The 144,179-nt window shown below is 42.4% G+C and overlaps 2 protein-coding genes and 1 long non-coding RNA gene across 5 annotated transcripts; 2 read left to right on the forward strand and 1 right to left on the reverse strand.

Annotated features, from left to right (window-relative positions):
- The first annotated feature begins 592 nt into the window (after positions 1 to 592).
- On the forward strand, positions 593 to 75,636 carry SNX10 (sorting nexin 10). 2 transcript variants are annotated; one of them, XM_041727870.1, is made up of 8 exons: positions 593 to 764; positions 22,305 to 22,368; positions 44,683 to 44,729; positions 61,350 to 61,436; positions 65,440 to 65,540; positions 65,945 to 66,043; positions 73,158 to 73,370; positions 73,826 to 75,636. In XM_041727870.1, exons 3-8 carry the CDS (start codon positions 44,706 to 44,708, stop codon positions 73,905 to 73,907), a joined length of 606 nt encoding a protein of 201 aa, XP_041583804.1. In that variant the 5' UTR covers positions 593 to 764; positions 22,305 to 22,368; positions 44,683 to 44,705; the 3' UTR covers positions 73,908 to 75,636. The 2 variants fall into 2 exon arrangements, with proteins under 2 accessions (XP_041583804.1, XP_041583803.1); XM_041727869.1 differs by lacking the exon at positions 22,305 to 22,368.
- LOC121474766 (translation initiation factor IF-2-like) lies at positions 73,368 to 78,930 on the reverse strand. Its single transcript, XM_041727868.1, has 3 exons — positions 77,830 to 78,930; positions 77,441 to 77,705; positions 73,368 to 73,903 (listed from the first exon to the last, which is right to left on the reverse strand). Exons 1-2 carry the CDS (start codon positions 78,283 to 78,285, stop codon positions 77,454 to 77,456), a joined length of 708 nt encoding a protein of 235 aa, XP_041583802.1. The 5' UTR covers positions 78,286 to 78,930; the 3' UTR covers positions 73,368 to 73,903; positions 77,441 to 77,453.
- Positions 78,931 to 89,289: 10,359 nt separating this feature from the next.
- LOC121475137 lies at positions 89,290 to 131,646 on the forward strand. Of its 2 annotated transcripts, none has more exons than XR_005983628.1 (3): positions 89,290 to 89,560; positions 124,304 to 124,391; positions 131,325 to 131,646. It is a non-coding gene; the product is annotated as an uncharacterized LOC121475137 (long non-coding RNA). The 2 variants fall into 2 exon arrangements; XR_005983629.1 differs by lacking the exon at positions 89,290 to 89,560 and adding an exon at positions 101,279 to 101,577.
- Positions 131,647 to 144,179: the final 12,533 nt, after the last annotated feature.

Raw genomic sequence — 144,179 nt, forward strand, 5'->3', positions numbered from 1 at the left:
CCCGTGGTCATCCAGGTGCTGTTTAAGCGATTCTGGGGGTTTCCCAAGCGAACAGGTGGGCCACACTCAGCCCAGGGTGCCATTTGGGAGATGGTTTCCTGACTCGGGCCCCTTTGGCACATCTCATTTCTTGCCCCTAGAAGTTTTATTAACGAAACATTTCAAACATACAGCAAAGCTGAAAGAATTTTACAGCGAACACCCCCATAGGGGCCACCGCCTAGGGTCCACCTTTCTAGTTGGTCCCAGATCTATCCATCCGTCTCTCTCCCCGGGCATCAGGCCTCCGGGTCACTAAGGGGGCGGGGTTAGGGCTCCCGGCGGCTGGCAGGCGGCGATGCGGAGGATGCCGCTGGCACCTTCAGCCTCGGCGCCCCGGCGAGCGCGGGCGGGTATCGCTGGGCTCCCTCGCGGGCTTTGGGGGACGCGCGGAGCGGGGCGCGGAATCCGGGCCCCGGGGCGCCCCCCGGCGGCCGCAGCGCTCGCGGCAGCCCCTGCGGGCCTTCGGCGGCGGGAGGGCGGGGCTCGCGGGCGGCGCGGGGCTGCACCTGCGCTGCGCGGGGCGGTGCGGCGGCGGCCGGGGCGGCGGAAGCGGGCGGCCGGGCGGCCCCACGAGGTCTGCGGGCGCCGAGCGCGGGCGCGGGGCCGCTACGTGCGCGGGGCGCGCGGGGCTGCGCTCGGGGGCGCTCCTGGGCGCTCGTCGCCGCCGCCGCCGCGCCTTTGAGTCAGCAAAGTCCGCCGGCTCGGCCCTGCGCGGAGGAGCCGTAAGTGGCAGGAGCCCTGCGGGGTGGGCACCGCGGCGAGCCCGCCGCCCTCGTCTTTCCAGGGGGCCGCTGCGCCCCCATCACACCCCCCGGAGCCGCTGCCTGCGGGCTGGGAAGAGCTTGGGGCGCCCGGGATCGCAGCGGGGAGCTGCCGCCTTCCCGGCAGGGATGTGGGGGGAGGAAGAAATGGTCGGCTCGTTCGCCGGGCGGCCGGGGCTCGGAGAGCGTTACCGGGGACACCGGGAGAGGGTCCAGGGACACCCGGCGAGGGACACCCGGGGAGGGACACCCGGCGAGGGCGGGGCGGAGGTGGGAGCCCGGGTGCCCGAGAAAGTGCTCGGACTCCTTACACCAGGCCGGGTGGGGCGGGTTTGTTTTTCTCTTTTTTAAAACCCACCAGCGGGGTGGCTTTGAGTTTAGAAATCGGGAAGGGTAGGCGGGGGTTTGGGATTGCGGGATTGAGGGAAGAGGCCCGGCAGAAGACCCAGGTTGACTGATGATGGTGATGGTGATGATGGTGATGATGGTGATGATGGTGATGGTGGTGATGATGGTGATGGTGATGGTGGTGATGGTGGTGATGATGAGCAGCTTTGGTGCCGCGGGAAAGCAACAGCCTGTTTTTCAGTTCTGATGCATCGTACTTGTGTGAGGCTACGCGGGTTGTTGTGGGCAGTGGGCACCGGCACGCGGGGCAACCCGTCCCGCCCGAAAGGAAGGGCGTCTGCTCCTTGCAAGACACGTTTACTTGTAAGAATGATGGAATTGGACATTTGCAGCAGGATCGAGGCTTTCACGTGACCTACCTCCTTCAAATCTTCCGTTTTAAGGACGGGGAAACTAAGGCCCGGGGAGGGGTGGGGGGAGACTTTCAGCCCAGATGGAAGCAGAGACAGGCCTAGATTGCAGGGGGGCATCTGACTGCCACCCTGGGGTGGGGGTGGGGGCGCGGGCGCGGGCAGGGGCGGGTCGGAGTGCAGAGCTCGCTGGCCTCCCCGGGGCTGCGCCCGGCAGGGGTGACGGGGAGGCCGGGGAGAGCCAGCGGGAGCCGCGGGAGGGAGGCGCTGGGCACGGGAGGTGAGGGCGCCTGCCCTTGTGCCAGTCGCTTCCAGTGCTGGCTCTTCCTCTGGCCTCTTTTGTCCCGAGCAGCGGTAGACTTAAGACGGACCACTGGGGATGCTCCGGGTAAAGGTCCAAAAATGAAATCCCCTTTAGAAGTCAGTGTATGAAGAAGGGAAGCAACGTGATGAGCACCGACTTCTATTGAGCTGATCATCCTGTTTCTTCTGCCGCCCACTTCACAAAGTCCCAGTGCCGACCATCCCGGCTCCCCGGTGAGGAAATTGGTGCGGGAAGCCTGGGGACCTACCCACCTGCTCAGGTGAGGCGGCCCCTCACCAGGGGTCCTTGCTTGACACTGCACTTCTCTCCGGGCCACTCTTGGCTGTGGGGAGAACTTCCTCTTATTCTACTTAGGGGAAGGCCTCTTGGAGCTTGATGTCCCCAAAGTAGATATAAACTGTCATTCTCTGCTAAATAAAAATGTATTAGTGCAAGACTGACGTTTGTGTTCTAGATGGCAGTTTTCACGTAGCTTCCGAGCAGTCTTGATATCTTTTTTTCAGCCTTAGGATCTCTATTTTCGTTTAAAAAGGTTCACTTTGTTAGTGAAGCTGTTGTAGGAAATGGCTTCTTTTTTCCTCTTTTGGTGTCATTGCTGTGGTTTAACAACCACTTGCGAAAAGCTTAGAACTGGCTGAGACTGGGGTCCAGCCTCTGTAGTCTTTCATTTTGGAGAGTGGCAAGAAGGGCTTTTTGTCAAAGTCAGGGTTGACCTCTGTGGAGGATACCCCTAATTTTAGACTGTTACCGCCCACCTCTGTTCTTTCTCTTGGTAAGTAGTAAGTATGAATCAGCATTTATGCTCTCTTAGCCCTGTTCAAATAAGAGATAGTACAGGTTTGTGATTACAAATTGTGGTTTCAGACTCATCAGAGTTGAAGTCTTGACACAGTCATTTGCTAGCTGAGGTACTATATCGGCAGGGCACACTGTCTAACTTAGCCTTTATTCGGAAATTTAAAAACAGGTAATGATCACCTTTCCCTCCCAGAATTGTTAATAGCAATAGCTGACATTTATTGAGCATTTACTACATGGTAGGCATGGTGAGAGTTTTTATGTGACAGCCTCATTAATCCCCACAAAAAGCTTATGAAGCAGATCCTATTTACATTTGGGGGAAACTAAGGCATCAAGATATTTAAGACTTCCCTAAACTTCACAGCTCACAGTTTTAACCACTCAGCAAATGTGTGCCACCTTTCTGTAATAGCTGATAGTTACTTAGGGCTCACTATAGGCCAGGCCCTGTTTTAATACCCTATGTATATTATTAACAGTCCTTGAGGTTGGTACAACCTCTACCCCTCACCCTCCTTTTTTTTTTTTTTATTACAGATGAAGAAACTGTGGCACAGAGTCCAGGGCAGACAACTAGTTAGTGATGGGGCCAAGATTTGAACTGGGCAGCCATTCCTGGTTCTGGAATGGGTGCTCTCACCCAGTCCCCTGTAAATGTATGTGAAAGGCTGAGTCAGGCTTCAATTAAAGCAAGTCTTTTTTTTTTTTTTTTAAGATTTTATTTATTCATGAGAGACATAGAGAGAGAGGCAAAGACATAGGCAGAGGGAGAGGCAGGTTCCCTGCAGGGAGCCCGATGCGGGACTGGATCCAAGGACCCCCGGGATCATGTCCTGAGCCAAAGGCATACGCTCAACCACTGAGCCACCCAGGCTCCCCAAGGGCAAGTCTTAATGGCACTTTGATTTATTTTTCCTTAACTGACTCCTCCCTCCTCCCAGTATCTGCAGAGGAGATGCTCCCAGTTTTGCAAATGATTCAACTTCACTTCAAGTTTTGTGATTCTGTATATATTTGTTGTATTCTCTGTTATTTTTAACAGCTTGTGGTAGGTCTCTGTGATCTTGAGCCTAGGAATACAGATACAGGCTTTAGGGGATCTATGAGTCCCCTGAAAATGTCTGATTTATACTCAAGTGCAAAGGGGCATTATTCTGGGTGCACAGCTTGCTTCTGATTCTTAAAGGGTCACCTGTGGTGGAAAGCAAGATTAGAAATGATCATTCTATTCCAATAATTTCTTTTTATGAATGAGGCAGCAAAGGCCCCATGTAGAGGCAGAGTAACTTAATCTGAACTACACAGCTAATTAGAAATGGAAAGGGGGCTAAAACCCAGGTCTGCTGGGCTCTTCTTCCCCTCACACTCACTTGTTTCCCTTTGGAATAAATAAATGGTGCCAGGTGAAGAAATTATGAGATGCCAAAAGACTCCCTCCTCTCCTGCTAGGTCGCCGCAGTATGTGAGGCCAGCACATCTTTCTGGAAGTGCCTCTCAAAATACAACATCCTTTGGCATGTCACGTTATTAGCTGAACCACTTTACTGTGACTCAGGAAGGGCATCAGCAGCTCTGAAAGGTATGAGCCGGGAGCATAAAAACTGGGGAGAAAATGGGGCAAGGTTCAGAACACACATTAGTTGAGTCACAAAGAGGCTGTGTGAGCCTCTGGGCCAAATTGTAGTGTCAGAGCATTTTTCTTGCGAGGTTTGTAAATTCAAAATTCCATGAAGTCTGAGATTTCTGTGTAGCGTGTGAGTCACTAGGAAGTAAGGCCATCCTCTGGCCCAAGGCTGATGCTCCAATGACTAAGCAAGACTGAAAGGTCTTGAGATCTTTATTAGTTTAAGCCAACCCTTTAACTTTAATTTTTACAGACTGATGAAGTTTACCTGGAAAAGTAGCTTTATCCTGGGAGGCAGTACATTCTGAAATGAATTGTTCAGCCAGATTTCAAAATGTAGCCTACGGGACCAGGGATGGGGAGTCCAGAAATGGTTGTGTTGTGAAGACAGAAATTGAAGGTATGTCAGAAATGACTATGGTTAAGTCTCTTAAGACGGTTGCCTTACCCCATTCATAAAAATACATTCCATTTAAAGGTTAAATGTCAAAACCGAATTACAGACATTAAAATACATATGTAGATGAGATGGGTCTTTAAAAATATTTATTTATCCATGAGAGAGAGAGAGAGAGAGAGAGAGAGAGGCAGAGCCACAGGCAGAGGGAGAAGCAGGCTCCCTGCAGGGAGCCCGACATGGGACTCGATCCCGAGTCTCCAGGATCATGCCCTGGGCTGAAGGTGGTGTTAAACCGCTGAGCCACCCGGGCTGCCCCTGAGATGGTTTTTAAAAATAACTTTGGAGTTATTTATTAGAGTTTGACGACTTTAATAAAACTCAGAAACCATAAAGGAAAATATTGATTTGATGTTGTGAAACATTATACTTCTGTAAGAAAAAAGATGCCATAAACAAAGTTGAAAGGCAGATGACAAGTTAGTAAAGCCAATACTTGCAAGACAGATAACAGGCATAGAGTCTTGGAAATCAATAGAAAAAAGAAAATCTGATAGAAATATGGGCAAAGGCTATTAATAGATAATTCACATTTGTATATGAAAATGTTTAAGTTTATTAATAACCAGATAAATGATCTGTGCCCACTGTCCCCTCCATTTGGCAGCTCCTTGGCCCATCCTGGGTCCTCTTTTGTTTCTCCACATTTTCTCCTGAGATCTGCCATTTTCAGATGTTTTTGTGCATAAGAATGATCTGGGAAACTTGTTAAAACAGATTTCTGGGCCATATCTCCAAACAGTCCAGTGGATCTGGAATGAGACCTGAGAATCTGTATCTTGATTCCCATGTGATCCAGATGCAGTGACAAATACTGGACAAGCCAGTTTTATTCATTTCCATGATTTTAAACCACTAATTCTTGGATGTCTGGCTCTCTTGTGAGCTCCAGGATAATGCAGTTGACATCAAATCTGACTCCTTGGATGTGTCATGCACATTTTAATTAACTTGCCCAGCAGTATTGATCATCCCCTCCCCAGTTTTGTAGGGCCTAACACTTAGGCAGTTTGGGGGCCCTCTTTAAGAAGGAGAACGCAGCATTTTGAATGCAAAATGCAGTACAGGACCATGGAGGTGTCTGTGCAGATTGTGACCTCAGAAACTGGAGCTTCTTTAACTTGTTGGTCATCCCTCCTCTGCTCTCCAGTCTCACCCAACCTGTCAGCCTCCTCCCTTGCCCATCTGAAGATACTATTACTGCCATCCGTCCCATTTGTCCGGGCTAGCTCGGGGAGCCATTTCCTCACCCCATCTCTGAGCCAGTTCAGTGGCTGATTTTCCCATCTACCTGTGCTCAGTTCCTTGCCCCAGGTCCCCCTTAGCTCAGGCTGCTGTCATGCACGTTCGTCTCAGCTTCTGATCCCATCTCTTGTTCTACTCTGCTCCCCACACAATCTAGTTTCCCAAATCAGCCAGAGTAGTTTTTTTTAAGGTTTTATTTCTTTATTTGAAAGAGAGAGAGCACAAGCAAGGGTAGGGGCAGATGGAGAAGCAGGGTCCCCTCAGCAGGGAGCCTGATGTGGTGCTTGATTCCAGGAACATAGGATCACGACCTGAGCCAAAGGCAGATACTTAACTGACTGAACCACCCAGGTGCCCCGACAGTAATCTTTTTTCTTTAAAGATTTATTAGGAGGGGGGGGGGTGGTATGGGAAGGGGCAGGGGGAGAGAATATCCAAGCAGACTCTTGCTGAGCATGGAGCCCGAGGAGCCATGAGATCGGGACCTGAGCCAAGAGTTGGATGCTTAAATGACAGAGCCACCAGGTGCCCCCAGAATAATCTTTTTAAGAATATACATTGGAACCTGTAATCCCCTTGATTTGCCCAGCCCCACAGGGTGGACTGGATGGTCCCTGCAAGTGGCTGAGACTGGTGGCAGGGCCATGAGTATAGGGTGGGTGGGAGAGGGTCAGGGTGGGGTCACACTACATGAGCTTGACCTTTTGAGGACTAATTTCAAAGAGGTCGGGGTGCCTCTGGAGAGGCATTGTCCACTCCTGCTTGTTGGGTCTGTCCCAGTTTACCACCTTTCACTGAGAGAAGCTGGGTGCCACATAAGACCTGTGGAGTGCAAGCAAAGTCGGGGTGGATGTCCCTTCATTCTTTGCTTTGGGATGCGTTCCTGTGGTGGTTCGATGTTAAGCAGGATAATCAGGCTGTTTAATTAGTTTTAGGGGAAGAAAGGCACATTCTCTTTTAACCCAAGTGGCATCTGGGGGGGCCTCCTGTTTCTTAGAAAACTAACAAACCTTGGTGAGAACCCACAAGCCCACGGCCCAAGGAGTTCCAAAGTCCTCTCAGGTTTTCTGCAAGTGGGTGCACCCTAGGGTGCGAGTGGGTGAGGGCTCCCCTGCTGTCTCTGCTCTACCTTGGTGTCAGCGCTGATGTACTGATGGAGTGATCTGTGCCACCGGGTACGTTGCTGGCTCAGTAGACTTAACTAGGTTAGGGAGAAGTCAGCCCATGGGGCTCCTAACCTACCTTCTCTCTGCTCTGAGCCCTGCCCCTCCCTCCTGCCTCACTTACCTCTGAGTTCCAGGCTTTTCCCTCTATGACTATGGCTGCTCCCCAGTTCCTTCCTCAGACTTATGAACCCAGACAGTTCAAAGTGCAGAGCACAATAAGCCGCTTTGTATGTTGGAGACCTGGGCTCCTTAGGAATTAGAAATACAAACACGCAAAGAAAAGTTTTCTATTGCCTGGCAATTTTCTTCCCTTTTCTTACCGCCACAGTAGTTCTCCATATAGTAGAGTAGCATTTGGAAGATCTGGGGAGGAAGGTAAAAAGGGGAGAAGGCAGTTGTCCTTGCAGCAGCCCCAGGTCTCTGGCTGGGTTGGGGGTGGTGTGATCATAGCTCCAGGTTCTGGTATCTCAGAGCAGGAGACACAGAGGCTTATTATCAGCTACCTCTGGATGACCAGACCCCCAGAATCTGGGCTACCTTCTGCTCAAACACATGTAAGTTCCTATGCCAGGAAATCAATGCAATGATTTACAAGGAAACGCAGACCGGATGCTGGTTTTTTTTTTGTTGTTGTTGTTTTTTTTTTTTTTTGTTTTTGGTTTTTTAGTTAGCTCATTTCCCTCACAGTTGAGAAACCTTGAAAAACTGTGACCTCTGTTTTGAGAACTTTGCTACACTGGTCTATAAACAAACACACATCAGATGCCCTTGGATTGCAGTCAGTGCTTTGACCAATAAGGAATAATAACTTTGGTATTCTATCCACATTAAAAAGGACTCTCTATATGGCTTATCTTCACCTTCTTTGATCAAGGTCAGGCACTGGATATCCGTGGGGAAATGACTGGCTGCAGGCCATGGTCAAGGGATGTATTGCACACATGTGGGCTGAGTTTCAGAGCGTATAGATCTAAAATTTTCTGCCTCTAAAATATTACTGTTCCATCTGACAAAATAGGTACTTGAAGAGAACAGTTTTTATTTCAATATTATTGTTTTTAAAGATTTTATTTATTTATTCATGAGAGACAGAGAGAGAGAGAGGCTGAGACACAGGCAGAGGGAGAAGCAGGCTCCCCATGTGGGACTCGATCCCAGGACCTCGGGATCACACCTTGAGCCAAAGCCATACACTCAACCACTGAGCCACCCAGGCGTCCCAAGAGAACAGTTTTTAAAGGAGCAAATGCTCTGTGACCCTGAGGAAGAGACCTCAGGATTTTCCCTCGGGGGTCTTGGAAGAGTCCAGGAAGGCCAGTAGTGAACGGTGACAGTGGCTGCCACAGTGAGCCCTAGGCACACACGCCTCCATGTTGGCTCGTTCGGTCTTTGCAGCAGATTCATGAAGTGGGCAGGTGTCCCCCTTTTTACAGATGAGGGAAGCGAAGTCACCAGAAGGTTAAATACTTTCCCTTGACAAAGGGCAGCACGGGAATTCACAGCAGCTCTGCTTTCCCATACACCAGGCCCTTCCAACTCCTCTTAGGGGGAGTCCGCAAAGTCTTGCTTAAATGTGAAGTCTCCCTTCTTGCATGGCCCTCACCTTACCTGCCACTTCTTCATACCTGGACTGATGTCACTTTGGGCAGATTTGAACTTGACCAGAAGGTCACAACTCTTCTCACAAGTGACTGAACTGGTGTTGTCAGGCTGCGCTTCTTTGCGCCAGAGGTGGCCAGCGTGAAGACACCAAAACACAGTTTCCAGTGTGTTGCAACGCTTTTCCTTTTCGAAAGGGAATTTGTCACTCGGTTTGAAAGAGGAACATTGAATGCTCACTGTTGGCTCTCATTTGCCTGCCTGCATCCTTTATTTACCTCTGTCCCTACTGTTCTCCAAAGGCCTGAGGTGGTTTTGTTGTTCTTTGTGGCCGTCCTCCAGCGTGTCAGTGTGGTCCCACCCGACCTCATCTTTCTCTCTCAGCTCTCCCCTTGCTGACTTCTTCTTTTCTGCTGGTGACCAGTCTTTTTCCAGTCACCTGGCTAGTGAGTCATCCTTGACTCTCTTTTCCCTATCATGCTCTTGTCTAAGTTTTTCTCACTAGATACATATTTTTAAATAGACTTTTTTTAAAGAGCAGTTTTAGGTTCACAGCAGAACCGGGGGAGAGCACAGAGAGATCCTATATACTGCCTGCCTCACCTCCCCCATTATCACCCAGAGTCCACACTTTTTTTTTTTTTTAAGATTTAATTTATTTATTCATGAGGGACACAGAGAGGGAGAGACAGGCAGAGGGAGAAGCAGGCTTCCTGCAGGGGACCTGATGCGGGACTTGATCCCAGGACCCTGGGATCATGACCTGAGCCACCCAGGTGCCCCCAAAGTCTATGCTTTACATCAAGGTTCGCTCACGGTGTTGTACACTCTGTGGGTTTTGACAAAGGCCTGACGTGTGTCCACCATTCCCGTATCCTACAGAATAGTTTCACTGTCCCCAACACCCTCTGTGTTCTGCTTTTTGTTACTTTCAAGTGCTTTTCCATCGCCCCTGCCCACCTTGAGTCCATGATCTCTCCTGCTGGCTGGAGCATCCTAGCACCCCCCTGATGAAGCTCCCTGCCAGTAATGTCTCTCCCTGTCAATCCATCCTCCACGCCATCCCCAGATGAATCCTAGTGATCATGTCATGGCAATTCATTCCTCTCTGCCTTCCAGCAGGGTCGAAGTTCAAATTCCTCCTCTTATCCTGCAGGGACTTTCCCATCCTAGATGCCCATTGGAGCCCTTCTAGACACTCTCTTGAACTCTTCTACCAACACAGCTTCTCCACTCCTGGGGGGCTGGGGCCTTAGATCTCCAAAAGTGATACTGCTTCTTAATCACCTGGTCCTGTTTTCTGTGCTTGTCCTAATGCAAATATTGAAGCCTCATCAAGCCCTACCTTCTCCACAAAGCCTCTCCCTCTCCATTCTTCCTATAGCCTTGTTCTCAGTACTACTTTTCTTTTTTCACATACAGTGAGCTTTGCATTACAAGTGAACTGTTTCATATCTGTGTCTGGCTATCCTTAGGTCATAGAACTCGGAGAGTGTAACTTAACCATTAAAAAAAAATACCCCTCACCAGGACCAGACCTAGAAGTATCACACAGTAGGTGCTCAGTGATTACTTATTGAATTGAATTGTCATTGTCCTCTATTCTTAGAGGGTCCTTTATAGCCATGGGCACTAAAGAGCTCTGTCACGGGAATGTACTACCCTTCTCTCAGTATAACTCCTTTCTGAGGATGAGAAAGGCATGTCTAGATGTTTGGTTGCTGGTTTCCCAGGTTCATATACAGACAGAACTCTGCCCCCAACTCACCTCCCTAAAGTATTTGAGACTGGTTGCTATCTTTTTTTTTTTTTTTAATTTTTATTCATGAGAGACACAGAGAGAGAGAGAGATAGGCAGAGACACAGACAGAGGGAGAAGCAGGCTCCATGCAGGGAGCCCGACGTGGGACTCGATCCTGGGTCCCCAGGATCACACCCTGGGCTGAAGGCGACGCTAAACCGCAGAGCCACCCAGACTGTCCTGGTTGCTATCTTTTAAGCATTTATTTCTAAGGATGTAGCAGGGATGCCATGCTGGGCGTAGGGGGTAGTGTGTGGTGAGTTGGAGGGCTGGTTACCTAGGTTTGGATCCCAGCTCCTTCACTTAGTAGCCACATGACCTTGGGCACAGTTTCCTTATTTGTAAAACTGAAGTAATGCTATTTGGCTATCTTGAGGATTAGATCATTCATGTTACAAGCTCCTCACAGTGTCTGGCACACAGTTAGCAATCTGCTGTTGTTACTTTGATTACCATTTCTGATTATTAGTGGCATAACTAATGTTATTCCCCATTTTCATCCTCTGCTGTCCAGTGGAGTTAGGTCAGGAGGAAGACAGAAAACAATAGAAGAAGACATGTGGTCTTGAAGACATTCCCTCTGGGCTGTTGCGGGCTAAAAGCTTTCTTTTCTCCCAAGGTGAATGGTGAACCACGAGTGAGAAGAGGGCTGGCAGGAGAGGCAGGCGCCTTATTCTCGGGGCCCCTCCTCCCAGCCCACGAGGTTGGCCTGCTTTGAAACCTGATGGCGATGCAGATATGGAGAAAATTAGTTGGGACTAATTCAATCAAATTAATTGACCCAGTATTTATTGGGCACTTACTATATGCCAGGCACTCTGCTAAGTACTTGGGTTATAAAGCACTGAATAATTTGGACAAGGTCCCTGCCCTCCTGGGACCTTTGAGAGGACAGATAATAAACAACAGAATAGATTAATAGATAAAATAATACAGACTGTGATAAATTCTAAGGAGAAAATAAAAGAGTAGAGCATTACTGGGGGGAGTCTGCTCTAGTGGGTGGTCAGGGGAGGCCCCTCTGAGGAGGTGGCATTTAAATCAAGACCTGCAGGAGGGGAAGGAGCCACCGTGGTGGATTGGAGGGGATGTAGTCGGGGAAGGGGGGCAGGGGGGACATTAGAGGAACAAGCGGCACAAAGGGCCTGAGGTGGGAGTTTCAGAACTGACCTGTAGGGCAGCTAGACACCATGAGTGTGCAGAGGAGCTGAGACGAGGGGTTGGTTGGAGAACCAGAGGAGTGTGCTTTATAGGGGTTGTGCAGATACAGACCCTGTCCTCTGAAACAGTGGTTTTCAAAATCTTTGTATCATCAGTGCACTTGAGGGGGCATGCAGTGACCTTCTGGGGTGGGCCTGTTGGGTTGGTGATGGGGAAGGCTGAGGGGTATGTGAAAGTTGAAAAGAGCGCCCCATGATTGGGATACTCTTCACTTTCTCCCCTTCCCCAAAATGGGAAGTGCTGCTCATTGTGATCCACTCAGAAGCTGTGGAATCTTGGGAGCTTATCTTTTTTCTTTAATTTCTTTTTCTTTCTCTTTCTTTCTTTCTTTCTTTCTTTCTTTCTTTCTTTCTTCTTTCTTTCTTTCTTTCTTCTTTCTTTCTTTCTTTCTTTCTTTCTTTCTTTCTTTCTTTCTTTCTTCTTCCCTTCCCTTCCCTCCCTTCCTTCCTTCCTTCCTTCCTTCCTTCCTTCCTTCTCTCTTTCTCTCTCTCTTTCTCTCTCTCTCTTTCTCTCTTTCTTTCTCTCTCTCTTTCTCTCTCTCTCTTTCTTTCTTTCTTTCTTCTTTCTTTCTTTCTTTCTTTCTTTCTTTCTTTCTTTCTTTCTTTCTTTCTTTCTCTCTTTTCTTCTCTCTCTCTCTCTCTCTCTCTTTCAGATTTCATTTCCTTGAGAGAGAGAGCAAACATGAGCCCGGATGTGGGAGAGGGAGAAGCAGACTCCCCTCTGAGCAGAGAACCCGACCCGGGCTCCATCCTACTGATACGGGAGAGCTTGGTTCTTGTCTCACGCAGCTGAAGAATGAATCTCAGGGACCCCAGAGTGAGCAAAGTGATTGAAGTTTATTAAGCAGAGATACAGAGAAAACTCAAAAATGAGAGGCGTCCCGACAAGGTTACCAACAGGGGCTTTTTATGGTCTATCTTTTATAGGAAACTGACCAGGGTACTTGGCAAATTTCTAAGTGATATCAGAGTGGATATTTGGAAGAAACATGGTGTACTTACAACTATCATAATAACAAACAAGATGTTTTTTTTGTAAATGTCATGAGCCCAAACCAGGTGTTCCCTTCTTTCAGGTTAGGATCTCCTTTATAACATTTCCTACATTGGGGTTTCTGTGATTGCCTAGTAGTCATTAAAAGGATACTCCCTAACATTTTGGAGCTAGGGAGCCAGATTTATTTTTTTGTTTTTACTGTCTTATCTCTGTTTTCTTGGGGTAGGAGCCTGACTCTGGGGCCTTTCCCTTCTCTTTCCCTGCCTAGCCCTGCCTGCCCCTATTTTGTTCCTACATCACTAGGATCCTGAGATCAGGACAGGAGCCGAAGGCAGACGCTTAGCCCACTGAGCCACCAGGCGCCCCTCTTGGGAACTTCTACGTTTCTTTCTTTTTTTTTTTTTTCAATTAAATTTGTGAGGTTATATAGGCACACTATAGAACATGGAATTCTGACAGTTGGTGAGAACATTGGCACGGGCATTTGAGGATGAATCACTGTTTAATTGGATCACTGTGCGACCCACTTAAATAAGCACTTTTTTTAAAATAGGAAGTTTATTATTCACTTACTTTTGCAGTTATTTAGAAATGACTTTGGAGATGTCCTTTAAGATTTTTTTTTTAAGATTTTATTTATTCATGAGAGACACACACACACACACACACAGAGACAGAGACACAGGCAGAGGAAGAAGCAGTCTCCATGCAGGGAGCCCGTCGTGGGACCCAATCCTGGGTCTCTAGGATCAGGCCCTGGGCCCAAGGTAGATGCTAAACCGCTGAGCCACCCAGGGATCCCCTATATAAAATAAGATTTTTAATGCATGTAGATGTTGTCCCTTTGTTAAGAGAGGTGGTATAGGGGAGAGGAGAGCACAACTTCTGGCCTTCAGGAGCCCTCTGTTTGAGTCTGGACCACATGGTGTGGCTTTCTGTGGTCATTTATCCTTTCTGGGTGTTGGTATCCTCTTCTGTAAAATGAGACAGATAAGCTGCCTGCCTCACTGGCTGTCAGGGGGACAGTGCTTTACAAACTGAGCACATTAGAAAATAAATGTTACTTTAAAAACCTTAAATTCTGGGGCATCTGGGTGGCTCAGAGTGGTTGAGTGTCTGCCTTTGGCTCAGGGTATGATCCCGGGGTCCTGGGATCGAGTCCCACATCAGGCTTCCTGCAGGGAGCCTGCTTCTCCCTCTGCTTGTGTCTCTGCCTCCCTCTGTGTATCTGTCATGAATAAATAAATAAAATCTTAAAAAAAAAACAACCCTTAAATTCTATTTGTGTACATTATGGCCACGATGTAATTCATGACCATAGAAGATAACTTTTCACTGCTTATGGATGATTGGTTTCTGGAAACATCCAAAGGAAAATGTTTTTATAACTTTGCAGTAGGCATGGGCTTTCTAAGTATGGTACAAAACTTAGAAGCCATAAGGAAATGATCAATAAAATTCATTACCTAATAACAGTTGGCATTGTAGAACCCCCAGAAGCAAAAGACAATACATATTAGAAAAATATACTTGCATTTCATGTTATGTATTAAGGATTATTTTCCTAATACATAAAGAAGTCCTACAAATCAGTGAGGAAAATGGTCAAAGGCTGTGAATGAACAATCCATAGAAAATAATTAGTGGCTCCTAAATGTATAAAAAATGCTTGACCTCACGTGTAATTTTTCGAATTCTAATTCGATTGCACTGAAATATTACCACATTTCATTTATTTGGGATTGACAAAGAGAAAAACATTTTGAAAACCATCCATGTTAGGAAGTCCTGTGGGAAAACAGAACTCACACATACAGGGTTGGTGAATGTGTATTAGTTTCCGTAGGGGCCACCGAGCCAGTGTCTATCAGAATTAATAATTCACATGGTCTGGCTTGACTCAGATTCCACTTAAAGAAATTTATCCTCCAGATAAATTCAGTGTTCACTCTTTATAATAGCAAGAGTTTCTATAAGTGGAAGCTGGTGGACATGAATTATAGTGCATTTGCACAAGGGAGTAGTACACAGCCACGAAGAGACAGGGATGCTCTGTGGATAGCTGTGGAGCAGTCTACATTGTTAAGTAAAGAGTGAGGCATAGAAGGGGCCATATGTGAGTCCACCGTTTACAGAAAAGGAAGGGGGGCAATCATAAGTATGTGTATGTGTTGCATATGCATAAAATAGCTCTAGAAGGATACTAAAAAATGACTAAGAGGTAGGAGGAAGAGGGAGAGTTTTTATTTTATACCATTTTGTATTTTTTACTTTTTAAAAAAGATTTATTTATTTATTCATGAGAGACAGAGAAGGAGGCAGAGACACAGGCAGAGGGAGAAGCAGATTCCCCACAGGGAGCCCGTAGGACTCGATCCTGGATCCTGGGATCACACCCTGAGCTTAAGGCAGATGCTCGACTGCTGAACTACCCAGGCATCCCTATTTTTTACATTTTGAAGTAAGCTTTATATTTTAAGAGTTAATAAATACCAACTATGAAACAAAAAATAGAAAATAAAATAGTTGAGATAGGGATTGAACCTTCTTGTAGATTCATTAACAGTGTGTTTGATCCCCAGATTATTGAACATCTTTATGTGTCTGCCACTGACAGTTTGGGGCTATGATGGGGGGGGACACTTTCAAAGAGCTACTGGTCACTTGGGGGACACAAGACTAACGTATGCTACAATCAGAGGCCAGTGGAAGGACCGTATAACCAAGCATTCGGGTTGGTGCAGCTGAAGTCTGGCGGGGATTCAGTTTCATGTTTGTCAGGGGGACACCGTGTTCAAGACACGTACACAAAGATTGTGGTAGAATAATGGCCCCAAGGATGTCCATGTTCTAATCCCCAGAACCTGTGCATGTTTCCTTACTTTGAAGGATGAATGTTTAGATTAAGTTAAGGGTCTTGAGATAAGATTATCCTAGTTTTCTAGGTGGGCCCAATCTAATCACATGGGACCTTAAAAAGCAGGGAACATTTCCTGGCTGTGATCAGAGGGAGATGTGCCCACAGAAGAAGGTGATATGTGCCTGGCTTGGCAGATGGAGAAAGGAACTGGGAGCCAAGGAGTGCCGGCAGCCTCTAGAAGCTGGAAAAGGCAAGGGGGACAGGCTCTCCTTTAGAGCCCCACAGATGTCTTGATTTTAGCCAGGAGAGATCGCTGTGGGATTTCTGACCTGCGGAGCTGTACTATAATAAATTTGTGTTGTTTTAAGCCACGGAATCGATGGCAATTTGTTACAGCAGCTATAGGAAATGAATACAAAGATGATGTGGAAATTACCCTGAAGCCTCGCTCTCATGGGGTTTCTCATTTAGGAGGGAAGCAATGACAAGAATCTAGTCAATAATCATGCCATGCAAATGTGGAAAGTGCCATGAAGATTTGCAAAGAGCTGTCCACCGAGGGGTCGGGGAAGACTTGGGGAGCATGTGCGGCCTGGATTGTGCTGTGAGAGGCAGTGCGGCTTGCTGGTTGGGAAGAAGGACTCTGGTCCTGAGTGTGGGCCCGAGTCTTGTCTCTGCTTCTTCCTAGCTATGGGGCCTGGAGACAGTCCCTTGCTCTGTGCCTCGGTTTTCTAATCTGTAAAGTGGGGATACTAATAATGCCTCTTCCGAGGGCTGCTGCACACCCGTCAGTAAGTTAATGTGTGTCAAGTGCTTGCAGTATAGTCCTGGCCATTCCAAAAGCTGTAGAAGTGTTCACTATTGATGTTTTGCCCTAATGGATGGGGAAGGCAGAGGTAGGCAGAGAGAGAGATGGTGGGCCATCTGAGGACAGCAAGCCCACTGCTTCCAGCTGAGTGGGGAGAAGGAGCAGACAATAAGGCTGTTAAGGAGCATGGAGCGAGATGATGGTGGCCTTGGCACCTGGTCTGAAGAGCAGTTGCTTAGTGCCCTGGAGGATTTGGCATGTGGGATGACAATGAGTACAGCAAGGGTGCTGATCAGATTTCTTTAAGCAGGGAGGTGGGTTTGGTTTCTGAGCCCTAACTCCAGAGCCTTCCTCCCACTTAACTTGTCTTTTCTATCCCCTCACAATGGGCCGTCTGACCTCTAACCAAGATGATCAGTCTTCATTCCCCTCTGTGCTCCCTCTGCCACTCTGCAGGATTTGGATTCAGGGGCTATCTTATCAGTACTAGATCATCAGGGCTCAGAGAACACTAGAGAACACTCCAGTATCTGTCATTGGCTCTCAGGTGTGGATACTCACAGTCAACCTACTTCTTCAAAGCCAGCTTTCAGCCTCTTCTGTGTCCCCATAGACAGAGGAGCAGACACCTGGCCCATATGGCTTCGGCAGGTCCCCACAGGCTAATGACTGGGCCCAGGGGGGAGCCTCGGCCTATCCCTTTAGTCTTTCAGAAGTCAGCTCCCTTCTGGCCATTTGGGGTCTGTGTCCTCTCAACATGTAGAGCTGGTTCTTGAGCAGGTGAGCCACCAGAACCGTCAGAGTTCTTGGGGAGAATGATCCTGAGGTAGGGCATTTCCCTTAAGCAGAAATGTGAATCTGAATTTTCCCGACCAGCTGCTTGGTCCTGTTGGTCTCAGCTTTTTGGAAATCCCTCTTTCCTCACAGCTCAGGTTCCTCTCACTGACTCTGGGATGCCCTGGGCTTCTCAGGGAGCTGTCCCTGAAACAGGGGATCCTCAGCATGTCCTTCCAAACCATCCCCCCAGACCTCCATGCTTTTGACTCCTCCTGCCCCTCCCACTTTTGCTTTAACCCCCTCAAAATTTAGATGCTAGAGTGTTGGTCTTTCAAGGCCTCTTCTCTGCTACATTATCTGGTAGGTGAACTTGTGCAAAGGGACAGGTAGGTGCTTGTGAATGGATTTATTATGATCATGTAAGGAAATGCCCACGCCTCTCTATCCTAGGATAAGTCATCACCTCCATTAGGCATCTCTTCTCATTTGAGAAACAGAGACCGTAATACCTTCCCTGCCTCACAGGATTGTTTTGACTAGGATATCACTCATTCGTTTATTTGTTCACTCATCCGTCACATAGTCCTTGAGTACCTGGATAGTGGCTGGTACTATGCCAAGTAGCCGGTATAGACTCATGATAAAACACAGTGCCTGCCCTACTCTTGTGGAGACAGATCACAAACAAGAGACAAAAACATATGTGGCTTATGGGTACGTCGTAATGTCTGTGACAGGGCCAAGTTGTCATTGGAAATGACGGCCTTCAGTTTACCCAGACAAAGGCCTTCTGGTGAAGCAGGGGTCAGGGCTCAGGGTCTCCTGCGTTTCTGGGTGGCGGGTGAGGAAACACCTGTGAGTGTTTTGCTTTTCCTTTCGCTTAATCACACAGTGGAGGTCCTCTCTGCCTCTGCCAGGGCTTTCAGCAGGCGCATGAGTGGTGTTTGGACAGGCGCCTGGCCTTTCCCATCACTGTCTTCTCAGAATGAGATCGGGGAGCATTGTCCTCCCGACAGGTGAGTGCACAGGTGTGCTCCCTGGACACAGGGCTACTTCCTTTGCGGTTCTATGTGCAGGAAAGGAGAGAGGAACTTGGCTTTTGCAGCAAACAGAAGCAAGCTTTGGTCCCTGTTGACCTTATCAAAGTTGCCAGGAGGAGTAACTGGAGATTTAGGGCCATTGTGATAAAGCAGTTTGAGTTGCTTAAAATTATATTCAGAGGAGGCTCAAGATGCTAACACTTGTGCATAGGTCTGGCTGTGGGTTACTTCATTCGAAGCAAGGCTACACGTAGTTCTTAAAGCTTTCATATGAGGGCTCGTGTGGGGCCCTTGAGATCATGATTTTAGCTTCACATCCTTTCCTCTTCTTAGGGAACAGGCTTGGGGTGAGTCCACCCCAAGTGGTAGCAGATGTGGGAAACAGAACCTCTTTCTCTTTTACGCACAGGTGCTGCCTCTCAGGGAAGAGTGAGGTATTTCTGTGAAGAAGATGCATGAAGCACACCTGGGAATCAAGATGTAGAAGTTAACTGGCAGAAGGTGGAAAAAACTAGTTGTGTGTGGGTGCACACGTGTGTGTGCAGGTTCACAAAAGAGGCATGAAGGGACATCTTTGTTTGCAACCTTCTTTTTTTTTTTTTTAAAGATTTTATTTATTTATTCATGAGAGAGAGAGAGAGAGAGAGAGAGAGAGAGAGAGAGAGAGGCAGAAACACAGGCAGAGGGAGAAGCAGGATCCATGCAGGGAGCCTGACATGGGACTCGATCCCCAGTCTCCAGGATCACACCCTGGGCTGAAGGCGGCGCTAAACTGCTGAGCTACCGGGGCTGCCCCATGTTTGCAACCTTTTGGGAATCTTGCAGTTTCTCTTTCTCAGTCCTTCCTGTATGGCTAGCTGAAAACCATTTAGCAGATATCTGATCATTAAAAAAAAGGTGGTTTTTTTTTTAATTATATAGTAAGAACACTTAGTATGAGATCTACCCTTTTAACAGTTTTTTTTTTCCATTTACTTACTTACTTACTTACTTATTTATTTATTTAAAGTGGGTTCCATGGCCAGCATGGAGCTCAGGATGGGGTTTGAACTCATAACCCTGAGATCAAGACCTGAGCTGAGACTAAGAGTCAGAAGTTTAACTGACTGAGCCATGAGCCACCCAAGTGCTCCTTAACAAATTTTTAAGTTTGTGATGTGGTATTAGGATGGTATTAACGATGAGTACTGTATCGAACAGCAGTGCTTTAGATTGGTTCTTCGAGCATATACTTGATGGTGTTAGAACCTGTAAGCTGATGTCTTTCCTCCCCAAGGCTGCTGTTTCACTCACCTGCAGTACTTTTCTTGGCTAAGAGGTTGCCTAGCTGGTCTCTCCAAGATTGTTTTGCTAGGCCGGGAAGATCTGCTGTACCTATGACCCTCTGAAAAGAATTTTCAGAGGAATTCTATACCTATAAAGATTGCATATTTAAAAAGGGTTAAATTGTGTAGGGCTTTCATGAATTTGGGGCTTTGCCAACAGAATGTGGCTAAGTTTGTTTTCTCCCCTCTTTTTCCTGAGCATTTCTGTAACAAAACTCCCCTTCTCCGGATTGTTTCCACCTCCTCTCTCCTCATAGAGCTCAGTGTTCACCTGTGGTATAAAAATAAAAAACATTGCAAAGTTTGAGCTGTCATCAGACTAATAATTAGGCCCTGAGCCCTTTATAAAACCTGATTTTTTGACAAGTAGCAATTTTTTTTTTAAAGTTACTCCTTTTTTTATCTTGTTGGACTAAAATCACTTGTGGATGTGTTTTCAAAATATAGTCCCTTCTCAAATACTATCTTTTTTTTTCTTTTTTTAAGTAGGCCCTACGCCCAACATGGGGCTTGAACTCATGACCTTGGAATCAGGAGTTGGATGATGCTCTACTGACTGAGCCAGCCAGGCACCTCAAAATATAGTCCACTCTTGTTAAGGACTTAATACTCCTACTGTTTTACGTTTTAATATTATGAGTGACTATAATATGGAATGGTGCTATATGGTTTGCTTACAAGATTTTGCTTAGGGGCGCCTGGCTGGCTCAGTCGGTAAAGCATGTCTCTTGATATCAGGGGTGTGAGTTCAAGCCCCACATTGGGTGTAGCGATTACTTCAAACATTAAAAAAAAAAAATCAGGATACTTGGCTGGCTCGGTTGGTGCAGCATGCGACTCTTGATCTCGGGGTTGTAAGTTTGGGCCCCATGTTGGGCGTGGAGCCTACTTAAATAAAGACAAAAAAATTTTGCTCTGAAACCCTTGGGATTTTCCTTGTGACAGTGACTTGCGAAGACGTGCCGAGATTTAATAACTATTTTTTGTTGTGAATATAACTTCCTTTATTACCAGTTGCTTTCACTTTCGTAGCTGAGTGTTAAGAAAATAGCCTGTGAACACCATGTGATTCTGCTTCAAGTGTTTTGAGAAAACAGATAAGGAAGGGACTGGAAAGCAGATTAAAATAGTAGGAAAAATAATCAAAAGGTGGTGGTGGGCGTGGAGGCGCCTGGCTGGCTCAGACCGTGGAGCGTGTGACTCTTGATCTTGGGCTTGTGAGTTCAAGCCCTACCCTGGGTGTAGAGATTACTTAAAAATAAAATCTTAATAAAAATTGTTTAGTTAAAAGAATCAAAACAGAAATAAGCCATATGTAGGGAAAAGAATCCACCAGAATGAATCAGAAACATGATTTATTGTTAATGATGTATTAATGATGATTAATGAGAGTTGATGAAGAGTCCAGCTCTTGTACTGCCCTCTTTCAAATGGGGAGATGGTGCTGTGTCTCACCATTGGGAGGTTTTATGCTTGAGATCCTTTTCCACTTCTGTCTGATTGTTATCTTGGTTCTCAAAATGGACAGATAGTGTTGTGGATGGATGTCCACTGGGCTACCTGTGCTTGGTACAGTACCCAAGTGGCTGGCTGATTTCTGAGTACTGGTTTTCCCCATTTATTCATGCAATCAGTGTAAATGTGTATGGAGAATCCATTATGTGCCTGGTACTATGGTAAGAGGTCAGGGATTTTAAGTAAACAAGCACAGTGAGGAGCTGTGCTATCCTCAAGCTTACAGTTTGATGTGGAGACGGACATTAAATCAATATTGACGCAGATAGGGATAAAAATGTCACTGTGACCAGAACTACAGAGGAAGACAGTGGTGCAAGGAAAGTGTACCTAGGGAGATTTGACTTTGCTGGAGGGAGTTAGGGAAGCTGCTCTGGGTTGGTGTGATTGGAACCCAGATCAGAAAAGTGAATAGAGGTTAACTAGACAGGTGGGTTTGAATTCCAGCATTGCCCTTGGACAAATTGGTGACCTTGTGATGACCTTGAGCAAACTACTTCACCTCTCTAAGCCTTAGTGTCTTCATCTATATGGGTGGTTGTGGGAATGAAATGAGGCAGCGCACATAATATACTCCACACAATACCAGCGCATAGCTGACACTCATAAACAGTAGCAATATTTATTAATGTGGTGTTTTCTATTCATTTGGAAACTTGAAAAAAATACCTGCTTAAATTTATTCTGGTTAGGGAGAGCTACTAAATACCTGAGGATGGAAAATGGAAGCCTCAAGGGAGGTTTATTGATGGTCTTCAACTAGGCCAAGTGTTCTTGGTGCCTAAAACCTGGGAAAAGCTCATACAGAGCCAAGGTGTGTGAAAACACATTCAGAATGGGGCTGCCTTGGAGGTCATTGTAATGTACTAGGATTTTAAGGCACAATATTGTTAGATCACATCACCTACGTTTCTATTTCTCTTGATAGTCAATCGTGAATAGCTAGGCTAATGTGTATTTTCTATACCAATAGCATATTCTATTTGCCCAGTGATTTATGCTGCAGTGTTTGTAGTTTTGCACAGATATTTCTTAGAGCTAAAGGTGTATTGGTCCCTGTGTGTGTGCTTTGAGAATGGCAAGTTTTGCTTTTCTCTCTCTGCTCTGGGACATACACGTGTATATGTATACAGTCCAGCTTCTTACTGAAATAATGAGTTTTTGCATCCTTTATTGTTCTTAGATTTTGAAGAAAAAGGTATCAAGGATTCAGCCAGTCGTCACACTTAATTTTTATTTTTCACTTGGTAAGTACTTTAAGTACATTATATTACCTGACTTAATCCTCACCCTATGAAACAAGCACTATGAAGAATCCTTCTTCCCCCCCTCCCCCGCCCCTGCAAGAAAATGGGGACCAGAGAAGTTAGGTACTTTCCCAGGTTCTCACAGCCATGAGTGGCATAATTGGAATTTGAACCTGGATGTGAATGGCTCCAAATCTGAGCTCTAAATGCTTCCATGCTGCCTTTTGAGCTACTTACTGAAAATCATCAACCCACTGTGCCAACATGGTAGATATATGTCAGAAGATTAATTAGACTTATATGGTCATGAAAAAGACTAATGAAACATATCAGTGGCTTCTGAAGAGCATGGGGAAGCTTGTTGAATTTAGATTTATTCACTGAGTCAGTGGAAGTGGATATTGTAGTGATGTTCTTCTGGATTATTTTCCTGATTGTTATTAACCTTGGTCTTATAGTACGGATCTTAAGGAGCACTAATGTATATCAACCAAAAATTACATATGCTTATGAGTATTAGGAGTTTATACTGAAAATAACATTTTTACTTCTTCCTCATTCTTACCATATCTGTATGACAATTCCTATGTTAACTAATAGCTTTACTGTCTTAAGGTTAACTATTGTTTGCTGCCTTAAAGCTCTTTGGGAACTGCTTCCCATCCATTTGGAAGCAAGGGAAGGATGAATTAGAGATAAATAATATATTCAGAAATGGGTATAGACAATATGGATGGAGTTGGAAAGACATATCAATGAGACCTTTGGCCAATAAAGCCGCTGGCCCTCAGTGCCTGATACCGTCCAAGACTTTGATGGAGCCTGCTTGGGCCTGGCTGACCTGGCTTCCTAACTGGCTGGATTTGCTCCAAAGTTCCTGTTTTGTTTTTCTGCTAATGCAAATCCTGCTTCAAAAAAGTGTTGTTGACGGATCAGAACCAAATACAAGTACAGCCTGGTGTGTCAGCTATGGGAGGGAGAAATACCAAACTCTGGGAGGGAGGGAGGGAGGGAGGGAGGGAGGGAGGAAGTGGAGTGGTCTCTTCTCCAGGCTTTGTTTACTTTCCTAGTAATTGATTTTTCCTGATTGAGCAAAGGAGAAATAAAGATGCCTGGGGCCCCCAGTTTGTTTTATGTATTTACATATGCTTTATGCATTTACACCTTTATTTTATCTGTATTTTCAAATCACCAAAGTACTGTATTTTAAAAAGTAAGAGTTGTTGACAATTCCAGGAGTATATAAAGTAGAAAAAAGGAAGTGGTCCCCCTGCAATACACCCCAGTTGCATTCACTTTGGCAATATATGCTCTGGAATTTTCTTCAGTGCATATAAGAGTATACACATGTATGTTGTTAAAAAAAACAAAACTCAACGGTCAGCATCCCACCCAGCAGGTAGAGAGATGGTCTGAGGAACTGTACAAAATGGAAGGTTTTTATAGGAAGGAGGATGGGGGAGAAAAGTTATTAGCAAAAAACAAAGAATTGCTTCAGGCAAGGTCATTTTTTTCCCCTTGGGAAGAGTAGGGGGTATTACTGCACAGAATACCTTACCTTTATTTTAGACAGGAAGCAGGGGAGTGGGATGAAGAGGGCCCATGTGATGGATTATTTTATTGGTGCTGACCAAAAATTTTCTGACTGACCCGTTAAGACTACATTTCTGGCATGGGGGTGGAGGTGTTTAAACTGCATTTAGGTTAGGTAGTAAGGCCTGGTTTGGTGATGTGGTCTAACGGAAGTGACTCCATTTTGGGCCTTTGGTTTTCTTTTCGACACACTTAAGCAGTGGAGTCACACTACATATTGTTCTGCAATCTGTTGTTCTCACCCTGTGCATCATGGCTGATCCCACATCTCAGCACTTATAGGTTCCGCCCCCCACCTTCTTTGAACAACTGTGAGGTATTCTATGAGTGTGTCTTACTTTATTTAATCGTTCCTTCACTAATGGGCATGCAGGGTGTCTCAGTCTCCAGTTAGAAACACGGCTGCAGGTGAGCAGCCTCACGGATGTGGCTTTGCACCTGGGTGCTCGTCTTTCTCAGGGATCCCTTCTTAGAAGTGGGGATGCTGGGTTGAAGGAAGTATGAGCCCTAGACTTTGCTTTTTTTTTTTTTTTTTAAGATTTTATTCATCTATTCATGACAGACACAGAGAGAGGGGTAGAGACACAGGCAGAGGGAAAAGCAGGCTCCCTGTGGGGAGATCGATGCGGGACTCCATCCCAGGACCCTGGGATCACAACTCGAGCTGAAGGCCGACACTCAGCCACTAAGCGATCTAGGTGCCCTATTTATCCTTTCATGGGAGACACACAGAGAGAGGCAGAGACACAGGCAGAGGGGGAAGCAGGCTCCCTGCTAGGAGCCTGATGCAGGACTCGATCCCAGGACCCAAGCCAAAAGCAGATGCTCAGCCCACTGAGCCATCCAGGGGCCCCGAGCCCTAGACTTTGGAGCCGGTAACCCTGTGTTCAGGTCAGGGTCCAGGGTGAACACTGCTCTGACTCACACAGAGTCATGTCTTCCGTGCCCACGAGGCAGGCAGAGCAGTACCCAGCCCAGAGCCACGAGACAGAGCTAGTTAATGGGCATGATGATCCTCCCAGCTAGCTCACCCTTCGCAAATTTACGAAGGTAACAATTTAGCAATGGTTAAACCTTGACTTTTGTTTCCATCCGGGTATTCTCAGAGAACTTGAATCTGCCAGGTCTGCTCCTGGAGCAGAGCCAGTCTGGGTTTTCTTTCCCACTCCCCAACCACCTACATTTGTTTGCTCTCCTGGTATTTTGTTAATCTTTGGACTTTAAATAGCTGACAAGATCACAAGATTAGTGTGGTTTCAAAAACACTCCCTCTGGCTTTAATTTGGTCAGTTCGGTGAGGCCTTGTCCCAGAGCCCTTTCCTAGGCAGAGCGCCTGGGCCCAGGCTCCTTTCTAGGTATACCGGAGACCCATGACGTCCCGGATCCCACGGTGACCACCTGTCCAGGTTATGCTGGGGCAGGAAATGATTCACGTACCAGGAGTGAGCCAGGCCAGCAGGTCCCTGGGCGCCATAGCGACCTCACTTTCTCTACTCCCGGGTTCCCCCACAGCTTATGCTATGGGCCTGAACAGGTCACTTTAATTTTTTACTTATAATTTACCAGGTTTTAACGTGGGGCTCTGATGAGGCTTAGGGCAGGGGTTATTTCTGTCAGACGCATTGCTCACGTCACTGTGCCTCCACTTTATCTCCCATCTCCTCCCTGCCTGGCCCCCACCATGGGAGAGGGCAATGGGTGATCTGATCCTGCCTCTTTCCCAGGGGGCCTGATGAACCCTGTAGAGTATTTACTTTCAGAGGTCAGAGGACATTTCTTTGGGTTCTTTCACTTCGTCCTTAGGTCTCTCCCCTTGACCATGAGGAATGACCCTGTTGGACTCTTACAAGTTGGGAGGCCTTGGAGCTGAAGTGATTATTGTTTGGCCTCTCTAGAGTCTCAGGAAGAAAGGAACGAAAGAAGCACTTAGAGATTCCAAGGTGATCTTTTCCAGTGATGAGATTAGGAATCTGAATCAGAATGACCCAAGGGGTTGCTTAGACAACTCGTGAGGCCTCTTCTCCTTTTCCTTCCGAAAGCAGTGTTAGAGCAAGTGGTTAGTTTTGGGATCTGCCTTTCAATTTGTTTCTACAAAAGTTTTCCTAAGATAGACTTGTGTATAACCTCACAGCAGTGGGGCGTCAAGATGGCAATTTATTGGCTCAGATTCGAAGTACTGTGAAACAAAATCAGAGATTTCTGGGCACCTGGGTGGCTCAGTCAGTTAAGTGTTGACTCTTAATTTTGGCTTGGGTCATGATCTCCGTCCTGAGATGAGCCCCACATTCGACTGGTGCTGGGGGTGGAGCCTGCTTCAGTTTCTCTCTCCCCTTCTGCCCCTCCATCCCTCTCCTGGCCCCTAAAAAAAGTAAAATAAGGTAAGATAAAATAAATTTTAAAAAATACATGTAATCTTTTTGTACTAATACTGTATCACAAATAAGTACCAGCGGGTTAGGGTGCTGATACATTTTTTTTTAAGATTTTATTTATTTATTCATGAGAGACGCACACAGAGAGAGAGGCAGAGACACAGGCAGAGGGAGAAGCAGGCTCCCTGCGGGGAGCCCAATGCGGGACTCGATCCTGGGACCCCGGGGTCACGCTCTGGGCTGAAGGCAGTGCAAAACCACTGAGCCACTGGGCTGCCCTAGGGTGCTGATACTTAACTCCATGGACTGTGGGGGAGGTTATACCATCTAGTTCACAGTAAGACCTTGAATGAATCAGCGATTCCTTTGCCTTTAAGCTTTTCCACCTTCAAATTCAAAAGAACTACATATGTTGGTTAAGAAAACAGAGTGAACATGCTCCTCTAACTGTTCACTATCTTGTGAAAGATGGAGGCACTTTACCTACCAAACGAGACTGGCCAGTGGCCCTGGACCAGGTAACAGGAAGCTGCATGTCTGGCCCCATCTCTTCTCTGGGACCTTACTTTCTATCACCCCCTCAATCCCAGCCACAGTGGACCACTTCCTGTTCCCACCTTCAGGCCTCACTGCCTGTAATTGTGCGTTCCCTCTACCTGGAACCACCCTCTGCCATCTTACCCCCATCATGAAGGCAGTGTGACAGAGGTTAATGGGACCAGCAACACAGACACTGGAGCCAGACTGCCTGGGTTCAGATCCCAGTTCTGTCACTTGGTAGCTTTACGACCTTTGACAAATTACTTGTTAACTTCTTGGTGTCTCTGTTTCCTTAACTGTAAAATGGGGATCACATTCATGCCTACCTCAGGATTTTTTTTTAAAGATTTTATTTATTTAAGAGAGAGGCAGTGAGTGAGAGAGAGAGAGAGCAGGAGCCAGGGGAGGGGCAGAGGGAGAGGGAGAAGCAGACTCCCTGTGACCAAGGAGCCTGGATGGACATGGAGCTCGATTCCAGGACTCCAGGATCATGAGCTGAACAGATGCTTAACCAACTGAGCCATGTCGGTGCCCCTCATAGGATTTTTTTGAGGATATAGGCAAAGTTCTTAGAATGGTGACTGTGTCAGAAGCACTCTCTGTGTGTTGGCTATTATTATTATCATCTTTTGAGGTCCAGCCTGTCCTGTAAGCCTATGACCATTAATCATGATAGGATTTGGGGCCTGCAGACCTGGGTTTGAATCTGAACCCTCCCATGTATGAGTTGGATGACCTTAGATGGTTATTTAACTCCTTTGAATGTCATTTTCCCCATCAGAAGCACAGTATATCATGTAGTTGCTGGGTGAGTCATGTGTGTGTGAAAAGCCTGGTTTAGTACTTGACAACTGAACAAGTGTTAGTTTTCATCCCCACCTCCCCCTGCCACAACCACCCCCAACACTCTATCACCTGATACCCTGTGCTTGCTTGGTTCCATGTCCTCCATTAAACTGTGTATTCCTTAGTCCTCTTTGCACATAGAATGCATTTATTCTTTTATCTATTCATTGATTTTTCTCACTCATTTGTTCATGCAGTCATTTCATTCATTCATTCATGCTCCCTCTTTTGTTTATTCGAAAATCATTTACTGAGTATCTGCAAAGTGTGTTGGGTGCTGAGAATCTACATTATTCCAGCTAGAATTCAGGAAAGAAATGACAAGATCCTGAATTAGTCCAGTGATACTGGAGGCCAAGAGAGGGGACTAGACTAAGGCAGCATTTCAGAGAGACACTTGTCAGGGCTTACTGACCAATTGGATTTGGAAAGTAAGGGAAGGGAAGGAATCAAAGACAGTTTCTGGGATTCCCATTTGAGGCACTTTGTGGATGGTGACACAATTATCATTAAAATCATTAAATGGGCTAGGCCACAGAAGTGCACAGGGAAAGGTATCCTGTGACAGCCAGCCTGGATTGGACAGAGTAAGTTAGAGGTGCCTACCAGATGTCTGGATGGAAATGTCTACTAGGAGATGGCCAGGCTGTCCCCTCAAAGGCGGTTCTGATTCTGGACTCCGTTGCATGTGTGATAGGGGAGTGGTAGCCAAAACAGAATGAGGGTAGAGTGGGAGAAGAAAGGGCTGCCCATGGCCCCTTGGAGAATTGTCCTGCTTAAAGTGGAAGGTGACAGTAAGTCTGTGGCTTCCGCTGAGAAGCCACGTGTGTGCCTCACCAGGGAAACTACTCATGTCTCCCACCAGGAACATACTATTCACTATATATTCAAGGACAGCCCTGGGGGTGTCAGTGCAGAAGTAGGGAGAAGAAGGCCTATTGCCCCGTTGTGAGCCTCCGTGGAATGTACTTTCACAGGACTGCCTTGTCTCTGGCTCCCTCTTGCCTTTCAGATTTCAGTTCAAATATCACTTTCTCAGAGAAGCCTTCCCTGATCACCTGAATGTGAAGTAGTCCCCACCAAATACCCATAGTCGACCTCTATTACATCATTCTGTTGTTTTCTTCATTAAGCTCGCTCATTACCTTGTCCATTTATTTGCTCACATGTTTGCTTTCTGTCTTCCCATTATGAGGTCAGTAAGACCAGGGACCTGCTGTCTTGTTCATTGCCTTATCTCTGATGTCTGCAGCAGGGCCTGGTCCTTACTAGGTTGAATGAACTAACCAGGATTGCCCATCTACACTGAGATGAGAAAAAGTTGCACTTGTTTGTTGGGGAAGGAAGCAGTTGGAGTTAGTAAGGGTGAGGGGCAATTGAATGAATGTCTTAGAGGAGGGAGGAGAAATAAGATCATGAAGACAGGGGAGAATATGATCCTTTTCTTTGAGACTGAGGGAACTGGGTGAATATATGGGTAGATTTCAAGGGAACAGAGAATAAGATGAAGAATGTATACCTGGTGGTCTTACTGTTTTTGATGAAGTAGGACATAAGAGTTATCAGATGACAGAGGGGTGGCAGACTGGGAGGAGGTAGGAGGCTGGAGGTGAGACGTGAAGGTTCGAAGATACTGGCATGAGTGGAAGACTCCTCCCTGGAGAACTTCACCGAAGTTGGAATTTATAACCTAGTAATGGAACCAATCACAGAAATGATGGGATTTTTCTTCAGTGGTAGATGGGAGAGAAGAAAAAAATGGAGGTGACAGCTTAAGTTGGTCCATTTTTGGAGGTTGATAAATAGAAGTGTGTCTGTGCAACAGGAAATGAGGAATGCTGGAGGGAGAGTTTTGAAAGGTTCAGGGAAGTGAAGTTGGGAGGGAAGTCTAGGAAGGGAAGGATCAAAGTTCTAGAGGTTTTTCATTCAAGTGGAAGAGCAAATTGGATAAGAATGAGGAAGTGAGAAAAGGAAGGGTGGGCTGTGTGGTAATCAGAGGAGACTTTAAATTTGCATTTTAAAAAGCAGTTCCTGGTCTGGGTCTGGTTACATGGTAAGCACTTGTTGGTAAGAGGTTAGGGTACAAGAACGAATAGCCTAAGGCAAGGCCAGGAGATGTTAGGTCATGACTCATGAATGAGGTCCTCCTTGGAGAAATCAGGAAAAAGTGGGAAAGAATACAGAGGTTCCTAAAAATGTAGAAAGGAGAAACAGGACACTGGAGAGAAGGAAGTCACTCCAGGAAGTGAGGAGGAGGGAGTTGGTCACATTCTTAGGTTCCAGGTACTTGTTGGTAGGTTATTGTCTGGAGACTGTAGTGACCAGGGGAATTTGGTTTTCTCTTGGTCCTTAGAAGTGGGAGTGCTGAGGACATGAGCAGCTTTGATTGTAAGGGTCACAAGGGAAGGGGAGAGTGGAGAAGCCAGGGCCCCGCCGAGGTAGAGCTGTTGAGATAGGTGCAAATTTGGGGCACTTGTTGGCTCTAGGAGGAGTGTTCCCGAGGGATAGTGGGAGGAAGGGTTGGTTGCAAGAGGGGATGGCAGAGCAAGGCTGGGGTCAGAGCCAAGTAGGGACAGGGATGAGAGAACCCTAGAGGTGGATGATGCCTGGAGGGCCTTCAGCTTGGCAGACATTGTGGTTTGCAGGATGAGGGATGCTGGGGCCATGAATAAAATGAGTCAAGCTCAGAGTTTCAGGTAACACTTAAAAAAAAAAAAAAGACAGCTTTTTTTTTTTTTTTTAATTTTTATTTATTTATGATAGGCACACAGTGAGAGAGAGAGAGAGGCAGAGACACAGGCAGAGGGAGAAGCAGGCTCCATACACCGGGAGCCCGATGTAGGATTCGATCCCGGGTCTCCAGGATCGCGCCCCGGGCCAAAGGCAGGCGCCAAACCGCTGCGCCACCCAGGGATCCCAAAAAGACAGCTTTATTGAAATATCTACATACTGTACAACTTACCCAATTAAGTGTTCTATTCACTGGTTTTAGTATATTGGCAGATATATACAGCTGTCACCACAGCCAATTTTAGAAAGTTTTTATCATCTCATTTCATTGCCCTTTAGCTGTCACTTCCCTGAACCCCTAAACTCCACCCCTCTACTCTCCACCCACCACCCCACCCAGTTATCTTAAGCAACCTACTTAGTAATCTGTTTTCTGTTTTAATAAAAGAGTTCCCAATTTTGGACTTTCATATGAATGGAATGTGTAATATGTGAAATTTTGTGGATCTTTCTAACTTGATGTTTTCAAGGTTCATCCAAGTTGTAGTGTGTATCAATACTTCATTCCTTTTTATTGTCAAATAACATTCCATTATATGGATGTACCACAGTTTATCCATTCATCCGTTGTTGAATATTTGGGTTATTTCCACCTTTTGGCTATGAATAATGCTGATATTTATATACTAGTTTCTCTATGGACATACATTTTCATTTCTTTTGGGTATAATTTAGGAGAATTGCTGGGTCAAATGATGAGTCTGTGTAGTGTATTTGAGAAACTGCTGGATTGTTTTCTGAGATGGCCATACCACTTTATAAATCCACCCACAGTGTTTGAGGGTTCCAATTTCTCTGTTTCCTTGCCCAAATTTATTATTGGACTTTTTGATTCTAGCCAGCCTAGTGGGAGTGAAGTGGGGTCTCATTGTGGTTTTGATTTGCTTTCCTCTGATGACTAATGATATTGAACATCTTTTCATGTGTTCATTGGCCATTTTTCTATTTTCCTTGGAGGAATGTCTGTTGAGGATCCTTTGCCTGTTTTGGAAATGAATTATTGGGCAGCCTGGTTGGCTCAGCGGTTTAGCGCTGCCTTCATCCCAGGGCGTGATCCTGGAGACCCGGGATCAAGTCCCACATTAGGCTCCTGGCATGGAGCCTGCTTCTCCCTCTGCCTGTGTCTCTGCCTCTCTCTCTGTCTGTATCTCTCATGAACAAATAAAATCCTTAAAATAAAATAAAATTTAAAAAAAAGAAAAAGGAAATGAGTTATCTGTTATCTTTATTGTCAGTGGTCTTTTTATTACTATATTTATATATGTAATGTGTAATATATATTTTATTATTTTTCTAGTTTTATTGAGGTATAATTGACAGACAAAATTGTAAGAAATCTAAAATGTATGATGTGAAGATTTGATAATACACATCCATTGTGGAAGGATTCTCTTATCAAGTTACTTAACACATCCATCACCTCACTTTTTACCTTTTTTTTTTTTTGGCAAGGATATTTAAGCTTTACTCTTTTAGAAAATTTCAATTATATAATATAGTGTTATCAACTCTTGTCATCATGTTATACATTAGGTCCTTAAGGGTTTTTTTATTATTGAATTGGACAAGCTCTTTATGTATTCTAGCCATAAGTCCCTTATCAGATACATGATTTGCAGATATTTTCTCCCATCCCATGCATTGTCTTTTCACTTTCTTGATGGTATGCTTTGAAGCACAGAAAGTTTTAATTTTCACGAAGTCTAACTTACCTGTTTTATCCTTTTGTTGCTTATGCGTTTGGTATATCTGAGAATTCTTTGCTAAATCTCAGGCCATGAAGATTTACCTCTGTGTTTTCTTCTAAGAGTTTCATAGTTTTTGCTTTTACCTTTAGGTCTTTGATCCATTTCAAGTTAATTTCTATAGATGGTATAAAGTAAGTAGACTTCTAGCTTTATTCTTTTGCTTTTGGCTATTCACTTGACCCAGCACCATTTGTTGAAAAGACTGTTGTTTTTTCCCCCTCGTTGAATTATTTTGGCACCCTCTTGAAAATCAGTTGACCATAAAGGTATAGATTTATTTCTGGACTGTTAATTCTATTCTTTTAATCTATTTGTTTATCCTTGTGCCAGTTGCACACTGTCTTAAGTACTGCTGCTTTGTAGTAAGTCTTGAAATCAGGAAGTGGGAGTCTTAGCTTACTATGTTCTTCTTTTTAGGGTTGTTTTGACTAATTTAGGTCCCTTGCAATTAGGAGTTTTAGAATCAGCTTGTCAGTTTGTACAAAGAAGTCAGCTGAGATTCTGATAAAGATTGCATTGCATCTGTAGATCATTTTGAGCAGAATTGCTGCCCTAACAATGTTAATTAAGTCTTCCAGTTCATGAGTATGGTGTGTTTTTAAATTTATTTAGATATTCTTTACTTTTTATTTTATTTATTCATGAGAGACACACACACACAGAGAGAGAGAGAGAGAGAGAGAGAGAGAGAGAGAGGCAGAGACACAGGCAGAGGGATAAGCAGGCTCAATGCAGGGAGCCCGATGTGGGACTCTATCCTGGGAGCCAGGATCATACCCCAGGCTGAAGGCAGCGCCAAACCACTGGGCCACCAGGGCTGCCCCTTAGATATTCTTTAATTTCTTTTAATGATCTTTGGTAATTTTCAGAGTATACACTTTGTACTTCTTTTGTTAATTTAATCATAGGTATTTTATCCTTTCAATGCTGTTTTTCAGGCAGTATGTTGATGAGAAGTTGTGATCGTACTTGTGCAAAGCCCCCTTACCAGGTGAAGGGCTAGAGTAAGTTGAAAAAATGACCTCCCAATTGTTGGCAGGAAAGAAGAACAGGGCATTTTCTGCTGTTCTTCAGGGGGCTGTGTTCTCAGGTCTTTCATGATTCTGTGGCAGGGCACTGAGGGGATACATCAACCTCCAAAGAACTCCACACCCCTAAGTACCAATGGTTTCCCCTCTTTTCCATCCTAATCCAATCTGCGTGGTGATGGGGTAGTGGGGTAGGGGAGGGGAGTGAATAGCTGTAGATAGCTTCTGGCTAATAGGAGTGCAATCTGATTGGACGAATTCACACTAATATTTAAATTACTAATACCCCTTCCCCCAACCTCAAGACTTATCTGCGTTTTTTAGAAGAGAAGTCCTTAACTGTAACTTTAGAAGAGGAAAAGGAGTAGCCGAGGCACATTACTAGTTAGGAGAACATTAGTAGCATATAAAAGGAAGGGTACCATTTGGGAAATGTGAAAAATATTCTTGAGTTTGATCTGGGGGGGGGTTGTTTTGGGGGAGAGAAGATGTCACAAGTTAGGATGTAGTATTACCTGTGTGTCTGCTCTAGTGTCAACTTCTCTCTCCTACATCTGCTTTTTATGGCTTCTTTTCAATTCTGTTTCTTCTGGTCATGGTTTTTATTTTACTTTTTGTCCCTTCCCCACCTCCCCCCACCCCGTTATCCCCCAGGTGGCTGTCCTTGGTGTGTATATAATGGGAGGTAAAGGTCAGGCCCGCAGCATCCATGCCTATATGTCCAGAGTGGCTAAATCTAAGGTAGTACTTTTCCTAAATACACCAAAATAGTTGTGAGGTTAAAATTAGATGTATTTTGGGCAGCTCGGGTGGCTCAGCAGTTTAGCGCTGCCTTCAGCCCGGGGTGTGATCTTGGAGACCCGGGATTGAGTCCCACGTCGGGCTCCCTGCATGGAGCCTGCATCTCCCTTTGCCTGTCTCTCTCTCTCTCTCTTTTCTGTGTCTCTCATGAATAAATAAATAAAATCTTAAAAAAAAATTAGATGTATTTTTTCTTCTCCCTGGATTTCAACCCCCAAATTTGGCCTAGCATCATCCTCATGACCATTAATGGAACCCCTGTGTTGTCGAGATTAGCAAGTTAGTGGTTTCATTGTTTTTTTGGTACTATGAACCAGTATTTTTTGGCTGCTAACAAACCTTAAAAAGAAATGCCTTATCCTCTTTAACTTTTTTCTTTTGTGATAAATGGTGGAAAATTTAAAGGGTAAGTTTATTTGTGCTTCTAACTTTGACTGAACTTCAGATTTCAGCTTGTTTTCCCATATTTTTTTAAAAGTAGGCTCTATACCCAGCGTGGGGCACAATGTGGGGCTTGGACTCATGACCCTGAGATCAAGAGTTGGACGCTTAACTGACTGACGCACCCAGGCAACCCCTTAGTTTGTCTTTTTTAAGTTCTAAGATCGGAGTGAGGAAGAACTTGGTGGGCTTGGGAAGAACTATAGTGGTTCTGCACAAGCTGTACCAAACCCATAAACTGGACTAAAGTGGAGCAGCCATGCTCTTTCACGGAGAGTACGGCTGATTTGGATGAGCTCTTTTGATTGCCCAAGTTGGGATCTACCTCAAACTACCTTAAGTAAAGGGTGCATGGGGAACCCAGGAGACGCTGCAGCCTTAAGTCACTGGGCACCCTGGGTGCTGCAGCTCTGTGGATGTCAGCCGCTGAAGCCTGCACTGTAATTCAGCTCTTCTGGTGGCCAGCTTCTTTCATATCTCATGAGAACTTTGATCTTCACCATGGCTTCTGTTGTGTTCAGAACTCCAGCTGTGACGTCATTACCCTCCCTTTCTCTTTCATCCTTTCCCAGGGAACTGGCAAGGCTCCCTGTGTTTCCTGGGCCAAATATGGGAAGGAATGGGTGCCCACCCCTTCTTTTGGTGCCAGGTGGTGCCTCAGGCACCTGACTAACCTGCGGACTGGCTTCACTGGAGTCTGATGCTTATCATTGATGCTGTTGCCTGTATCTAAGTATGGGGTGTTCCTGCGCCACCTCCACCATGATACAGAGCAGGGCTGCCCCTGTAGAGCTGCTCCTGCAGCAGGAGCTTGGCTGACACTTTCCCCCCAGAGAAGATTTTGGGGAGACCATGGTCCTACCCCCAGACCTGCCCAACGCAGCACGAAGGACATAAGGTGGTGGTACTGAGAACAGGTATGAGAAACATTGGTATGGAGTTAAACTGTGAATCTAAAACAACCTCACTGATGGCATATCTTTATGAGATGAAGGTAATTTTTCATTTATATAGAAAAATTGATGAACATCATAGAAGGAAGTAAAACCCAGTGAAATTAATGTAGTTGTTTGTTTCCTTGGAAAGGGGAATATAAAAGTAACTGAGCACATAAAGTTTTACTTTTAAAAAATGTATTATTTTTTGTGTTATTTTAAAAGTATTTTAAAATATTTTTTCAGACTTAACAGTAAGGCATTGTAAACTTTTGGAAAAATAACAGAAAAAAATGGATTAGAATCCTACCGTTCAGAAATGACAACTGTTAACTTCTCATGTGTAAGCTCCGGTTCTCAAATAAATAAGTAAAGAAATAGAAACATTGGGGCAGCCCGGGTGGCTCAGGGGTTTAGTGCCGCCTTCAGCCCAGGGCTTGATCCTGGGGCCCTGGGATCGAGTCCCACGTCAGGCTGCCTGCATGGAGCCTGCTTCTCCCTCTGCCTGCATCTCCGCCTCCTCTCTCTCTCTCTCTCTCTCTCTCTCTCTCCCCGTCTCCCTCTCTCTCTCTTTGTGTGTTTCTCATGAATAAATAAGTAAAATCTTAAAAATAAAAAAGAAATAGAAACATAATTAAAAACATCATTTGACAGTACTTCTTGAACAGTCCCTATCATTTAATATTCTTCTCTAACATAATTTGTAGTGGTACAAGCTGGTCTGTTAGGCAGCTCTACCATAATTCATTTTTTCCTAATCTACTGATGGACATTTAGGTTTCCATTTTTTGATATATTTTTAAAAAACATTGCGTTGCAAACATTCTTTCATACAGATTTTTTTTTTTTGCACATATCTGATTGGTTTTTGAGGTTGAGTTCCCAGATGTGGAATAATTTAGACAAAGAACGTGAGCAATTTAAAAATTCTTTTGAAACATATGGCCACATCATCTTTAAGGAATATTGAAATAGCTCATGTTCCTACCAGCAGCGATTGGTCCATTTTGCAGGATCTTTGCCAGTGGGGATATTATCATTTAAAAATTCTAATTTAGGGGATCCCTGGGTGGCGCAGCGGTTTGGCGCCTGCCTTTGGCCCGGGGCGCGATCCTGGAGACCCGGGATTGAATCCCACATCGGGCTCCCTGTGCATGGAGCTTGCTTCTCCCTCTGCCTGTGTCTCTGCCTCTCTCTCTCTCTCTCTCTCTCTCTGTGACTAGCATAAATAAATAAAAATTAAAAAAAAGAATTTAAAAAAATAAAATAAAAATTCTAATTTAATAGACACAAATATGGTATTTTACTTTTTATTTGCATTTTGGTTTATAGCAAGGTTAAACATTTTAAATAGATCATTGACCTTTTTCCCAAAACTTTTAATGGTGGTAAGAACATACAAAATTTACCATCCTGCCCATGTTAAGTGTACAGTTCAGTTGTAGGTATATTCACATTGGTGTGTAACATTTCCAGATCCGCTTCCTTCATCCGTTTCTCTGGCCAAACTGAAACTCTGTACCCATTAAACAAGAGTTCTCCATTTCCCCTTCCCCTCAGCCACTGGCAACCACCCTTCTACTTTCTGTATCTATGAATTTGGGTGGTTTAGAAACCTCAAGTAAGTAGAATCATAAAGTACCTGGTTTTTGTGTACGTGACTGATCATTTCATTCAGATTAATGTCCTCAGGGTTCATCCATGTTGTAGAATGTGTCAGAATTTCCTTCCCTTTAAAACCTGAGTAGTATTCAGTTGTGTATACGTACCATACCACATCTTGCTGATGCATTTGTCCATGGACACTTGAGTTGGTTACCCTTCTTGGCTTTAGGAATAATGCCTCTATGAACACAGGTGCACAAATATCTCTTTGAGATCCTGCTTTCAGTTCTTTTGGAGGTATACTTGGAAGTAGAATTGCTGGGCTATATAATAGTACTAGTTTTAGTTTTTAAAAGTTTGTTGGTTGGTTTATTTATTTATTTAAGTAATCACTGCCCCCATTATAGGGTTCAAACTCATGACTCTGAGATCAAGAGTCTCGTGTTCTTCCAACTGAGCCAGTCAGATGCCCCTATTTTTTTTAAAAAGATTTTATTTATTTATTCATGAGAGATGACACACAGAGAGAGGCAGAGACATAGGCAGAAGGAGAAGCAGGCCCGATGTGGGAGGGATCCCGAGCCCGATGTGGGACTCGATCCTGAGACTCCAGGATCATACCCTGAGCCAAAGGCAGATGCTCAACCACTGAGCCACCCAGATGTCCCAGATGCTCCTATTTTTAATTTTTTAAGTAACTTCCATACTGTTTTTTTTTTTTTTAACAGAAGCAACACCATTTTACATTCCCATCGGCACAAAGGTTCCAATTTCTCTATATTCTTGCCAATACTTGTTTTCTCTCTCTCTCTTTTTTTATAGTAGTCTTCTTAATGGATGTGAGGTGATATCTCATTGTGGTTTTTTGTTTTTGTTTTTTTTTTTAATTTTTTATTTATTTATGATAGTCACAGAGAGAGAGAGAGAGAGGCAGAGACACAGGCAGAGGGAGAAGCAGACGTGGGACTCTATCCTGGGTCTCCAGGATCGCACCCTGGGTCAAAGGCAGGCGCTAAACCTCTGTGCCACCCAGGGATCCCTCTCATTGTGGTTTTGATTTGCATCTCCCTAATGATTGGTGATACTATCTTTTCATATGCTTTTTGGCTATTTTGTATATCATCTTTGGGGAAATGTCTATTCAAGTCCTTTGCCCAGTTTTTAATCATGTTGTTTGTTTTTTGTTGAGGTGACCTTTGTTGTTTTTGTTTTGTGAATTATTGATAATGTTTGCTTATTTTTCTACAGAAATATTCTTTGGTATGGATTTATAAGAGCTTTTCAGATATTAGGAAATATTAATCCTTTGGCATATGTATTATAAATATTATTATTATATAACATTTGTCTTTATATTCCTTGTGAGTATACAGCAGGTTGAAATTTTTATATGGTCATATCTATCACTGTTTTCTCAAAATTTTTTCTTTTAAAAATAAGTAAAAAAATAAAAAGAAATTTTTAAAGATTTTATTTATTCATGAGAGACACACAGAGAGAGATTGAGAGAGAGAGAGGCAGAGACACAGGCAGAGGGAGAAGCAGGCTCCATGCAGGGAGCCCGACATAGGACTCGATCCCGGGTCTCCAGGATCAACATCCTGGGCTGAAGGCAGCGCTAAACCACTGAGCCACCTGGGCTGCCGCAATTTTTTCTATTCTTATGTGTTCATGAGGGTGGAGGGGTATTTCCTAACTGTAATGCTAGGGGGTCCTAGAGAACTCCTTGGGGCCTTCAGCACCCTAGGGCATTTCCCAGGGCAGCACAGTGGTCACAGCATAAATCCCCTGGCATGGCGAACCTTTCCCCTGCAAGGCAGGGAGCTGGCCAGCCAGGTGTAGACAGAACACCACTCCCTCCTCTGCGCACACTGCAGGGGCCATAGGTACCAGACTGTGCATAGGTGGACCGAGGTTCTCCTCTGGAAGGGTGGGCAATAAGCTTTTTAGCAGCCCAAAACAGCATAGTTCCTGGGTGTCCTGAAAGCAGCCATCCTTACCCCTCTTCTGAAACTGGCTCAGGCTATTGAGCCAACTCCTCATGTGGGCCCCCCAGTGCTCAGCAGGGTTCCTACCCTTACATCCCTTCAGTACCAAGGCTTTTGTCTGACGTTTTTACAAAAAGCTCTGTCTGGAGGCAGAATTGTAACAGGAAAGGAAATGGGGACTGATGCCTTTTTCCTTATGCACTGCTGTCCCAGAGCGGATTCTCTTCAACATTAAAGTGGTAGTGTGTTGTTGTGAAGACTCTAAGACTAGGGTGAAAATGCATCAGAAGAAGCTGTGTCCAGGTGAGATGGTGAGACACGGCAATACCTAGTGGAAAGGTGGTATCGTTTTTACTTATTGCTTCCTCCACACCCAGCTTGCAGGCCTGTCTCCAGCTCCAGCTCCTGGAACCTGGCCACATCTCCAGAAGGGAGAAGAGGTTAAGTGTATTTTGTTTGAGGGTTGACTACTCCTTCTAATATAGTAAATAAATAAATAAATAAATAAATAAGAAGGCAAGAAAGCTGTAGCAGTTGTTTCCTAATAAAAATACACTCCTGCCCCCATATAAAAGCTCTGCCCACTGTGAGGTTAGTTAAAAATCTTCCTGCACGTTCCTCTAGGAGCACATGAGATTTCTCTAGGCTTTGGTGTGGGAAATCCGGAAAAATATATCCATTTGGTCTATGAAATTGTATATTGTTACAGCGAGTCAATAACTGTAGATCCTCAATAAAACCAATTTTGTTCTGTTTAGGATATCCTTACAGCTTTGAAAATTCCAGTCTAGTTCATGATTAAACAAGTTTGTTGGGTTAATCAGCCTTTGATACAGGATGGTAAAGGAAACCCAAAACTATGCTCCTGAAAGCTCACCTCACCCCCGTTTTCATTTTAGAGAATGATGTAAGCCATACTTTCATTCCTTATTTCACCTTTGTAAAAGTACGTAATCCCCCTCTCATTCACGTATATAGTCCACAGACTCTCAGTCAGGAGTTTGCTTATCAGAGAGGAGATTGCCTTATAGGCATATAGACCAAGTTTAACATTGTGACTTTTTTTTTTTCCTATTGATCTAAGAGAGAGCTTTATTAAGGTATAGAATTGAAAACACACCATGATTGCTCCATAGGAAGGCTCTGCGAACTATTGCCGACTGTTTTTGTAGATAAAGTTTTGCTGGAACATAGCCATGTGCATTCAATTACTTAGCATCTGTGTGCTTTCTCACTGCAAATTGTAGAATTGAGTTTGCAACAGAGACTATTTGACCTGCAAACCCTCAAATAATATACTATCTAGGCCCTTTACAGAAAAGAATTGCCAAGCCCTGCTCTACAGAACTCTTTGTTTCACAGACATTTTGTATTTTATAGAAGAAATATTCCAAGATGGAAAACGAAGGCAGTTTTCTCCTGAAGTTTCCAGCTTGGCAAACCATACTCTCAAGGCAGTGACAGAGTTGTGAAGATACATGATGAGTCTCTCAGATGACTCTCCATGGCCACCTATGTTTCCCAGTAGGGGGACAACCCATGTATCTGCCATCTCCCTGTACTCAATCCTAACCTGAACAACAGGTTTGAGAAGTCATCCCTGTTGTTTGGAATGGTGGTGACATTTAATAATAATTTTTTAAAAGATTTTACTTCTTTATTTATTAGAGAGAGGGGAAGGGAGGGGGAAGGGGATGGAGCATGAATTCAGGGTGGAGGAGCAGAGGGAGAAAGATAAACAGACTCTGTTCAGCGTGATGCCTGATGCAGGGCTCAATGCCACGATCCTGAGATCATGACCTGAGCTAAAGTCAAGTTGGTTGCACAACCAACTGAGCCACCCAGGCACCCCGAGGTTTAATAATAATCCTTTCTAGGAAGGTAAGTAGGAAGGATAATGGGTCTCAGTAAGTGAGTATTTAGGTGTGCTGTGGTTCCCCATTGGTGGTGGGGAGACAATGTGCTCCAAAGACAGCCTTGTTGATGGTCACCTGGAAGTAGAATTCCATAATTGTTGGAATGAAAATATTCTGGGCAGGCAAGAGTTCCCTATGAACAGCATAATGACAGACACATGGGCTAGTTTGGGGCATTTGGAAATCTAAACAAATCTAATACTACAACCCACCAGGAGGGCATTGGTTTTTCAGAGGACGGTTCTGATTAGCATCTTTGGTTTGCTTAATTATAGACAACTGACCTCTTATCTGAAACCATACTAATGTACAATCATTTAATTTCCTTCCCTCTATTAAGAAATGCCATGGCAAGGTCTAGTACCAGATAACATTTTCTGTTATAAAGGTAGCATCTCTTTGTAATTTGAATCTGCTGTTTATTTTACGTGAAATAAAAAGCTTCCATAATTTATGTTAGAGTCCCTGTTCCTGATAGAGTTCTGGTGTTTAATTTACTTTAAACAGTTGTTACTTCAAAAAGTATAAAATGAATTTGTGTTAACTAGAAAAATTCGAACATTGTGGAAGTCTGTAAACAGCCTTTCTCCCTGTGGATTAAAATGTTAAAGGTTGGGACGCCTGGGTGGCTCAAGCGGTTGAGCGTCTGTCTTCAGCTCGGATGTGATCCTGGGGTCCAGGATCGAGTCCTGCATCGGGCTCCTGGTGGGAAGTGGGCTTCTCCCTCTGCCTGTGTGTCTGCCTCTCTCTCTCTCTCTCTTTCTGTGTCTCTGTCTCTCATGAATAAATAGAATATTTGAAAAAAAAATGTTAAAGGTGGACTGTGGTGGACTGTGTTAAAGGTGGTTCTCAGTGATGTTTTGGAACTGGTTTAAATGTTCTGTTTCCTACTTCTGTGCTACTTGGTTTATAACATCTTGGGGTGGCCAGCACCCCACTGAGATTACTGAGTCTCTCCGCCTGGGTGGGAAAAGCTCCAACCCTTTAAGGAGGCTTAAGATCCAGACTTGGACCCATTGGCTCATATGACATAGTCATGGATGTAGCCTCAGGCATGGAAAGAACAGCATGGGGAAGGAGACTGAATTGCAGGGTTGAAAGTGGACTGGAGTTGTCTCACTAGCTTGGGCCTGCCTGATCCGTCTGTTTTCTTACCCATAAAGTGAGGATGCTCACATCTCCCTCCCAGGATGGTTGCGAAGTTTAATTATCCAGGAAAACACAGATAATGCTGTGTTGGAGAAATTGAAACGGTTGGGGAGACCGAATATACAAGTATTATGGTGTGAGTGAAGTTGAGGATGGCAGAAACCGGGTGAGGGGCCGAGAGCTGGGGCAGGAGAGGGGGAGTGATTTCTGAGCAGAATCATGGGGAGGAGTGGGGGTTTGCAGGGGGACGTGGAAGGGGTGAAGGCAGCGGCTCAGCTGTGTGGAGCAGGGGAGCGTGGGTAGGGAATCATGACCAGTCCTGAGACGGATGCAGCCCTCGGTCTAAGGTTTATCCAATACAGGAATCCCTTCAAGAGCCCGTCTCTCAAGCTACTCCTCCCTCCAGCCTCTGCCCCTTTGCACATGCCAGTCCCTCTGCTTAGAATATATTTTTCTCTTTACATTCCTGGCTAAGTCACCCCAACCTTTGGGCTTCAGCTCAAGTGCCACATTCTCAGTAAAGCCTTCCCAGTCCCCCCACCCCCATATTGTCTCTCCATTCTTGCAACAGCTGTCCTTTCCTTTCCTGTTGCTTCTGCATTATAGTTCCGAGGTCCTCTTTAGGAGCTCCGGGTGTAGGCCATACTCCACTGCATGCCCATTCCCAGCCCAGCACGTGGCACGTACTAGGAGCGCCGTATTCGTTGTGTGCTGCACAAATGAACGAATTCTCATCGCTTCCACAGCTGTGACCCTGGCCTTGCTCTCCTATCTGATCCCTGCAGACTCTTTCTGTATTAGTTTCCAGTGGCTGCCAAAAGAAGTTACCACCAACTTGGTGGCTTAAAACAAGACAAATTTATTCTTTAATCGTCCTGGAGGCCAGATGCCTGAAATCAAGGTGTTGGCAGGATGGTGTTCCCTCTGGAGGCTAGAGGAAAAATCTAGGGGATTTTTCCTTGCCTCTGGTGACCAGGTGTCCTTGGCTTGTGTCTGCAACTCAACAATCTCTGCTTCCATCTTCACGTGGCCTTCTCCCCTGTGTGTAGATTTTTCTCCTCTTCTGTCTCTCATAAGGACATTTGCCATTGCATTCAGGGCCCACACTGGTATTTCAGGATGATGAAATGTGAGAGTCTTACTTATGTCTGCAAAGACCCTTTTATCAAATAGGTTCTAGAGGTTAGGATGCAGATATATCTTTTTGGCAGCAACAATTCAACAAAACCCACCCTCCACTGTCCCTTTCCCTCAATTGAACTGGCCTGTCCACCATCTCTTGTCTATCCATCACGCTTTTCTCCATCCTTGTGGACACCGTTGCCACCTCTGTTTCCTTGGAAATCTCTCTTCCTTCCATGAATGCTGATATTCCTGCATTCTCTGTGGGTTCTCCTGTGCTCCAGGTGACAGGAGCTGTCTTCCCCTTAGAAATCCGCCAGCCTCTCCCTACAGTCCATTCTTCCTGCAGGAGGTCCTTCCCCCCTGCCTGCCATGAGGCATCTGATCAGCAGCATCATGCAGGTCTGGAGGCTGAGGCTAGTGTGCTTACTTCTTCATATTCCCTATAGTGCCAAGGACGTTAGTAGAGACTCGGGAAATATTTCTGGTTGGTAAAAAGTGTCCCAAAATAAAGACAAATAGTGACCATGCAGTCATAGCCACCTTTCAGTTGTAAGAATACATATGCATGGATATAGTCAGGGGATTTTAATTTTCTTTAACAGGGACCAGGCATCAATTCCAGTGAGCTTATGTAAGGGGTTTATTTTTATTTTTATTTATTTTTATTTTTTTAAATAAATTAATTTTTATTGGTGTTCAATTTACCAACATACAGAATAACACCCAGTGCTCATCCCGTCAAGTGTCCCCCTCAGTGCCCGTCACCCATTCCCCCCCACCCCCCGCCCTCCTCCCCTTCCACCACCCCTAGTTCGTTTCATGTAAGGGGTTTAACATGCAGTAGACAACCCCAGGGACATTCAGGGCCTGGAATCAACCTTCAGTTTGGTTGTACTGACTGGAATCAAGGTGCTGACCTTCATCCTTCTTGGCACTGCATCATTTCTTGTCTGAACTCTAGAGTGGTTTAACTATCACAGGAATGACTTATTTCTTGAAGGTCTAGTTGCTGGGAAAGGGATCAGAACTGTTCTCGGTGGTGGATCTCTCTGGGCATCTCCATTCTCTCCATCTCACTGCCAATCAGTGTCCCCTGCCGGCCCCTCGTGGCCACTCTGCTTCCCCACCTCCAGCCTCTGACTCACCAGGGCTCCAGATCCAACCGGACTCTGTGTGGCCTTCCAGTGTGAGTGCTTGTTATCACCTAACTGCCCTGGACTTGCCGTGTTGCAAACTCCCAATCCCTAGTGCAGACTGCTGTTCACCTTGGTCTGGGCAGCAGTGGACAGGAGGTCGGACAGAGCAGGGGTTCATCGTTCAGAGACTGTGGATATGCAGAGATGGTTCCTTAGAGCTTTTGGGTGGGAGGCCATGAGAGGCATGTCTGCTCTAGTATGGAACTTCCAAATCACTGAGTGTTGGTATCTTATTTTTCAGATTGATTGTGTCCTGTGTTGAAGATGTTTCCAGAACAACAGAAAGAGGTATGTCACCACAAATTCGAAAATAAATAATCCATGCATTTTGCTTCACTGAAGGTTAGTTCTTCATTCATCAACCATCAGTCTGTGGTGGAGAGTCAAGATACTTCCAGAGGAGGGCTAACGAAAAAATAAAACACCTGCCCTCCTGCTCCCACTCCCCCCACTCCCCAGCATTGGCACATTCTTGGCTCTCATTCCTTGGTTCCAGTGACTGAGCCGGCTCTTAGCTCACTCCCACCCATTGCTTATAAAAGTATCTTGTTCCATGACTCAGATTTCTCCCAGGCTCTGACTCCCACCCTTTGCTTTGAACAGCCTTCCTCTGGCTTTCTTGGATTTCTACTCGGTTGCCTCATACGTGAATCTCCCCACCTTGAGTAACAACCCAGGGGAGCTGTCTGCCATTAGTTTCAGTTTTGCCTTACGTATTGCCTAGTAGATCTCTTGGCTTGGTTTCACACAATTCAGAGAACACTGTCCCTTCCTGAACCAAGCCTGATTGATCTCCCAGGCCTCTAATCCCAGCTTCCAGAGCTTCGTCTGACTAGAAGGCGGGTAGGACAGCCACCACACCAACCTTTTGCTGAGTGGCCCTCTCTTGAAAGTTGTTTTTTTTTTTTGTTTGTTTGTTTTAGAGGGACAGAGAGAGGCAGAGGGAGGGGCAGAGGGAGAGAGAGACGGAGAATCTTAAGCAGGTTCCATGACTAGCACACAGTTCCATGAGGGGCTCGATCTCACAACCCTAAGATCATCCCTGAGTAGAAATCAAGAGTCAGACGCTTGACCAACTGAGCCACCCTGGCGCCCTTTGAAAGTACCCATTTGTCCTACCCTGCCTACCATTGTACCACATACATTGTCACTAATGAAACTGAATAGTGGCAGAAGGGCTTTTTAGGGAATATACAAGCACACGCACACACACACACACACACACACACACACACACACACAAACACGGCCAAGTGGCCCTTTGTCTTGTCCAAGTTTAAAGCACTATACAATCCAAAAAATGCATTTCAGAGAATCCTTCTCGAAGCTTCTTTGCTAGATCTCACATCCTTTCTTTCAGCCCTGTCTTTGGGTTCAGACTGTCCTCATTAATCTAGCCCACTTCGACCCTTTAATTCCAGGTTGGGCTCCCCCATTTTCTTTTTTAATTTTTCTTCTTCTTATCTATTTTTTGGCTCCTCCATTTTCAAAGACTGTTTTGGTTTGTTTTTTAACTTTCTGAGTATAGCATGTATACTGTAAAACGCATCAAATGCCCTAATCTTATACGTACAGCTCAGCAGATTATCTCTTATGTGTACACCTGCGTAACCACACTCAGGTCGAGATGTGGATGTTTCCAGCACCCCAGAAGGTACTGTGTGTCCCTTTCCAGTCAGTCCCTCTATTTTCTCTACAAGGTAACCCCATACAGGACCAAGACTCTTCTCCTGTCTCTCTATTAAATAATATTGAGATCAGGCTGTTTGTTTCGAGAAATACCGTCTCTGTGTAGTCGGCCAAACTGCAAGTCCCCACCTGACTTCTCTCACTTCACACACCAATTACAATTTCAGGGTTTCCCCAAACCATCCTCAGTTTTGATAATTTACAAGAAAGATTCACAGAATTCCCTGAGACAGCTGTTATACTCATAGTTGTGGTTATTACAGGGAAGACACAAATTGGAAATAATCAAAAGAAGGGATGCAGAGGCACCTGGGTGGCTCAGTGGTTGAGTGCCTGCCTTCTGCTCAAGGCGTGATCCCAGGGTCCTGGGATTGAGTCCCGCATCAGGTCCCTGTGGGGAGCCTGCTTCTCCCCCTGCCTGAGTCTCTGCCTCTCTCTCTCTATGTCTCTCATGAATAAGTAAATAAAATCTTAAAAAAAAAAAAAAAACAACAGAAAGGAAGGGATGCAGAGGACAGAGTTGGGGAGAGGTCCAAATGTGGAGCTCTCACTTGTCTTCTCCTTATGGAGTTGCTGGAATTATGCTGCCCCTATTGATGTGTGATGATATGCACAGGGGAGCTCAACAGGGCCTTTGGTGGCCAGTTTTTACTGGGGCTCGGTCATATACTGTGGCTGACTTTTTAGTCTTCATTCCTCCTTGGGTCATGCTAATACCTCCTGGGGTCATGCTAATATCATTAGTCTCTGGTTCCTCCAAAGGTTGCAGTTGGTACAATGTAGTCCTAAACCCCCACTGTATATTCACATTATTGGACTGTCTAGTGGCCAAAGCCCGGGCTAGCAGGTACTTTTGTTAGGCAGGACATTCTAGGGGCCTAGAGATCACCTCCTAGTAGCTGAGGGCAGAGGCCAGACCTCCCCCTGAATGAGATGAATTCTTCACTATATACAGGCATTGGTCTGACCACTGGGCAGGCAGTGCCAAGGGAGTGGGAATGTGTGCTCACTGGTACATCTCAAAGGCACATTTTATTTATTTTTTTAAAAGATTTTATTTATTTATTTACAAGAGGCACAGAGAGAGAGAGAGAGAGAGAGGCAGAGACATAGGCAGAGGAAAAAGCAGGCTCTGTGCAAGAAGCCTGATGCAGGGACTCGATCCTGGGACTCCAGGATCACGACCTGAGCCAAAGGCAAACGCTCAATCACTGAGCCACCCAGGCATCCCACAAAGGCATATTTTAAAAGTTGTTCTCATAGGGGGAAAAAACTGCCAATGAAAGCAACAAAGACTTTCTTTTTTTTTTAATTTTTATTTATTTATGATAGTCACACACACACACAGAGAGAGAGGCAGAGACACAGGCAGAGGGAGAAGCAGGCTCCATGTACCGGGAGCCCGACATGGGATTCGATCCCGGGTCTCCAGGATCGTGCCCTGGGCCAAAGGCAGGCGCCAAACCGCTGCGCCACCCGGGGATCCCCAAGACTTTCTTTTTAATTAGAAGAAGATTTATTTTAAATTAAAAAAATTTTTAACTTTCTAAATTTTTTGCTTAATAATTTAATCACTTGATTTTTATTATAAACTCACTTCAATTGATAAAAGCCACACAGATTTTAACCAACTACATAAAGTATTTTATTGATCTTGCATAAGTCCTTTAAAGATTTTATTTATTGATTTGAGGAGTGGGGAGGGGCAGAGGAAAAGGGAGAGAGAATGTTAAGCAGACTGTGCTTAGTGTGGAACCTGACCTGGGGCTCGAATTCATGACCCTGAGATCATGACCTGAGCCGAAATCAAGTCAGATGCTCAACTGACTGAGCCACCAAGCACCCCCCCAAAGTCTTGTAGTATAAATAATTAAATAATAATATAACATTAAGAAATTTTAAACTAGAAAGTCCTTCAACTGAAGAGGAAAAAAATACAGTAAGAAGAAAGAGGTTTAATATTTGGAAGTTTAGCCTCTGTCAGCAAGGACCTAAGCATAGTCAGGCTAGGTTCTGGATGTATTGTAATTTAGTGCTTTTCATCACATATCAGTCCATTGTCTACCCGTGGCTGGAATGATCTCCTGGTTTCTAACGCTTTGCTCTTAGAGCAAAGTCAGAACTCCTAAATGTGGTTTCTAAAGCCCTGTATGATCGGTCCCTGCTTCTTACCCTGGGCTTATTTTCTGCCTCTCTCTCTACCCGGATGCACTTCTCACTTCTTATTTTGGAGCTTATTTTGCAGACTTGAATGTTCTGTGCACTCTGGGCCCCTGAGCTTTCACAGATGTTTTCCCCACTGCTTGGAATAATCTCTCTTCCTCTAGACTTCACTCCATGTTGACTGGCTAACTCCTCCTTATCCTCAGGCTTCCACTTAGAAGTCAAGAAGAGGCTTTTCTAAAGCCTCAATTACAAAATGTATTTTCATCTCACCACCTACCCTGTAGTCAATGTAGTTAGAAGTGGAGGAGATTTTGGTTGAGCCTTTAAATCTTCTGGTGCCTGGTTGTTGTTTAGTGGAAATAATTCAGGTCCCACCTGACTGCATATGTAAAGGCTGAATGCAATATCACTGATTGTTCTAGTATCTAGACTCAGGAGGCAATGTGTGTAAAGCACTTTCTACTTGGTGCCCATAGCAGACTTTACTAATTAATCTTGACATTGGCACATGGATTGAGACCTATTTACCATCCTTGTTTAAAACTGAGACAGCCAGGAGTGATATGTTGGTTCTACCTAACTGGTAGCTCTAGCCTAGAAGTTTGGTAAATTTTTTTATAGATGGTGGGGGGTGGATAACCAAATGTAGTCTCTCTCGTTAAAATAGCTTTATTATTGTAATAAATCTATAGAGAGAGGAGAACAGGGAACGAGAGTCTCCCTTGTTAGTTAAACATGTTCCATTTGCACATTGGTTTGGATTCCCAGGAGAGCAGTATCCAAGCTGATGGATCTTTCCCATAAAAAGGCCTTGGCATTGGGCCATTGTAAAATTAAAATGAATTCAGATTCATTCATGCGTGCAACTTTAATTTACAATTAAAATATTATGGTTACATATTTTAATAAGAATAATTAGATGGGCCCAACTGAATCAACTCTTCTGTTTAATGAGATAGAACCCAGAATCCTAATGAAAAGGCAGGTGACTGTGTCAGAAAACATGTTTCCATGTTTTCTGGACTGTCTTTCCATGGAATCAGGCATTTTCATTCTTTTTATATTCCAGTGTCCAGAGCAAGCAGTTGAGTTTTTCTGCATTATTAAAGACCCTCGCTTTAATAATGTTGAGCTCCTCTTGTGTGATGTATCAATAAACAGTTCCTTCCTGCTGGATGATGTTTTATAAGGTCCCACATTCTGGTCCCTTCAAGGCACTGGGTTTGTCCCTCTGCCCCTGGTGTGAATGGGATGGTTCTGCCTATGTGATATGACCAGAAGGGTGGGCTGAAACCGCTTCTGTATATGTGGGTGTCGGGGTGGATGTATATCTCCCCTGCTGCCCTGGATCACCATGGCCAGATTCTCCCTTGAGAAATTTATATCTTTAGGGCAAGGGTTTTTCTTCAAAATGTACATACTTCATACTGGACAGCAACTATCGGTCATTGGCACCTTAGTGGCAATAAATCCTGCAGCTTTATGGCAGCAGATATCCTGAATGGAGCAGACCCAGGTGGACCCAGGAGAATTCCAGGTGCCACGAGGACCCTGCCAGCGAGGGAGGAGACAGGGCCTGCAGGGAGGGATATGAGGGATGTGCTGCTATTTTGTTTGTGTTGCCTCAAAACGTAACATTTACATATTTGGGATATGTTTGCACTGACTGATGGTACCCTTTTGGGCTTCCTCTAGGAAAGCATGCTTTTGTTATTGGGAAGCTGGAAACTGACTGGGCTGGAACCAATGACTATCATTAAAGAATATCCCATAAGCACGCCTTCCCCCTAGGTCCTGTGATCCTGGGGACCTTGAAGGGAAGTGACAAGACAGAAATCTCTCCTACTCCCCCAAATGAATTTTTTGGTCATTTCTTTCTCCTTCCTTCCTTGCTGTTGTGATGTGATATTATAATAGGAGAAACTAGATGTAGGATATATGGAGATATTTCTTTATATCTAAAACTGTTCTAAAATTAACACTTTTAAAACAAACTACACTGAGGGGCACCTGGGTGGCTCAGTGGTGGAGTGTCTGCCTTAGGCTCAGGTTGTGACCCCGGGGGTCCTGGGATCGAGTCCTGCATCAGGCTCTCTGTGGAGACCCAAGCCAAAGGCAGACGCTCTACCACTAAGCCACCCAGGTACCCCAATGAATAAAATCTTTAAAAGAAATAAAATTACACTGAATTATATATGCTCACATATAGAGATTTCTAAAAGATTGTGCAGTAAATAAAGCAAGGTATAAAACAATATTTATATTATACTCCCATTTGTGTTAAAAAGTATAAATATGATATATAACATATGTGCCAATGACATTTAATATATGTAATAATGTATATATAATATAAATATATATATTACATAATATATAACAAAAAATACATAAAAGTCCTTGTTTAGTTGGACAAAAACCTGGGAGTCTAGTAAGGAGGGGGGCTTCATTTTCATGGTGTACTCATCTGCTTTTGAAGTTTTATATATATCCTTCTTTAATTACATACATGTTTTATCCTTACAGTAATGAAAAAATCCTATTTTTAAAGATAGATAAGTTTTAGACTGTCATTATGATAATGGCATCAATAAATGTTGAACAATGGTTAACATTTCAGATCGATTTCTGACTTGCTTTCACCTTCGAGCGCCACATTTGTTCCTTTTCATCAAGCACTTTGCTTGGGATGACCCCCCCGCCCCTCTTCCCGCTCTTCTTTCCTTTTACTTTCTCTGGTTTTAACTTTTCATTATGAAATTTTAAACATACACAAAGCAGAAAGAATAATATAATGAACCCTTATGTACCTAAGCATTCAACAATTAATACATTATTAATTAATGACCAAACTATGCCCCCACCCCTATCTGTTTCCTCCTATCAGACAGTGAATTATTTTGAAACAAATTCTAGACATTGTGTATTTTCATCTGTAAATATTTCCATATACATGTCTAACAAATGACCCTTCTTAGGAACCAACCATATTATCACACCTTAAATAATTAACTTTCATACCATCAAATATTCAGTCAGTGTTCAAGTTTTTCTGATTCTGTTGGTGGGGTGGAAAATATATATTGGTTGTTCTAATCATGATCCAAATAGGGACCACACATGGCATTTGGTTCATATATTTACTAAAGTCTGTCATTCTGCATTTTTTTCCCTTTTGCAATTTATTTGTTGAAGAAACTGCATCTTTTGTTTATAGAGGTTTTCACAAACTGAGTTTTGCCTATTGTGTCCTTGTGGTGTGGTTTAACACAGGTTGGCAATTCTTATTGCAAAAGATGAGTTTTTTCCACTGCACTTTTCTTAATGTGTTATGAGATATAAAGATAACTCCTTAATTTGGGACACTGCTTGTGTAAAGAAGTTTGCAACATCAGGAATCCTTCATTACTGTAAGGATAAAACATGTATGTAATTAAAGAAGGATATATATAAAACTTCAAAAGCAGATGAGTACACCATGAAAATGAAGCCCCCCTCCTTACTAGACTCCCAGGTTTTTATCCAACTAAACAAGGGCTTTTATGTATTTTTTGTTATATATTATGTAATATATATTTTTATATTATATATACATTATTACATATATTAAATGTCATTGGCACATATGTTATATATCATATTTATACTTTTTAACACAAATGGGAGTATAATATAAATATTGTTTTATACCTTGCTTTATTTACTGCACAATCTTTTAGAAACGTTTATATGTGAGCATGTATAATTCAGTGTAATTTTATTTCTTTTAAAGATTTTATTCATTGGGGTACCTGGGTGGCTTAGTGGTAGAGCATCTGCCTTTGGCTTGGGTCTCTATTGTATGTCCTATAAAAGGCAAGTCTAAGTGAATCTCATCCAAGTTATTTCTCCTGAAGTAATAAAAGCTTTCTTAAAAAATCATCATTCAAAACTGCCAGAGCATGGCATTTACACACCCCAAGCTATAAAATGGCAAGTAGCATCCCTTGTACTGTATCTTTTAGGTGATTTGTCATAACTATTATTAGGAAATACGAAGCTTACTTGATACATCCTTCTGCCTTTCAAGCTTGTTATTTGTAAAGAATGCAGTGTATAAAATGGGCTAAATCTTAGTTTTAAGATTTGTTATGTGGGAGTCCTGAACAGAACCCTGGTCAATAAGATATTGGTTAAATTCTGCAATTTGGAACAGTGCCTAGCACAGAGTCAGTGCTCTTTAATTGAATGAATGAATGAGTCCTCAGTTTAAATGCATAACCATGTAAAACACACTTTGGAATAGGGGAAAAAGAAATGTCCTGAGAAAGTGAACGCAAAATGAAACAAGTTTTTTGTTTTTGTGAAAGAAAATTTTCATTAAACCTTTAAACAATGAATACTTAGTAATACCTAGAGGTCTTGATTTATTAGCATTTGTCCCCCCTACTCATCTTTTTGTAATCTGAGTAAATACTCTTACAGTTAGCACATAGTTATGTTTACTGTGCTGTAAATATAAAGCAGGGCTACAGTGAAAATTTAAAAAAGACACACACACCTATCAAAATGGCTAACATAAACTGTAGCAATACCACCACCAGTAACAGGTGGTGGTGCAGTGATACTGCACTGTGTGGCCACCCCCATTTCCCTGATAGCTAATGACCTGGCACCCCTTTTCCCGTGCTTGCTTGCCCTCTGTGTGTCCTCCTTGGTGAAATAGCTCTTTGGGTGCTTTGCCTATTTTCTAATGGAATCCTTTCTTCAGATGTTGAGTTTTGGGAATTCTTTACGGGAAAGATGTTGAGTCTTTCAGCCCTTTGAAGGATGTGTGATTCATAAGTATTTTCTTCCATCTGTCATTTGTCTTTCCAACTTCTTTGCAAGATCTTTTGCAGGGGAAAGATTTTAGTTTTGGTGAGGTCCCATACATCACCATTTCCTTACATGGGTTATCCTTTTGGATCAAGTCTTAGAACTCTTTGTCTAGGCCTAGGTCCCAAAGATTTTTTTCCTAATCACTTTATGTTTACATTTAAATCTGTGATCCATTTTGAGTTAACTTTTGTAAAAGGTATGAGGGTCAGGTCGAAGTTCATCTTGGGCCTGTAGATGTTAAATTGGTGCAGAACCACTTGTTGAAAGGTTATCTGTCCTTCATTGAATTGTTTTTACATGTTTGTCAGTAATCAGTTAGGCATATTTGTATGGGTTTATTTCTGGGTTTTCTGTTCTATTTCATTGATCTGTGTACCTCTTCCAGTACCATATGGTCTTGATTACTGTAGCTATCTAGTAAGCCTTGATGTCAGGAAGAGGTATTCTTTTCACTTAGTTCTTTTTCAGAATTATTTTGGCTATTCTAGGGTCTGTCCCTTTCCATGAAAATTTTAGAATAAGTTCATCTATGTCTTCAGAACATCTTACTGGGATCTATACAAGAATTGCATTAAACCTATAGATCAATTTGCAGAGAATTGATCTCCTTACTGTGTTGAGTCTTTCAGCTCTTGAACACAGTATAGACATATACTTATATGGATATATACAAAGAAGTATAAACCTCTTTGATTTGATTGCTTTCAACTGCATCGTGTAATTTTCAGCATATGGCATTTGTACATCTTTTGTTTTTGAATCATCTTTGTAATCAATTGGTTGGTTAATTCTCAAACATTTCATGAGGACTTATGTGCTAATGCTGTGCTTGGGGCTAGAAATATAAAGGTAGAATAGAAAGCCTTGGAAAAATGCATGTTTTTTGAACTGGTATTTTAGCTGATAACAAAAGATGATAATTTTTTCCCCCTCCACAATAATATGATTACAGTGAAAATGGAGGTTATCTGAGATTTATCATTGCTAAAAGAACCACTAGACAGAACATGTTTGAGAGCACAGGCTTTGGAGCAGGGTTTGAGTTTGAAACCTAGCTTAGCTTATTGGCCATTTGGTTTTGGGCCAGTTGCTTAAGCTTTAGAAGCTTTACTTTCCTTATATGTATAATGGGATGTTAATATTATTGACCTGTTAGGATTGTTGTAAAGATGAAAAAGAAACATATATAAAACACTTCTCACAGTACCCTATGCAGTATGGTTATTTTTATTGTTAATTTCATCTCCTGTCCAGGCTAAGGAAAAGAAAAAAGACCAGGTAGACAGATAAATGGACAAAGGTTGAACCTGCGATGTTGGGGGCTTTGGGGGACAGGGTGTATTGAAATCAAAGAGTGATTATTGTAAGAGAACACAGGAATTAGATTTTTCAGAGTCTAGCAGTCTTTCTTTCTTCAGAAGCCTTTTCCCACATGGAGAACAGTAGGGATCAGTTAGTTTAAATTTTTAATTCTACTCTGCCTGGCTTCTTCCTTCATACTAGATATAGTCATTAGGCCCAAGAAGTCATTAAAGTGTTTAATAAGGTTATTAAATTGACTAACTGCTGCTGCTGAAGCAATTTTCATAGGAAATCCATATGATTCTAGGTATGGAACTCGGAGCTGTCCTCTGTGGCTGACAGGCTGTCAACATTCCTTTGAAGGATGGTGGGCAGCATCGTGAGGGATGCGTCTAATTAAGAGATTATAGGTGAACCTTGGCTTCCTGGGTGTGCTATTCATAGCTGGAAGCATGGTGAAACTTCACTAATTCCTACTAATTGCAAGGTGGGGGAGGGGAGGCCCATCTGAATCATAGAATATTTTAAAATAAATGTACTTTTATTACTTTCAAGTACATATTTTAACTCCAACTAGGCAAACAAATTGTTGTCTGGTACAGGTCTTAGGGGACCCAAGTTATTGAAGCTATCAGAATGATTTTCAATTATTTCTATGTAAATAGGTGCTTCTGGAGTTCTTTAGGGTGCTCAAAAACAGTTTGTTCTCATAGATCTTAAACATTGCTCCTGTAGCCATATGCTGTTAATTGGCACACCCTTAGAGGAAGGGGTTTGTTAAATTAAGATAAACTTTAGACCAGCTGCTAAATAACTTATCATTAATTCACGGACTCCAAGAACCCAAGTGGATGAGGATTTTATTTCAATTGAAGTTTGATCTCATTTTTTCCCCTAAAGGCAGTTCATTCATTCCTGCAGGCATTCATTTATTTATTAAGTGATATTAATGGAGTACATTGGCTGTGCACTTATGTCCTACATGAGAGCCTGCACTCCCCTGAAGGAGCTCAGCATCCGGTAGAGGAGACCTTCGGGCATGGGTAGCCCAGTAAGCTGTGGTGAGCAGAGACAGGGCCCAGAGGCATTAGCGGCTTAGAGAAGGATCAGCTTAATCAGACTAGGTGAATCAAAGGATTTCCAGACACTGAATTGCATTTTGAAAAATGAATTTGCGTTAGCAGAAAATGAAGGCAAGAGACAGATGATGGCAAAAAAGAAAGAGGAAAGGGGGGGGTAGGGACAGCAGTCCAGGACGCGGGAATAGTATATTCAAAGGTATGGAGGTGCAAACTGGCATGTCCTGTAGGGGGACCTTTGTTAAGCTTTTGCAAATGAGTAGAGTGAAAATCATGAAAGACCGTTGGGCTAGCTAGGGAGCCTGAACTTGATCTTGAAGATTTTGGGGCAGGTTTTGAAGGGGCATGTTTTAAGCAGGACAATGTGACATCACTAGATGTGTGCTTTGGGGCCATTCTTCTCTTAGTGTGGGGGATGAATTGGGTACAGGCCCAGAGATCAATTAGCCACCTATGCACTGATGTTGGGCAAGTGGTTCTTGAACCAAAGCAGTAGCAGGGGGAATAGAGTTGTGGGTGGTTCAGAGGAGGGTGAATCTTGAGAACTTGGGGGATGCCCAGGTAGCTCAGCAGTTTAGTGCCTGCCTTCGGCCCAGGGCGTGACCCTGGAGTCCCAGGATCGAGTCCCACATCCGGCTCCCTGCATGGAGCCTGCTTCTCTCTCTGCCTGTGTCTCTCCCTCTCTCTCTCTCTCTCTGTGTGTCTCTCTTGAATAAACAAATAAAATCTTAAAAAAAAAAAAAGAATCTTGAGAACTTGGTCAGTGTGGATTTGGGAGGTGAGTCAAAGAGAGAAGTCTAGGGTAACTAGGTTTCTGGTGGGTTGGCTGGAAATGAGATGGAGAGCAAGAGGGTGTGGCAAGAGTGTGGCCTCTGTGCTCATGGGACCACTAGGCAAGAAGCTGGATATGTATGTGGAGAGATGCCTGGGCTGGGATGGAGATGGAATCATCAGCTCATGCTGGGTGCTTGAAGCCATATGTTTGGATGAGATCATCCTGGAAGTGCAGCAGGGTGTGAGGAACAGCAGCTGGGGATGACACTCAGGGGGCCACAGCAGTGTTTAAGAGAGTGAGAAGGGAAAAGCTCACCATCCGCAAAAGAATAGTGATATTTAGCACTCCAAGTTAAAGATTTTCAAGATTGAAAAAATATTTAGAATCTTAGCAGCATAGCTAATTTTGTGCATTTATTTTTTTAAAAAAAATTTTATTTATTCAGGAGAGACACAGAGAGGGAGGCAGAGATATAGGCAGAGGGAGATCCCAGGATCTGGGATCATGACCTAAAAGCCAAATGCAATTGCTAAACCACTGAGTCGCCCAGGCATCCTCAAACTTGTGCATTTAAAATGCATCGCTGTTCTTTTTTTTTTAAGATTTTATTATTTTTTATTTATTCATGATAGACACACACACACACAGAGAGGCAGAGACACAGGCAGAGGGAGAAGCAGGCTCCATGCAGGGAGCGGGATGTGGGACTCTATCCCGGGACTCCAGGATCGCGCCCTGGGCCAAAAGCAGGTGCTAAACCGATGCGCCACCCAGGGATCCCCTGCATTGCTGTTCTTAGAAGACTGTTCCCCATCCCCCCGCCCGGCATAGTTTTAGAATATGTATTCAGCATACCCTCCCCTATGTAAAGATTAGACTTAATGAGTGATAATAATAGTAGAGTCTGAGAATTCCAACCCATGGAGATGAAGAAAGGATTTTTTAACTGTAATTTGTCATTATGCTGTCCATTCCTTCTACAAATATTATGAGGGGCTTGCTCTGAGCAAGTACTGTGAAATATTTAGGTCAGTGTTTTACTGAAAAATTACAGTGTTAAAGTGTTTGCTGCTGGGTTCTTAAATTAATAGTTTGTACTTTAAAAAATATATACAGTTGGTTTAGCTTAATTGCTTCTTGCCTGTGTCTGTGGGAAGGTCTCAGTGCTTTGGGTTATAAGCATTTTCCTTTCTATGTAATAATACTTTACATTCACATAACACTGAAACATTTTGTTTTTTGTTTTTTGTTTTTTTTTAAATTTTTTTTATTTATTTATGATAGTCACAGAGAGAGAGAGAGAGAGAGAGAGGCAGAGCACAGGCAGAGGGAGAAGCAGGCTCCATGCACCGAGAGCCCGACGTGGGATTCGATCCCAAGTCTCCAGGATCGCGCCCTGGGCCAAAGGCAGGCGCCAAACCGCTGCGCCACCCAGGGATCCCTTGTTTTTTGTTTTTAGGAAGGGTATGAGCAGGGGTGGTGGGAGAGGCAAAGGGAGAGGAGGAGAGAGAGAGAAGCTTAAACAGGTTAAACAGGTTCCACCTCTACCACGGAGCCTGACATGGGCTCGATCTTGTGACCCTGAGACCTGAGCAGAAATCAAGAGTCTGACACTTAACCAACTGAGCCACTGGGGCACCCCTATATTCACATAGTGCTAAATGAAAAATTTCCTAGCATTTTCACCAGTGTTTTATAATTTGATACTCCTAACAAACAGCTGAGATAAGTTGGAACAAGCGTTATTCCCATTTTCCAAATGTGGAAACAGGCTCAGTGAGTAAGTTAATAATTTAGAAAGTGGATAAATCAAAATTTATTCCTAGTCTTGTGACCATAATCACTGCTCTTTCCATGAAAAGGGATATGTTACTCACAGCTTACATGTTAACAGTTGGACAGTAGCAAGCAAATAGGGGAAAAGAGCCCTGATTTTTTTTCAGAACTGTTTGTCATTGCTACCATCATTAATTAATAGTATGTCGAGTGGTTAGGGGGTTTGTGACACTGTAGTAGCTGTGGGTTTTATAGTTTTAGTTCAGAATCTTTTTTAAAAATTTTTTTTAAATCATAAGTTTGCGGCACATTGACAAATGGGTTTCCTTTCTTTTCATTTTTTTAAAAAAGCCCACTATTTCAGTAACAGGTACATGGCTTCTGCTGTTAATATAGAACATTCCACTATTGGAAATTTTTAATTTCCCTTTTGGTAAATTCAAGAACTCCTGCCTCTCCAAGTGGAAAAGTGGAGCTGCCAGCACCCTGTGAGGGCACATGGCTTACATGTGACCTGATGACTAGGTGCCTTCTGGCTTGAAGAGCCAGAAGGGGTGGCACAGAGTAACCTTGGCTGCTGTTACCCGTGTTGTGCCTTTGTTCGGTGTGGGCTCCACTGGCTTCTCCATTAGGCATAGTGGTGACCAGGGCCCAAGAAAATGTTTTTATTTATTTATTTTTTTTAAGATTTTACTTATTTGAGAGAGAGAGCAAGCAGGGGGAGGGGCAGAGGGAGAGGGGGAAGCAGACTCCCTGCTGAGCAGGGAGCCTGATGTGGGGGCTCATCCTAGGCCCCCGAGATCATGACCTGAGCCAAAGGCAGACACTTAACTGACTGAGCCACCCAGGCGCCTCTGTTTTGATTTCTTTTAAAATCAGAAAAGTAAAATGTACTTTTAGATGAAAGTAAAGGTTTTAATATATAATATTGATATATTCATCTTTATGTCAGTATAGTCATAAAGTATGATTTCTTAATATATATGTATTTTTTTGTGGCAGAAAGTACCCAGGACCAGGAAAGTGAGAAGGCAGCCCTGAGTGTATGTGTGGATGGGGGATTTGGAAAAGTAAATGTCTGCCCTGGATGTCGGTCTTCTCTTCCTAACCTATTTGCCCTCTGTTCATTGATTCATTGATGACCGGTTCATTCCTTCTAAGAATGCTGGGTATGTGAAAAATACTCCAGGGAAATGAGTTAAAAACACACACACCCACAGACAGGAGATCAAGGTGAAATGTGCACAGACTCAGGCATCGTGCCTGGGTTTCCGTTCCAGTTTCCATCTCTGGGCAGCTTCTCTTATAATTTAATGTGCTTTTGGGAAATAAAGGCCAAAAATGTGTAGAGCATCACTGTATGGTCATCTTGTTTTTATTGTCTGTCTTCTAAATGACCTTAAAAATACATAATGAAGAGATTTTAAAGTAAGGCTTGGAAAGATGAACTCCTAATCCCCTTATACTAAGGGGAGGCAGTGAGGCAGAAATCTTAAATTCAAGAACAAAGTATTATGTTGCCTTAGAAGGTGACACTTGATAGGTGGCAAGAGGGGATACGAACTATTTTTTTCACCTTAAAAAAAAATCCTCTGTACTGAGTCTCATTTTACAATCTGTGTAACAGAATGGAGGTGCTTTGTCCAGAAAACACCATAATCTCTCTTCTGCTTCTGCTCTAGAGTGTTCCTAGCCTGTCCTTCCGATGTACCAAAACAAAGCAGTAACAAATGCCTAAAATTTCAGCTTTGATACCCCATTCTTTAGACAAAAGGTTAAAATATTTAAAATTAGATTCAATTAGGGGTGCCTGGCTGGCTCAGTTGGTAAAGCATGCAGCTCTTAATCTTGGATTTGTGAGTTTAAGCCCATATAGAGTATAGTCATTATTTAAAAATAAAATCTTTAGGGCACTTGGGTGGCTCAGCGGTTGAGCATCTGCCACTGGCTCAGGTCGTGACCCCGGGATCCTGGGATCGAGTCCCACGTCAGGCTCCTTGCGTGGAGCCTGCTCCTCCCTCTGCCTGTGTCTCTGCCTCTCTCTCTGTGTGTCTCTCATGAATAAATAAATAAAATCTTTAAAAAAATAAAAATAAAATCTTAAAAAAAAATTCAGGGTGCCTAGCCAGTTCAGTCAGTGGAGCGTGGAATTTTCGATCTTGGGGTGTTGGGTTTGAGCCCCATGCTGGGTGTAGAGATTACTGAAAGGTAAAATCTTTAGGCATGCCTGGGTGGTTCATTTGGTTTAGTGTCCAACTCTTGATTTCGTAGGTCATGACCTCAGGCTCATGGGATTGAGCCCCACTAGGGCTCTGCATTCAGCTGGGAAATTTTCTGTCCCTCTCCCTGTGTTCTTTCCCCCACTCACGCTTACTTTCTCTCTCACTCTCTGTCTCAAATAAATAAATAAAATCTTTAAAATAATAAATAAAATAATAAAATAATTCATTTAGCAAATTTATGATCACCAAGTGGGTATAACTTACTTTAAAATTTATTGTGCCAAACATAATAATTGCTTGTTGTACGTGATTTCATATTTTTAAACTAAGCTTATGTAGTAAAGGGCACTTTTTGGAAAGTATGTGTTTTAAATTTTATTTCCAATTCTTACTATATTTAAAAAGGAACAAGATTACCTACCGTGTATTTTTTTTAACATTGCTAACTTTTATCTATAACATGAGGTTATGAAGACGAAATGATTCACCAAATGGAAAAATATATTTTAAAAATAAAAAAGTATTGAGTAAAAGGTGTTTATCTTTTTTATTAATAAGTTATTGCTGCTTAATCTCATGAAGCTCGGCTGCATACATGAAGTCATTTTCATCTTCCATTGCTTGCTTCACATGATCTTCACTAGTTTTTTATATTTTATTCTAGGGAGTGACTTGGTTTTAATGTAGAGGGATGAAGAAAGTAAGAAATGGCCGCTTTTATGATTTGAGAAAACCCTGAACATACTTTTCATGATTAAAAATGAAAAATCAGTTTTCGAGTATATTTTCTTGTCATTATATAACCTGTAAGACTATAAGGACACCCAGCTTGGTTTTGCATCATTTTGAAAATTCCATTTGTGGCAGAAGTACTTTTGGACTTCCTGTGGTGCTTGATTCATTAACCTTACTTCTTGTTTTTTTAAGAATTAACGACCACGGCTCATTTCAGTTTTGTTTTGGTAGCATCACTTCCCTCTGCTCTTTCCAGATCTCCTTGCGATTCTGAAACATCTCTTTTTTTATGATGCCTTTACAGGAGTTTGTAAGCGTCTGGGTTCGAGATCCTCGGATTCAGAAAGAGGACTTTTGGCATTCTTATATTGACTATGAGATATGTATTCATGTAAGTATGCAGTCAAGAGTCTACAGAGATCATAGTAATTTTTAGGTATACATCTTAAGGGGCACTGTTGTACTAAAAATTGAAATCTGTAAAAATTTTCCTAACTCAAAGAGTGGAATTTGAATGATGACAAGTAATGCCTGTATCTCCAACAGGGTAGTCAGATGGCTCCTAAAGCTGGGAAATTACTCCTTTGAGTTCCTTATTGTATCTTTACTAATATTAATATTTTGATGTTTATTGCCTACATGTATGAATATGTGAATACATCTAAAATTCACCATTAAAGAGTATTTATAGCTCATTAATGGTATTTCTTTATGATTTGTTATAGCATATTTCTGTGTAATACATTACCTGATAAATCTTAGGTTTTGAGAGATATAAAGTTCTCTGAAAAACTTATGTGCTGTGGTTTTATATGTAGAATAAGGAAGAGGAAATGAATACGTGCAATTATTTTGCCTTAATCTAGATTCTGAGTAATTAACATAAGTAAATAACTAGAAATGATGTATTTTATTTGGAAATAATACTTTATTATAATCTCTTGGATAATGTTGTGTGGTGTGTGGCCTTCTACGATCATCTTCAACAGCTAACTTTTTTTGTAGAGAGCCAGGTAGCAAATGTTTTCAGCTTTGTGGGCCAAACATTCTCTGTTGAATCTACTCAATTCCGCTCTTGAGGTGAAAGCAGCCATGCACAGTATGTAAATGAGTACATGTAATTGTGTTCCAATAAAAATTTGCAAAGACAAGTGGCAGGCTGGATATGGCCCACAGGTTATAGTTTATTGGCCCTTATCATGGAGATGTCACTTTCCCCATCAGATTTAGTCCAGAATTCTCTTGGGAACATAGAAACAGGCTCAGATTTTATCTGTGACTATATAGTTCAAATGAAGTAAAATTTAGCCACCTTTAATTTTCCCATTGTAAATAATTAACCTGGTATATTGGACACCCAAGCATCAGCCATAAAACTTTTTTTCCCCTCCTTTCTTCCCTTTTTTTTCTTCCCAAGTTCCCCAACTTAGAAAATATAGTAAAAACTCAGAACTTTTTTTTTTTTTTTTTTAAGTTTTTGGTGGTGGTGGTTGTTGTTTTGTGTTTTTTTAGAACTACTTTTTATTGATTGTGTTGAAGGTCACTGCCAGGGTATGCCTTGTATTTTGATTTTGTTTTGGTTTTACTCCTAAAGTCACACCAGATATGGATTCTGTGTATAAAACTATAACATGAGTATGTAAGACTAAGCATTTGAAAATGAAATGAAATTCTCTAGTTACCTTTTTAAATTCCTCTAAAAAATATGTGGATCCTTATCACTCTTTATGGTAGACATGAAATTTAATTATCCTCAGAGAGTAAATGAAAGCATAGATTTTTCTCTGCTACATAAATAGCTTGAGGGGAATTCAGAAATGTCTGTCTCAAGCCAGAAATGATAGGTTCCACAAGTATTATTTGATGGTTTTCTGGCATTCTGCTGAAATGCTAATAAATTGACATTGTATAAATCTTGGCTTGGTAGATAGCAGAAATAAGCAAATAGATTTAGAGGAGCTTAATAAATAAGTGATCTCAACATATTCTGGTCTGAACTGTCCATACTTGTTTATGATTAGGAATGGGTGGGAGGGCCTGGAGGGCTCTTGTCAGCCTCCCTCAGATGCTATACCCATAGAGTTTTGCAGGTAGAGAAGCTGGTGGTTAACCCTTTTAAATTAACCTCAAATGATACCAGGTGACTCTGGCATCTTAGCATTTATTTGGAATTTTAAACTAGTGGACTATATATATTCTCCTGACCTTGCCCTGCAAATGAAGGACTTATGAGTGGACCTCTGTCTGGTATAGGTACGAGATGGATCTTCAGTCAACATCCATGACATTGACATCCATAGTAATTCAGAACAGAGAAATGAAAGGAAGTTGAAATTGACTCAGTTGTAGGTGAGGCATCAGGAGTCCCTGCAGTGGCCTGGTCCTCTCTGGGGAGGGAGCACTGAGAAGATATCTGCCCAGGCCTTGTGAGGGCCTCGTTCTGGTGTAAATGGTCTGCTGTCACTTGATCACTTTATAGAGTGAGGCCCTGGTGTGCTTTGAAATCCACGCACAGATTGTGCCACAAACTCCATCTGGTATGTTTTGCTGCCATATTGTCAAAGGTGATGGGGTTTAGACCAGTAGTTACTTTGGGGACAGATGTCTTAACCCCTCTGCCTTTTGAGGCTTTCCGAACTTTATCAAGTTCAGGAGTATGAGGAACCATGCCATACATTTCATAGGAACAGTTTAAGAACTCAGGCACATAATCACTTACGTTTGCCAAGGAAAACAAGTGCAGGGTGCTTATTAAGTGGTAGAATGATAATAATCTTGAGAGAATATAAATCTTTGGGGCAAACAGTTTTTTCATTTGGCAATGTAAAGATTATGAAATAGAATTTTGAAATAAATACAGAGAATAGAGATCTCCTTACAACACCAATAGACAGATATTTGCCAGTCTCTTGTTTATAGAAAGGAGAAAGGAGAAACACTTGTATTTACCAGTCTTGGGTTTACCTGAAGGAGAAGCATTGCTGTTTTGCTTAGGATGGGGATTCCATGGGTCACTTTTTCGAAGTCTACTTTACGGTAGCTGGAAGGACACCCAACATGTATTATCTATTAATAATATTTATAGATAACATTTGCCAGGTACTTATCTCACTCCTTACAACCACCCTGTGAAATAGGTACGTACTACTTGGTCCCCATTTTACCATTTGGTAAACTGGAGTTGAAGTGATTTGTCCCATGGCAGAGTGGGACTGGTTTGCAGGCTCCCCACGTAGATGTTTGTCCCCATGCACTGAATGCCTCACTCTACCTTGCATGTCTAGTAGAGGAGACTGCTGTTTTAAAAGCAATTTCAGTACACCCCAGTGACCCTCTACACCTGGGGGTCACAGGACGAAGAGCTCCCCACTGTCTAGACAGGCAGCCCAGCTCTGACTTCCCCCGGGGCTGTGTAGACCCCACCCACAGGGGCCAGTACAGATGCTATGGTGAACACAAACTCTCCTCCACATGATCAGCCCCAGGTACCCCCCGTCCCAAGACATCCTGATCACAGCCACAAACAACCAAGATTACACAGTGGAGAATCCCATCCGGGTGGGCATGCCTACCTTGATCCTCCTGATGGTTCTCAGGGGGCTGCTGCTTCAAGCTCAGTACAGTCAGAGAAGACCCCAAGATGCAGACATGAGATAAACATAAGGGAGAGAAGATCTACCATTCAGCAAGTTAGAACATTGGAAGTAAAATTGATGATACCAATAGGTTCTGGAAGAAAATCGGCATAAGTTGGGGAAACAGTTTGTTGAGGATGTTCAGAGTATAAACATGGTTTGGGTGCAGGGAAATGTCTGGATTGGTGCTGTAGCAGCTCTTTTGTGATTAAACTATGGTAATTTCAGCCCCCCCCCCAATGATTTCAGGATGCCTGGTGATTTGTGTGATCTGTACCGATGGCCATATCAAGGATATGACGGCTTCTTGCATCATGTCAAGGGCTGTAAGAATGTGTCTCTCATTCCCAAAGGTCTTTTGCAGCTACACACACGGATGGATGGATGGTGTTAAAATGAAAGGATGACCCTGAGTTTTTATTGGTCACTTAGACTTCAGGATTTGTTTAATTTTTATGATTCATCTTTGATAGCAGTGCTAATAGGTGAGCAAGAGGCTGCCTCAGGACTCAGGGAGTTGGTGGGGTCATGCCTCGCCCCAGGATGACACTGCTCATTGATGTCATCCCAGCTGTCTTCAGCAATGTTATATTGGTGGGTTTTGTGCAAGATGGGAGTCTAGCATAAATGCCAATGTATTTTTGGTTTTAAAAAATCCTATTAAAAATGTATATGGGTGCATATAGTAAGTTAGAGATGCAAGAAAAAACTTTTTTTTTTCCTTAAGGAAAGCTTATATGTGTCTTTTTCTTGAAACAGACCAATAGCATGTGTTTTACAATGAAAACATCCTGTGTGCGAAGAAGATACAGAGAATTTGTGTGGCTGAGGCAGAGACTCCAAAGTAATGCACTGCTAGTGTAAGTGATTTAAATAAGTGATATTGAGGAGACTTTATTATTACATTCAATATTTTAAAATTTGTTGTGCAGTAGGCGACATAGTACTTAGGCTTTTTTCTTGCTTGCAGTATATTAGCTTTAGCTAGTTCTGTGGTTACTGCATCTGAATTCAAAATTTACCACTTAAATTTCCTCAACTTGATAAGTACTGGCCATGGAAGGCCTCAGAAATGTTTAAAAATGGGGTTTTCTTTAACTTAATTAATTTTCTCATACCCTTATTATAGAACTATAATAACATATGTGACATAAGATACATATACAACTATATGATAGTTACATGATAATTATCACATATAATTTGCTTTCACCAAACCACCTTGATTTGATGATTAAAAACTTTTTTTTTTCTTTCTCGTAAGACAACTGCCAGAACTTCCATCTAAAAACCTATTTTTCAACATGAATAATCGCCAGCATGTAGATCAGCGGCGTCAGGGTTTGGAGGATTTCCTCAGAAAGTAAGTGCACAGAAACTCTTGTGGCCAGATGGGAGTTGTGAGCAAAGTGCTTTGCAACAGTCAAGTGTCCTATAATTATGTGGGGGGGAAATATGACTCTTCTGAAATGCTAATGATAATAATCTAGGGCCAGGCTCAGTAGTTCATTTCCTATATTAGAGCTCCATCTTGTGGCTCCCAACATATGGTACACATCCCAGACCACATCTTCCAGAAGGAAAACAATGGCTAATTGAGTCACATAATAAATCTGTGGTCCCTGCAGCTGTAAAGCAGAGCCAAATTACTTGGGGAGTTTAGCTGGCAAAAGGAAAATTTGCCAAGAGGCAAAAGTGCTTTATTAAAAAGGTATTTCTTAAAAACTGTCTTTATTTACATTTTATTTATTTATTTATTTATTTATTTATTTATTTATTTATTTATTTATATTTATTTTTTATTTACAACATATTAGGATTGACCAAAAAGCAGCTCCGTGATGGGCTGCTAATTAATCGTTTCTGGGCTCTTCTAAAGAAAGGGTTTAACTGTATTCTTTTGGAGAGAATGTTTATAAGGGAGTATTTATTGGTGTTTGAATAATCTTGGTTACTAACCCTGGGCTCTTTGGTGATGGTAGTTACTGCAGTTAAAGTGACTTGAATTTGCATTACTGTAATTTAGTTTCTCTTTTTTTCCCCATTCTGGAATGCTAGAATGCCCATCCCGTGAAACAGCACATTGATTTGTACTCAGACACTGAGGCCAGACTCCCTGGTTTCAAATCTTGGCCCTGCTACTTATTAGCCAGGGATGTGGACAAGTCTTTTACCTCCTCTGTGCTTGTGTTTTTCCATCTATAAAACGGGGTTAATAATAGTATGTACTTTGTAAAGTTGTCGAGAGGATTAGGTGAGTTAATGAACGTAAAGCGCTCACAACAGTTCTACATGTAATGTGTGGTATTGGTCGTTATTATTTTAATCCACTTAGACATGAAATTAGCTTTGAGCTAATTTTTCTAACTTCCTATTTTATAGATAAGGAAATAGGCTGAGTCCTATGACTATTAGTGGCAGGGCCTAGTTTCCTAAGCTCCCTCTCTTTTTCCATTGACTTCAGGATCTGAACTAATCTCCTTTGGAGTTCACTACACAATACCTTAGAGCTAGCCTGAAATAACATACTGCCTTCTCCCCATATGGCTCACTCATAAAGGGTTTGGATATTAAGTATGCACATGAATATTAATATTTATTTCAATTAGGTTGATATAGTGTCTTTCTTTGGAAGGGGTCATGGAGACATATAGAAACATGCGAGATTATAAATTGAGGGAGGGCCAGAAAGGAAAAGGAAGCCAGAGGAATAAAAATGACAAGACACCAGAAGAACCCATTAAGTGAGCCAAGTCCTCAGGAGCCATTACGGGGGTATTCTTTTGGGTATCACAGGCATGGAGAACAAAGACCTGGTCAAGTCTTTTCTGCCCATTCCCTTGGGGGGAGACAGCTCTGATTTTAATTGCTGCCTCTATGAGACCCAGGACCCAGGTGGCTGATGGCGTCTCCCTTAAGATGTGGCTTCAGTGGTTCAAGTTTGCCGAGTGGGCTGTCAGTGCAGACGCTGCTCGGGGAGCTGCAGACTGGCGGTCAGCAGTGAGGCCTGGACAGGGACAGGCAAATCCTGTGGTCCCTGTCAGCGCTGGGAAGCTGCTTGTCTTCTGTAGAGGAGTCTCCTGATTGGAGGTCAAAGGACAGCATGTGTCCCGGTATTTATATTGTGAGTTCAGCACAGGGCATGTGTTTCTTTTTTTTTTTTTTTTTAGGGCATGTGTTTCTGACCAGGAATCACTTCACTATTTTGACTATGACCTTTCCTTCCCCAGTTGATCTACCAAATTGATGCCTGAGTGAGTGTGACTTGGCTGCAGAGGAGTTAATGCTCGTACCTGGTGGTTTTTGCATCCTGTGTCATTTGGCTGCTTGCTGATTGAATGTGATGCAGTCCTCCTAGCAGGGGGTGTCTTGGAGCAAGAGCATGGGAAGCTGGGTTCCATGTCTCCCATGAATCGCAGCTTCTCAATTTTTTCTGGCTCTCCAACCTTGGAAAAATCAGTTAATTCTCATGTGCCCTGGTTTGCCCTAAAGGGTGTGATAATGTAGCACAAAACACTGCTTGACCTCATTGGTTGTGTCATTAGGATGATGCATTTTGGAAAGGCCTCTGATAACCTGTTCGTCAAGTGTCTACTTTGGGCCAGCCTGGGTACTGGGCAGATGGGACAACAATCCTTCTCCTCTTGAAGCACCCATTCCAGTGGGAAAGTGCTGTGTACCTATCAGGGGATCACTAGGTTCCTTAAAATTGGATCCGGATTATCATCCAGAAGTCTAGTCATAGAATAGACACCACGTTCTCTTGTGTTATTTGTTCCACAATTAGTATGTGAATATTAGTCTCCAAGCTGATGAGTTTCACATTAAAAATGAAAGCCGGTGCTTCTACATGGTATGAACCTGAAGGAAGCAAGGAGTCGATGATAACACACGGTTGGATTCAAGCCTGACCTAGGTGTCCTTGACACTGGGGCTCCTCTTGATCCTCCTCACCCTCAGATTCTGATGCAGAGCTCTCCTGTCTCTGTCTGGTTTGTGTAGAAGTAGTAGCCTTCCAGGTCCTGGCCCCTGGAATCCCCTCAGCCCAGGCCCACTCTGGGAAACCTTTTCCGCACTGTGTCCTGACCCCAGCTGGACATCCCCTGGGGCCCCACTGGCTACCCGTTAAGTAAGGCCACTGTCAATAGCCTGCACTTTGTGTGTGTGTGTGTGTGTTTTTTTTGTAGAGTGCTTTTAGGAACTTGAGGGAAGACACCAGAGCATTAAAATGTGAAATATGCTTGTGTTGTAGATTTTTACTTTATTTTTTTTTATTATTTTTTATGTTGTAGATTTTTAGCATGTATTTTAATTTTTATTATTTTCAAAAAGATTTTATTTGTTTGACACAAAGCAGGTGCACCAGTAGGGGGAGGGGTAGAGGGAGCAGGAGAAGCAGACTACCCCCTGAGCTGGGAGCCTGATGTGGGGCTCCATCCCAGGACCCTGGGATCATGACCTGAGCCGAAGGTGAACACTTAACTGACTGAGCCACCCAGGCGCCCCTAGCATGTATTTTTAAAATCTGGTTTTTATGGAGGTTTTGAAGTTATAAACCAAGAACACTATATATGTTCACACCCTTTGAAACCAAAATGCTGCTGTCTTTGTGCATAGGTGCACATATAAGTATATATATATGTTTTTTCATCTTGAGGTGAAATCATACATCTTTAATAACAAAGTACGTATCCAGGCTAGCCTTTATGAAGGAACTGGGAAGTTGTTTCTTTGACTAGGTGCCAAATAATAATAAGTTGTACCATTTATTGAACACTTGCTCTGTGTTTAGCTTTTTACATGTTTTATCTCAGTTCTTACAATAATATTAGGAATTGGGTGTCATCTCAATTTTATAGACAAGGAAATTATAGGAACGGTGGAGACATCATATGAATTCCAGGAACTGGCAAGTTTATAATTAGTGGAACTCTTAAATGCTGGCTAAATTTGGCCAGTATAATTGTGACATATTTCAGATATATTTATTTTCTCTCAATCTTGGGTATCATCTTCTTTTTTGGACTCCTCCCCACCCCTCTGGCTAATTATAAATTGTAAGTCACTTCTATTAATAGTCATAGAAAAAGAAAGTTATAGACTAAAATTATAAACTGTTGGTAAGTAACCAACTATAAACATGGCAGTCCTAGTAATTTTTTATGTTTGCTTCATACCACGAATGGGAGCCAGCTTTCCTTCTTTATTGAATTAATCTCATTAATATACCTACATGTCCCTTACAGTGTAAACTTCTGTATTAGAATTTTATATTTCTTAAAAATTTAAGGAATATTAGAGTTTTTACAAAAGGATACCATGGAAAGACTAGTTTTACACACACACACACACACATACACACACACACTTTTTATAAATCTTTGTGTTCAATAGAGGGCACCATAGCACAGATCATGAATGTCTTCAGTGAGGATTTGTAGGTTTTATTTATTTTTTCTCCTGGTAAGAGGTAAACAGGCTGAATTAATTTTTTCCCCTTACATCCCACTGCTAACCTTCCATACTCTATACACATGTGTATATATCATTATATTGGGTTCAGTAGACAGGGCATCCTTAGTTAGGATTAAGTGGTTTTGCATAGCTATATATTGTTCCCAGCTGGACCAGTATATAATACACCTAATAAAATCATGCTGAAGAAAACCAGATTTTCAACTGTGTCCAGTTCAAGGGAAAAACAGGATTTGCTTTGTTTAGTTTAAAGTTGTTTTGGGGAAAGGAATAACTTTTGACTCATGTTGTAAATATCTTTTCAGAAATTTCTTTAAAATTTCAGAGACTTTTTTTTTTTGCTGCTTTTATAAAGGCTTGAAAATTATATACATTTATTTTTATGGAAGCTTATAAAGATGACATTTTATTGACGGTTTTACAAAGTACTCTTTGTATTAAGTTTGAAGTTGATTTTCTGCTATTAGATTTGTTTGTGGAAAATGTGGCACAAATATGACTACAGTAAAAATAGGATTTAATATTATGATGGTGGCAGTCACAACATTCTCTGAAATACCAGATACTACTTAAAATGAATGAGCTACGCTCACCGAACCAGATGGGAAAATATTTACAAAATCTGGTATTTTTAATTGCGAAATGAAATACCTGAGAGTAAAAATCATAAATATGTTCAAAATTTCTTTTGCTTATTTAAAACCCATACTCATGGAGAAGGGCCACGTAAATTTAGCCAGCCAGGCAGAGGGCATTCCAATAACCAAACTGTGCCTAGTGGGTGTCCTGTTTTGTGAGTCCAGGGCCATGTAGTGTTCAGATCCTGCCTCCCTGGGAGCGGGGGTCACATCTCCCACTTCAGAATCGTGAGCTGGGTGTGTGCAGGCTCCCTCTTGCTTTTCACCAGCATGCCCTCCAGATGGCAGTAATAAGCAGAAAAGAAAACACTGGGAAATAATGAGTCTAATGTACAGTAAAATTGGAAATTGAATTATAGCTCAAGAAAAAGGACAGTAGCCTTGAGGTCCCGATCAACCTGGACTCTGATCACTTTTGTTTGCTGCACCCATGTGTTAGGTTACTAGCAAGTTAATAACCGCGCGTGAGCAGTTCAAGGCTCAGTAGAATTGCTTTAGACATGAAATAAAGCTAAAATGAATTTGTGTCCAATATCATTGGCATTAGTGCTCATTACTTTTGTGGTGTAATGCCTCGAACCATCTAAAATCAATTTTAAAGATTACCTATTATTTTATAAAGAAAATAAAACACATTTCCAACAGAAATAAAGCAGTGAGTATAATCCTATGAGCAGTTCCTTGTACCGTGGCTGGCAGGAAGACCACTGACAGGCAGACACAGGAAACTCTGTGCAAACGGCGAGCACAAGTTAATATTAATGGGTCGTTGCCATATAAATCCTCTCTTGAAGTATTTAAAACAAGAGTGGTAAACATTTGTAAATGTAGAAAATAAATCTCAAAAAGTAGTAAAAGGGATTTACTACTTTACTACTTGTACTTGGTAAATTAATCTTCATCATGTGATATGGTCATCTTCTGGGAGAAGCCAGGGCAGAGGACACGGAGGGGAGGGGAAGTACTTAGCTGCTTTGCTTGAGATTTTGCCCTTTTAAAAGGCACAAAGGTTTTACTTTTCCTTTTAGTAGGCCTGTAAAAATATTTTCCCAAGCTACATTGGTAAGCCTGTTGAAGCTAGATTTTTGGTTTTCATACTCTACGTGTTTAGACTTTTGCCTTCTTGAAGAAAAGGACTCTGTTTTATTTTGGAGGAAAGGAAATCTTCTAATGACCTTGAGTTTTAAGCACATTGACATAAATGTCCAAAAAAGATATGCTTTCCTAATTATTTGTGTAAAAATGCAGAAGATAAGGTAAGGTTCATTTGGTCTGACATACATGATCTGGTTTTTGTAGAGCTCTCTATGCAAAATCCTGTGTTGGGCAAAATTATACTCCGGTTTTAGTGTTTTAGTTTTGTCCCCTCTATCTGGTCTGAGTGCCCGGTATTATATAATTATTGAACTATTTATAGAGACTAAATTATTGTATATCAAGTTCTTTCCTAAAATGGTAAAACCAGTTTTAGTTTAAAAATAAGGGTGTACTTTGACTTAATTTCCTGTTCGAAGACATGCAGGTCAGAAAAAAAAAATACCACATTCGGTGATAATATGATTTTGAGCCGGTACAGATTTGTTGGACTTGTTTTTAGCTTTCCCTGGAGTTCTGATGCACTCACTGGTTGAAATCTGTACTCTCTGTAAACTTTGACCTTGAATGTGGGAAGGCTAATAAGTACTTATCACAAAATTATCATATTTTAAGTATATATATGGTAAAATTGGCTGGGAGTAATTTTATTTGGTGGCTTATTTTAACGACATAGAAACACAGTGCCACCGAAGATTATGGAGAAATTTTTAGTTAGTCTTAGGTATTCAAAAAAAAGCCACTTCTCAGGTTAGCCCTTGTAAACATGTACCTAAGCATACTTGTAAAGTTTTAAAATATAAGACATGCTGAGAAATATATTGACTTTTTAATACAATTTTTAATAGTCGTTGAAAGTTTTGATGTTTCATGACAGCCTAGCCCATAAAGATCACAGAATAGACGTACTGGTTGGCAGTAAATTTTTTTTTTTAAGGAAAATAAATTTCTAGGAGTATAAGCAAAATCTTTCCATAATTAATCCACATGGTCATAACAGATGGTTAAATTGAAGAAATGTCCTTGAAGTTATTCTTTTAACAGATGTTCTTAACTATTAGCTTCATGTTTTTACCCACCTAAATTTCCAAATAATTGAATAAAAGTTAACATATGCTTTCATCCTTTTAATAGGCAGTGTCTTTAATTGATGCAAAGTTTGCCATAGTGAAGAGATTACTTCAGTGGCACATTTTTAGCGTTTCTCTCTGTCCTACCCTCTGTCCATCCCTGGTCACCGATCATTTCTCCTTTTTCCCTTTTACATAGAGTCCTACAGAACGCACTCCTGCTCTCGGATAGCTGCCTTCACCTCTTCTTGCAGAGCCACTTGAATTCAGAAGACATTGAGGCTTGCGTTTCTGGGCAGACCAAGTACTCTGTAGAAGACGCGATTCACAAGTTTGCCTTGATGAACAGACGTTTCCCTGAAGAAGATGAAGAAGGAAAAAAAGAAAACGATATAGATTATGATTCAGAAAGGTATTTCCTTGCATTTCTATGTAATGTATATGTGTTTGCATAATACAGAGTGCACATATGCATGTGTATAGATATATCTACACACTTCACTTTTTTGTTGATGTAATACTAAGATAATGAAAAAATTAATTGACTGAGATTTTATTGAGCTGTGACAGCTCATCATAGTAGTCTTCACACACACCTCCACACTGAATTAATGAATGCAGTAGAAATTCAATTATCTGCATTCTGATTATGTGACTTTCATTTAGTCAGACTTGAATTATTCGCGTTTAAATTATCTAGCTAAAAAAATATCCAACTGCACTCCAAATGGCTAATTAAAAGTCCAAATTTCCTGTCTCTCTTTGTGACTGGAGATAATTAAAGTTCTCCTCTGTTACTCAGGCTTTGAGTGTGTTGTGAAAACCAATTTCCTCTTTTTATTATTTTCCCCCTCTCTTCTTTTCCAGTTCATCCTCTGGGTTTGGACACAGTAGTGATGACAGCAGTTCACATGGATGTACGATGAGCACAGCTCCACAGGAATCCTGAAAAATAATTCTAATGTTACCATCTTAGGAATAGCAAATTATGTCCACTCCTGGAGAAGAAAGCTTGCTAATATATCCTTACCTAGAGCTCACTGTCATGATATTAGGAATTTAAATTCTTAAAGACGCTGGGTTGTTTATTAGTGGTATTTTTATGTTGTGTCTTATTTTGGCTAAGCTCCTGTAAAAAGCTAAAGGCCTGTGAATGCAGTCTCTTATAGGCAAACATTATTGGTAAAATAAGATCCTGCCCTGGAATGAAATGATATATGCATTTAGAAAAATCTCCTTGGTTTTTACTGAATTTTAAAAGATAGGTATATAGGTAGCCTGCATTTAAATTCCAGACAGCACATTCCTTCTTGCATCAGTGGGACAGTGTTAGCATCAATACAGCCTGTATGATCTTAACCACGATGGAAATTGACAGCATAGACCAGGCCGCCTCTCTCACACATGTGGCTGATATTTTGTGGGCACCCACCCCCTGCACTGGAGAAAAACACTTAGCTTTGCGCTGTTTGATTGGAATATTTTAAGAAGTTTCACCTTTCCAGTATTTTATTTCACATTTAGATGGAAAGTGTATCTTATGCATAGAGACATGTTAAAATAATGTTGATGTCTTACACAAAAACAGAAATAGTGTTAGTCATTTTGCTTATATTTGCAATATATGGATTCAGAAATACATTTTCATTATCCAGATTCACACATGGTTTCCGGAAACAAGTAGTTTGTTTTCATTATTGTTGTGCGATTAGAATTTACGGGTTAACTATTTATTTTCTGACTAAATGTGCAATTTCTTACCACTAGGTAACTTTCAGTGTCAGTGGTGGCTACTTGTCACTTATTTTTACGTTAGAAGTGGGATCTTATAAAAATTAGTAAATTTATCAGTAAATATTCCTGTGATTTAGAAAAGAATATCAACTTGCTAATTTAATTTTTTTTTTCATTTTTAAAAAGCCCCTTCTTTTAAAGCATCTACCTGAGGACTGGTATCATTTAATAAAATGTTGCCTTTTTTAGTGACTCAAAGAGAAAAGGTCTGAGATAAACTACAGTGAACTTCAAATTTCAGACGAGGCAGCATTTTCTTGAGATAAATATCCAAGTTTCTTTTTTGTTGAATGGTATGAAATATCTCTGAAACTACCGGGAAGATATTTTTACAACACTGGAATAACTTGTTGCTTTAATTAAATGTTACCTCACCTCATTTTATTTTAACTGGGAGTTTAAAAGTTACCATGTTATTAAAAAGTCTTTGAAATGCCGGTAACAAAGAACAGAAAAAAAATTAAATTTAGAATAAGAATGATCTCCTTAATTCTTCCTTCTTGTTTTTATTTGGTCTAAAACATTGAGCTTCTGTAAATATTGATTTAATGTATCTTGGATCTCATTACTTTACTTTATTCATCTAAGACTTATTATTTCAATACAGAGGAAAAAAAGATTTAGCAACTTCTTTTTATCTTGCTAACATGTAAAGTTGGCCATCAAGTCATTTAAGAGCGATCCTTAGCTTGCTGGCAATATGTATTTGAATTCACATTATTTGTTTAAACAGCAGTTTTGAAAAGCATGTCAAGTGCCACCGATTGTCGTATTATTTTTAGATGATGTAACATAGCCATCAAAATTGATATTAAGTATGCCTAATACTGTGGTATGTAAACTTCACAAGATCATCGTTTTCACATTAAACGTGAAAAAATCAAGTTCAGTTTGTTGGATCACTTATTTTATACAAGAGAATATATTTCTTCTAACACCTAAATAGGGGTGTTTCTGAATGAGCAGTAAATTTTAATGAGAAACTTTGGTAAGATTTGGTTTAATAGTCCCTATAGCTGTGCACAAGTGAAGCTTTTTGCCTCGGTTTGATGGTTGTGATATCTAAGCACTGGCTTCTTAAAACTCATTTTCTGCAGCTGAGATATTTAGGTGAACTTCAGCCCCCTGTGGCTTCCTTGCTTTGTTCTGGTCTCTTACTTTTCTCTGGCATATTTTTACAAAGCTTTCTTTAGGAAAAGAAAATAATTACTAAGTAACTAAATTAAATAGATGTTTATTTAAAACTATTTTTAGTGTAACTTAAATTTAAGGAATTCTAATCTTGGATGCTTTATGATTTACACGCAGCGACACTGTATTTCCCTGGCTAATTCTGAAAGGGTAAATGATTCACCTATAAAGCCAGTTTATGTGTATTGTTTGAGAACTGACTTTATGTATAACCCAGAGGTGTCAACAATGAAAATCAACAACCTGTTACTTAGGGCTTCTTTAAAGTCTCACTTGGAAGAAAGTGATTTAGATCGCAGTTAAAATTTCAAGTTTTAAAAATTACTAAGGAAAACCAGAAATGTTTGTCTTTAAGTAGTTATATCCCTTAAAATATTAAATATCTTGCAGGAGCTTTTCAAGCCTAATGCACATTTTATTGAATAATTAAATACAAGTGATATGCAATAACCTTACTGTAGTAAGGTAAAAGAATAAAATTTCTTTTATGGCTATTCAGAACATAAACAAATTCACTTAGTCTAGTCACAATTACTGTTATAGCCAACAGTAAATTGAATGTCATTGTGAACTCAGTTTGTTTTTTTGATGCCTTAAGGATTCATCGCTATTGAGCTGCTGTGGCACAAATAAGGTTTTCAGTATTTCAGCTAAAAAGGAGAAGACCCTTTTTCCACGAAGGGCCTCTACAGTTTTAAGACAAAAATAACAAGACAAAGGCTTATTCCGTTTCTAAAAAGTTTTCCTCCTAATATTTAAATCGCTTAGTCGATGTCCTGTGAATTCAATGTAGCATCTTTTCAATGGATAGAACCATTTATTTCAACATAATTCTGTTTTTGTTTGGAATACAGACCTTTTCCTACTTTGTTATATATACACACACTTTCAAAAAGAACTGCCGTCTGAAATTAATTACTGCAACTTGACATTCAAAGCATAGACGCAATGTCCTTTGCAAATAAAGGTCATAAGACATTAATACACTGTTAACAGGAAGTTCAAAAATTGTCGAAGAGTGTAAGCAACAATTTCTCTAAAATCTGAAACGTTTACAAAGGATCTCGCCTCTGTTCTTTGCCATATGCATCTCACAAACGAGTCCCCATTGTCCCTGTAAGTCAGACCCGATTGCTCTCCGCTCTTGTTGCAAACTTTTCCTACATCGTTACTATGAACAGCGCATTGGACACTAATTTATTTTAGCTGCGCAAACTCTTGGTAGTTAATGATCCCTTTTCTCTATCTCCAAAATCCCAAAGACTTCAAAAGGTCCAGAAGAGAAGAGGGGAGAAAAAAAAAAAATTCAGCTACAATTTTCTGCTGCACGGCAACTCTTAAAGACACTGTGCAAATGGCTTATGCTAAAGAGGAAAGTAGCCTTTCGCGCCCCCACCGAAGTGCAGCCTCATCCCAAACCCACGCGGCCGGCCTGGGGCGCCGCGGAGGCACAGCGCGGGCGGCGCTTGCGGTCGCGTGTGCCGCGCCGCTTCTTACCTCGGGGTCTTCTTTATAGCTGCGCCCCCTCCCCACCGGCGGCCGCGCTCCCGCCGCTGCAGCCTCGGCCGCCCGTTGGCTGCGGCGCCCCGGCGGCTCGCGCACACTCCCCCGCGCCGCGTCCCGCACACGCGCGCTCCCGCCTCCTCCCGCCCGGGCGCTCGGCCGGCGGCGGCTGCGGCGGCGACTGGCTGGCAGGTAGCGAGCCAGCCGGCCCCGGTCCGGTAACCCATGGCAACCGCCCTGGTAACCCATAGCAACTGCGCTGCGGAAAGAAAGAAGGGAAAAAAAATAAAAAAAAAATAAAAAAAACCCGGGTGGAGGGGGGGGGGGGGAGAGCGGTGAGTGGGAACAACCACCGCAAAATGACAGCGATTTACAGCACAAACCTGCAGCGCCCTGTCCCCTGCCCCACCTGCTGCCAACGTGGGCAGCGCGAGGCCCCCTTCCCAAGGTGACAATGACAGCTCTGGCGGCCTGAAAAGTAGTAATACAACGGGAAGGCAGAGGGACCTCGCTGGGGCGGTGGGGATGGAGGTTGGTGTGGGAGGGAGCTTTGCAGAGCGGAGCCCTCCGCCACCCCCACTCCCGGGCCTCCGGGCGCAGTCGTCTCCTGGGGCTCCGCTGGGCCTGCGAGCCGCTCCGGTGGGCTCGGGGTCGGCCGCGCGGGAGCCCCGGGGAGGCGGCGGCGGCGGCGGCGGCGATGCTCGGTCTCGACCCGAGGCTTTGTTCTGCAGATGCTCGCGGCGCTGCGGCCCCCCGGCCCCGCCGGCCGGCGCGGGAGAGGCGGCGAGGCCTGGCGGGGGCGCCCCTGGGGCGCAGCCCGTGCGCCCCACATGGGTCATCTGCGCACGCACCGCGCCCAGTACTTAACCCCTTTTCCTCTCCAGTCTCCCCAGGACCTTAAAATCTGCGGGGCGGACGCGCCGTCGCCGGAGTTCGCCTCCTCCCGCGTGGAGAGGGAGGGGACAGTCGCGCTTGGTGGCGGGACGGGGCCTCGGGGTCGAAGCGCGTGCCTCCGGGTCCAGAAACGGGCCTGGGTCAGAGTTTAATGCCTGTGTGTGCCGGGGGTGGAGACACAAATCCTCCCCGGCTTCGGGCCGCGGGCCCAGGAGCGCCGCTCGGTTCTCCGCCTGGGAAAAAAGGAGGCGCGCGGCGGGCGGCAAACCCGGTGCAAGGCCGCGGGAGGACAGCGGGGGGCGCTGCCGGGCCGGCGCTGCAAGGGCCGCTGCCGCCCGAGAACGCGCCGCCGGGGCTGGGGGGTGGCTAGCGGTCCGCGGGTGGAGTGGTGTTCGGGGCTCCCGGTGGAAGGGACCTGCGCCTCGCATAGATTAGGGGAGCATCGCCTGCTCGCTCGTGTGTTCGCGGAACCTCCCAGCCCTCCACGCGAAGGCGATGCGGGAACCAACCTGGGACTGGTTCCACTGGGTGCAGAGCACCTAAGCACACGCAAGTCCAACCCACCAGGACATGTCCTGGGGTGAAGACCGGCTGCCCCAGCTAGGAAGCTGCAAGTCCGCAGACCCAGGTCTAGTTCAAATGAACTGGGATTCCAAGCCCATTTTGATGTTTTAAGAAGGAAAACGTTTGACCTGGATGATTTTTGAACTCCTTTGAGATCTTAATCCTCAGTGAGTTTCCTTCTGTAGATGTGGACCAGTTACAAATCCAAGTAGCAGAGCCATCAGCCACATCTTTTTTGGGGAGGCAAAGACGCACATGAGTATAACACCCCCTCATTCGTACAATGTATGTTCCTGGACAGGTGATTAGATCCACAGCGTTTTATCTAACTTTTGCTGGTAGACAAAAGGGAATCTGGTTGTGTAAAGACTGCTGTTTTAAATCCTTTCATAAAGAAAAGAATCTTCCAAACATGTATTTTTGCGGCCACAGATCCTAGGGAACCTTGGTTGATTTTCACAAGTGTGCACGTTCTGGGCTCCACTGTCTCCTGGGCAGCTGGGGCCGAGAGACTGTATGAGCCTTTAAAGGTAAAGGGGAGCTACTTGCGTGCCTGGGGATCCATTCAGTACCATCCCAGCCTTCTGGTCGTGGTGTACTGGGAGACCTGTGCTTTAATTTAATTTTTTTTTAACAAAAGCAATTACAGAAAAGTGCAAATTTAACGTGTGACATTTAACATTTTGCCGTGGCAGGCAGCCTCCACTTAAATGGGGTCTTTCTGCAGAACAACAGGAGCCGAAAGGCCTTGTGTCATGGAGTAATGTAAGACACAATCTAGGCTGCAAACGCACAATGAATCGGGAAGGATTTATGTAATTAATTGACCAGTCTTAACCTGTTATCGTGATGTAAGGAATTTGGAACTCATTAATTTGGGCTCTGACAGATTTCATATTAGAGCTGGCAAATATGGATTGAACCTCTTATTCTTGTAGCAGCTGGAATTTCCATGACAGTGAGGATTAGTGAAGAAGACCTATTGCTGGAGTCAAACTGCCTCTTTGTAATCAGTAGCCCTGCTCTGCATTAAAGGGATAATGAAAAAAAAAAAAAAAAAAAAAAAAGAAAAAAGAAAAGGAAAAAAAGAAAAAAAGGAAGAGGCGTTATTACCTGGCTGAAGAAGCCGAAGGGGCTTGTGTTCACTCTGCTGGTATGTGTGTTGAGCTCCAGCATTTGCAGGCGAATGAAAACATTAATTTCAATCATAAAGTTAGGTGGTTTCCCAAGCACCTTGAGAGAATGAGAAGGTAGAGGGGGTCTCAGGGTCGGGTTTGGTATTGTTGTCAAACTTAAAAGGGATGAAAAGATGGAGCCTTTGAATTTCCTCTATGTGAACACAGAGACTGTATGGAGAAGGATATAGAAGTCCTCTGAGGGGCAAATGGTATTTCTTGTAATGTCATATCCACAAATGAGCAATTGAGAGCCTTGAAGGAGAGCCTGGCTTTCTTAGGAGCCACTCACTGTCTCCTGCTCAGAGCTCTTTCATGGACCTCACGAAACCCAGGACTCACATAATGAGCCTTTCATTGATCATCTAATCTCTTGTCCTCTTCACAGGATACGATGTCTAGTAAATCACCGCTTTGGAAATGTCTAATTTCTTTTTTGAGATTTTAAGAAAACCCAGTAAAGACCTAACTTTCATTTTTCCCCCTTGACAATCAGAAAATTGCTAGGTTGAAAAAAGGGTCTCGAGATTAAACTAAATGTCTTTTCTTTTCCTTCCTTTCATAACACTTTCCCCCTATTGCTGTGCTATGTGATAAGGTTAATATAACAACTGCCGTAGGGATCATTAATACAGGAAGATAAGCAAAGTTGCACGTTTAAAACATTTTCAGGGTATCATTTGCCTCCTTCTACTGATAAAGAAGCCTTTGGTAACAAATGCAGAACGCGGGCACTGAATATTTAACTTTTTAGACAGGAAGCCCCATTGACCTTTCCTAATACAATATTATTCATAAATACTCTTGAAAGTTGGGTACTGATTGCCCTTGAAATGTGTTTTTTTCATTTGTATATTATCTTTTAAAAACTTTCATTCGAGCATGACTTAAATTTTAATATGACAAATATTATTATAATATAAATCTTTGCAAAACAGAAAGATTTCCAGCCCTCCTCCCCACCTCCCTTTTCTGTGCTGTCAGGTTCCAACTGAATTCCAAAGTAAAGAATTTTCTTTTTAGTTACTGATAATGGGATTTGATCTAGCAACGGAGTACTTGGTACAAAGATTTGTTTTGTGATTATCTTGTTAACGACTGATTTCTTCAGCTTTGGTTCCATTTAAATGAATGCATAAAGATAAACACTAGAAATTGGCATCAGTATATTAATGTTATCCTTCACATTGAGAGAGCTAGTAGTTGTTATTGGTATTATTATTTCAGTGGGAAGGCTGTGAAGATAAACAGTTGATATCAGCCAGACTTGGATAACTAATATAAACCATGACAAGGGCGATTAATAGTGTATATAAACACACTTCAAACTTGTATACATGATCTCAGCTCTCACCTACGGATTTCTTTGTATTTTTTTTAAGGGTAATTTGTAAGTTGACGATTACAAGGTTATCAACTCATGTGCTGTGTGTACTGTTTATATATTGGAAGTATGGAATGGACATATTGAAGCATGATTTGTCAGAGAGAGTGTTGACTGAAAGGAAGTCTGATGAATTGAGTTCTGCCTCTGCCCCCAGCACATACCCAAAGGTAGCTCCCAACTCCTCTGGACTGCAGTTTCCTCATCACTGCAATAAGAAGATTGAATACAGAATGCAGAATGTCTTTAAACATGTAATTTTAAAAGGTGTTATTTAAAAAATAAGAGAAAATTAGGTTGAAGTTTCCATGGTCAGTTACATTTTCGACATATCGCATTAAACAAAATTTAACATTAATTTTTCTGCAGGACTTGTTGGAGCTTTTTATATGTTAATATACACTGTGAATCTCTATGTGTGTGTGTGGGAGGGGGCAGGGAGGTCTTCTATATGCGGTTTCCTTAAACTGATTTGAAGAAGCGAATCTAAAATTCTATGATTTTTCAATCTGTAATATTTTGGATCTCTTCCCAGAATGAATAAGGGACACTTGCTTTCACCCTAGATGTTCTTGAGGTGGCGTGTGGGCATCACTAAGTAAGAAGGATTCCCCTTTAGAGAGCAAGTTCTATACAGAGACAGGGTGTATGGTACTAAGTTTAAATCTTAGTTTCAATGCTTACAAGATAAGTGACCTGGGAATGGGTGACTCAACCTCATGGCATTTTTCTCTTTGTTTATAGCATGAGGACAATAATACAACGTGAGGCTAGGTTTGGAGTGCTGATGAAGTCACTGCATGTTCCCTATGCTTGGATGGGTCTTTTCTTTTTCCCTCCCAATGCCTTATTGTTTGGCTCATTCCTACTACTTATTTGGCACTCATGTCATGTCTCCTATGCGCTGATGACTGATGTCAATTCTGACCACACCCACTACAGGTCAGGTACCCTCCCCGTGGTGTTTCTGTAGTAAGATCCATGACCAACCTCATATCCCCATGTGCCTTTCTGCCCTCCTCTCCTCTGCATGATTGGTCACCCGTCTGTCTGTCCCTCTGTTTAGGCAGAAGCTCCTGGAGGGTGAGGACTGCATTTCATCTGCCTCCCACCCCTCACTACCCAGCACCAGCCTATAGTTTAATACAGAGCACATTCTACAGTCAATGATGAAGTAACTACTGCCATGTGGTGGGTGAAAGGCCTGCAGACCCTCCTAAAGCCCCTTTCCTGCGGCAGAACCAACAAAAGTAGTAGTAGAAGAGCTCAAAGAGCAGGAGCAGGTAATTCAGAGATGTTTACCTCCTTGAACTTGGAAACTTTGGTCACCCTGGGGTGCCTGAGAGAGAACCCTCTGTTGCAAGTGCCTTGTTTCTTATTTCTCTTCTGTAGTAGGTCTGGAGATGATAAGTAACGTAACTGTCCCTTCGTGACGTCTGCATGGCAGTCAATAAATGCTTTGCTGGAGATTACTGTTTTCGTTGATCAATGAGACCATTCAATGAAACATTTTGATAAAATATTTCTTTTGGTCAACTTGTTTCTGATAAGACACTGTGCCTTGTGCAGTGTGTATACAGTAGAGTGACATCTGAAAAACTTGGGGGGGAGGGTGGTGATTTCAAGTTGAAAGATTTGACTGTGTGGACAGGTTAGCAGTTTCTCCAAATGTCTGCTGCTCTGTCATATATAACCCTATATAAAGCTGAAGCCCAGACTGGCTTTTATTTATTTTTTCTTATTATTTTTAAAATATTTTATTTATTTATTCATGAGAGACACAGAGAGAGGCAGAGACATAGGCAGAGGGAGAAGCAGGCTCCCCGCAGGGACCTCAGTGCAGAACTCGATCTTGGACCCTGAGATCACGGCCTGAGCCAAAGGCAGAAGCTCAACCGCTGAGCCACCCAGGCATCCCCAAGACTGGCTTTTAAAGAGGAACTGAAAAGTAATTTAGGGTTTTACTAACATCTCCTAAAAAGCACCAAAGGAATCTAATTTTAACACCCAACTTTCTGTCTCTGTCTCTCTCTACACACACACACACACACACACACACACACACACCCCTCATTTTCCTTGTCAGTTTTTTTTTAAACTTTTGACAACTTCAGGGACTGTCCAAGCTTCCAAATCCCAGCCCACACTGGCTCTTGTCTTTCTCCCCCTCTTCTCTATTCTGTCCTACCCATCCCTTGCTCTTCTCTCATGGAAATTGGTGACAGCAATCTCCAATCATCTTGGTTTCTGGCCACGTTAATTCCAACCAGAGTTCCTGCAGTCTGGCAAAGACAGACTTCTGTGGGGTGGGGGGCAGGAGGGCCGGGGTGCGGGCAAGGGGGGATGGGAGCGTGGATGTGGGTATGCTGGGCGCAGAGGGTGGGAGCTGGCTGGCTCTACTCGCAAGGTATTTTTCCCCCGTCGCAAAAGTGAGCAGAGCAAACCCGCAGTCTAAACCCTGCCAATGCAGCTTCCTTCTATGACTTTTGCTAATCCCCAAAAGGATTAACAACTTTTTTTAGAAAATTATTTTAAATCCATGTGCCTTGGGGCGCCTGGGTGGCTCAGTGGTTGAGCGTCCGCCTTTGGCTCAGGTCATGATCCTGGGGTCCTGGGATTGAGTCCCATATCAGGCTCCCTGCTTCTCCCTCTGTCTCTGTCTCTCTTTCTGGGTCTCTCATGAATCAATACATAAAATCTTTTTTTTTTTAAGATTTTATTTTTTATTTATTCATGAGAGACACAGAGAGGGAGAGAGAGAGAGATGCAGAGACACAGGCAGAGGAGAAGCAGGCTCCATGCAGGGAGCCCGATGTTGGACTCAATCCTGGGTCTCCAGGATCAGGCCCTGGGCTGAAGGCAGCGCTAAACTGCTGAGCCACCGGGGGTGGGGTGTGTGTGTGCTAAATAGATAAAATTTAAAAATATATATCCACATGCCTCATGCTACCTGTGAGGCCCAGTCTATGGCTGGATCACTTGAGCTCAGGGTAAATTTGTAAGAAGCATGGGTGATGCCAAGGAAGGGCAGACATTGTGTCTGTCCCTGGAATGGGTATCCCCTCCATGCACAGAAATTCCAAAATCCTGCAAGCAGGGATGGACTGTGCAGGATCTAGGGAGGGAAAGGCTGCATGTGTCCATGGGTTGGATGCAGCCAACGGAGGTTTAGAATACAGCCATATTTTATGTGGGGAAAAAAATTAAATGTTTTTCTTAACCTTTTATTTTCTAGTTGAAATGTTCCCAACATTGCTATTTCATCCTAAATTTTGCTGGAATACTTGATGGTTCTTTTCTGAATCGAGCTTGTCTGTAACTGTAGTAAATAGGGGGCCTCCAAACTCACACATGACATTTTGGTAAGGGTTTCAACAGTGAGTGGTATCATGAGCAATTTGATTTAAGGTTAGTTTTCGTGCAGTCTAGGGACTCCTGGAGCTTGTGGAGCCGGACCTCCAGAGGAGCAAAAACCATAGCCAGGAGTAAACATGGATTGAATTGTGCTGCTCTTCCGACCCCGAAGAGGACCAGAAGAAAAGTAAGAGAATGGTGGAAGCAGGTGTATGATACTGTCTGTTAGAGGGAAGGAGGCAGTTTTGAAATAGAATGTAAGTAAATTAGGAGCTGGAATTATGTAAAGAACACACTGTCATTATAATAAAGAGAGCCCAAGGAGCAGCCTGGCTCCGGGGAGCGAGAAATCTATTTCTCTTTCAATAACTCTCCGCCACAGGTAGGCAAGGCCCGCTCCAGGAAATCATCTGGGGACACAGGCTGCCAGGTGGGCCTGCTGTCCCCGACAGGAGCTTTCCAACGTTGCCCCACTCCCTCCTATGTCTAGCTCATGAGATGGAAAGGCGAGAACAACTGGGTCAAAGCACTTTTTAATTAATTAATTTAATTAATTTCTTTGACTTTATTTCGGTTTGTCAATAGAATTCTCAAGCATACACACATGTAAAGACAATGGAGTATGATACACTCCCCCACCCCATGTGCCCATCACTGAAAGTTACCTTCATGTTGTAGAACTTGTACCATTTACGTGCCCCAAATATGCCTCCCCCCTCTGCTGGATTATTTTATTTTATTTATTTAATTTTTTTTAAAGATTTTTTTATTTATTTATTCATGATAGAGAGAGAGAGAGAGATCAGAGACACAGGCAGAGGGAGAAGCAGGCTCCATGCACCTGGAGCCTGACGTGGGATTCGATCCCGGGTCTCCAGGATCGCGCCCTGGGCCAAAGGCAGGCGCCAAACCGCTGCGCCACCCAGGGATCCCTCTGCTGGATTATTTTAAATAAAATCTCAGACCCCTTCAAGCAGCTATCTGAAAGTTGCAGACATCCGTGTCTTGCTTGGTAAGAACTCCGTCACCTGGCCACATCTAGCGGTGAGCAAGGCTGGGCAGAGTGTCCCAGGGGCAGCTGTGTGCCCAGGACAGAGGAGAAAAGGCTGCACTTGAGATCACAGGATTTGGGGGGAGGGGGTGCTTGAGAGAGGCCACAGAGATTGAAGTGAAAATGCACAGGGAACACTAAGGACATTTCTAGACGGTAGTAAAATCCGAACGATGACAACTATATCAAGGCTATAGTGAGTCTTCTGCTCTTGAATTTTTAGCGAATGCAACATTTGCTGAGCAAAAACAGAACAGCAAGATGAAGTGGCTTAGAAAGGCATCACAGAATCTTGCTTTTTTTCTCACCTGTGTAAAATTAGCTGAGAAAATGATTTTAGAGGAGAGTCAATATATACTCTTATGTATTATGAAGAGTCAATATATACTCTTATGAATTATGAAGATGGTTTGTTTGCTGCTACTGTTGTAATCCTGTCTTTGTAAGGTGTTAAAAGGTGTAGGTTTGTTTGAGACCTTGTGTATCTTCGTGTAATAGAGAGAGAATGAGACACCAGAGAACTTAAAAGGAGCAAAAGAAGAACGAGTTTAAACTAGTGTAATGAATCAATTCATGCCAAGAAATATTTATTGAGCTTGTGCTATATCCAAGGATTGTCCTGGGCCTCAGGGATACAAGGATAACAAATGGATAGTCCTTGTTCTCAGGGGCTCTCAATCTGAGGGCAGATACACATGGAAGCATGACCATAGTACGAGACAGAGTGAATTGGGTGCGACAGCTGAGAGTAGTGGGCATGCATCACTCTACCTGCCCACCGTCCATTCTTATCCTGCAAGTGTCTTGATTTTTCCTCAGGGGCAACAGCTCTTTGCTCTCAGTTCATAGTGGAGCTGATTCAACCTCCATGCTTGGCCAATCAGAACAATGCTATTTCCCTGGCCCAGGTCATTGGTTCAGGAGAGGGTACAAGACTCCAATGGTTTCTGTGCAGTTATAGAGAAAACAAGATCTCTTTTATCTTCTGGAGTGATGAGGGTGCAAGCCTGGAACCCTGGGACACCAGCTTGCCACTGTAAAGGGAGCCTGCCTGAGAATAAAGCCACAAGAAAGAGAACAGAGCTGAGAGAGAAGAGAGTGGGCCTTGATGACATCACTGTAAATCTCTTAAATACTTCCCACCTCAAGCCCTGCAGGAAGCACACCACTCACCGATTTTTTCACTCATTCATTCACTCACTTGCTCACTTTTCTGGCATTGGCTGCATTTAATCCCTGTAACGTTAATACAAATAGGTACCATGATCCCCAGTATATAAACGAACCTACTGCTAATTAATGGAAGAGTTGGAATTTAACACAGGTCTGTTTATAAATCCTAATTCATTTCCCTATATGATCTCCCTAGACACAGCTCTTAAGAAAATAGCTCTTATTGACCAGTGGATTCTCTAAGCACCTAGCATAGTGCACTTGCTTCGAAGGAGCCCCTTACACATTTATTGACTGTATATTTGTGATATAAGGGGGGGTGGTGCTGTTAATCAGAGTAGGGAGCACATAGGAGGTGAAGGAGGAAGAGGAGGAGAGGATGAATTCAAGTATGGCAGTGATGACTTTGGGGTGGGGATACAGGAAGAGATGGTGTGTTTCGAAGCTCCAGTGTGGGGTTGAGATCAGCAGAGAGGTCAAAGATGGAAATTCAAAAATCGTCTGAGAGGAGAATTGACAGAGGTCATCTCTGCACAAATGTCTAGTCAGTGAGACCTGCTGTGACCCCAAAATTGCAATGTCCTCTCAACTCCCTTACCCTGTCCCTCTCTATCCCTCTTCTCTTCTTTATAGTCTCCACAGCACTCACCACCTATATCCATGTTACTTACCAATTCATTTTTCTCTGTCTCCTCTGCACCCACCCAACAATATAAACTTTTTCTTGTGCAGAGAGATGACTGTTATTCCCTGTCTTATCCCATGTGGCCAGACGAGTGCGTGGCACATAGGAGGTGCCTAAAAAAGATACTTGTTAAATGAATAAATGAAAAAAGAGAAGTGGATGAGGTTGCTCACTGATGGCAGACCTTGAGGGAAAGGGACAGAAGGCCAAGAAGAGGAAATCTGGGAAAAGACTGAGAAAGTCTATGAGGCAATACGCAAATCAATAAAGAGCAATTTCCAAGAATAAAGAAAGCAGAGGGTTTCAAGAAGGCAGGAATGGGCTGGCAGCAGGGCCCAATGTTGCTGAGAGGTAAAAAAAAAAAAAAAATCCGCTTCCATTATATTTGGGATAAATTTTCGTTGGTAATGTTCAGCAGCAGAATGTGGTAGCACCTGGGCTCAGTATATCATGAGAATATGAGTTCTAGTCCGGTCATTTATTAGTGATGAAAATGTCTGAACCTCTGAGCCTTGCTTTCTTTACCTGTACAATGAGTATAATACCGATCCTATCTCAGAGCATGATTGTGAAGGTGAGCTGAATTACTGCATGTGAAATGCAGGTGTACTTTGAATTATCACTATTATTACTGACTTGCAGTGAGTAGAATAAATATACAAGAAAAAGAGAGTCACCAAGATTTCTATAACCATTGTTTTTTTGGGATTCACCGATTTCAAGACAGAACAAAATACAGGATGAGTCTTGCTGTCATTTTTCAATCACGACGCATACTCATTTGAAAGGGAGTACACTGTACTTATGAATTCGAATTTGGGGCTTTTTCTTCATCATGCCTAATTCAGGCTTTCCACGCCCCTTCTTGCTCAGGCTGCTTATGCAAATACACAACCCCAAGCCAAGAGGCAACATTTCAGTTCCCTGTCAATTGGGCTGAAGAGCTGCATGCAACCATTCTCTTCCCCTGCCCCCCTCCCAGGGCATATTGTTTCTCACCCTTTGTAGCCAGGAGGTTGCATTTCTCCTGCCTTTCTAGAAAATCACTGATTATATTTATGCCTTTTATATTTAGCCTTTTATATAGTAGGCTTTGAGTTAGATTTAGTCCCAGTGGTTGAAAGTTCAACGTTTTCTCAATATTTTCCTCCAAAACCACAACCGTATTTGGCAGCCAGGAAGATGAGGGATGAATAGGCTTCCATGTTGCTTGGTTATAGATATGGAGATGCTGGCAGAAATTTGCAAGCATTTGCATATATACAATTGTCTGTCTGATGTTTGCTTCCATGCTTGCTCTCCTCCTCTGCCCTCTGTTCTCTTTGTGCAGTGAATTACTAATACAAATACAGATAATGAAATTTCTGATCCCAGCCTGCAAAGCAGACGCACATTTTGGAAGGTATCTGGGGAAAATGGATGGGCTCTCTGATCTTGTTGCTTTATCCGGACAAGGAAACGAAGGGGAGAAAGTAATTACAGGGACTTGTCTTTGAAGGTAGAATGAGTGGCACTGACAGGATTTCTTTTCAGAGAATCTTGTAGAGATGCTATTTTCTTGTTAATACCAATAGGTATTTCCCGGGAAATCGAGTTTACTTATTAAAATGTGTGTTCAGCAGATGGGGCGCTGTTCACAAGAAGCAGAACAAGTTCTGTCCTTGGGGCTTCAGAACAGGGGCGTCTAGGGACAGGTGAAGTTGGTCCTCAGGATAGGGCAAATCTTGAAGGCTGGGGGCGGTAAATTTACCCCCGAAACCATCTTTTGGTAAATCACTGCTTCTGCAGATTCAGGAGCTGCCAGTCTCTTAAAGCAGATGTGTGACTTTGTTGGGTAAGTGGAGGTGGTATGGCTCAGGGGCCCTGGGTAGGTGACAGGAATAACTGGAAGGCTCAGCCTGCCTGACTTCAGAATATGTTCCCATTAGCTATTAGAAAGACTGCTGGAGGAGAGAGCTGAAAAGAAACTCTAATTGGAAATATTTTAAGGCAACAAATAACATTTTCTTATACCTTTCCCTGCAAGGGGACCCAAAGTTGATACGCTGGAAAGCGAGCCACTAAAATCAAACCTATGTTTTCTTAAACAATCAAATGAATGAATAATGAAGTTCTCGTTGTCAATGGACTATATAATTTATGGCATAACACGATCACCTTCTGTTCCAAATACGCGTGTCAACTCTTCTTTTTAAATAATCTTTGATTTTTCCTATTGTTGCCCTTTTATCATATGTCACGTATTAAACACCAGTTCTGTTTGTATGGACAGGTTTTTAAACAACCCGAGTTTGTGCTGACAGCTGTACGAAAAGAACAAATATGTGCTTTTTATTTCATGTAAATATGTATTTGCTGTCAAATAAGACAGGGTTAAGGACACTAAGATTTTGTCTTTCATAGCTCACTAAGGGACAGCTAATCTATATCAGAAATAATTTTAGATGTAGAACTGCAGTGTGGGAAATACGGACCTCCCACTGGTTGAAATGGCATTAGTAGAAAAAGAAATTCGCTGGGAAGGGTTATAAAATGTTTACTTTGTCATACAACTTAAAATATGTTAGGAATAGAATTTTAAAAAGAGAGAAATGAAAGAAAAATTAAAATAAAAGAGAAATGGCTTAGAAAACTGTACTAACAACTATTACTGTCTTGGAAATTAGTTCAGTGGTATCATAACACTTTAAATAGACGTATATGAAAAAAAAATAGACGCATATGAAATTATAACTTTCCAGTGACATGAGGTTAAGTAAAAAACATCGCTAGTATTATTTTAGATCAAGTAGATTCATTCCTTGAAATTGTTGGTGTTAAAGAACTCATGGGGCACCAGCTAGGTGCTTTGCTTTCTTTCTGTTCTTGGATAGCAAAGCCTTTAGAGCCCATAATGGGGTAAGTAGGGGTACACTCTTACCACTGCTGTTTTGTGAAGAGAGTAAATGAAAGAAAATTTAGCTTAAAAATGCAAACAGTGCTCACCCTAATGTGCTGTTGGACTATACACAGTGGAGATTTCAGCTAGTATGTGGAATTCATTTGCAGATATAATGGATATGAATTCGAGTATGAAATATTAATTATGTACCACATTGCTTCTGTTGGGATGCGTGCTGTCTGCCATTTTCGGTGGCACTGTGGGCTCATTTCCCCCTGACTCGTTTCTTGTTTCTTGATGTCCAGTATTGCTGTGATGTGTCAGCCAAGGAGCTACCTTACTGGAATGACTGTTGTCCTCACTTTCCTTTACGCAATGAAGAATTAACTGTTCAGGTACAGCCCTCTGCCTCCTACAATGTATCTTATGACACAGAAGGAGAATTTTAATAAGACTTCCAAGGGGTCTGCTGCCATTTTTTAGAGGAGGGAAGGTGTCCTGCAAAGGAAGTGCATGGAAACTCTCAAGAGGAAGCTGTTGAAAACACCCCCAGTGGGAGGAACGGGTGTCATCCCATTTTATTGTCTACCTGTCACCACAGCCCTTGCATGATTCTGACAGGCTGCTCTTTTCTCTTGTAGCCATTGCTGCTTTATGTCATTTTCTTGGTTGAACATCTTTATTTCTGACTTGTTACAAACCATTAACTAGTTTCCAGGTTTCAGTGTCCTGGATACTTTTGACTAGTAAGTCATTTGGCATAACAAGGTTTCCCTTTATCTTCTTGCGAAAGAAAATCTCTACATGAAATGATCAATGTTCCAATTTTTATGAATCCTAGCAGATAGGAAGTGCCTGTCATCGGATGCAAGGCATCTTTTCTGAAAGCATATTCTACTTCATATAATGGAACTTGACAGACACACTAGGTAACCGTTACGCTATTTGCAGGGAAGCTTTGAACAATTCAGGGGGAAAGCAGAGAACTTTACAAATATATTTAGCTTGTAGTGGTTGCAAATAAACACAATACTGTTTTTAACCAGATTTCGTGGATGAAATGTTTTTAAACGTAAACTTATTTGAATATATTTTTTTAAAAAATTCAGTCATTTAACAGTTGTCAATCTGTATAAACACACTTTAAAAGTGGTCATGAGGGACACCTGGGTGGCTCAGTGGTTGAGTATCTGCCTTCAGCTCAGGTTGTGATCCTAGGGTCCTGGGATCGAGTCCCACAGGGGGTTCCCCCTGGGGAGCCTGCTTCTCTCTCTGCCTATGTCTCTGCCTCTCTCTCTGTCTCCCTCATGACTAAATAAAATCTTTAAAAAAATAAAAATAAAAGTGGTCATTATATGTAGTAGCGATAAAATGAAGACTGGCTGCTTTGGGTGCTGATATTGAAAATAATACAGACAGATGTGTGGCTTGATGACATATTGCTAAAACATGAGGAACAACTTAGATTTTAGCTTGCTTTTTCATAAAGCTACTCACACATGAAATTGATGTAATTAAAAGTTTAGATGATCTTTTCCCAAATTACTTTGTATTATTAAAGTTTTAAAACTATACTTGTAAGACAATGCACTTCCATGTTATGTGCAAAGCTATTCATGCAATGTTGTTGTATTTAAATCCTAAATAGAAATATTAATTTATCCTGCCCAATTAATGGATGAAGGAGCTTTTATTTTTATTTTTATTTATTTAATTTTAAGGATTTTATTTATTTATTTATGACATAGGCAGAGGGAGAAGCAGGCTCCATGCAGGGAGCCCGACCTGGAATCCTGGGATCCTGGGTCTCCAGGATCAAGCCCTGGGCTGAAGGTGGCACTAAACTGCTGAGCCACCCGGGCTGCCCTATTTTTATTTTTAAGTAAGCTCTACACACAATGCAAGGCTGGAACTCATGACCCTGCTATGCAGAGTCACATGCTCTACTGACTGAGCTGGCTGGGGACTCTGGATCAAGGAGATTTTAAAAATCAGTTAGTGACCTGGCAATTCCACTTTCGGTGCTCTCTCTTAGTGAAATAGTTGAGCAAGTGCATGAGTATGTAAGTTCAGTGTATGTGGCACTGTCTTTTAATCGTGAAAAATTGGAGACAGCTTAACAATCTGTTAATGAGGGAAGGGATAAATGGACCATAGCACCTCTATAAAATGGAGCATTATACTGTTGTTTAAAATATGGACTACAAATGCATGTGCTGATTCAGGGGCTGTTGAGTAAAAAAAGCAAATTGTGGCACAGTATGCAGAGTGTGATACCACTTTTGATGGTAGGGGGACTCTTCTTCCCCACCTTCTCTATCTTTAAATGAGCATGGAACAGTCCGGAAGAATGCTCAGCAGACAACCTCTGGCTGTGAAAGCATGGGAGAAATAAGAAGAAAGCCCTGATCTTTTTGTTTTATATACCTCCATATTCCTCGAATTTAGATCCTCTAATGTTTTTAGACATTATGAACTCACTTGACAATCTAATTAAATAATTTAAAAAGGAAATCTAATGTCATAGAAAGGACAGGATGAAAAGAGATAAATGTAGCTACTTGAAATTTCTAACAAAGAAGCATGGCTTCCTTTCATTCAGTCAGCTCTGGCACTTAGAGCATTTGTGTCTCTTTGTGTATTTTAACAGAACCTCAAAATCTGGGTATAGATGCTGTCAACCCTGGGTGTGTGTCATTCTAGGCACTGGCAGTGGTCCTCACTTGGTTCCTTGGTGCTGTATTTCAAATCAGCTCATAAATTATTAATAGTACATGTGTAGGTCAGAGACACACTAACCCTGACAATCATTCCATAATATTCTCTCTTTAGCATCAGAAGAGAAGAGAAGGGAGTAATCAATATGCAACATCAGAGGTACATTTCACATAGATATGGTATATGCACTTAGAAAAAAAAGAGTCAGATCTTTACAAAAACCTGTCAGCCTGGCATTAATCTTGTATTATGAATAATGTGGCTATCTATGAATCTTTAATATTTTTTAAATGATGAAATTGTATGGTATGCTCTACCAAAGCAAATTTGATAAAATGTGAGAATAGTTTGATCAATGAAGATGCTGATATACTTGAATAAAAAAACTTTAAACCTAGCTCATTAAAGCAGAAAAAGCAACAGCTATCCTTTGACCTAAGGGTAAATTTTCAGCCCCAATAAATTAAGTTCTCCTGTTATCCAGAATGGCTGGATATTATTCTTTAAACAAGTTATAAAAATAACTGTTTAGTTAAAACCATCCTCCCACTAGACAAGAAGCTCTGGTAATATACTACCAGCAACCAATATGGTGCTGTCTCCTGGCTTATAATAAAACCCGTATTTGAAAATTCCTAACAAACACACAGATTAATGTTTCATAAAAAGATACAGCCATGCTTGAGAAATATTACAAATCGAATGGCTTGTTTGAAATACAGTTATATTCATTTTCCCCCATAAAGTAATCCTGGAATAATTTTTTCCAGGTTTAATTTTCAGTGAAAGTAAGAAAAGTAGATCAAGAACTTTGCTTACGAAATTGGCCTAATGAAGAAATTTTAATCAGTGCTTGTTGAACTGAAGATAAAAATATAGTTTGTTTCTACAGATTTGAGGAGAATTAACACGTATCTGATTGTTAATATTTGATTCTTGTTTAATTATTTATGATATCAAGGAATGAATCTGTCAAGTAAATAATGAAATGCGTACATGCAGCATATGTAATTAGGTTAGGTGCATAAATCCAAAGTGTTCACTTTATAGTTGTCAGTGTAAAATTTATTAATAATGAGAAATGTTAAGTGAAGAAAATTCTTAACACAGTCTACCTCATTAGTGTGGATTATAGCAATTGTTGGTCAAAGAAGAGGAGGCAAGGGATGAAGAGGAGAAATTAGGCTTCATTTTCTTAGTTGTGCTTGAATTGTTTAAAAATCTTCGTGTATTGGAGCACATTTTCCTTTCTGCTGTTTAGAAGTGTATGATTTGAACAAACGAGTTGTGGGTTTGAGTGAATGCCGCAAATGGAATAATTCTAGATTGAAAAAATAGAGGCCCAGGGTTTCTGAATCCAAACAATATTGAAGGGGGAAAATTCAACTAACATTGAGAAGTAAATACCCACTTTTATGATTGAACTGAAAACATCTATTCTTAAAATTTGTCTTTAATTTCATGGTGATGGTAATATGATGGCAAGGAACGGATTACAGCTGTGTTCTTCCGTTTGTCCCTTTCATCTCACACTGAAAGGGAGTAGAGGAAAGAAGCACCTTGTCAAGGACATTTCTTGGACCTTGGGTTTCCCTGGGCTGCTGGGACAGGTAATGAAACAGGGACTTGAGGAGACTTTAGATACCTGTGGGTGGGGATGTAGGTAGTACCAGGCCGGGGTTGAGAGTACACCGGAGGATGTAATCTAGATCCTGCCCCTGATGGGACCTGGCTGAATGGATGCCACCTACCCTTTCCTTCAAGATTTGTTTATTTATTAATTTGAGTAGGGGATGGAGAGAGAGTGTGTGTTTCCATGCGCAGGAGGGGAGGGGGCTGGGGCAGAGGGAGAGGGCTAGGGAGGAGAGAAGCAGACTCCCTGTTGAGCGCAGAGCCCCATGTGGGGCTAGATCCCTCAACTCTGAGATCAGATCATGACCTGAACCGAAATCAAGAATTGGAGTCTTAACCCAAGGTGCTGTTCATGCACTCCAGAGCCTACTCTTATTCAGGACTTTGACTTGATAACCTGAGTAGAGTTAGTTCTGTCCTTAAACATTAATCATTAATAGAATCATTAATAGCAAGGGGTCGTGTAGAGGACAATCAACCAGAAAAACAAGATGATGAGGTCCTACTCTGCCACTGATGGCCTGACAACTTCCAGAAAGTTCTCTGAACTCTAGGGCCTCACTTTCTTCACTTAATCATATTAGAAGGCTGTGATTCCGGCTCTCATGGTCTACGATTTACAGAGATGATACTGAAATACATCTGATTTTGTGCAAGCAGTTCCATGAGCTTTTTGAACAAAAATGGGGGAGAGAGGTAGTATTATTATACAGACATTCATCATCTGACTGGGTATTGTTATAGAGGCAGTTATACATTTATTAGAAGATGGAAGATACCATCACAAAAGAAGTCCATGTATTATTTTAGTAAATGATATGAATCTAACTATAGCTGCCACCAAAGAATTTCTTGCCTCATACATATGAAAGTTAAAAGAGAATTGGAAGCCTATTTAGGGCAAAGAAGTGACTTTACAAAATAAAGAATGTTATGTTGCGATTTCCTGCCTGCCCTGATTAAAAGGGGGGAATGCTTGTTTAATAATTTTATCCTCAAAAGCTTCTGTGATTTACAGGCTTTCAAAATGGTAATATTCTGATGGTGAATAATCCAGTTATCAAATTATTTGCTCAATCAAAGGAATTATTTGCTATCCTTCTGACCTTAATTCTCAGATGTCTACAGCCTAAAGAATTTAGGGCAGAAATGGCTTAATACAGTCAAGCATTAGTGTTATTAAAGGCAAACTCCTATGTGGAGTCTGTAACATGGAAATATTTAGGAAAAAAAAAAGGAAAAGAGCAAACATGATTTTTACCACCCACTAAGAAAATTATCAGTTGAATTAGCCAATTTGCTACTGACTAAACTAATATATACCATCTTACCACAGATTTTGTAGAAAGAACAAACTACAAGAATAATCTCAATGACTATTTCTGACTTTCAAATAAACCATCATAAGTTGCATGGAAGAGATACTTTCAGCTGCCTACCCACCAACCCTCCCTTCTCCCTTGGGAATCAGCCCTTTCCTCATCCAGTCCAGTATCTTGAGAAAAGTAGATTTTTTAAGCCAGTAAGCTTTCAGATGGTTTATATGCATAACAAATGCTTGAGGGACTAGCTAAAACTTACCTTTTGTTTTGATATTGCCTGTCCTATCCCCTGTCTTCCCCCTCCCAGTCCCCCAATATAACTCAGGGATAAATCCTGGTTAGTCATCAATGATGATAGTTTCATCTCCCTTGCCAGTAAAAGTTTAGAGATAGGCATATAATCCAACTCTGGCTAAGGGCATATGAAAAAAGATCTTCTGAGGTAATTTTCTGGTATAATTTTCCTACTCTTCAGAAGAAATTAAAGGTAAGAACAGTTCCACTTTTTTGGCTGGTTGTTAGCATGTCTTGAGGTGATGCCTGGAACTACAGTAGCCATTTTGAGACCCTGAGGAGAACTAGCTAACGACAATTGTGGCCAACAAGCTGAGGATGGCTTGGGTCCCTGAGAACACTAAACATTATGGAGCCATTAAATTAATCAGCCTCAGCACCTGCCACCTTGAGACTTCCTACATGAGATACTACATTTTCCTTGTTGCTTGAACTAGTAGGGGCAAGTTTTCTATTCCTTACATCAGAATTGTCCTAAAGAAAACAAGAGGTGCAAGAAACTTTATCACATCTAAGAGACCATCCTTAAGTTGGGAATGAGGTTTATATATTCTGCTGATAATATTTAGGCCTATGCTATTTGGGCATGTACACTATTTTAAGAGTATTGAGTGTACACTCAAAACATATGCTAAATATTACTAAGAACAAACACTAAGTAACAACATTTTGTGTTACTAAATATGAGGAATGGGAAAGGATTTTTGGAAGAGGTGGTATTTAATCTGGACCTGGAAAGAGCAGTTGTATTTGAATAGTTGGATATAGGGTTCAAGGGCATTCTAGACAGTGTGGGCAATGAACGTACTAAGGAAGATGAAATGCAAGAGCATGATTTAGGGGTTTATGATGGTAGACAGATAAGGCTGGAGCTGGTTGGGTACAGATCATGGCAGGTGTTGAATGTCTTGCTAATGGGTCAGGGCTTTTTTTCCTCAGCAGTGGGAAATGTTAGAGATATTGGAGCCAGTCACCATACTGATTCTGGATGGATTGTTAAAGCACATAGCATGTATTTTGTATATTTTTGTGCATATTTCAGTGAAGAGTGTGCATGGTTTTAATGAAACAGAAACAATAAAAATCAACTTTCCATTCTAATTTGAATTCTATGTTTTAAAGCAGCTGACAAAGGAAATGACTAAGTGACTGGTTAAGTAGCCATTGTTTCTGAAAATGTCCAAAACCAGACACAAATTCTCTAAAGAGACTGCCTGAATGCCAGCAAAGAACATTTCAAAGGTCAGACACCTGCATGTGCGCGTGCAGGACAGTTAAATGGAAGGTCTGATGCTCCGGGAGGGAAGAGATGGTTTGCCTGTGTAGGCAAAGGACTGTCTTGAAGGAAAAGGAAATTGGGGAAAAGCTGCTTAGGGCCCTGAGACTGAATGAGGTTGGAGGTGAGTGCCCAGGAAGAGGAGTTGGAAGGGTGAGGTTCCATTTTCAGTATCTGGAGCTGACCCTCTTCCGTCATTTTACTGATGAAGAAAGGGAAAGAGAACAGGGTAGAGACATGACCAAATTTTCGGGGTTTTTGTTTATTTCTTCTTATTTTCTCTCATTCCAGAAAGGAATGAACTTAAATATAGCCTGAATATACATGAGGCAGCATGATTTCACTGCTAGTAGATATGGGGATAGAATGAGACTTTCCCGGGGCGCCTGGGTAGCTCAGTGGTTGAAACTCTGCCTTCGGTTCAAGCTGGGTTCCTGGGATCGAGTCCTGCATCAGGCTCCTTGCAGGGAACCTGCTTCTCCCTCTGCCCATGTCTTTGCCTCTCTCATGAATAAATAAATAAAATATTTTAAAAAATGAGACTTTCCTAAGCTTTAGCTCCTATTGAGTTTACTGAGGTGGTAGGGAAGCTGAAGGGACTCCCTTTTAGAAAGGCTCCATCTTTGCTGGTTTTCTGCTAGGACCTATTTACTCATGTTCCATATTTTGCGTCTGAATATGCCAAAGAAGCTATGTTCCCACTTCAAGGCGGAAGCAAGGCCGTTAATCATTCTCTGAGTTTTGTCCTAGGTTTTAAAACACGGAAGAAGAGCCAGATCTCTAACGTTCCAGGACATTAGCTTCAAACAAGCCTCAGCTGACGCTGGCATCAGTACCCCCACTTTCAGTACTTTATGGAATAATGCCTATTGTTCACCTGAAACTAGCCTTTGATTGGACCTTATCCTTGATTCCTGAAGGAACACATACCCTAGACTCCTTTCCAGGATAAACCCCTCAACCCAGGTGATGATGAGACTCACTCTCCTTTCCTTTCTGAGTCTCCCAGACACCCTGTTTGCTACCCCCCGTCACTCTCCCTATTCAATAAACTGCTTTCACTTTCTCTGGCTTGTTTGGTTTCTATCATGTATGAAGCCAAGGATCCTTTTAGCTGGTCCTACAGGACCCTCCCTCTGAGGCCTTGGACTCGGCCTGCCTGCATCACTGAATCCTGCAAATCTATCTCTACAAAAAGTAGTTTTGTTGGCTGGCTCCTCCATTGCTACTAGGTGGTAGACACCATCAGACTTCTCAGAGCACCAAGATATCATCCAGCAGAAGAGATGAGAATTGCTTCTGTGTGTCCCTTTTTTGGGGCAAGGAAGCACTTTCCAGAATCCCCCAGAGATGTCCCCTCCCATGACATTGGCCAGGACTGGTCACATGTTCTTTTCTGAACCAAGCCCCAGACAAAAGAAGTGGTGGAATGTAACAGATTTGGGATTTACTCTGGGCCATAAGGTTAGGAACTGTCTTGAAGGGAATGGGGGTGCAGAACAGCAGTGCCAGCTGCAAGGCTCATAAAATGAATATTGCAGAATGGTCCAGGACACAGGCTCTGGAGGGAGGCAGGCCTACTTTCCCATCCCTGTTCCACTCCTTCCTGCTGGGTTACCCTGGGCCCCTTATAAGGCTTCCCTAAGCCTCGGTTTTCAGGGGAGCAAAAGGGGGGTTGCTGCCAAGATAATCTAGATAAAGGAGTAGCATAATGTCTTGTGCATAATAAGCCCTCAGCAGATGTTTACTACTGTTGATGTTATCAATAAAAATGACCTAGCCCCTGCCCTCGAGGAGCTCTCAGGGAGTCCACATGTAATAACTGGAGCTGTCGCAAGGCAGGAGGTGACTTCTTGCTAGGGAATGAGTTCTCCTCTGGTTCTATATGCCCAAGGAGGGAGGGAGGCTCTCTAAGGACCGTGTTTCCTTCTGTCCAAGACTTGCCTCTATTCCCACATGGATTGGGAGAGGGGTCCCGCACAGTGATGGAGCACCCTGTCTCCCCGAGGCAGGCACACCCCAAGGCCTGGGGAGCGGAGAGCAGGGAGCAGCACACGCCCCTCCCCGCTTGCTCACTAGGCGCAAATGGGGCCTTAGGGATGCTTTCGTCCAAATTAATCACGCGCCCGCGGGGTCGGGGACGGGTGGGGTCCAACCTCTTCCATCAGGGTTCAAGGTTACGAATCCCATCCCCCCATCCACCGAGGGCTGTTTTCCCGGCACTGCCATACTTTAATTAGGTGACAGTCATGAGGCAGGGCGTTTGCTAAACACTCCCGAGCACCTCTTAGGTCAGCCGTTCTCAGGCGCCCCGGCCCTCCCAGCCGGCGTCGGGCGGGGGTCCGGGGTCCCGGTCCCGGTCCCGGGGCGCGGGGGGAGGAGCCGGGGCTGCCGCGGGCCGCTCGTCGGGTCGGGCGGCGGCGGCGGCTCCCGGGGCCTCGGCCCGCAGCCCGCGGCAGAGCGGAGGCAGGCGGCGAGACGGCCGAGCCATTTGCATTCGCCGGCAGTCATTTTTACACGCGGAGGTAATGAAGTTGTCAGCCGCGCCCGGAGTGTGGCAGAGCCTGATATTCAAATAGACCTGCCCGCCTCGCCCAGCCTCCCCCTCCCGCCGCCGGCCCGCCCGCCAGTCCCCGGATGAGCGCGCGCCCCCGCCCCCGCCCCCGCCCGCGCTTTGTCTGCCCCGCCGCCCCCGCCCCCGCCCCGCCCCCCGCAGCCCTGCGCCCCGCAGCCCTGCGCCGCCGCCCCCCACCCCGGCCCCCGCCCCCCCCGCAGCCCCGCAGCCCTGCGCCGCCGCCCCCCACCCCGGCCCCCGCCCCCCCCGCAGCCCCGCAGCCCTGCGCCGCCGCCCCCCACCCCGACCGCCCCGAGCTCCGCCCTCCAACCCCCCCCCCGTAGCCCTGCGCCCCGCAGCCCTGCGCCGCCACCCCGCACCCCGGCCGCCCCCGGCCCCGCCCCCCACAGCCCGCGCTGCTGCCCCCCACCCCGACCGCCCCCAGCCCCGCCCCCCGACACCCCCCCGCAGCCCCGCGCCCCGCAGCCCAGCCCGACCGCCCCCAGCCCCGCCCTCCGACCCCCCCCCCCGCAGCCCTGCGCCCCGCAGCCCTGCGCCGCCACCCCCGGCCCCGCCCCCTGCAGCCCTGCGCCCCGCAGCCCTGCGCCTCCGCCGCCTCATCCCCACCCTGACCGCCCTCGGCCCCGCACCCCGCACCCCGCCCCCGCCCCGCGCTCCGCAGCCTGCGCCTCCGCCGCCCCCCCATCCCGCCCCCGCCCTCCTCCTTTTCTTTCCCTGCGCCTTTGTCTCCGCCTCCCTCCCCCTTTGTGTCCCCGGGAAGACTCGGTCTCGGATACCAGTGCACCCCCCCCCCCACCCCGGGCCGGCGGTCGGGGACCCCGCAAGCCCCGCGGCCCGCACGTTTGCGGACGAAGTTAGTGGCCGTGAGGCCGCCGCCCTCGGGCTTGGCACCGTTGGGCTCCCTTTCCCCTCCCCCGGCAGCTCCCCCTTCCTCCTCCTCTCCGTCACGGTCTCCGAGGAGGACCTGCTGCGGACAGGATCTTTTGGGCCTAGAGTAGTTCTCTCCCCTTCCCGAGCGCATCTTTGCGGTCGTTTTTATGATCACAAAACCAACACAGGGCCGCCCGCTCAGGCTGCTAAGAAAAGGCTCTTCAGCAGGTGCACTGGTACGGCAAGGAGGTGGAAGGAGAGACGCACCCCTGCTTGGAAATAGGTACTTGCCTGCGAACCCGAGCTACTGGGATTCATTTTCCCGGGCCTCCGTAGCTGAGCTGTCCCTGGGGCAGCCACTGGCCACGTGTGGCTATGAGCCCTTGGAATGTGGCCAGTCTAAAAGAATGTAAACTCCCAATCATTTAAAAATATTGATTGGATATTGACAAGATAGTGTTTTGTGTGAAGTAAAATATATTATTAAAATCTGTTAAATCTGTTTCTTTTTACCTTTTTAAAAAGTGTGACTACAAGGAATATTTAAAATGACCTAAGTGGCTCCCATTGTATTTCTGTTGGACGGTGGTGGTCTAGATAGAGCCTTAAGTCCCAAGGAGATTGCCTCTAGCCATCCTTCTCACCTGACTCTTCAGATGCTCTGGAACAGGGCAGGGAGGGAGGGAAGGTTCTGGAATCTTAAGTAGCAGATGCCCAGGAAAATGATTAGAAAAGAGTTGGGATAATGAAACACGGAATAGAAGCCGAGGCTTAGACTGCAAGAACTAGCTGTCCCTTTCCCTTTGTTCACCGTACAGAGAGCCCCACACTCCTGCCACAGTCATGCAACAATTCCATGGACCAGCCGGCTGTGCGTGAAGTTGGGCCGCTAGGAGTGTTTTGTGCCTTTTAGGAGTTATTTGTGACACACTAAACTTGCTGACATGCCGTTTAGAAGAGTGAATACTGTGTATGCACTGTAACTACTATTTCATAAGGATTTTTGGTGTACATTGTTCCTCGGCATGCACAGGCTGCGGAGTAAGGGCTCCCCGAGTATGCATTGACACGATGCGCTGCAAATGATCCAGGCATGGGGGCGTCCCCGAGTGTGCACTGACTCCACGCTCGGCCATGGCTCCTACAGGGCTTTTATGGTGCAGCTTGCCAATGATCCGTGCATTAAAGACTCCCCAAATACACATTGACACGATAGACTGGAGTTGTTTGGGTCTACCATGGCAATGATCCGGGGATAATAGCGGTGTCTTACGCACTTTCATTGAGATTGGAGTGCTCCTGGTCCTAACGCAGAACCAGAACTGCCCCAGTTAAGTCCCACTGTGACCCCTGGTGCAGAGTGCATGGGTCTTTGACCTCCTGCATCATGACACTGTGGCATTGCTAACATTTGTTGATGTTTTCACTGATGCAATTGAGTAAGCTTCTCCCCCCACCCCCCAAATGTACTTTTGTAATTCAGTACCTGGATTGGGGGCCCATGTGCTGATGGTTTCATCTGGTTAACAATAAGCTAAAGATCTCGGAAAGGTCATACTTAAAGTGAAAGAGTGGCTTAGAGAGAATGAGTTTGGGAGATACATATGAATTTCAGAGTTAATATGGAATAAATAAGTTTAGTCCTGAGAAAATCGAGTTGGCTAAACTGAAACAGATAAAACAAGAAGGTGGTAAGAAGGTGGAAGGCACTTTTAGAAATCATAACAATAATATATTTTATAGTAAAATAATTCAAACACTACCAGAGTCTGAACTAAAAAATAAAATTCTCCTATTTCTTTCTGGCTTTTATACTATCCATTGTTATAAGTTCTGATAATATTTTGGGCATATCCTTTTAGTAATATTTATACATATGCAAATACATGTATATATTATTTGTTTACACAAATGGGATAATATTAAACAATACTCTTCAGTGTTTTGAATTTTCAATTAATAATATATTGACTGTCTCTCTTCAGCACATTTAATCTCTCACATTTTTTGTAATGATTGCATGGAATTCCAGGGTATGGATGTAACCATTTTAAAATTTATATTATTTCAACCATGGCTGCAATGAATATACTTACACATTTGCAGATTTGTGCAAATATGTTCATAGGGTAAGTTTTTAGCAGTGGAAATGCTGGCACCAAGTGATGTACATTTAAAATGTTGATACATATTGCCAAGTTGGCCACTAGAATGATTGTACTGTCTTTTTTTTTTTTTTTTTAAATAGGCTCCATGCATGGAGCCCAACATGGAGCTTGAACTCACTATCCTGAGATCAAGATCTGAGCCAAGATCGAGTTGGATGGTTAACCGACTGAGCCTATCACATACCTCATAGAAAGATTGTACTGTCTTATATTCTAGCTAATAGTGTGTGTGCCTCTTTTCCCACTCCAGGCCAATACTTTGTTTTATCATGGGGGACGCTTCTGATGTGTGGGAGAGGATTTTCCCATCATGTTTTCTGCACAGCTTTATGGTGAGAACCTAGCCCTAGGGGCTGTGATAAATGCAGTGAAGTGCAGAAGTCAGACTACAAAGTAGGAAGTCCTGTTAGTCAAGATAAAGAGCAATTGCTCCACAAAACACACCGACATCAGTTGAATTTTATAATAGCATATCAATATGGGAGAATTGGAATTAACTCCCATTAATCCATCATTCAGGAAATACTTGCTGAGAAGTTGTGACTTTTCCACTGGGATTGTAAACCCCTTGAGAACAAAAGCTTTGTCTTGTTATCTCTGTGGCTTCTACAGATGTATGGAATGGGGCCTCACCCAAGGCTGTTTTTACTGTTGTTACTGTTTATTTGTTTTAATTTGGCTATTTATTGTCCATGACATACTTGACTCTCTACCTGGATCTACCTGAGGCTGGGGATTCAAGATGGCTGACACCCCTTTTCCCAGCAGCTCACAATAGGAGAGACAGGGGGATGTAAATCTGTCTGAAAATTCACATAATATAGGAAAATGAACAATGAGCGACTAACTCTGATGGAGTAGTTTCCTCAAAGTTTATTTGAACTAGGTCTCAGATGATGATTAGGGAACTGTTCCCATAGCAATAGGGTAGGACTTCTAGACAGAGGAAACCGCAATAGGTGGGTGAAGCTTTGTGGGAATGCTGGGGTGAATGGCTCACTGGGAGGAAGAGGAGCAGAAAGGGAAGCACTACCTACTTATGGGGAGGCACTGAGTCGGGCATTCTGGAACATAAAGGGAGCGAGGTATAAGGAAGGAGTAAGGTTCTCACTCAGGCTCTAAATCTGAATTGCAGTGGGGCATTCAAAAATCATGGAAATCCTGTAGCTTTAAAGTGCCTCATTTGTAAAATGGAACATATAGGCTACATAATTTCTAAAATATTTCTAAAATTCTATGGCCTTTGAGCTATAGGATTTGAACTTGCTTGCAAGGACCTTATCTTTTGTTCTGTGTGCCAAGGAGCACTATATGATATTTCAGGGTGTTCCTTTAAGATGGTAGGAAGAGGCTCATTATAATTTGCTGGAACTACCATGGCCACTTAACTGTGATCTCAAGACTACTAAAAAGTGTGCCCCCCCCCCAAAGATACTAATGAGAATGAAGAAGAAAATAACAGCGAGCAGTATAAATCTTTTGATAATTACTCTTCATCTGCAACTAAATCCTATTTTACTGGAAGTTGAACAGACACTGCTTAAATTGTTTCTCCGAAGTATATTGCAGAGTTGGATGTCAAGTGTCCTGTTCCTTGGATTCCTATGCTGAATAAATTTCATAGGATTTGATAAACATGTCATCCATGTCCTTGTCTGTGGCAGGGGGAAGCATTTGGATTGAGGCAACATCTAAAGACAGAGAGAGCCCTGTGGACTTTTGGTTAGAGACCTCCCTCTAAGCTGACATCAGTTACTCTTTGAGAATTATTAGCCAGCTCATCTTGCCCAAAAGAATGAGTGACTTGGTTTTAAGTTTGTGCTGACTTCCAGATGAACTTTATGTAATTCCCCTAATTTTTAGGCTCAGGGTTTTCCATGTTGTATTTGAGGCTATCTAGAAAAAAACAAACACAAGCAGACTTCCCATAGGACCAAACAAGTGGCACAATAACATCTCTTGTGACCAGTGACTAGCCTAAGATTAGGGAGTTAGATGAAATGATTGAATTATTGAAGAAGGATGTCCTGTCAGCCCTACTGGTCCCTGTTCAGTGTCTTGAATTTTACAAATGAAAGCAAGAGGTCTGAGAGGTTCTGCTGAAACCTCATAGCATTGAACCATCTGCCCCACATGTTGATGTTGGGGATTTCCAACGTAGTTTCCCATGAGATCACCTCCTATGTGGAATCCTTGGCAGTGACCTCCAAGAGGGACTCCTGACAAAACCAAATTTGATATTTTCTTTGGCATGGAACAAAGCCTGGGTGATGAGAATAAATTTCTAATTTTCTCAGATATCAAACAGAAGCACAAGATTGTTGAGAGTATGAAGAGAGAACTCTTACTGTGTAGGTGAATAGGCAGCAATCAGTAATCACCGCTGGGACTTTGGGGACATGCAATCTTTGTTCAGACAACAGTCTTTCATAATGATTTACTCCCAGGTTAAAACAATTTTAATGCGCTTATGATCTAACAAAGTAACTAGACCATAGCTAGGTGGTCAATAGGAACTAATCAAATGATGAATAAGAAAGAAAGACTCCATGTTAGATACAATATAGATAGATATCAGAATTGTTTTTACCTAGTATGATAATACCTATGTATGAAGAGAGAAATGACTGCAAGCTTAAGCATGGTAGGACCTAACGGCATGTCACTAAAACTTGAAAAAGAAGAGAAAAAAAAATGAGAACCAATGATCAATTTCTAAGGCCACAGTGTCTTTTGAAAAACCTAATTATAGAAAGATCTCTCAAAGTAAACCTCATTTAAATCTAGACGTGTCATCAATTGACTTGAAATCTTGAGCTTCTGTACCAACAAAATAGATTTGAGTAAATCACACCTTGTGATACCTTGTGAACTGTAGTAGTGTCACAACGCTTAAAGCCTGTGAAGCACCTATCACTGAAGTTAAAACTGAGGAAGGAATGAGAAGCCAATAAAAACTTGCAAAAGCCATTCCAAATATATGAAAAAACAGATTGTCAAGATGAAGCAGGAAAGTTCCAATAAGGAATCCAAAATTTTTTTTTCATCTTAGGAGACATATATGGCATCTTCAGTAAATGAAATTCGGACCATACACAGAAGATTGAATTCCTACAATGGTCATTTAACTGCAGAGGACAGAGCCCATACTTCACATCATAGAGCTGTAAATACAGTGACATACCCAGAATTGGTTTCCTGGCATAAAATGTAAGAGATCTTGAGGATAGAACCTGGATAATAAGTTTTATTTGGCACCAACATTTTAACATCAGATCTTAAGAGGCCACCAAAGCTAGGAGACAGAGAAAGCAATTCTTCAATGGCCAATGGAGCTGCTTTAAGAAGCACTGGATCTTCATCTCTTGCTGAATTCAAGAGGGTCTCTTCCATATACTTTTTCACAGGTTAAGATGGTCTGTGATTGGAGATGCTACTACGATAACTTTCAAGATGAGATCAACAGGTGAGACACATCAAGATGCTTGTTAAATTTTAAGGGTAAATTCCTTTACCTCTGAAATCAGCAATAAAACCTTCCAAGTGATTTTTTTAAAAAAGATTTTATTTATTTATTTATAAGAGACACACACAGAGAGAGGCAGAGACACAGGCAGAGGGAGAAGCAGGCTCTTCTTGGGGAGCCTGATGTGGGACTCCATCCTGGGACTCCAAGATCACGTCCTGAGCCAAAGGCAGACACCCAACCACTGAGCCACTCAGGCGTCCCTTCCCAGGTGATTCTTAAAGTGATTCCGACTTTAATGCAACCTCCTGTGGTTAGGGTTGCAAGGGTGTGCTCTAAAGTGATCAGTTCCTTTAAATATTGGAAGTCATATGCTGGAGGAAACAGGCATGGTTAAACAAGTAGTTCATTTTAAAAATAAAAAATAACTTTATTATTTTTCTTGGTTGAGAAATGGTATATGTTCATGTAAAAAAACAAACTTTTTTTGGAAAATATAAAGAAGAAAGTATTTTATACACTAGTGATATTAACTTTGCAAATCATGTTGCAAATATTTTACTGTTTGTCATTTGACTTTTTTTAATTACAGAGATTTTACATTTTTAAATGAAGTAAAATGTATTGGGTTTTCCCTTTTCACTTCTGGCCTTTGACTTACGATAAGAAAGACTGCCATTTTTCCTAGATAATAAAAATCTTTATTCCTTTTTCCCATATTACTTTTACAGTTCCAGTTTTTACATTTAAATTGTTGGTCCCTCTGGAATTTAACTCAGTTTAAAGAATGAGGCTGGGATCCAGCTCTATTTATTTTTTCCAAATGGCTAGCTAGTTTTTTCAAGATAATTTCTTGAATAATTTATCTTATTCCCACTGATATAAAATGCTGCTTTTATTATGTACTAAATGTCCATATATACTTTCTGGGCTCTACTGTGGTCATTTGATCACTCTGTGCATTTCTGTGCCAGGACCACAGTTTTAATATCTCATTACTATTCATTTTTAAAATTTTCCTGGCTATTTGAATGTTTAGTCTTCCAGACAGATTTTAGAATCATTTTTCAAAGGTTCAAAGATGATCCTTTTGGGATTTTCATTAGAACTGCATTTTATATATGTACTAATTTGGGAGAAGAATTGTTTTTTCACAATTCTGAGTCTTAGGTGAGAATGTCCCTCTGTGGGAATGTGTAACACAGATTTTTGCCTGTTTCTCATAATGGTTGTTTCTGGGTGTTTTTGTGGGTTCTGTTGCTTTTATGATTTTTTAAAAAATATTTTATTTGACGGAGCGCACACACAAGCAGGGCAAGCTGCAAGCAGAGAGAGAGGGAGAAGCAGTCTGCCTGTGGAGCAGGGAGCCCAATGTGGGCTTGATCCCAGGACTCCAGAATCATGACCTGAGCTGAAGACAGATGCTCAACCAACTGAGCCACCCAGGTGCCCCTGGTTTTATGATTAATCATATGGTTCTTAGGTGTGTGTGCTATCCTCTGGCAGAGACTGTAAGCTACGAGCTGGATTGTGATGTTTTAGGGAGCCGCTATGTAATAGGAGCCTACCAAGTGGATCTTTCATATAACTTCCAGGTTACCATGAGGCTTTGGGTAGATTTGCTTTCTAAGCTTCTTCAGAACCCCATCTGTGAAACAGGAAACTGGCAAGAATTTGTGAGCATCAGTGACGATACCTTAATTAACCTAATACAGGGCTTAGCATTTAGTGAGTTCTCAGATACGGGCACTGTTTGAGGGCCAGATTAAGGGGTTCATTTCAAAATTCCTTACAAGTTTGAGATACCTTGAAGCTCTCAAAAACATACCCATACTCAGCAGATTTTTAGAAAATGCTCTTAATAAAACACTGTTCTAACACCCTTCTCTTCTAACACCTGTGACAACATATTGGATATGAATAAGAGATCTCATCCAATGACTGTCTCATTCTGAGCAGGATCATTGCTGCAGGTCTGGTCCCAGCCGCATCGCAATGGGAGGCCTGATTCTTTCTTCTTACACCATTAATTAATGGTTGCTTGGGGAATTGAGGGAGGTGCTTCAATGTGTTAATGGCTTAGAAAAATACATCTGAGGTACACAGACCATTTGGAATACCCAGTTAAGAATGATTTGCCATCTATAGGAAAGCTTAGAGAAGGCTTTCACAAATATGGGCATTCAGCTAAACCAATAGTTAGCCCCACATTCTTAATGGCATAATCACCAGCATAACCAATTCAGCATAATGGCCTGTTAATACTGAAACAATTACTTTGGATAATAAAATAACACTTTTAATTTACCTGACACCAAATTCAACCTATGTGGATCATCTGATGGTGAGGTTAGGGGAAAGGGAGTCTGTTGAGTTCTAAATACATTATAAAGCGATAACACTTAATGTACGTAACGTATTTCAGGTCTGAGATGCTTTAAATGGCTAAGTGGAAAAATAAAACAATTAGAATATACTATTGCTTTGGAATTTGCCAAATACTTCATGATTTATATACTGATTTCCACAAGTTTCTTAGGAGGAAATGGTTAAACCTTGAAGTTGATGCACTTTGATTAAATTTGTTCGTTTTAAACATCTGCTGTGGGAAGTGCTATGAAAGATACAATCAATACATTTTTGTTGAGTAAGAAATAATACTGTGTTCTAGGAAGAAAATGTAAACTAAATTCATTGTTCACTATCTTTATTTCTATTTTTCAGAAATTATAAACTGTTTTTATTGTGTTTTATTGAATTGAATTGTTTAAATAGTTTTAAAAGTTTTATTTATTTAAGTAATCTCTACTCTCAATGTGGGGCTTTAACTTAGAACTCTGAGATCAAAAGTCCACTCTTCCCACTGAGCCAGCCAGGTGCTCCTAATTGAATCATTTATATTTTCATCCAGTGTTTTCAAATTCTTTTGGGCAGTAGATGAGTTTTAAATCCTAAATAATTAAAAAGCCTCCCTATATATACCTCCTAAGTGAGTGACCAGGGCTGCCATCTATATTTTGGTCTCATAGTTTGTTGGTGTAGTCAAGGACTCTTGCTTTTTCATTTGGAAGGAGAAGAGCTGGGATCAAACCTAGGAGCCACACACCATATACATCAGAGATTCCAGTCAGCCTCTTCAGTTGCCTGATTTCAAAGTAATATTCCTAAGGCATAGCTGATTGAAATGTGACAATTAGTCCCTTTTTGCTAACTGTCTCTCATGAAAAGGCAAATGCTCCTTGGAAAATATTATGAGTTATTAGTCATTTATACCTTAGTGATAATGAATTTATAATAGTTTTCTTAAAGTAAGTTAAGGATATATTAATTAATAAGTATGGTGAGGAAAAAAATTATCATCTTCCAAATTATAATTAAAAGCCAAATAGTTTATAGAGTCCTTTTTTAAAAAAAGATTTATTTATTTGAGAGAGAACACACAAGCATGTAGGGGAGAGGGGCAGAGGAAGAGAGAATCCCAAGTAGACTCTGTGCTAAGTATAGCGCCTGATATGGGGTTTGATCCCACAATCCTGAGATCATGACCTGAGATGAAACCAAGAGTCAGATGTTTCCTGATTGTACCACCCAGTCACCACTAGAGTCCTTTATTGATAGCAGATTTTGATGTGTTAGAGATGGAATTATACTGGGTATATTTTACTCTTGTTTTCTATTTAATGTTATATCTGTTCCTCCAATGACCATGTACTATTCCAATGAATGGCTTCACCAGAATTATTGTTTTATTCTTCTACTGTTAGAAAATTGCATCTTATTGGTTTATAATATGAAAGATGCTCTTATGTCTGTGAACTACCTTTTTATAAATGTCTTTGTTTCCTTTCTTTTTTTCCTCCTTTTCATTTGGATTTTTTAACGTTGGGCTTCCCTTCTCTGAGATACACCTGTACATACAAACACTAATCATTGTTAAGTGGGCCTCTTGCCTTTTCAGGATTATGGGACTGCAGGTAAAGTGTCCTATATCACTGCTGTTCCAAGCGTGGTGTGTGGACCAGTGCATGTCTATGAGCCGTTTGCTACTGGTCTACAATGAGAAAAGTACATAAATTGAGAGCAAGTGTTTAGATCTTAACATTTCATAGGGATTTGACATTGCTACACCATCCAAGAGGTAGTCAGAGGATTATCTTACAGGATATTGAGCAGGTTGGGTTCTGAGTCTGGTGTGGTGGGAATCTATAGGCATATTAGAACTCTGTGTCAGTCCATGGCAGATTGCACAAAACAAACAAACAAACCACTTCTTCACTTTGCATAGGCTGAGAAGAGTCTAAATCAGAGTGGAGAATGCAAGCACACAGGGTCTCAAAATCTCCGTAAACCCTCACAGCAGGGAAGATAGGACAATAGTCAAAAGACAGACTTGATTCACATCCCAGTTCTGCCTCTTGTTTAGCAATTACTAAAATTACTAAAATGTTCTGTGCTTTGGTTTCCTCATCTGTAAAAATAAAAGTAGGATTAATTTTGTAATATGATTCTACAGAGAAAGGACTTGGCACATTGCCTGGCATGTATTAAATGCTCAATAAATGGAAGCTACCATCATTATGTCACTAAACAGCACCCCAAGCAGAATTTTGGGAAGGGTTCCTTTATGCATTATTATTGCAAAACATACAGCTCTCACGTGAACTCCTGCTTTTTGTATGCCTGTGATCCAGGAAATGTTTGTGGTCCACATCCCCTTAAGGGCAGCCTGGCTTGGAGCTGACAGACCAGGAAATCTCAGACCCTTCAAAACACTCATCTCCCCTCCTTCCTACACTGTCACCAACTCATCAAAAGCTCTGAGTGCTTATCTCACGATTGCCAGATGTCCATCTGTTTGGGGTTGTCCTGAATTTTACTGCCTTGTCCTGTTTACAATTCTCACAGGGCACACAATGGCCCTGTGTTGGTGTGAGACCACATAGGAGATGTGTATCCATGCCAGCACACCAGGATCTGGTGGGTCTGTAATCCTGCTCCAACTGTTAACCCACTCACTACCCTGCAGGCTTCATAGAGCACCAGAGCCAAATGAGTGTCAGGGCTGATGTTGAAGATTGGGATTTTTATTCTGACTCTGCCACTTATGATCTCTGAGCCCCAGTGTCTTCCTCTGCAAAATGGGGCCATAATACCAACCCCAGCGACTAAACACGATAGCCTTTGAAGAGTGTGCTGTATAAGTGCAACTTTCCTCCCATCCTTCCGGGGTTAGATGCCTTCTCTTTTCCCACTTTGTGTTGTGCTAAGGGTATGATGCCTCACACAAAGGGAACTTCCCACTAGAACATATGTTTATAAAGGCAGGGATTTATCTATTTTATTTATTGGTCTATCCCCAAGTTTTAGAACAGCGCCTGGGGCTAGTGGATGTTCAATTAGTACATGTTGAACAAATTAATTAAAGTGAATTATATAGTCATGTTTTCTGCTGTCTCCTTTCAGAGAGTTTCAGCTCTGAGCAACAGAAAACCCTGACTCAACTTGCTAAATCACTGAGGACATCTATTATTTCATACAACTAGAAGTTTGAAAGTAGAGAGGTTTGGTAGTTGGTTAATTTGATAGCTCACTAACATCATGCCTGGCCCAGCTCCTTCTCATCTTTCTGTTCTGTCATTTTCAGGCTAGCTGATGTCATAGTCATAAATGGCTGCTACCATTCCAGGCACCATATCTGGACACATTAACATCCAATAGAAATGGAGGGAGCCTCTCTTTTCCTTGTATATCCTTTCATATAGAAGCCCAGAACCCCTTCAGTTGGCATTTGCTCCCTTACACACCTACACCAATCACTGGCTTGGATCAGTTAGCATTAATCCTGAGTTATGTGTGGGAGCGGTAGATATCTAAACACATTCTGTCCTTTGCCAAAAAGGAAGAACAGAGGGCAGCCAACTGTGTTGGATATACTTAAGTCTTTAGAGGCTTAGGGAAAAAAAAAGAACGATTAAGCAAAAAATTAATTAAACAAGTGCACAAACAAGTGTTTATGTTATATGCAAATTAAGGGTTGCAATAATAAGTGGAGAATTGCATGTTGAGAGTTAGAGGAACGTACCCTACCTAGCTTCCTGATTTAAGTACAGATATGATTAGAGTTACCAACTGGCTATGTCAAAGGAGGTGCTTAAATGCAAGATGAAGTAGAGTAATATATATTTTACAGTATTGCAGTGTCTCACGGATAAGGTTAGAGATTGGGGCCCACTGTTCTTGCTGCAGTATAATTTCACTAATGCATCCTCAATTAATTCAAAGCACACACTACTTCACTTGGCCAGTCTAGTATTTACTCAGGTATTTTCAAGGGAGGAATGGTTTGCAAAGGAAATGAATAGTCCAAGTAGAGTATAGGAATGTGTTGAATTATTTTTAATATTCTGGCATGTGAAGCCTCATAGGCAAATAATATTTATTGGTTTATTGAAGCAGGTCCCTGGAACCTATACCCGACACACTTAATGATTTGTGGTTGAAGGCACTATATGCATTTGGAATTAACGCAGCAGTACCTTCTATAATACCTTGCATACCTTGTAATGCAAATTCTCTTAACTTGGCCATTGCCCTCCTTGCAGTTAGGTTGGATTTGTGTTTTTCATGTGTCTTCAAAGCTTAGATACTTAGTGGTAATCAGACTATAAGAAGCCGGCTCTTGCTTCTGGTGCTGCTATTGTGAAAGTTGCTTAGGGTCAGCTATAGGTGCACATTTTGTGGAAGCTGGTTAGGGCACAGAAGCCAAGTGTAAAAGACTGGGCAGCCAGACCACCTGTATACAAATGCCAGTTTGGCTGTTTGTTATCTGTGTGAAGGAGGTGAGTTATATTATCTCTCCATTTCTTGGTTTCCCCATCTGTAAAATGGAAATAGTAGTACCTATCTTATAGTGTTGTGGTGATGAATATGTAAATTAGTATATATAAAGTTCTTACAGCAGTACTTGGTTTACAGAGAGTATTATTAAAATGTTTGCTATTATCCTATATTGACTATATGAATTCAATATGAATAGATCAAATCATATCTATTGTGACTTAAAAGACAGTGTTTGACCAATTACAAGTTACTTTCTTTCTGGGTCCCTTGAAATGTAACATTTTCCTCAGTGCCTGGGCAAATTTTGTTCAGCATGTCTCAGAGCAGTCATATTATACCTGGGTGACATTGGATGCAATAGATTTTAATAAAATTAACTACTCAATTACCTCTCAAGCAGTTTGCAATGATTTTAATTCCAATAATAGTGATGGCCTCCCACTGAATTAAACACAGTAAACATTGAATATACACTTCCAGCATTAAACTAAGATAAAAATTAGTTTTTATGCTTGAACCTAGTTGACTTACTTTTGTCATCTGTTTAGAAATTATCATTACTTTTCCAGAAAGCCAGAAAAAAATTCATTGAATAAGCCAATTTTAAAGTAAAAATTCTACATGAATTATCCTGCTGGGGTTAGGATATGTCTGAATTTGCCAACAAATTAAGTCATCCTCTGTTTGTCTTCATGGATCTAGGACTTTAATACTCTGCTACGGCTGTTGATCTAACATGGGCATGTAAGTCACTCGTCATTCTCCAGATAGTTTTGAGTGGCCTGAAGCTTATAGGTTTTGGAGAGATGCTTTGTATCCTGTATTCAAGCTGAGAGTAAAGGGAAAGCAATTGACTTCTTGTCGGTTTCTGAAATTCTTTCTACCTATCCATACAGCAAAGCATTATCTCATCTTGGGTTCCAGCATAGTTTGCAAGAGGAAATCAGTCACACACAGAACACCATAAATGGTGGACGTTTCTGAGAAAAGCCAGGAGCTTAGGGCCTTAGGAAGATACTGACATGGAGGTTCATCTCTAGCTCCACATGGCTCTCTGGATGTCTACAAATCAATCTTTTCATTGACCCTTTCCAGGGTGAATTTGAAAGCAGAATCTCCTCAAAGTTCTACCCCCAAGTTCTGGTGACTCCAAATTGTGATTCAACATTCCTATCTATTGTAGACCTTCCATGCTTTTTTATGGTACTTATCACAAAATTAGTTGTCCTTTGTGTTTCTTTTCCCGAATATTTGCCGGAATGAGTCAGAGCTTTCTTGTAATATGTGAACAGCCCAGAGGAAAGTGCCATTATTTTAAGAGCTAGGCAGGAATTCCTTTCAGGGAGGAGACTGTCTACCACCTTAATGGAAGCATTTGGCTAAGAAGATAAGGCCTCCAGAGATAGCCTGAACGGTCTGGAGCTACAGAAGGGGCAAGCACATTGCTCTGTGAGAGAAGTTTATGGGTATTGTGATGGGGGAGAGCAGAGGAGAAAGAAGAGGGGAGAGAGACTAAGAGACAAAGCAAGATGGTGGCACGTGATGGACCTGATGACAGACTTTTAAGGGCATAAAGAGTCTGCTCCACACAAATACTGTTACAGAAATCAAGTAAAAGGGGTTACCTTCAAATTCTCAGTTGGCATGGGGCAGTCATAGGAGGTGAGAGACAGTGAGATCAAGAATCCGGCCCAGAGAAGTCACTGGAGAGAGAAGTGACTAGGAAACTCTAAGTTCTCCAGAATTCTCAGAAATCTGGGGGAGAACATCTGACTTCTCTCAGGATGTGGGGTGAACACTTGAGCCAGTTTATTTATTTAAATCTCAAAGGAGGGAGTGACCTCAGCTGAAAGCCATGTTCCGTCTATACCAGGGACAAAAGTGGTTTTTAGTTAAAGAATTTTTGCAATGCTGCTGTAGAGATGCATGAAACCTTAGAGCAAATTGTATGACTTATGTATCTCATAAAAAGAAAAGCATATCACTAGCATTTTAAAAAGTTATTTTAAAGGATTTCCTTATTCTAATGGATAGAGATTGTCTTTGGATAATATAAATATTCCAAATATTTAATGAAGTTATCTGAGGCCATGTAGACATTAATTAGAGTTTTGTGATTAGAATTATAGTTATAGAAGCTTCCTACTGTAAAATAGAGGGCAATATTTCAATATTTCAGGTTTACTGTGCTGTTAGAACACAGTACCTGATGTGTTTTCATATACCATGGCTTTAATAATTCTTTCTAAATAACCACTTTGATAGATATTTAATAGTTTTTTAATTAATGTTGGAGTAAAACTCATTTATATTTGTGCTCCTTCCAGTCCTTCTTCTCTCCAGGCAAACAGTCTGTCTGCTTCCTGCACAGAGTCACCCAAACCAATGATGACACAGAATCCAATCAGAAAAGCAGCATAAAGATGAAAGGTCTTACCAATGAGAAGTGAACTTGCTAAAGTACACCTTTCAATGAATTTGGACAAAACTGAAAAATGTTGTTGATATCAGATCCTTAGGCTGATTACTGAAGTGTTCGATTTTTCAGTATGTCAATTCATCACTGTCTACCTGGTTATATTTAACACTTTCTCCCGTTTCCAGCGTGTCTGCTGAGATAGGCAATTGCTGTCACATGATATCTACCTCTCAGGAAGGTCAGCAGACCACTTGGGGGGCCGTGGTTTCTGCCCCTCAGCTGCCTCAATTCTTTCTCAGGTGGTGCTGACAGCAGATGGAGCCTCAATGTCTTGCAGGATCTAAAATATTAATAAGATTAGGGCTTTTATCCCTCAAACAGTTTAGCCTTTCCTTTTAGAGGCTCTGCAAAAATGTCTAATCTGCTAATTTATAACACTGGCTCTCCAGGAAGACCCGCCACCACTTAGACATACCAAAAGACCACTTTGTACCAGGGTCCTTCCTTTTCGTTTTGTGCTAGTGCTGGTTCACGTTTTAAATCACTCTCATTTTCCAGAGACACTTGGATGAGTTTAATTCCATTTTGAGATGAGAGGTCTTGGGGTGCGTTTTAATAAATAGTTGATGGGAATGCTAGCCTTGGGGGTCATTCTTATTTACAAAATTAGGGATGGTGTCTCTGAGGCAGGCTTAACTTTCTAGAAGAAGCAGTGTTTAGAAATGGCAGTACTCTCATGTGCCGGGTTTGTTCTACTTTCCAGAACGTGGTGATCCATGGTTTTATTTTTAGAAGCACTGATTAGATTGCAGAGCACTGCTGTGTGGTACCAATTAAAATAACCATTGTCTATACAACAGTTTTTGTGTGTCTGTGTGTGTGGAAAGCAAAATTCACTTTTCTGCATAAATCCTGCAAAAAATACATATATCATATGGTGTGCAATTTAGATCTTTTTAAAAGACAGTAATAGCATTAGTTTAGCTAGCCCATTCTAGTTGGGCAATGAGCATAAATTTTGTTAATTAAGAATTTTAGGCTCTGTAAATGTATAGTACAATTATAATTTGCTTCATATGGAAGAGGGTCTTTACCCCATGCCACCATTAGCAAAACATCCACTTTTATTATTTGCTGATCATTTCAAAGGCAGATGAATTTTAGAGAAAGTCACCGTTTCTTCTTTTGCATTGAAATATCTCATTAAATATCAATTGTTGATCAGCAGAATGCAACCATGAAGACTTTTTACTTAAATCAATCTCTCTTCTTTTCTCTTCTTTCCTTTCCTTTTCTTTTCTCCTCTCTTCTTTTCTTTCTTTTCTTTCTAAGAAAAAGCCAATTCATCAGGTAGGAGAGGCTTGCCTTTTGCAGTCTCAGGTCCTGCCAGAGACAAATGACTGTAAAAATTCAAAATCAATCATTAACAGATTAGCTGTTGGTCCAAAGTAAATAGCAATCAGCTTATTAGGCATCAGGCAGAGTGAGATAAAGGGGAAGAAGTATTGAAAATGAGGATGTTGTCTGGGGCTCTGCTTGTGGGCGGCACGCAAGGAAGCTGCTTCTTTGTGACTCTAATTACAAATAGAAAACAAGGTAGTTGGCTGAATAGGTTGAGTTCCTGGTTGTGTTAAACAGAGTCCTGTGGTGTTCTGTTCTATGTCATGGCTTTATTCACCTTGATTAGCATGGAAGTTGGCTGTGCTCCCTGGTTGTTCTCCTCTTTGCCTTCTGAGCAAGATCTGTCAATTGCTGTTCAGTCGACTCTGCAAAGCAGCCCAGAAATTGTGGCTGAGACTCCTTAGTTTCAGGAACTGGACCTCCTTACCCCTTTGCACACTTAATTCAAATCTCATTATTGGTTGGGTTGAGGTTGGGAAGCAAAGGGATGATTCATTAGCTGCTTCCCTTCTAGCTTCAGGTGGAAGAGCTACCATTTGGCAAATGCTAGGGTAATAATGTTGCAAGTAAGATCCACCAATGGACGCTAGAATCATAGGTGAAGGTTTGAGGAGAAACAGGATATTTGTATAGTCTTAAAGTACCATTCTCAAGATTTTATTAATCCCAATGGAAAAAAAAGTAACTTTACATGGTGAAACCCAGAAGATATTCCCTTCACCAAGTGCTCAAGTAATGAATTCCTTCCACTCCCCTACCCTCATGATGCACCGAGAGGGAGCCAACATAGTTTTGATGATATTCTTACTAAAAATGCATAACCTCAATGAGAAAACATCAGACAAATCCATTCTGAAAAGTAACTGATCAGCAATCTTCAAAAGTGTGATTCACTTTTAAATAATTCACTTCAAAAGACTAATGAGTTATCATGGATTTGAGGGGACTAAGGAGACAAAACACTGTGGGATTCTGGATTGGATCCTAGAAGAGAAAAAGGACATTGGTAGAAAAACTGATGAAATCCAAATAAATGTTAGCACTGGGTGAAGGAAATATGGGACCTAGCTGTACTATTTTTGCAACTTTTTTTAAGTCTCAAGTTATTTCAAAATAAAAAGTAAAAAGAAAAAAAGAAAAAAAAAGAAATGATGCACTGAATGAAAAAAGAATGGTGTGAATTACAGGGGCATCTGGGGGGCTCAGTCAGTTAAATGTTTGACTCTTGATTTCAACTTAGATCATGATCTCAGGGTCCTGAGATGGAGCCCAGGGAGTCTGCTTGAGATTCTCTCTCCTCTCTCTCTACCCCTCCTCCCCACTTTCTCTCTCTCTCCTAAATAAATAAATAAATAAATAAATAAAATCTTAAAAAAAAAAAAAAAAAAGAATAGCCTGAGTTCCAAAAGCTGCCACTGTAAAACCCAGCTTTAGCCTGGACAGGTTTTAGGTTTTGTTCACCTTTGTACCTTATTGTAGTCAAAGCTGGGGGTAAACCACTGCTTTCAATGGGAAAAAAACAAAACAAAAGTCTGCATGGGCCCTTCTTCACAGTTCTTTGTTGTGAATAACACAATAGGGTTATTGTTTATTGAAAGGTGCATTCACTACGGTTGTCAAAGACAGTCTGTTTGTGGAATGTCATATTCTGAGATTTGTGTGATTTGGATTTCCAGTTTGTGTGAATTATATTATGATGTCTAGTCTCAAGGATCTGCAGACTGGATGCAGTTGGCTCTGCTTCATCCTATGGGTCTGGATCTGCTCCGACTTGGACCAAGGGGTTAATTGGGACATAGTTTTCTCAGAGTAGTGGCAGAAACACAAGAGGGCAAGTCTCACCACACAAGGACATTTTAAGCTTTAGTTTGTGTCCTATCTAATGCTTCTTGGTCAAAACTATTCACTTGGCCATGCCTAAAGTCAAGGAGTGGGGAGCTACACTCTGCATGGAGGTTGTGGCAGGAGGGGATAAAGTATATATTTTTGGTAATATAGCTAATCCAACCATAATATTTATGGCCTTTGCTGCCTCCACCACATGGCTACTTGTGGCCTGCTCCACAGAACCTTCTTCCTTTGCTTAAGTGCAGATATAGAAAGATTGACCTGCCCCATGGATAGGATCAGTTTCCACGGGTGCTATGACTGCTTGGTGGTTTCTCAGAAGTGAAAATGCTTCTTCCATTACAGTACAGTAAGAGTGGGGTCCCAGAGCATTATTGCCTGAGTGCTATGGTGTTAAAGGAATGCCTTGCGGTCCTCCTCTCAGTTCCTACAGAGGTACATAGACACCATCAGGTCAATTGGGCCAGGTGGCTCCATGTACCAGGCTCCACTGGTTATCCAGGATCACCACTGGCTCTCCTCATGGAGTGGCTTGCCCTACCAGACCCCAGCCTACACAGTAAGTTCTTTTCTGCCATCTGTCCACCTTTCCCTTCAATCTGGCTTCCAATGCCCTCGCTTCTCAAGAAGGTACAAGATTGTTTGACCAACAGTTATAAATAGAAATAAGGTTTATTGATTTGTTTGTTTGGGTTTCTCCAGGAGGCTCCATGCCTCCCCCAGATCAGTGGGTGCAAATACTCATTTGTCAGGAGACTTAGTCCTCTGTCTCAGAATTCTAGTGTCCTGAACCAGAAAGACCATCTTATTTGTCTTCTACCCGTTGCAGTGAGTTACGCGTGACCCCACGTAACTTAAATGATCAAAAAGCATTTGTTCAAAGGAGCTAACCTTCTGAACCTTTCATAATCTGACTCAACCTTATTTCCTTTGATTCTTCAACGTTTTCTATCCACTCAATCTGGCTACTTTTCTCATTGCTCCAAGGTCACAGTGCCTAACCACTGTCTAGACTTCTCAGTCTAGACCCTACCTCTCCCTTCTTGCCTGCAAATCCTGCCTGCCCTTCAGGGCTCACACAGAACTCACATTTCCCCCTGCTGTTCCTGTCTTAGATGAGTTCTCCATTGTTCTATGCTCTGAAACACACGTAATTTCAACTACAGCTTGACCTTTAATAATTGTTTTGTTTTTGTAATTGCATGCAAAATATAACAACATAAATTATCTTCAGCAACTAATTAGATTATAATGTCTTTGTGGGCAGAGCCCCCCGATACTGCTTCTGTATCCTCCCTGGCCAGGAAGATGATTTTAAGCACACAATAGGATTTCAAGAAATTCACTACCAGTTTCAAAATTTAAACCACGAAATAAGCCCTTTACTCTCTCCTGCATTAACAGACAAAAGCTAAGGAGGAAAGCAGATTAAAAAAGATCAGAAAAAATAACCTCAATGTGGATATTAAATATTTTAAAAGAAATAGTAACTTTCAATTAGAAAGAAAAGTGGTCCTTTGAAGACAAAAAGAACATTATTCACAAAGAAAAAGTTATTCTGGCTTTTTTTTTGTCAGATGATGAATCAATACTAACTATTCCAAACTCTTATCTAAATACAGTAATAGGCTCTGTTTCCCCAGTATTTTATTAGCTGAGCGAGGGCAGACATCATTCATTGCTCTCCACTTAATAGGAAGATAAGGAACCGAGGGTCACAGCACATATATGCTTTGCCCAGCATCTTGGCTGCTAAAGGATGCAACCAGGCCTAAGTTGTCTCCCGGCTTCAGGGCCAGGGTTCTTCCCACCACCCTTGTTGCAAATCTCTGTTCCTTGAGGATAAGTCCTTTCTTTCACCCTCCTGGGGTAACTCTGTAGCTTTTTTTTTTTTTTAAGATTTTATTTATTTATTTATTCATGAGAGACACACAGAGAGGCAGAGACATAGGTAGAGGGAGAAGCAGGCTCCCTGCAGGAAGCCTGATGTGGGACTTGGTCCCAGGACCCTGGGATCATGGCCTGAGCTGAAGGCAGACTCTCAACCACTGAGCCACCCAGCTGCCCCAACTCCATAGCTTTTGTAAAAGATCTATCATTCTGAAGATGAACTGAGCTATCAGGTAAACATTTTAGGAAAGGAAAGGAGCTTAGTTGGAATATGAGAGGATTCTGGTGTGGGTAGCTACCTGGCATTGACTGACAACGTAATGACTTCCCATAACATGGAGCAGCAATCACGAGGTGAGAGTAATGGACAGAGGCTCTTAAGTAGTTTCAGGTATGGATAAAATGAGCACTCTTCATTAATGAAGGCAGGTGCAGGTGCTGGAGTTTGCATGTCGCTGGTGGGTGGGATGGTATTAGGGTGCTAAGTGTTTGGCTCAATCTAACATTCAAGTCCTCTGTTGCATCTATGATCTGCATTTCTGGTGCTTTCTTCCCCCAATTCCCTTTACTTAGCTTACCACCCAGCTCAGCTAGGACATCCAGGGTTCTCTGAACACAGTCCCCCTTCTTCCCCTGTCTCCCCGAGTTTGCACGCCTACAATCACTTTCTGCTCTAAGATACAGCTCAAAGGCAGCTCTTCTTGGAAGTTGCCCTCTTTCCCCAGCAGGAAGTGGGCTCCCCTGTTTCTCAAACCCCTGAACCTGCTCTTTCACTTCTCTGATGGCCATTGTCATGCAGTGTCTTTATTATAGTGTTTGTTCCTCTCTCCTTTGTGAGTGCAAAATCTTTAAAGAAGGCTTATCAGACCCAGCATAGTGCCTGGCACATGGCAATCCTCAGTGTAAACACTGCTTGGGAAAAGGACTGAGTGAGCAAAGAACCAAATGTTTGACTTATCTAGCCTGCTAAGTATTTTATTGCAAAATTTTCATATTATCATTGGAATCACTATTCTTTTAGAATATGAAAAAAAATCATTTTACCCCAGACATGTGCTCTTCCTTCTTTCCCAAAACTGTTTTATTAAGAACATCATATGGAAGAGGGAAAGTAACCAAACTGAGGGATAACTTTACTAAGCACCTAAAAATGCCCTGCTATTATATCTTAAGGCTCATTTGGGTAGAAGCAGGATTTTTAAAACACTAGGGGTTGCACTTGTTTCTCATGGATATTTACATTTACTTATTTAAACAATTGCACCAAATACAGAAGTGACTTAGAGTTGGAGATTCTGTTTCTTCCCTTTTGAAAGACTTTCCCCCATGTAGTGAGTCTGTCTATCTATCTATCTATCTATCTATCTATCTATCTATCTATCTATCTATCTATCTATCTATCTATCTATTATCTATCTATCTATCTATCTATCTATCTATCTATCTATCATCTATCTATCTATCTTCTACAGTGTGCCGTGCCGACTTAGAACAGCCTTGTCCAGTAGAACTTTCTAAGATGATGGAAATGTTCTATGTCTGCATTGTCCAGTAGGGCACCACTAGCCATATGTGGCCACTGAGCACTTGAAATGTGCCCGTGTGATTCAGGAACTGAATTTCAAATTTTATTTGAATTATTTAAAATTAATCAGTATAACTGTAAGTAGACACATGTGGTTAGTGGCTACTATATTGGACAAGTCATATTTAGGGCCTCATGGCCTTTCTCACCTCTGGTGTCAGAGAGAAGGGATCCACTTCTACTCCCACTGTGTGGGGCAGCCTGGGGAAAACTCAGGTTTCGAAGGCCACTTGTCTCCACTCCAGAAGGGTTTCTCTAGCATCTTCAGAGCAGTGAAAGAGAGCAAGAAGAAGAGCCAGGATTCTATGTGTTTATGAGTTAGGTTACCTTTGTCCAGCTTTTTATTTATTTAAAGCCCACATGCCACATAGCATTACTAAGTTGGTATCATAACAGTTCTATGTTGTTTTCAAAGTTATTGTTCATAGCTTCTTTAATTCTCCCCGAAGACTATGAATCTGCAGAGAATAAGTATGATTAAGTAGAGTAAGCAGAGATTTCCCTGTAAATTACTGGTGTCCAAATGAGATGTCTTCTACCACCCTGTCCTTATCTCCTACTGCTCACATGCACAGTTTTGTTAGGAGAGACTTTTTTTGGTGATGAGTTGCTACCATTTTGTTTTATGGGGTGGAGAATGTTATTTTCATACTGTAACTGGTACCATGTCTGCCTGAACTTTTTTGATGTTTGGAAGCAAAACAACCACTTACTCCTTGCCTAAAAATTCTTATCAGTGAGGCCCACACAATTGAGCAAGGTGTTTACATGAAGAAATCAACCCACAAAATAAAAACTCTATGAAGGTGAGGCTGGGAGAAAAGACATACTTTTTTTTTTTTTTTTTTTTTTTTTTTGAGGAGGGGCCGCCTGGAAGCCTCTCTTAGAAACTTTATTCTCATGCAGAAAGATGGGAATTAGAATGAAAATAAACATTTTTTGTTTAGAGCAGCCGGTTTAAATGTGTGCTGTTTCCAGACCCCTTAGCAGAAAGCCAGCCATTTCCATGGAAGCACAGTGACATCATTTCATAGCTCTTCTGCGTGGGAATAACAACCAACAGCCCTTCTGCCCTCACCTTCAGATGCCACCCCTCATCCCGGCCTCAACTTGCCATCAGCAGGGGCACCACTGACGGCCCCTACAACATCCAGGGGGACTGCATTGCAGCGATCGTTTGTTTTTGGGGAGGGGTGGTAATTACCAGCACATGATTATTTTATTTTGTCTGAATTATTTACGATGGAAGGAAGCAGTTTGGAGGGGAGGGGATGCTAAGGAGTGTGTTCAACTCCACTCGCTTGCATTGATTCTAGCCAGAGCGAGAAGAGCAAACCTATTAAGAAGAAAAATCACTTCCTTTCCTTTTTCTCTTTCCTGTCCCACCCCTAGGTCTTGGAAATAAATAAATAATGCAAATAGAAGCCCTGGTGGCTGCAGGGAGGGGCCAGCGGCTGGGGACTGGTCCCCATTACTGCAGGTGAGTGCCTGGAGCTCTCCGTGGTTCTGTTCTCTCTCCCCCTCCCATCTGGCCTGATGGTGGATAATGAGCACCACGTATGGATTTAAATCCCATTTAGAGGATGTTCCCTTATGGAATTTGTGATCAGGAAAGTTGGGTTTTAACCCCAGATGTGCCATTCCCTTGTTGTTTTTACATTTAAGAGTTAGAGCTTCTGACTTCCAAAAGAACTTGTGGATGGTATATAGAGGCAAACAGTACATGAAGGCCCCTTTGGGGATAAAACAGAATGGAAGCTGCGGGAAGGAAGACAGTGACTGTAACAGTTGGCCAGTAGGAGCTCAGTGCTTTTGTGCTTCCATTCCTCCTTTGCAAAATAGGAAAAGCAAACCCACCTCCTGCCCTGTGAAGCACGAGGTACAGAAATCTCTGTGAGAAGAGGTGTCAGATAATTTTGGCAAGATAATGAATTTTTCTATTAAGAAAACAAACAAATATGTAAATAGAGGCCGAGTGCCCCTCTGACCTGACTCTATTGCATACCCGCAGAACAGCCCCTGGCACACTCAAGAGGGGGAGCAGGGGCCTTCTCAGTATGTGTTGGCATGAATGTTTGGGTGAGCCACCTGAGAGACATGGGGAGGGACCCTAACTAAGTGAAATAGTGGCTATATTAATTTTTTCTTCATTGAAGAACTTTTGAACAGAAGGTTAAAATACTTACAAATTCATAATAGGTATGCATTGGAAGACTTTGTGATAAAATGAATGTCTCTGCATCTACCCACCCAAATTAAGAAATAGTACATTATTATCACCATTGAGACTCCAATAATGCCCTTCTTACTCCCAGAGGTAACCCCTATCCTGATTTTATGCATGTTATGCTCCAGATATGCCTCTATTTGTATGTTGATGATGTGATTTTTTCTATTATGGCTTCATTTTCAAGTCCTCATTATTTAAACTCCTCTCATGCTCCTGCTTTTTAAAAACAAATTTTCCATGTTTGAACCATATGTAAATGGAATCATACTGTTATATTCTTCTATGAATTGCTTTTCTTCACTCAATATTATATTTGTGAGATTTGTCTAAGTTGATACATGTAACATACTTTATTCATACTCACTACTGTTTGTTATTCCGTTGTGTGAATACTCTGAGACTTATTTATCCATCCTTTTCTTGATGACCATCTGGATGTCTCCATTTTTTTGTTATTACAAGCCATATTTCCATGAATATTCTAATCCAATCTAGTCTCTTGGTCTAAAAATTTCTCCATTATATATGCCCGAGAGTAGTGTTGCTAGCTCATAGGGAATGAGCAGCTTCAACTTTATTAGATCATGCCAAGATCTGAGTGGTTGTCCAAGTTGCACTCCCTATAGCGCTGTTTAAGAAGAAACTCAAGGATGTGAATCAACCATGGGCTGATTCAGCTGTTCTCAAATATCTGTGTTAAGAGGAAAGAGAGCCAGCATGGCTAAGAAGAATCCTCAGATAATGATGATAGTGACATGACGTTGGCCAGGCACTGTCCTCGACACTTCGCACATGGGGACTCATTTCATTTTTATAATTACTTTAAGAAGTATGTACTATTATCCTTACCTGCAGGCAAGAAAATCTGAGCCCTGAAAGGTTAATTAATTTCACTGGTAAATGTAGGATCTGGAATTTGAACTGTTGCTCTGAACCCCATGCCTCATTTTAGCCATTAACCTATGAGTTCACTCTAGATGAGCCAGTAATAAGGGCAGCTTCACGACTGATGAGTGATTGGCTACTTTGCCATTCAGGATGGAGCTTACCTTTCCAGTCATACTCCTTATCACACACTGCCTTTTGCAGTTCTCCTCGCTGAGAGCTTTGACTGTATTTCGACTTCATCAGAATTTGATTGTTAGGAAACAAAGAAAACCATTCTTTCTTGGACAGCATGGAATTTGGATGACCTCTTTGGCTAATGTCAGAAAAAATGTCAGAAGGAATTCTTAAACCCAACACCCCATATCCTAACTTAGCATAGCCTACCTGAAGTTGATGCTATGGTTATCGACACCTGGCTAGACAAGAAGAGAAATAATTGCTGCCACTGGCCCATCCTAGGTACTGTAGTTTGCATGATAAAGTGAAGGGGGAGGATATTGACTATTTCAAAGGCTGCTCAAAATGGCTAAAATATGACATAATAATGCTGTCACAAGGCACATAGGCATTGCTATTTTTTGTCATGAAAACATCAGCAGAAATGAAGAACCATACATAAATTCATACCTTAAGATCAATAAAGCTGTATTTTTTTGGTCCAAATTATTCAGATTATTCTTTTGCATGATATTTTCAGTCCTCAACTCTCTACTTCCCTTTGTCTGTACACAGACACTTGAACAGGACAGAAAAGTGATGTTGCTGAAATTTAATACCTCTATGATCTGTCTTTAAAAGTAAACATTATTTCACATATGATTAACAGCAATGTTCTCAAGACAATTATTTCTATTTTTGTTTGTTTGTTTAAAATAGGGATGTTTATATGAAAACCCAGTACAAGGGCTAAACTATTAAGCTCCTCCTAAGTCAGGGTAGGCATATTTCATGTTGAAATATGTCATTTTAATGTTGAAAGAAAAGAAAGTTTTTAAAGATTTGGCCTATAGAGTAAATTTCAAAATGGGAAACAACACTGGTCCTGTAACTGATATTTATCTTCTCCTGGTGAGTTCAATTCCCTGTAGCAGCATAGAGAGGAAAAGAAAATATTGGAACTTAGAGTAATAAAGTGAATACAGCAGGCTCTGCATGTGTGAATGACACTTCCTTCACAAAATGAGAGTAACTGGAAGGCCTAAGACATATTCCCCTTTTCTGAAAATATTCCAGATGGTTTGACTTTTACCAATGTATTTACTGTCTTGAATCTTACCAGTGGGAGAATCACTGGGCTTTGGGACAGGCCCCTTTAGGAAGTCAAATGTCTTGGAGACTGTTAAGAAACAATGGGCTATTCATTTGTGACTATGAATTGGATCAATCAGATGGTTTTCCTTTTGGCAACCAATTGGGAGGGGTCTACAATGTGGAGTTCAAAGTTCTGAAACTGGGGACTGAAGTAATTAGGAGGAGGTACATGAAGGATGAGTGAGCACCAAGGTGAGGGGTTTAGGGAAGCCATGATGATGCTGAGTCCACAGGGAGAAATGGGAACAATGTTAAGAGGATAAAGGAAGTGAACTGGGAAGACAAATTTGGCTTACTTTAAAAAATGTGACTATAGGGGTGCCTGGATGGCTCAATTGGTTAATCATCTGACTTGATTTCGGCTCAGGTCATGATCTCAGGGATCTGATCTCAACGTGGAGTCTGCTTGAGATTCTCTCTGCCTACCCCTGTCCATACTCTCTCTCCTCTCTCAATATAAATAAATAAAACCAAAAAAAAAAAAAAGGAAAATAAAAAATGTGACTGCATCATAGAACTACCTGATTCTAGGCCACTGATGTTATTCTTTTTAGCATTAAATCAGTTTTGGTGAGCTAATATGATAAACTATGATTTACAATTTTATTTTTAAGGAAAAATGCATTCAGAAGCTAATAGATTGAATGATTAGCTCTAATTCTTCACTCCCTTACTTTAGGCTCATGTAAGAGGAGTGTATTTTACTATCCCTTGACTTTGGGGGTCATCCATAGAACTTGATTTTGGCCAACCGCATGTGGGCAAAGTGTGCCAGTACTGACTCTAGGGCTTTAGAGGCTTTGTCTTTTTCTGCTTGCCTTCTTGTGCCTTATGCACTTCTGCTCTCTCTATGGGATGATCTTTCCATGGATAGCTGCTACCCATTTAGCTGAGTTGCAACTTGAAGGAAAGTTCAAGCTGAACATCAGCTTAAATTTGTTGATGTGTAGCTTACTTGCAGATATGTGAGAATAAATGCTAGTTGGTTTTTAAGTCACTGAGTTTTGGGATGGTTTGTTACACAGAATCTTTGTGGCAATAGCTAACTGATACATAGAGTTCTAAAGAACCCTCTTATAAGTGAATTATTGGAATATGAATTTTCCTGTGTTGCAACAAGATCATTATCCTCTTTTTAAAGAGAATTTTAAAAATTCAGTTCTAGGTCAGTGATAGGACAAGAACACAATTTGTTACCTGATAAGACAAAGATTAACAAAGACTATGCCTTGCACTTTAGCTTAGCACTACTAGCTATTGCATATAGGGATGGTTTTCAGACAACTCTATCAAGTACTGGTGCCTCCAGGGAGTTCTCATAAAGGCTGTCTTGTAGTGGAATTTCCCTCTCTCCCCCCTTCACCTAGCTTCAACCGTATCAGAGCTACTTTTATTTGTTTTGCATAGTGGGCTTCTTTGTAAGGTTTTGTCCAATTAAAAGGCTGAGATAAGTTTGAACACCTTCAGTGAACTCCTTGCTTTTCTTGGAACTCACACTCTCCCACACTTGTACATCTCTTCCTTCTGCCCAGATTGATCTCTTAGCTTCTCTATAGAAAGCTCCTATTCATTCTTCAATACTCATGATCTCAAAATATGTCTTTGATATTTCTTCCTTCAAAAGATGGAGCCTCATTGCCATGCCTTTAAGTGTGGGCTGACCTGAGTAACTTTGAAAAAAGTGGGATATGTAGGAAGTGACAGTGTGGGATGTCTAAGATTAGGACCTCTCTCTCTCTGTCTCCGTCTCAGTCTCTTAGTTCACTCATTCTTGGGAAATCCAGCTGCCATTTTATGAGAACACTCAAGCAACCTGACAGAGAGGTCCAGTGTGATTAACTGAGGCCTCTTGCCAACAGCCATGTGAATGATCTTGATTGCAACCTAATGAGAAACCTTAACTCTCCAATTCTTGACTCACTGAAATTGTGAGGGAAAAAAAAAGTTAGCTTTAAGCTGCCATGTTTGGGGTAATTTATTATGCAGCAATATAGGTATCCCCTGCTTTCTGAAAGTTTATGTCACTTCACTTTTATGAAAGGCTATTAGTACACTGATGGCTTTCTTCATAAAAGTGAAAATCTTCAGATTTCTTTAGGTTAGTGAAAAAAGGTACTAATTTTGGTTAGCAAAAACTGGTACTTACATGGGTCTTTTATAAAAGCTGCTCTTCTGAAATTCCTAAGTATTAATATTTTTCTTCTTTTTCATAACTTTTAATATATACCTGATTTGCATAGTTTATCCCATTGCATTATCTATTTATATATCTGTCTTCCCCATTAAACTATGAGATACTTTGTTCTCAGGTGCCTGGCATGGTTCTTGACATTTTATATATTAGATAAAAGATTTTAAAAAATAGCCTCAGCCTAAATCTGAAAAAAAAAAAATCACTCAGAGGATAAGACAAAGGATAAAAAAGAGTTATCTCTATCTCCCCCACAGTAATTCTCAGTTCAGACCAGAGACGATAAAAAAGCAGAAAACCTTCAAATGAAGTCAATACTATATATATATTTTTATAGCTTGTGAGCATATAAAACAGTTCTCTTGTTTTGGCATATGATAGACATTCCTGCTCAGATGGTGTGTCTGAAATCATGGGGTCTGTAAAAGACTAGGATTGGTGTTTTGGGTTTACAGGTGAACAAGTTGAAAATCTATCACCATCCAAAACAAGCTCTGGATTTATGGCTTTGATCAAGTGTAAATAGAAGGTATATAATTTACTAAGCTATAGAGGATGTTTGACGTTTTTTAGAAGCCGGAGCTACAAAGTCAAATCAAAATGGCGAAGCTGGTATCTGGTTAATTCCATGTGGACCCAGTAATTTGGAATGAGTTTTTGGCTATGCCAGACTATACAGGCCCTGGAAAATTGGGTATTTAAAATTGAGATTTGATGATGATGATTTGTGTTTTTATTTCAATGGTCATCTAGATATTAGTAGAAAAATACTCTGGAACATCTGGAGGTCAAGCGAACAACCTAAAACTGCCATGTAATATCAGGTCTCAAGTTCATGACTCAAGATGGCTCAAATGGCCCCTCAGGTGACAGGGTTTAGCTTCTAATGCAATGTTTTTCAGACTGAGGTCTGTGGGCTTGTAATTTGAAGGATCCACAAGTTCTTACATTTAGAAAACTGTGATAGAGACAATAAATGCTTCCTCGGAGGAGGGATTATTGATTTTTCATCTGGGTAGTCAAGGGAAGGTTTTATGAGGGAGCTGGCGTCCGAACTGGCCCTCAAGGACAGGCTCTGCATGCTTTCTCTTAACAAATGACATCAAGTGTCCATTTAAACTATCTGCTTGAGAAAATGCCCCACTTCCAGGGGCCATTCATTACTTCCTGGTTTTCCTTGAGAGGCTCAATGTGTTAGTTATATTTAATTATGGTATGGCCCAGAGAGAAGATGGAGTAGAAACAGTGTGTGGATGGAGCCATGGAGGAAAGGAGAGGGTGGGGCTTGCAGAGGGGAAAGAAAACAGTTTAGGTTGGCTGGAGTGCAGGGCAGATGCAGGGTACAGTAGACCAAAGGTGCAAAGTCTATTGTGAAGGCCAAGGCTCAAGAGTGTATATTTATTTTTTCTGTATTTAGGCAAAGGAGGAGGTAGGTGTGTGTGTGTGTGTGTGTGTGTCAAGATTGGTCATTTTATTTTATTTTATTTTATTTTTATTTTTATTTTTTTAAGATTGGTCATTTTATTCCGAGGGGGATGAGTCTGACAACATAACAACTAACACAAATTGATGGTCCTATTGTGGTCCTATTGTTGAATAACCGTGTCAGTATCATTTTGTTTTAGAACTATTGCTCATCAGTGAAACTGTTGGGCATGTGGGGACTTTTCAATGTATATGTCACCTTTGATCCTTGGAGAAGACACGGGAGACATACCCTTGCTGACAGAGTAGACCTGGGCCGTTGTGTCTAAACTGCATCATCCTGCTCACTTTTACCCCCACCCCGACAGGTTAAATCCACTCAGCAGCTGATTGTGGGCGAACTGATCCATTGCCTGAGCTGAGCTAATCAGACTCTGTCTTATGGGGATTTGAAATTCAGGCACTGAGAAACTCAGTGGGTAAGATGAAGATGGTGCTGGAACTGAAAGTTTGTTCCAAGTGAGACCATGTGGAAAGCAGAGGAAGCTTACTGAGAGACCAAAGTGAAGAAAGAAGAAGAGCATGGCCAAGATGAAACCCACAGAGAGAGAATAACCCGGGCTTCGTTCCAGTTTCAGTTCCAGTTATGACTTGGCCTATATCTCATTTGTTTCCTGTCTGTACTTTCCATTCTTTTTAGGATTGCCTGTTGCATCTTTACAATAAAATTCTCTATGTGTAAACTAATTTGAGTGGGTTACTCTCTCTTGCATCCACACATAACCCTTCTAAAATAATGTTGAATTTTCAAATGGAGCCATTCATTTCCTAGAGACCATCAGGCTGCAGTGAGTATCATCACTTTCCCAGTGCAGGTGCTAGCTAAATCCTCTTTCACCATGAAGACATGAATTGCTTCAGTTTATTAGTGAGGACTCTGGGAGATAAGTTGACAAGTGCAACTTGACACTGCTGGATGGGACTCCATCTCGAGGCGCCCAGGGTTGACCAAAGACCTCAGCAGTCACAAAGAAGATCTACACCAACCATAAGCCATGGATATTTGACAAAATCTGTAACAAGTGACCACAGTAACTATATATATATATGTATTTATATATATGTATTTATATATATATTTACTTATTTTACTCTTAATTTGCCATTCTTCTTTGTGAGTAACAAAATCTCACAGCGGAAGAGAAGTCATTGCCATTCTTTCAGACGTCTGATGAAATCTGAAGATCTCTTTATACTAACTGCAGGATTTAATCAGCAGTGGGTAATGTGAATGTGTGTACCATAATGAATTTTAGGTATTGCAACCTGCAGAGGTTGTCAGTGACTGAATTCCTGGGGTATGCGACTTGTAATTGAAAATCTTTACATTATGGAACTTTACATAGTTCCACCTGTCATTTTTCTAATTCTATTCAAAGAATGTCTATTACAGTAATACTTTTTTCTCTGTCTATCAAAAGTTATGCTTTAGTAGAAATACATATCATTAGAAATTATTAATTCCAACTTGTTGGTAATTTGGAAATCCTGATGTTTTTTAGGTTCATTGAAACTGGAGAAAAGACTTTCATCTTGATAAATAATAAATTTGGTAAATATGAGGTAGCACTGAGAAATATTGTCTTAAAGTGGATTTCCTTTAAGATGCTGGGAAACTTCTCCAGGCATACATGCAGCAGGCAATATCAGAGGACTATACCAAGAGGGGGTAGACACCCAGGGGATCCTCTTGGCACTTCTTTCTTCAAGAAGTGTTGCTCTTCTGCTACTCATCTGTCCATTTGTGGGGATTCTCTTCTTCAAACACAGAGGCTAATGGCAGCATAATGAAGTTTTGCGTATCCTCGCTTTTGCTAGATTTCTTTGAGCAGGGAAATTTTACAGGGAACAACCAAACCACACCACAAAATGATATTGATATTATGGGATTGCATCAATAGCATTGGCTGTTTCATTTCCATTCACTTATCAGACATATTTACTTCTCAGATATTTCCTTAACCGGAATTGACTGTACTATAATTGCCTATTTCTTTGGTCCGTTGGCTGTTAACCTTGAAGTGACTGGGGTAGAGCTGGCGAGGCCTTCCCTGTCAGGCCTGACCTCTCACTATGCTGGAGAGAGCGCTACCATGACAACGGCGACAGATGTCAGCTAAGCAATGTGCACCCTAGAAAGACTCCTGTATTGAGAAAATCGATCTTGTAATGGTGCCACGGAGCACATTCGCTGAACTGCCAAGTGTTCTAGGCTTAATCATTTATTTCATCTAGCAGAGAGAAGAAAACATAAAAGAAATGAAATGAATTTGACCTCTGTCTTTTGAGTGACTTTAGTGCTACACTGAATTCTGGCAAGTGCCTCTTATGAATTTTAAAAAATTACATTAGGAATAACATTTTGAAGTGAAATGACTCTTGTAATGCCAACCCTCCAGAAACATGTTATTTCAAATGTCAGACACATAATAGTCATTTGCTACTTTCTGTGTATGTCCAGGGGTTAGCTCTGTCTTGGGTATGTTTCAGGCAAATTATTATAAAGGAACCAGGAATGAAGCAGACCAGAGCCTGCTGCCTCGGCTTTCTCTCTTTTTCTGAGCATAAGGTGACTTCCTTTGTGCTGATGATCACGGGGTTTAGTGAGTCTCATAAACAGTGTTTCGTATTGACAGCTTTGCGCCCCTCTCAATTTTACAGTCTTCCAATAGCGTTCTCGTATCTCTGTCTCCAGAGTGGAGTTTGTCTCTGTGACAGTTAATCCTGGGACAGCCTTCCATCGCCTTGATAGGCTTGTCATTCAAGCCTTGACACCTCTCATTCATTTGAGTCTGGCCTGCTGGATATGCAAATGATCAGAGGACTGAAAACCATAATCCCTCAGCCGTGATGGCCAGTATGTCAATGTCACTATTTTTGGAACGACCATTCTGTTAGTAGTCGGGGAGCATTGGAAGGCTAAGCCGGGGGACACGGAATGCACTTCTGACCTTTCCTTTGGCCCAGGTTGGAACTAGATTTTTTTTTGAAAAGCAAGCCCTCAAACCAAGACAAACCTCCAAAGCTTAAAGATTGTAGACAAATCTCTCTGATAACCTTGCCCATATAAATAAATATCACTGAGAGTGATTATAGTGAAAAGGATCTCTTAAGATTTTCAATGCGATATGTCTGTCTCTTGTGCTGTGGGATATTTTATTGCATTTTTGCCCTCAAGTGGAGCTGACGGGAGCCAAGCTTGTAATTTAAATCAATAAGAACCCTTTACCATGGCCATAAAATACTTGGCTAAACCTTTGAAGTGGCCACAGTTGAATGCACAGTGAACACAGTATAAATGTTCCTTAAGATGTATTGTATGAGACCACTACTAAAACAGCATTCAAAGGAACCGGCCTTAAGCATCTTTTGTGACTGATGGGAGAGGGTCCTGCCTGCTTTTGATCATTTACATGCGCCGTTCGCCTTGCCACTCCAAGTAGCTCCAAACAAGCCCTCTTAATTGGCACGTCACCCTGGCTGCAGCCTTCTGCATTCTCTTCAGACCTTTCTGCTATCCCTTTGGTGGGGTTTCTGGGATCCCGGCCCCCCTCTAAACCAGTATTCCACATCGGATATGCTGTTGTGTTGATTGCCCCTGTTCACAGAACAAAGGCCGGCTGTTCATCCCCAGCAGGGAGCAGGGAGTGCAGCGCGGGTGGTTCCACAAAGCTGGCAGGGCAGCGGGCTCTGCAGGAGACCCAAGGCCCAGGCTGCAGCTTACCTGTTCGGTTCTCCTGCCGTTTTTGAGCAGATTTCCTCAGGAAACTGCCAGACCTGAAGAAATGGTGTTTGCCTCCCTCCGTTCCTCTCTCTGCCTCACACCTGTTCTTGCCTATCCCTTTCTCGGCTCCTTCTTGCTGCCTTTGCCTCTCCTTTGGATGGATGGATGGATGGATGGATGGATGGATGGATGGATGGATGGTGGGTGGGTGGTGGGTGGGTGGATGCTTCCTCAATCTTTTCCTTTCCGTCTCTCCGTCTCTGTCTCTGTCCCTCTTTGTCTCTCTGTCTCTTTCTTTCTCTCCCTCTCAGATTCTAAAATCCTCTCTGATTCTGTAATAACAGTAAATAGTCATCATCTGAGTTTGGAATTTGACCACGAAACTTCTGGGTCACACTTCCTCTCCTGGTTGGTAGGGTTGCAGTTATGCTAAAGGCACAGGCTGAAACCTGGGTTGATCGTCACTTCCTTCCAGAATCATCCACTGATCACCTTTCTTGGTCATTGCCTCACAGGAGTCACTTATTCTTAGTGAAAAGCCAAAGATAGGGACCAGAGTCACGGCCACTTTCCACTTTGATAAAATACAACATTCCCTGTAGTTCCTCAAGTCTCAGAATGGGACCTCCGTGTATCCCAGTGATTACGAAGATGGACACACACTCCTTGTGGCCTTTCTTCTTCTGGTAGGCACCTTCTGGACCTCTGGGTCCAGAACTGACTCCTGTCGTGGGACATGTGTCATGTGTTTGCTGTGTATATGCTCTGGCCACACATTTTGTTGTCTGGCCTCTGCAAATCCAACATGATTATGTGGCCCACAATATTTCAGCTGATGTTTATTAAATTTTTTTCCCTCTTATGTGACAGCAGAGTAGGCAGGGCCTTGATGCACTACTTTATATTGATGAAGTTGATGTGTATAAATGGCACTTAAAAATGTGTGCAACGGTAAGCTATCAGGGTTGAAATCATATTTTAAAGACCTACCAGTGAGATCCAGTGTTTGGAACTTGTTTGGGTCCTGATTTGAACAAACTAACTGTGAAAAGATTTTTTTTTTTTTTTGAGACAACTGGGGACTTCTGACTATTGACTGGTTATTAGATTATTTAAAAAATACCACAGGGGAGGGCAGCCCGGGTGGCTCAGTGGTTTAGCGCTGTCTTCAGCCCAGGGCATGATCCTGGGTCCACAGGCTGGAACTAGTAATGTGACTCCACGACAGCAAGGGAGGCTGGGATACGGGAGGAGACATGTGGCTGTTTGGTGAGCATGAATTGTCTCTGTCACACAGAGCTGCATGATGTTTGTTAAAGCTGCTCTTCATTGCACAGCATTGCCTCCTGAATGTCAACATGAGAGAAGGTTGCATTGTGTTATTTGTATAGAATAAGAAAATGACAACCAGATTGTTTCCTGCCTTTTTTTCCTCTTTCTTTCTTTCTTTCTTTCTTTCTTTCTTTCTTTCTTTCTTTCTTTCTTTCTTTCTTTCTTTCTTTCTTTCTTTCTTTCTTTCTTTCTTTCTTTCTTTCTTTCTTTCTTTCTTTCTTTCTTTCTTTCTTCTTCTTTCTTTCTTTCTTTCTTTTTCTTTCTTCTTTCCTCTTTTTCTTTTTTTTTTTTTTTTGCTTTGCTACGCACTGCTGTCTTTTCTACCCAGCTGGAACCCTCTCTCCAGTTAATGGCAAAACCCCAGTGGCCTAACTGATCACTGTGGGTCAAGTATTTGGCTCCGTGGCTATGACAGTTGGAATTAGAGGCATAGGGAATCATCTCACGTCTGTGCTTAAAGATGTTGTAGCTCTATCATATCTAGGGTCCACCTCTGGCTGCTACAAGTTGAGGGTGCACCTAGAATGGAGTGGGACACTCCTTGGGGCCCTGCCTGCACAGTTAACATAGTAAGAACAAAAAAAATATCAATGGTATATCAGGCCATTGCAATTATACATTATAGCAAGAAGTTCTATCTAAGGAATGGACACCACTAACTAAACAGAGAAAATGTAGACTCTTAAGCCAGGTGCACATTGCTTTGTGTGTGCTATGCTACTGTCTTCACTCAAAGGTAGTGACTGACAGGTGCCTATAGATACTTGCTTATAGGTAACTGGTATATACGAATGGGTGTTACAGACCTCGCTACCTGCCCTGTTCTGCCTCCCTTCAACCCCCTTCCTCCATGACTCTACTCTGTTCCAGGCTCAACTCTGTTCCAGGCTCACAACTGTGAAAATGCCCTTTCTTATCTATGGTGCAGAATGTGCCCATTAAAAATGTTATGAATGAGAAAAATAATCTCCAATTACCAAACCAGCCATTGTTTTGGATGTAAATTTCATTCACTTATTTTTTCCCCAACAGGTATATACTGAGCACATGTAAGCCCTGTATTCCAAGAGTGATGCCCAAGAGCGAGAAGTTGTGACCTAGTTGAGTAGCTGTCTGCTTGGATCCTATGGATGCAAGGAACAGAGATCTCTCAGGGTAGTTCAAGCAAGGAAGAATTCAATGGTCAAGATTCACCCGGGGTGACAATGGAAAAGGGATCTGGGCCAATCGGGGCCAGAATGAGGCAGACTACGACCTGGGGCAGGGGAAAGGAGCCATGAAGAGCCAAGGCACCCCAGGTCAAGGAATTCCTATCTCTCTACAGGGTCACAGGATCTGCCTTTGCATCTCTGCTTCTCTCTGGGGCTTTGCTCCATTCTCTCTCTTTGCTGACTGGCTTCTGCTGCCTCATGGCATTTGTCCTCATTTATGTCAAATTGCTGTAGCTTTGGCTTGACATGGCCTTGCCTGGATCTCATGGCACCCTTTCAACTTCTGGTCACTCCCGTGGACTTCCTTACTTCAAATACCTGACAAATACCTTCTGATTGATCCAGTTCTCTCTCTCTCCACTATGTTTTAGGTTTTATACCAGGGGGGCATTAGGAAGCTTCTAGGTTGGCACCCATTGAGTTTGGTGTACATGCCTGGTCTAGTCAGCCATGATGGATTGGGGACTGGGGGCATGTTGTGTTGCGTTGTACAGTACACGGACACCTGGGTGACCAGAGCTGGGGGTGGGGCAGGTTCCCCAGAAGAGGCTGTGTTATTGCGGCCTTACTGGGGCTAAGAGGTGAAGGGGCTCAACCAGGTAAACACCTTATGGATGCTGGTCAGAGAGTGTTGTAGAAACAATAGGCAGCCATTCAAAGGCATTAAGAGGAGGATGATCTGACTATTTGTCTCTTCACATGGCCCCTGTGACTGTGTCCTGGAGAGTGAGCTCGAGGGCCACAGATGGAAGGGAAGTGAGAGACACTAAGGTGACTTTGGAGACAGAAGAACTGGATGGGTTACTCTGTTTGGCAATGAATGGTGGTCATCTCTTGCCCCACTCCCCCTGGATATCTGGGCCCTATCACACTGGTCTCCTTTTAGTTCCTCAGACTTCCTTAGCTCATTACCCCCTCTGGGACTTTGCACCCACTGTGCCCTTTGCTGGAACATTCCAACTACACCTACTTATCTTTCAGTCTCAGCCCCAATGTTACTTCCTCAGAAAGCCTTCTCAGACACCCTTCTGCACATAAAATAGGTAAGACCCCTAATTCACAATTAGTTATTTAATGTCTGTTTCTTCCATTAAAATGAATGTCGTTTGAGTTCAAGGATTATGTTAACCACATTAAAAGAAGAATCCCCTGTACCAATATGCTGCCTGTTAAACAGTGGGACCTTAACAGTTATTATTATTATTTTTTAAAGATTTTATTTATTTGTTCATGAGACACACACACACACACACACACACACACACACACACAGAGGCAGAGACACAGGCAGAGGAAGAAGCAGGCTCCATGCAAGGAGCCTGATGTGGGACTCCATCCCAGGACTCCAGGATCACGCCCTCGGCCGAAGGCAGGCACTCAACCGCTGAGCCACCTAGGTGTCCCAACAGTTATTTTTTGAATGAAGTATATTGGCTTTTCTTATAATGTCTTGTTCAATCCTCATTGCAGCTTTATAACCCCATTTTTATGGATGCACAAACCCAGGCTTAGAGAACTCAAGGCGAGAAAGTGGCAGACCCAGGATTTGTTTAACACCAAAGTCCTCACTCTTCATATCACAGGAATAAGGTGAGATTTTTTTTTTTTTATTCCAACAACCTAATTCAGATTAGGCCAGAAAACTATGAATTCATTTTGTTCTTCTGCTCCATCCTACTGAGATCAATGTAATTCACTTAGTATTTATGGAGTGCCATGAACTCAATTCACTATGTTAAATGGGAGGGCGAGAAGGGGTTTCAAAGAAATGTTTGTAGTAGGCTGGACATAGAAGGCCTCAGGAGGAGGAGAAGCTCGATGCTTCCCAGAGGAGCAGCCTGGCCAAAGGCCCAGAGCAATGAGTCATTAGGAAAGGCTTTTGGGGTTGGCAAGGGCCGGCTGTCCCCAGTGCCTGCTGAGATAGGTCAAACATTGAGGCTGGCTGCTTCATGGGAAGCGCTTGGCTTTGGAGTCCCCCTCTGCTACTTTCTAGCTGAGTAACATTGGGCAAGGTACTTACACTCTCCAAATTTGCAGGGTTACTGTGAAGATTTTATGAGAAAATGCATGTAAAACACTAAGCTCATTGCCTAGCATATGGTATTGACTGGTATCTGTGAACTTCTGTTATCACTGAGCCACTGGGCAATTGCGCATCCTGTCTGGTCCTACAGATAGAGCGGCCTGAGGGGGGCACAAAGAAGCATTTCACGGGGGGGGGGGGTCCAGAAAGTTAGTGACCAAGAATATCAGAAACAGTGACAAGAAGGCACCCCATCATTTTCCTTTTTTTTTTTTATTGTTGAGATGACATTTATGTAACATGAGTTAGCCATTTAAAAATGTACAACTCAGCAGCATTTAATACACTCACAGTGTTGTGCTATTATATTGTATCAAGTTCCAAAGAATTTTCACCACCCTAAGCAAAACCCCATACCTGGGTTTGGAGGTTCATCCATGTTGTGGCGTGTCATCCTTCCTTTTTTATGGCTGAGTGATACTCCTTTGTATGTACATACTATGTTTTGTTTATCTATTCATCGGTGGATGGCTATTTGGGTTGTTACTACCTCTTGCTATTGTGAATAACGTTGCTGTGAACATTCACGAACAAATCTTTTGGGGCTTATATACCTAGGAGTAGAATTGCTGAGTCATAAAATAATTTTATGTTTAATTTTTTGAGAAACCACCAAACTGTTTTCCACAGCAGCCACACAGTTTTACATTCCCACCAGCAATGCACAAAAGTTCAGATTTCTCTACAGCCACCATTTACTTTCTGGTTTTTTGGATTCTAGCCATCCCAGCAGATGAGAAGTGGTTTTCATTTGCATTTCCTCCCACCTTTATTTTCTAAATGTGGAGGAGTTGGGTCTCCCAGGCTTCTTTGACTTCTCAGACCATCCCTAATGACTGACTTGTTAAAAAGGCGTCCTCGGGGAAAGAGGTCTACTAATAAACTTTGAGTTGAATTTTAAATTAGGACAAACTGTGGAAGGCCATTTGGTAACACCCCTCGTTGAAATTACAAATGCACACACACTTTGACCCAGAGTTCCAAGTCCAGGAATCTGTTATATGGATATATTCCCATGTGAACAAAATGATGTATCTATAAGGTTATTCACTGCAATGTTATTTATAACAGCAACAGATGGAAAACAAACTAAATGTTCCTCACTAGAAGACTGGTTAAACAAATTTTGGGACAGGCATACAATGGCATACTGTACAGTTGTAAAAAAAAAAGGGGGGGGGAGGCATCTCTTTGTGTGCTGATACAGAAGGAATTCCAAGACATATTGTCAGGTGAAAAACAAAGCAAGATTTAGAACAGAGTATCAATAGGTTGCCCATCATATAAAAATTGGAGAAAAAAAGATATGTGTGTGTATTTATATGTGTGTGTGTGTGTGTGTGTGTGTGTGTGTGTGTGTATTTTCTTGCATATTCATGAAATACCTCTGGTAGAGGAGATTGGTGATGGGGACAAGAATAGGAAGGACAGTTTTTACGCTCTACCTTCTTGTGCCTTTGGAATTGCAAACTGTCCAAACATATTTTTCATTCATAAAATAACGAAATTAAAATGAAGACAGTTCATAAACACCTAAAGATCTCACTGATTTGGGTTCTGATATTTCAATTTTATGGTCAGTTTGATAGGACACGAACTCTAATGTAAGTTTTTTTTTTTTAAATGCAAACCAATGCTAGGGATAGGATTGTAGGAGAAGTAATTCAAACTCTCCTCCTTCACCCTCCCACTGCAGTCCTGGCTGCAGCCTCAGCTTGCTGACTTGACCACAATTTGAGCTTGAGTCAGCCTGCTGGAGGCCAACCCAGGTAACCTCCTGCACCATGCCATCCCTCAGGCCGGCTCTCAGGAGAGCCTCCAGGGGGCTCAGACCACAACTGACCAAAGGTGTGGAGGAGCAGCTGTGGGTGGCCCTCGGCAGTGGACGGAGATTGTGTCCGAAGAACATCTTTGAACCTGAGACCTGGAGCTTGGTGCCACTCCCCTACTCTGCAGCCAGGAGGGTTCTGAGGAGACCAGAACGCCCTGGACACATCTTACCTCTTGCCATTTTCTTGCTAGGTGACCTTGGGCAGATCACCACAAGTTTCTGAACCTCTGTCTTTTCTCTAAATGGGGCTAATCAATGTAAGATTGTTGTGTGTAAAAGATGAAAACTGTTAAGAGGGCTTTTAAAATATAAGCTCTGTGAAGTGCGTGTAAGAACGTGAAGGGTTAGCTTCAAAGTCATTGAAGAGTCCACACTGGCTAAACGTCTCCTGTGTGCTGAGGTGTTTGAGAGCTGAGTAGACAACAGATGAGAGTAACACATTTTCCACCCTTCAAGGGTTTTGAGGGCTTATCAGCTAGTGAGGGAGGCGGATGTGAGACGATTTATTACAGCCATGTGTTCAGTGTAGAACAGAATAGAATCTACTGTGTAAGGGGGCAGAGAGGAGGGCATCCATCCTGCTGGGGACTTCAGCAAAGGTTCCAGGCACCAGACTATATTAGGGTTGAATCTGGAAAGGGAAGTGGGAGGTTGCCAGCCACACACGGAACATTCCAGGTGGAGGCAACAGTCTGTGAAAAGACAAAAGAGGAGAAAGAAGAGTGTCGTTGGGCACTTCCATACAACTGTCTGCTGCAGATAGAGGTGTGAGGGAGGAGGGGAGCAGAGGGAGGATGAGCAGGACTCATATTGGAGGCCTTTTTTTTATCGTAGGTCACAGCCAGATGGCACAGTAAGAAATAAAAGGAAAATAGGTCAATATTTTGACCTGTCCTCAATATTTTGAGCAGCAAGGAGTCATTTTATAGATCTCCTCAGTGAGCTGTAAGATACAGAGGACACTGAGCCACCCGGTTTTTCACTCCAGGCACCAGAGGAGTCCATCTCCCAGTCATGAAGTCAGCCTGGGCATTGTGTCTTCCTGGCTGAGATGTCTGTCCTTCCTCCTGACATCAGGGAAACCCAGAGACAAGCTGTCCTCACCGTCAGTCCCTTGTCCCACAGTATCTGTGAGCACAGGAAGTTGCTGTGTCCCTGGATGAAGTCACTGATCTAGAACACAAGGGGGCTCTCTCATTGGCAAGAGCTTCCCTGGAGAAGTCTTCTGCTCTGGGTAAATCCCAAGGTCAAATGTGAGATACAGCTTCATGCTGTGCCATTGACCTTTCCAAACCCCAGACTCAACCATGCCCCTCCCCCAATTTAAAAACTGCCTTGGGTTCTCTCTGACTGCAGAATCCACCTAAACTGCTTGGCTTGATGCCTAGGGATTATTTACAATGGTCCTTCACCTTCCCTGTAGCCTAAGCCACCCCACTCTCCCCAGCACCCCCATGCTCTCTCCTCTTGGCTGTGTGAGGAAAGCATACTCATTATGGAGGGGCTGGCTAAAACCCACTCTCTGTAATGCCTACTCCAACAGTAGAGACTCTCCAACAGTAGAGATCCAGTAGAGACTAGATCATCTCCTCTTCTGGATTCTTAGCAGTGGCCCTGTCCTCTCTAAGAGCTCTTTCCAGATTGTTCTTTTTTGTGCCCATATCTTAGCAAGTCTGTGGTTCCTTGAGGACAGGGTCACATGTGATTCACCTCTGTAGTCTTAGGGTCCAGCTGTAGATCTGGCTCATAGTAGGTGCTCAGTAAATGCTTGAAGAATGGATGCCTGGGGGCAATGGGGATGGGGGTGTGCTCTCTGGCAAAGATGTAGGGAATATTTTCTGAGAAGAGTGAGAGGTTAAGAATGGCAAATGGGACCCTCTTCTTCCTTTTCTCCTGCTTTTTGAAAAATTCTCCCCCTCTTGCACTGCTGCTCTCACATCCATTTTTTATGCATCCTTAATTCTCTAGAAATACCTGTTATGCTGGGCTTTGTGGATTTGGGACATCGATACCCGCATAATCTCTCCACACCAGAAGAGCTATTGTGGTTGATAAATCAGCGATCTCTAATGCAGATTTCTACTTTACCATTCTTCATTGAATATATTAGGAAATATTAGTCACAGTGAAAATGAGAGGTAGGAGAAGCATAATTCAGTGTTCTGACACAAGGTTGTTTTCTATGGTCCATAGGCTAATTTTTTTTCTATTAGAATTAGAAACTGATGATACTTTCACTTTTTCCCTTAGGAAAATATTTATGGATCTAACCATCTTACCTTGAGGGTAATTCTCCAATGATTTCACCTAAATGTTTCTCCTTTAATTTCATCCCAAGGCCAAGCTTTAATGCTTGAAATGATTAGTTCACCCTGCAACTAATTTAGAATTTGAGTTAACACAGACACAATTTTCATGTATATTCTCATAAGATTTGAAATAACCCTTTAACTCCAAAATTTCAGAGTTTACATACAAATGTGCAGAATTTCATCCAAGGTCATCACCAGTTTATAAACCAAGGGGTCAGCAAAACAAGGCATCCTGAATCATCAGGCCTTACCTACTATTTATTTTTATTTTTTAATTTTATTTTTTAAATTTTATTTATTTATTCATGAGAGACAGAGACAGACACACACACACACAGAGGCAGAGACACAGGCAGAGGGAGAAGCAGGCTCCATGCAGGGAGCTTGACGTGGGACTCAATTCTGGGACTCCAAGATCACGCTCTGGGCTGAAGGCAGACGCTAAACAGCTGAGCCACCCAGGGATCCCCTTACCTACTATTTTGAAAGACTTCAATGCTTATGATGCATGAATAGGTATTGTGGGCTTATTACAAATTTCAAATTTTAGTCAGTTGGTATCATTTACTTATTAAGAGCCATTTATAGAAAATTCAATTCACTAAAGTATCTATATAGGGTAATGTGGGCAAAGACTGTGTAAACCAGTGAGAACTATGTACCTTTTGGG

This window comes from Vulpes lagopus, chromosome 13, assembly GCF_018345385.1.
Source record: "Vulpes lagopus strain Blue_001 chromosome 13, ASM1834538v1, whole genome shotgun sequence".
In the NCBI taxonomy this organism is placed as follows: domain Eukaryota; kingdom Metazoa; phylum Chordata; class Mammalia; order Carnivora; family Canidae; genus Vulpes; species Vulpes lagopus.

Coding starts and splice junctions, on each gene's coding strand:
- SNX10 (XM_041727870.1), top strand. CDS start 44,706: ATGTTTCCAGAACAACAGAAAGAG. Junction 66,044..73,157: donor TTGGAGGATTTCCTCAGAAA/GTAAGTGCACAG, acceptor CCTTTTACATAG/AGTCCTACAGAACGCACTCC. Junction 73,371..73,825: donor ATAGATTATGATTCAGAAAG/GTATTTCCTTGC, acceptor CTTCTTTTCCAG/TTCATCCTCTGGGTTTGGAC.
- LOC121474766 (XM_041727868.1), bottom strand. CDS start 78,285: ATGACCCATGTGGGGCGCACGGGCTGCGCCCCAGGGGCGCCCCCGCCA. Junction 77,706..77,829: donor CAGGGGACAGGGCGCTGCAG/GTTTGTGCTGTA, acceptor TTCTTTCCGCAG/CGCAGTTGCTATGGGTTACC.